We start from the raw sequence: 144,179 nt of genomic DNA, 5'->3' as shown, positions 1-144,179 counted from the left end.
AAATAGATGATGAAAGAATAGAGTCTGAAGATACAAGTTAGTTTAGAGTGGTAAGTCATACACCTAAATCTAATCTTGAAAATATTTGTGATAATGTTAAGAATACTGCAAACTTGACAAGATTGAAAAGTATTAACTTTGAAAAGGTTTGTAGAGAAGAGCATAACCAAGTAAAAGAGTTAGTTTATGCAATGATGTCTAAGTTCAAGAACACTCCACTAAAATATTGTTGAAATTAAGTGGCATTACTATTTGAACCTAGAGAAACAAGTAAGGGAATCAACACTAGCCTAGATGATGCATGAATTGACAAAAGTGATAATTATTAAAGAAAATAAGAAGTATGGTCATAGATTTTCACCTAAGTATAGGGAATTTAGCATAATTTAGAACAATATTAAAGATGTTGTCAAAAAACCCACTTAAATGTGAAAATTGATATATGGTTTAACAATTGTTAAAGAAGGAGAAGAAGATCCATTTGAAGGAGAAATAATGGAGATGAAGAAGAAGACAAGGAAGAAGAAACAACAAAAGAGAATACTAATGTGAAGTAGACACAAAAGAAGATAGATGATATGGCTACAACTAAAGAGCAGTAGGAAGAACAGAGTGTTTGCAAGATACACAAATACCAAGCTTGAGCCCTCCACATGACACAAGCATGCCTACAAACACTATAACTATAAAGGATGTTCCTGATAGCTTAGCTCAAAACATCAACTTGTTAACTATAGAAGACCTAAAGAAGATCCTTGACCAATCCACACTGCAAGCTAGATTTTGTGAAAATCCAATAGTGGTCAGTGTCGATGAACTTTAGAAGGTAGTAGTTGAATTGCAAGGGATAAGGTGAATGCACAAGAACCACCTTATGCCATCCCTTCAGCTACTAGTGATCAACCTTTAATATAAACATCAAAAGAAACATCTAAAAAGGTTGACACAACTATCAGAGCTGATATGGTTGAGTAATAATAGACTGTAGAAGAAGAGAAGACTACAAAAGAACAAACAAGACAGACAAATGTATATGTACCTGATGCACAAACACAAGGTGCAACTCAATTAATTTTAATTGATCAAGGTAGATCTAAAGAAATCAAGGATATAGCAAAGGAAAAGGAGCAATAATACATACAAGCATTGGTAAATCTACCAACATCTAGCTCTCCTTCAAAAGTCCTTCAAAGGCCAAGCACTGAAGTAATACCACTATAGATTTTAGCACTAGGCTCTAGTTCAACAAAGGTTGCTAAGGTATTTCACTATGGAGATGCAACTCTAGATGAAGAAATAGTGATACCTAAATATGATAAAGAAACCATGACATTAGATTAGATAAGAATAATTCAAGAAGCCTTGGAAAGGAAGAAAAAACAAGAAATACTTAGAAAGGAGTATAGACAGAGGTAAATATTGTAGAAAATAAAAGACATTTTCTTAGATTCTTTTAGTTTTCATAAACTTGAATAATCAAATCCAATATTAGAATAGCTATCAAAATTTTTGGAATAGGCAAACAATGAAGACCAAGATACTAATGCCAAAATTATGGAATGGTTTGAAAGAAAATTTCAAGGCAAAGTCACTTAAGAGATATCTGGTGACATAGCACTATCACAAGTTGAATTGGCTACAAGAATTGAGAAAGTGAAGAAGGTACACGAGAACATATTCTCATTGTATACTAAACTATGTGATCCCACACTCTTCGCACAAGAAACAATCCATAAGATTCTGAGTTTGGAGAGAAATTAAAAAATATTAGGTATGCAACTACCTTAGAACCCAGCTTAGAGGGAGAAGCATTTTCATTCATTGCTTCAATCACAAAGTCAACTAGCTATGTTAATAGTAGAAGAGGCTAATATAAGAACCATGTTGACTAATATCCAAGCCTCCCTAACCCCTCATATGGAGACACTCCACAAAGAACTAGGTTATGCAAAAACATTGTCGAAGAAAGATCTAAATCCCTCAACACTAGATGGACTAGTTCACCTTGTAGTAGAGATAGCAATCCAAATAAAGTCACTAGATGTTGCATGTGACAACTAGAATACTTCTTTGAAAATAATAATAGAAGTCCATAAATTTTTTTTGGACAAATACAAAATCAATGTATAGACCCATTGACATAAGTGCCAAAAAGGGGGAGCTAAATATAAAAGGAGGAGATAGAAAGAAGAGGACAAATAAGAAAGGGGGAGACAAAGAAGAAAGGGGGAGAATAAGTAGAATAATGAAAGCAGGAGAGAACAACATAAAAGAAGAAGAAATAGAGCAAAGAGTATCAGCAAAGAGAAAAATCTACTCAGAATATAGAATAGATTTTGAATACAAAATAGGCACATTAACTTGGGGGGAGTTACAAAATTTTCAGGTATATAGTCTATTACAAAATTTTGAAAATTTTGAAGTTTTGTATACATGCCAAGTTGTGAATGTATTATAGTCGAGAAGGCTAGATTTTTTATTTATAGTTAAATGTTTTTGACACTCATGTCAAAGAGGGAGATTGTTGATCTTAGACTAGTTTTGACAATTGAGTGTCAACACACTTAAGTCATTTACTAAGTTCATGCCAAACTAGTAATTTATGATGAGTATAATATGTAAATATATAGATTTTGAGTCACTCACGGGCTGAGTCACTCAATTGCCAAGAAAATAGACCATCCTGAGTGGTTCAAGTGCCAAGCAAAATAGTTGATGCCAAGTAGTTCAGGCGCTGAGCCAAAAATAGAACTATAGTATGTGTCGAGCATTAGTAACATCAAGTGCTGAGTATCATAGATTGGACCTAGTTATTTGCAATGGCACAAACAATTATATAAACCATTTTTATGCCAACTTATGGACAGATATCAAAGATTTGAGGATAAGGACAAATCTATTTGTATTTCCTATGCAATCACATGCAACTAATAAAAAAAAAGGAGTTAAGTGACAAAATGGATGAATCTTAGCCATAGACTCATACCTAATCACAAGCCACCAATGTCTTTATAAGGAAGATGATGCCCCAACATTTTGATATAGTCAAGAGAGTAGTGATAGAAGGGGTGAATGATCAAATTGATCAAAAAGCATTCAAGGTGACTTAGTAGTGTGAAAGAATTGTAGAATCAATTTATATAATAGAGGATTGAAGACATAACATTGACATATTAGATTAGAGAGGATCAAGAAGGACATAATTGAGATTTAAAATTAGTAAGATAAAGTTGTAAGTTGAATTAAATCAAACATTCTACTATTACTTTATAACAATTATATTAGTTAGGGTGAATTCCTTTGGACTAAGATTGACTTAACAATCATTATCAAATCCTTTAATAGGGTGACATACCAAGTGAATTTTCTAAAGTCCTTTAATCAGGTACACTTCTAATAGGGTGTTTAAATCCTCTAACAAGGTGGGACCTAATAGTCCTTGTAATCCTTTAACAAGGCATGTCTTTCACAGGGTAGATCATGTTTCATGGTCAACACTTTGTAACTATAATTGGTGACACTTGATTGCTGCAGTAGTGAAGAATTGTGAGTGTCATCCCCACCCTAGTTTTACCTTCTCATTTCAAGGGTTTCTAGGTAATTGTATTAGATGTCAAGTGTTTGTGTGATTACATGTTTTAATGTATTTAATTTACATGTTATTTTTAATTCATATATTTCATGCATCTAATGAATGAAAAAAAGTTTTAAGTGCTAAAGTTTAAACTTCCGATTCACCCCCTCTCAGAAGTGTATATTTCCCATCTGTGATTCCAACACCATGTACAAGTCAAGAAAGGTATTCATTGAAAAAATTTTGAACTGTAGTATGGATACTCACCAAATGTAAAATATTTTAAAATATTTGGAAGAAAATGCTATATTCTCAAAGATTTTAGAAGTGGTAAACTAAATGCAAAAAGTGAAGAAGGTATATTTCTAGGATATTCCACAAGAAGTAAAGCTTACATGTTTAAATACTAATACTAACAAAGTTGTGGAAAGTGAAAATGTAAATTTTGATAAATATATAGAAGTATATTAGGTTTAGCCTATGAAAGAACCAGAAGAATACATATCATTGGTATATTTGTATGAAGGTATGCATGCTAAAGAAGATGTCATAAATCAAGTTACAAACCAATAACAAGTTTTAGTGACTGTTGAGTTATAGAATGAAGTAGAATCATATTCTAATTCTGTGATTAGTAGAGATACTAAGCTATATGAGAGAGATGTACACAATGACTTTAAAGTTGATAGACAAAATGGAAAAACTAGAGCTGAACCAAGATTGTCCAAATATGTCAAGAGACATCATCCTGTTGCACAAATCATTGGAGGTAAAGAAGCTTGACCAATGACAAGAAATAGATTGAGAAATGACACATGTTTTCTAAGAAGGAAGGAACCCAAATTAATAAGAGATGCATTGGAAGATGTAGACTAGAGTAAAGCCATGGAAGAAGAGATTGAAGAAATAGAGAAAAACAAGATATGGACTCTAGTTCCTAGACTAGAAGATAAAAATATGATTTGCATCAAGTGGGTATTTAGAAACAAGCTAGATGAAAATGGTGATGTCACAATGAAAAGGGAAAGATTAGTTTTCAAAGGACATGCACAAGAAGAAGGAATTGACTATGGAGAGACATTTGTCCATATTTCTAGAATAGAAGGAGTAAGAACTTTACTTGCTTATTCTGCATACAAAGGTCTCAAAGTTCACAAATGGATGTTAAAACTATATTTACGAATGATTTGTTGATGTTAACAATAAAAACATGGTATGTAGATTACACAAAAAACTATATGGTTTGAAACAAGCACCAAGAGTATGGTATGAGAGACTTCATAAGTATCTTGTGAAGATTACATTTGAAAGGATTGATCATAATAGTAATCTATACATAAAGATAGAGAAAGGTAAAGGTATTTTGTTATCTGAAATCTTTGTTGATGATATCATATTTGGAGGTCAAGATGCTTTCGATAATGCTTTTGCAAATGAAATGAAGAAAGATTTTGAAATGTCTATTTTTGGAGAGATCAAGTTCTTTGTGGGTTTTCAAGTATATCAGATGAAATATGGTATATATATCACTCAGTCAAAATATGTCAAAGAAATATTAAAAACTTTTAGATTGGAGGATTCAAAACCAATAAGCACACCTATGATTATAGGGCACAAATTGTCAAAGAATGATGATTCAGTTGAGGTGAATAAAATATTGTATAGGTCTATGATTGGTAAATTACAATATGTAGTACATAATAGATCTAATATTGCATTATCTATAGGTATAGTTGTAAGATTATTTGCTAATCCCAAGGAGTATGATTTTGGTTGTAAAGAGAATAATGAGATTTCTGAAAGGAATAGAGGAGTATGGTCTATACTATAAGAAAAATAAAAAATTTGAATCAAGAACCTATTATGATGTTGATTGGGCTGGAAACATTTATGACTAAAAGAGCACCAGTGGAGGAGCTTTTTTCTTAGGCGAGAGGTTGGTTACATGGACTAGCAAGAAAGAAAACTACACCTCCCAATATATTGTTGAAGTTGAATATATTTCTATTGCTATAAATTCTACAAACATTATATAGGTCAAACAACTACTCAAAGGTATGAAGGAAGAGATTTGAGAACTAGTGACACTTTATTGTGATAATACGAGTGCTATAAATATATCAATGAATCTTGTGATACACATAAAGAATAAACACATTGCAATCAAGTATCATTACTTGAGAGAATTAGTTCAAGATAAAGGAGGTGAAGATGGAATATGTCAAAAGAAAAGAAAAAAATGATGTTATCTTCACAAAATCATTACCTAAGGATGCTCATGAGTATCTATGAGGTAAACCCAGGGTGATACCCCTATCAAAGGCTATCTAACTAAGAAAAGGAGTGCCTTGCATCAAACAAGCTGATTTTCATATACTAAAAATTTATGTAGAGGATCTTACTTTAGAATCTTCCTAAAGTAGTCAAAGAACTAACCCTTCAAATCAGTCACAAGCAAGGTGACAAAGGAAGAAACAAAAGAAACTAAAGAAGCTTATATTTGCATTTTAATATGACAAGTCTTTGGCATCATTATCAAAGAGGGAGAGATTTATTGATCAAGGAAAATACAAGAAAGAAGGAGACAACTATTGATTAGGAGTTATAGAAGAGATTGGAGATTTAAAAAAGTGGGAGAAATCCTAACATCTACCTAGTAAGAGGGAGTTATAAGGATGACACAAATGAGTTCTATAACACAAAGGAGAATTTTGTAACCTATTCAAAATATGGAAGTTGTTGATAGAGGTAGAGATTTCAATATAAGGAATTATTTTCTTTTTAGTATTTTGGTGACCTTACAATTTTAACCTAGTTAGTTTTGTTAATCAATTTTGTTTTCCATCAATGCCAAAGAGGGAGATTGTCAAGAATATATTGAAGGAGATTGTTATTGAGAATAGATTGATATGACTATAATCAATATGCTTTAATCATTGTTTTGTCACTAATATCAAACATGCTATTTATTGGTAAGATAAATACTTATATTATTTAAGTACTATTATTTATTTTATTAATAAAGAATATTTGATCAAAAGATGTAACAATAGCACCTAGAGGAAAAATTGAGTTATGATATGTAAAGAAGTACAAGAATCAGTTAAGACAATGATAAAATGATGTATTATGAATCTAATTAAGGTTAATAAGGCTACTTACACTAAGCAATTAGAGAAGAACAAGTTAAAAAAAAAATTCTACCAAGATTAATCAAGTGGATAGTGGTTGCCGAGAAAAATCTGCGCAAGCTGAGTAGAAAATTAGTTGAAGCTGAGTAAATGCTTATTCTAGTGTATGCCAAGTATAATAGTGTATGTTGAGTAAATTTTAGTCAATTCCAAGCACCAATAAACTTTACTTTATGCTAAATGATTCCATAGAGGATGTCGAGCAACACAGTGTGTGTCGAGCATCAGGAGCTAGATAATGTCAAGTGGCTACATTATTTGAAAGGTCATGAAATCAATGGATTTGAACCAACTATATATGTAAAATTGGGGGCCTTAGATCCTCACAAACACTTAAACATAGTCTTTACCTACACGATCATCCTAGAATAAACATTGAATTGTTTATCTGAGAGGTCCAATAAAGTGACCTATTGCCTTCTAACTAGAAGGATTTTTCCTATTCTCTCTCAAACCAAGAAGTAGGCAACCGGACCTTTTAGAATTAAGGATTTTAGGTAGTTTTATGATAAGGAATTTAATCTAAATGGTGTGTAATTTAATCTAATAATTAGTAAAAGTAAACTAAACTATATGAATGCATTTTTAATCTAGATGATTTTAAAATGCTAAGCAATGAAATCAAGAAAATATTAAGCAAGTGAGTGAATATTTTGGTAGTAATTTGATGCAATTCAAATTCCAACCTCTATATGAGGAATTAGAAGACTCTTAAACAGAATTCCTAAAACCAATCAATGGTTGAGATCAACGCAGATCAATGGTCAGGATTGAAGCTAAGATTTAGTCAAGATGGAAAATTTGTAGTGTAGGTGAAGTTAACTCACTTAGATCCTAAATGTAATGAACAATTAACTAAAATTCACCTGAGTCTTAGAATAAGTGGATTAAGTCAATTCCAATTGAAGAGATAGATAACTTGGAATTCCCATTCTTGAACTAAAGAGAAGAATTTAGAAAGTTATTTAATTTAATAAAATGAGATATGACCTCATAAATGTATATTTCAATTAATTGAGTGATTAAACCCAATAGTTAAAATAAGAACATTATTAAATTAAATAAAATTAGTGCATTAGTGCATTAGCCATGGGAGATAATTTAATTTAATTAAAGTATAAGAACTTTATATTAAATTAAATCTAATCAATAGGTTTAATGTAGCTAATTCAAGTTGATACTTTAGGAATTAAATAAATAGTGTGATTAATTCAAATTAGGGTTTTTTGATTTTGACAATTAAGTTAAGTAGCTAAAATCAAAATAAGAATTGCCTAGTGAAATATGACATTAGGGTTGATCAAAATAGACCAGAATTGGTTGTCATGGCAATGAGCCAATTTTGGAGTATTACATTTTTCCCCTCCTTGAATGAATGAGTGAGCAACATGTTTGATTCAAAGAAAATCAGAAAGCATGATGTATAGATCAAGGAATGAGATTGGTTGCGAGTTTGATGATATATAGACCAATTGATAAGCTTTTAAAGATTATCTCTAGAATAGAGCTTAACCTTAAGGTATCTAGATAGAACATCTAGATACTTAGAGTGACAAGCTTTCAAATATTATCTCTAGAATGGAGCTTAACCTTAAGGAATCTAGATAGAACACCTAGATATCGAGATGAATAAGATTTTAAATATTATCTTCAGAATGGAGCTTAACCTTAAGGAATCAAGATTGAACACCTATATACCGAGATGAATAAGCTTTTAAAGATTATCTCTAGAACAAAGCTTAACCTTAAGGGATCTAGATAGAACACCTAGATACCTGAATTGATAAACTTTTAGAGATTATTTCTAGAACAAAGCTTAAACTTAAGGAATCTAGATATAAGAACTAGATACCTAACTTGATAAGCTTTTAAAGATTATCTCAAGAATGGAGCTTAACCTTAAGGAATCCAAATAGAGTACCTAGATACCAAGATGAATAAGATTTTTGTAAAAATTTGGCTTAGGCCAGAATTCACCCAAGAACTAAAGAACTCAACACAAGCACACAGTAGACCAAAATAGACAAAGTATGATCAAAATGATGTTGCTTACTATTTAGAAGTATGTACATACACAGTAGGAGTGCTTGCTTATAAAGGCCTCTTAGGAAGCACCTAGAATGACTCTAGAAATAGCTGAGATAAGATAATTAAGCACCTTATCCAACATTCTAGATGAATGGATAAGAATAACAAAGCATCATATGTGTTCAAAATATTCCTATGTTGTAGACAACATGTGTTTAAAAGAGGTGCTGACTTGTGTGATGTCATCATGACAACAAATAAGAGTGCACATACTCCTAGGTGACTAACCTAAAATAATAATAAAATAATGCAAAATAATTAAATAGTGCATTAACCTAAGTAAACTTAAGTATGTGTAATAAGTAAATACTTATTTACACCAACACCCCCCCTTAAGTGCAACTTAGGGGAATGTCCTTAAGCTTACAAAATCTAGGATGAAATGCAATATGGGTCCTGGCTACTAGACCATGTTAGGTAGCCATGTACATAATGATATGCAATCTCCCATAAAGTGGGGAAAGAGGGAAAACCTCATGGGAAAAACCCTCCCCTAAAAAGAGAGATAAATAGAGATGCATGGATGGATGGAGTAATCAAGACCCCCCCATTATGACATACATCCATTATATACATAAGAGAATGATGAGAAGAGGAAGAGAGATAGGATGGGCTCCCCCTCCCAAAGAAGAATGTTGAACAATGAATGCTCTGATGAAGAAGCTAATCCAAGATTACAGAATGGCATTCCTCCCCTTAGGAAGAAACAATGCCAAGGGTAAAAATGAGATGCTTCCATTGTGTGTGGAAAGAATCCCATGGATAAGTGATGTCCCTGAAACCTACTCATCTGGCTAAAGAACTATCTATCTCTACAATTGCTGATCATAAGTATCCACAATCACTTCAACCTATGAGGATCGATCATTTGGAGGATGAACAAGAGAGTCTGGAACCCTTGTGACAACTGAAGAAGGTGATTATGCATCAAGAAGAAGAGGCAAATCATTGATATTGTCCCCCAAATCTATCATTGAACCTATATCTAGAAGATTGAATGTACCTTGTTTTTTTGGACCAATCACTGTGGTGATGTATGCATGTGGACTAAATTGATGAAGTGACCTCTCACTGTAACTGTCAATAGAACTCCATGTGTCTGAATCAGTTGAAGCACTATTGCTGAAATCACTATCAGTTTCCACACTGTATGATGTGTGAAGGGGAGTAGAGGACAAGTTGGGTGAACTTTCCTCAAAATGTACATCCTTCTCCACAAATATCTAATGTGTCTTAGGATCTAGAAGTCTATATGCCTTCACACTATCTTCATAACCAATTAAAGTACAAGGCCGAGGTGATTGTGCCTTGCATCCCTTGGAAGATCTATTTGCCCATGCATGACAACTGAAGACTCTGAAGTGTGTCATAATAGGTTTTCTATTGCAACTTTCCTCAAAAGAAGTTTTTTCATCTAAGGTTGGATGAGGAGAATGATTAAGAATGTGAGTGGCACTGGAGATTGCTTCGACTTCTAATGATGGATCTAGAGACTTGGCATTGATCATGCAACTTTCCATAGACTTAAGAGTTCGGATCCTCAAAGGTGCAACATATGTCTTATGTAGACTAAATGTTGGTGAAGTTTGAAGATCAATTCCCTCGTGTCTACAAAAGTCCTTAAGTCTTTTGTTCACATACATTCTTCCATTGTCCATTCAGAGTACTTTGATGGCCTTTCTAGATTTCCATTCTACATGAGTCTTGAAGGCTAGAAATGTGTCCAACACTTCATTCTTGTTATGTAGAAAGTAGAGCCAAGTGAACCTTGAAAAGTCATCAAAAAAGATGAGTATATAGTGACCTTGGCTGAATGCAAAAGGACCTACTAATACCATGTGAACCATATATAGAACACATGTTTCTCTAGAAGACTTCCCTCTTTGTAACTTCCCCTCTAGATGCATATCCACTAAATCTGTTGAACATTCACCCTTAGAAAATTTGATTTGAGATAGACCTTTCACCATTCAATATGTGCAAATTTTTTGAAGATAGCTGTAGTCAAGATGGCCATACCATTCATTCCATAATTGCATGTTTGAATTGGATTGAGATAACAAAGCCTTTGAAGGAGACTTGGGTACAAAATGTGAGAAAGAGTACAACCTCTCGTTATCATTCACTTTTCCTACTACAACCAAGGAATCATCTTTAAGATTGTGCACCTTTATTGAGTCTAGAAGGAACTCAACTCTATGTCCATCTCCAAGGTGAGTGATTTGGTAGATTGATAAGAGATTTGAACTTAAATTTGGAACATAGAGAACCTCTTGAAACTCTCCATTTTCCATCTCCACATTTCCTTTTCCTTCAACTTCCATTTTACTATCATTTCCCATGAATATGTGTGGTACCTTGGACTGATTCAATGAAGATAAATACTCCTTTGAAGAACCCATATGATATGAGGCACTTGAGTGAAATATCCATTCCTTTGAAGAGTTCAAATTTGCCATGAGTGCTTGCCCTTGGAATTTGATGACCCTTTATCCTTATAATCATAAGGCAATGGAACATTATGTTTCTTCACGATGTTAGTCAATTTATCAATCTTCTTAAGATAACACTCATGCTCTTCATGACCCAATTTCTTGTTTGAATTTGAGGACTTACCTTGTTGATTGGATTGTGGTGTTGTCTTTTATGCATCCTTAGATTTGTCTTTCTTCCACTTCCTTTTACCCTTTCCTCTATTTGAGGACTGTGCAGCTGAATTTTGAGAACCCTCATTGTTGGCCACTAATGCTTTGGATTGAAGTGTTTTGAGAATCCCCATTGATTTCAACTTCTTTTCTTCATCATCCAACAATTTAGCATATTCATCAAAAGTGACTTTGTTGTAGGCAGACCCTAAGGTTGTCTTTGAGGTTTTAAAAGAAGATAAAAATGTGGAATATTCTGATGGCATCTTGTTATGTATGAGACAGATCAGTCAGTCATCTTTTATAGAACTCTCACAATCGATAAGCTTTGTCCTTAGTTCATTCACCTTGATGATGAAATCCTAGATTGAGTCATATGACTTAAGATCCAAGGATACAAGCTCATCTTCAATTTTGGAAACATCATCTTCAGACACTTTACCATAAAGGTTTTTGAGGGTATCCCAAGCTTCCTTGGATTTAGAACACTTCTTGATTTGATACATGATCTTATCATCTACCCCTAAACATATATCACCTAGGGATTTCCTATCCATTGCTACCCAAGATAAAATTTCACTTGTTGATACAATAATAATAATAAAAATAATGCAAAATAATTAAATAATGCATTAACCTAAGTAAGATAAAGTAAGTGTAATAAGTAAATACTTATTTACACCAACACTTTTAAAGATTATCTCTAGAACGAAGCTTAACCCTAAGGGATCCAGATAGAACACCTAGATACCTAGCTATATAAGGTAACAAGATCCAATCATGATTCATAGAACCATCCCTAGAATGAGGCTTAATCCTAAGGAGTTAGGGTTTAGACTGTCCCCATTCCTATCCATTGAACTTTGATAAAGACTATTATAAGATGTGATTAGCTAATGAAAGGATGAGATAGATGAAAAAGATACAAAATAGAGGGGAACAAGATGCCCCAAGTGATGAGATGTCATGAGTGATGAGGACATAAGATTTAGATTGAGTTGAAATTCAAGTTCAATGATGTAATCATCTTGCCCCCTTAGGAGCAAAATTGAAAGATGAAAAACCTAAAATATGATATAAAGTAGTATATCAAGAGATACAGAAGAAATATATGATTGAAAATATTATATTATAAATCAAAATTATTGGAAGAAAATTTGGAGTCAATTCAAAGTGATTTCAAGGTCCAAAAGACTAGGTTTGACCAAAGGTTGACCAAATTTGATGATAGCTGACTTGAGTTGACCTTTTTCTAGAATTTTAAAAATTTGAAGGAATTGTAATTTGAAAAGATTCCAAGAATCACAAAGTATCAAAAAATTAGACTACATAAGCATTCGGTCGCATTAGTCCAAAAATTTAAAATATGATTTTGAGCTATTTAAATGTGTCAAATTTTGAATTCAATCCTAAAAATGGATTTTGAGTAGTCAAATTAGCCATGGGGGTAATTTTTACAATTTGAAAAATTAGGTCAAAACCTATATAAGGGCCCATAAGGTCATTTTTAAATCATTTTCATTTTTGTCTTTAGTCAAGAGGAGAGCTCTAAGGCAAAGATGGTTATCCCATTGTCTACACATTGTTTAGAGCAATCTTGATGAAATAGCTGACTGATAGACTATGGGACTCTAGTGAGTAGTAGATAACCTTGCATGACATTTAATTTTTCATATATTTCAACATGTTTTTAGTATGTTTTAAGGAATTTTTTGAATTTTCATGTCGATTCTCATGGGGGGCTCTCATTCTTCGCACGAACCCAATCTCTTCTTGTGAAAAGATTCACTAATCTTGTGTCTATTCACATGGAGTGGTTAGGTTTCTTGCATGGGATATGTCCACCTCTTGCATGGGAATCCCTAATTTTTGGGTGCTTTTTACTTATATTTGAATTGCTCCTCGCATGAAGAATTGCATTCTCATGTGAAGATGTGAAATCTAGCATGAGGATGTGTGATGGTTATCTTTGATGTTCTATTTGCTCATGTGTGTAGGTTACCTTTGATGATATTGGATTTCGGTCCCATTACCCACCATATGGAGCTTTTTTGTGGAGCCTCAATGCCACTCATATGGCGCATATAGATAGATTGGAGTTTTCACATCTATGCTAGATTCTAATAGTGGTTTTGAATCATGGCTTGTTGACTGCATTGGTGGAGCATTTCCATTCAGAGATGAACACATTCCACTTGCCATAGGGAGAGATGACAGTCACACCCAAGGACATATACAAGATCCTTTGCAAACCATTCCATGGGCTAAGAGTGGTCTATGATATAGTTCCCTAGATTGATATACAGGCACTATAGGCCATCTTTTAGTATGATTTGATTATGGGTAGAGCTATCACTTGGGATGAGGTAGTGCATACATATGGTTCTACTCATAGGTTAGCATCAATATTGGCAATATTCATCAATTATTTCTCAATGCCTGATAGAGGTCAACACAAATTATAATGTAGTTGGGGAAAGATGCTCCAGAGGGTGTTAGATACCCCAAAGTGATATGGGTGGGGTAAGTTCATGCTTGCACATATGTTCCATGAGATGCATGAGATCATCCATCATGAGAGGAAGAGCATGTCTATCGGGGCCTATGTTCTCTAGATCTTGGCATGGGAGTATCTGCCAATTACACGACCCATTTTTGAGGATGAGAGGTAACCTATGGAGCCTTATATTTGTAGGTATAAAGGCCAGCTTACCCAGACAACTCTGGGGAAGTATGAGTAGTGGAGGGCCCATCTCAGTCACTTGATATCCATTGTATGGTAGCCATGGAGAGAGATCAAGGACTGGGACAATGCACCCCAAGATCTGAGCCATATTTTTACATCATAGCCACTGATAGGTCAATCTACATAGATAGTTGAGTAATTCCCATTGACTTGTGTGTAGCACCAATATGGAAGGCCATAGGAAATATCATAGGAGTATTGCTCATATGTGCACTTGGTGAGAGATGTGGAGCGTAGATGGTTATAGAGATTGGATCTAGGTAGATCCATGATAGATATCATCAACTATGTTTTGACATAGTGGGACTATTTGCAAGTAGTGGAAAGTCTAGGGATAATTCTAGCTTACCAAGCATATTTTGTGAGCCATCCCTTCCCATGCTTCATAGATCTAGTGGGGATGGTGGCACTGGGATAGCTAGTGTAGGTACCTCACACTCCATGAGAGTAGGCACCATAGTAGCCACCACAACAAATACCATAGCAAGTGAGGCATAGGGTACATTAGGTATAGATCCCAACTCAATAGATGGGGGTAGATCGAAGTGTGCAAGGTAGCAAGACTAGTGAGAGGCAATGATAGAGACCTTGCATCGATGAGTAGTAGCTAGTCAAGTAGGGCAATGAGGATATGCCAAATCATCCTATTGTGGGAGCCAACCTCTTGGCATAGAAATAGGATGCACTAAGGATAGGGAGTGAGAGAATTTGGATTGCATAATGGTAGCTAAGGTATTTAAAAATATAGGTGGTTGGGAGTGATACGCAAATAGCAGATCAAGATCGAGAGATTTGTGATTTGCAATGATAGCTAGAACTAGTGACCTAGAGAAAAGAGTAGCATCAAGATGAGATATGGTTGTAGTCAATGAGAGCTGCATATTACTTTGTAGCTTATGTAGTAGTCATTCTAGATGAGGTAGAGTAGGTGCCTCAATATTCATAGTATTTATGAGAGTTTGAGAGGTGCACGACTAGCAGCAAGACTTGAGATGCCTCCTCTACTACCTCCTCCTCCTCCTCCTCCCCCAGGAGGTAAGGGAGAATGAAAGAGTTAGAATGATCTTTCTCTAATTTTTGACTTTTCTAGGTATCGATTGGTGTGCAGTACCATTTTTACCCATTTTTTATTGACAATGCTCGAGTAGCATCCATTTTTTGCACAGATGTATTCCTTTTTATACTGATATATATATATATACACACACACACACACACAAGATTTTGAGTTGAGTAGCATTTTCATGTGTCATTGTCCCTCTTTTAATTTGATGTACATAAGATTTTTTTATTGTGATTATGAAATGAAAATATGATGTGATGTATGGATGCATATTTGATTTGATGTATGAATGTAGTGTAGATGAGATGGATTATGAGATTATGTATGAAATGAAAATGTGAATGGATTGGCATCTCATGTAGTGTTTCATATTTTTGTTGATAGTGATAGGTATCTGATGAAGCACGAGAGGAAAAACCAAAAAACCTAATGCTTGTGTAGCCGTGAAGAAACATGATACTTTGAAGAGGCCAACAATCCCTCACCAAAAGGATGTAAGTGAACTAATCATCAAACCATGCACTTATGCAATGCAACCCTATACTAGATGTAACCCTAGGTCTAGTTATCAAGCTTCAACAATTATCATCATTGAGCATATAGAGGAACCCCATATGTCATACAATTCCCACTGACATTGCAATCATGGAAATATGAATAGAACATATGTTCTAGTTTTTTCAAGATTAAATGTAAGCATTTGAGGCACAAGAAGCCAGAATGACAAGAACATTTGTCCCTTGTAATATAGCAAGTTAACATAAGCATCAAAGCATAAATGCTAGGATGACCAGAATGTTTCTTGTGTATAGACACACCATACACACATGAAATCCTTTTTATCTTAAGTAATTATTAAGTATTTTATCCATAATGACCCTTGTGTTTGTAACCTTAGATAGAAGTGTGCTAGATATACTCATAGTGATGCATACATTCACTTAGCAAGATGAATATCAGTATTTACTATAGCATGAAGAGTTCACTTCAACACACAAGGAGAAGAACCAACCTCATTGATTTATCCATATAAAAGGATTTGAGGTACACATGGCCATCCAACATGAGATGGAGGCTCTTATAGTGGACACCCCTCTTATATGAATGCTTTAGAATATTTGGAACTAAACCAAAAAGAAAAAGAAAAGTAAAGGCCATGCCCCTAGTCCTTGCTTCTCTAGTCAAAAATGACATCATTGAGTTGCTTTAAGAGATAGGATAAAGTGAAAAGAAAAATAAACAAAGAAAAGCTCAATATATCCCAAACAAGATCATCATTTTTGAGTTTAGTATTTTATGTCATTGGATTGATGTCAAGTGTCAATGTTAAAAACATGTTTGAAAGAAGTCTCTTCAGTAGGATGATGACAATAGATAGACATAGTCAGAGTAACTAGTGATTGAAGTCAAAGAGGAATCTTTAGTAAGAAGAACCTGAGTAGAACTAGATGAAATTAGACAAACATAGTTAGGAAAATTGGTAACTAATGCAAGAGAGATCTTCCATGATGGAATCTCAAAAGTGACACAAGTAACAACAGGAAAACATAGTTAGAACAACTAGTGACTATCGTGAGAGAGATTTCATAAGGGGAATCTCTAAGTGACACTTGCGACTATAAGAAAACACAATTAGAACAACTGGTGACTATTGTGAGAGAGATTCCATTAGGGAAATCTCAAAGTGTGGCATAAGTGATAGTAGGTAGATGTTGTTAGAACAACTAGTGTGTCATGAAAGAGATTGCATGAGGGGAATCTCAAAAAGGTGACATGAGTAATAGTAGGCAGACATAGTTAGAACAACAAGTGATTGTCACAAAAGAGATTACAAGAGGGGAATCTCAAAAAAGTGATACTATCAATAGTAGGAAAACATAGTTAGAACAACTAGTGACTATTGTGAGAGAGATTCTATGACACTATAGGGTGTTACCCCCAATTTTTGACAAAATTCAATCCATGGATATATGAGAAAAAGTAAGAAACAAAAGTAGGAAGAAAAAGAAAGAAATCAACTATACATGAAGCTAGAAGATGTGCTACAAGATGTAGCATTTGGGACAAGAGGCACTTGTATACTAGGTTTTCATCTTCTTGGCAGATATTCTTTTTTTGTTATCGTGATGCCTATTTGTAAGGTTTTCATCAATGGCATTTTTTTTTGTTTTTCAATTTTTTTGTATTTTTATCTTTTCTAATTTTTCTTTTTTGTATTTTTGATTTCTTTTGGTATTACCAAGGTTCCTATTACTAGTTTTTCACTAGGGTAATGACTTTTTTAGGACTTTTTGCAATTTTTAGATATATTTTTTAGGACATTTAGATATATACAAAGAAGTTCTAAGATCATATCAGCTATAGAATCATTTTAGGTGGAGAGTTTTGATAGGCTCCTTGTGCACCTCTCCTTTAGTTGTAGAAAGATGGTAAGCACCAGATCTATACATTGTAGTGACTATGTAAGGATCAAGCTAGTTGGTTTTTAGCTTCCCTTTTTGGACGTGTTATTGCTAATTCTTAGGGTTTTCTCATACAACAAGATCACCTAGTTGAAATTCATGCAACTTAACATTCTTTTTGTAACTTCTAGACATACACTATTGTTAAGCTCAAAAATGATCACATGCCACCTATTGACATGCATCTAATAGTGCTAGTTCTTGAAGCCAAGATATTCTATAGTCATCATCAGTAATAAGGCCCTTCATATAGATTCTCAAGGTAGGAATCTCAACCTTAATTGGAAGCACAACATCCACTCCATAGACCAAAGCAAAGGGCATTGTACCCATTGGAGTTCTTATACCTTTTCTATATGCCAATAAAGCTAGATTAATCCAAAGGTGCTAGTCTCTTCCAAATTTTCTAACTGTGCAACATAAGATCTTAAGGATCACCTTGTTGGATGCATTTTCTTGGCCATTATCCTATGGGTAATAGATAGAAGACCAATGTTGCATGATTCTAAACTTTTTACATAGCTCCTTAAGATTATTGTTTTTAAACTATCCTCCATTGTTAGTAATAATGGAGGAAGGTACAATATACCTACATATGATGTAATTTGTGATAAAAAAAGCTATAGTTTCACCATGTTCTATTGAGAGAGGGACTACCTCCACCCACTTAGTGAAGTAGTCTGTAGCTATAATAATGAACATTTTTCCATTAGAAGAATATGAGTGAATTCAACCCACAAGATCAAAGGCCCATTGTTGGAATGGCCATAGTGTGATAGATGGAATTAGCTCCCTGGCTAGAGCATGAATTAGATTCCCATGCAGCTAGCATTATTTGTAGGACTTGGTATATTTGATTTTGTCTTGCTCCATATTCAACCAATAGTAACCAGCTCTAATAAGTTGATGAGCTAGTGTCAAGCTATTTGAGTGAGATCCACAAATGCCCTCATGGACATTGATTAATGTGCATTTGGACTCATTAGATTCTAGAAAACTAAGGAGTGTTCTGTCAAGAATTTTCTAAACAAGTCATTAGAAATAATGACATACCATGAAGCATTTGGATAAGGTGACATTTCTCATTCTGGGTTAGACTATTTGGAATGATTTTTTCATATAGATAGGAGTATATATGGTGGTAGCAAGATGAATCCTATCCTACAATAGAATAGATCATCTTAGATTTAGGAGAGTTATAGGCAAGTTAGAGTAACATTTTCACTATGAAATCATGTTAGAGATCATTCTCTAGTATCTATAACATGGAAGCAAGAGTAGCCATGAGATCGGCCACTTTGTTGTTTGCTCGAGGAATTTTTGGAAAGTGATATGAGTAAAGTATTTCTCCATGTCATCAACCATGCATTTTAAAGGGATCAATTTCTCATCCTTTGTCTTATATATGTAGTTAGCTTGGTTGATTATGAGTTGAGCGTCCCCAAAAATGTTCAATTAATCCACTCTCCATTCAGCTACAATTTTCATGCCCTTAGTCAGAGCCTCATATTTTGCAATGTTGTTGGTACAAGGAGACAAAATCTTGTGCACCTTAGGTAGTGAATACCTCTGTGGTGTTATGAAGAGTAACCCAACACCTGATCCTTGTAGTCTAAAGGAATTTTCAAAGAGCATCACCCAAGTTTGGTGTATGAGCATTATAATTTATTCATCAGGAAAGTCAATGTTTAGTGGGAGAAGACTTTGCATTGGTGCATCTGCTAGTTGATCAGCAATCACTTGTCTCTTGATAGCCTTTTGTTAAACATACTAGATGTCAAACTTGCTTAGTATCATGACCCACTTAGCCAACCTTACTATTAGAGCTGTCTTATTGAGCAACTACTTTAGTAGATAAATTTTAGTTGTCAATCGTGTGGTATGAGCAAGCATGTAGTGTCTTAACTTTTGGAAAGCAAAGGAAACTACCAAGCAAGCTTTGTCAATGATACTATAATTTATTTCATAGAAGATCAACATGTGGCTTAGATAGTAAATAGCTCTTTCCTTGTTATTGTTGTCTTCTTTAGCTAGCAAGATACCTAAAGATGTCTTTGTTGCTAAGATGTATAAAATCAAAGCCTTCCCATAGATAAGAGGCATCAAGATTGGTGAATTAGCAAGGTATTGTTTTATTTGTAGCAATCTTTGATTGCAATCTTGACTCTAGTTATATTTTACACCTTTATGTAGAGTCTTGGTAAAAGGTTGTGATCTATCCACCAACTATGAAATGAATCTGTAAATGGATTGAAGTCTTCACTGTAAGCCCCTCATCTGACTAATATTATAGGGTAGAGGCATACCCATGATTGCTTGAGCTTTCTCTAGATCAACCTCTATTCCTTTTACAAACACAATTTACCCCAGTAGTTTCCCTAATGTGATGCCAAATGCGCATTTCTTGAGATTAAGCCTTAGACTAAATTTTCCATGAGATCTAGGATAGGTCCCAAATCTTGAAGGTGAGTGTGCATTTTGTGCTCTTGACCAAGGTATCATCCACATAGTCTTCCATGGTCTTATGCATCATGTTGTGGAAAATTGTAGTAATTTCTCTCTAATATGTAGCACCAACATTTTTCAAGCCAAATAGCATTATGTTCCAACAAAAATTTCCCCATGCACAAGTAAAAGCAATCTTTTTTGGATCTTCTAGTGTAATTTTGATTTGATTATAACCATAAAAGTTTTCCATGAGTGGGTACATCTCATATCCTACCATCATGTCCACTATTATATCAATTTTAGGGAGTGTAAAATCATCCTTAGGACATGCTAAGTTTAGATCTTGAAATTCAGTACAAACTCTGATAGATTTGTCATGCTTGAAGACTAGAACAATGTTTGATATCCATTTAGCATAATCAATAGCACATATGAAACCAACTTTCAAAAGCTTATCCAATTTAGCTTTAATGAGAAATGCAACATGAGGATGCATTTTCCTAAGTTTTTGTTTGACTAGTTTAATACCTAGCACAATGGACAAGTGATACATAATGACATCAGGATCTAATCTTGGCATGTCTAAATATGTCCACACAAAGTTTAACTTTATCTCTTGGAAAAAAGAAATGAATTACTCTTTTTTCTTTGGAGGCAATGACTATGCAAGATTTATCATGTTAGGATGTTCTTCTATTCCCTTGAAGTTGATTAGCTATGTTGGCTATATCAACACTGGTGATCTTTCCCGAAAATGACTAGGAAGTGCATCAAATATCTCATCCTCAAGTGCCTTAGAGAGGTTTTCACCCTTGGATGCATCTCTTATTTTTACTTTTATAGGTTCTAACATTGCCACAATGTGGTTTTCACCATTGGACCCTCTATTTTTTTCCTTTTTGATTGTATGACTAAGATATTTAATGTTAGCTTCAATCATGTTGACACTTTATTCATTAGTGGAAAATGATACTAGTTCGACAACATTTAAGTAGCAAGCAAGAGCATAAGAATTTTGGAATATAGGGACTTCAATAGATACATTGGAATTCTAGTCTATAAGCTCAACATATGTAAGTGAAAGAGACATGGTGGGTTTGATTGTGTTCATAGTATAATCATTAAATGCTTGGACAAGAAATTTGAGACCTAGAGTGGCTTCATCCACAAGTGTGCTCGAATTCCTCTGAGTACTAATGTCATTAACTAAAGACTTGAGGACACTAGTTGGATCAGACTCATCCAACCTAATCCTAGACACTTCACCTACTTCAAGGTGGTTTTCATAGACATGAACTTGATCTATGTCTTTGTCTGTAGTTACTTTGGAGAGAGATTCAAATTCATATTCCTTAGAATCAGTGCTACATGGTGACATATTGTAGAATTCCCCAATAGTGATAAGGACATACTCCTCTTCATCATTTGGATTTTTGCAATGGTGCTCAATGCATAAAGCATGAATAGACCCTCCCTATTCTAATTGAGTATGATGTGAATCAATATTGTCTTTAGAAAAATCACTAGTACCATCCATAGTCCTGACACATGAAACAAAGTCATTAGGCTCAGAAAATAATTTAGAAAGATCATGAGGAATAGGATAAGGGTAGGGATCCTCATCATCAACATTATCTTCTTGACCATCAGACTAATCTTGTGACTCATTTCATAATGAATTTTCATATTCAGGTATGAATTTGTTAATCCCTAGATGGAAGGAAATCTTTTTGAGTCTAGACCAGATGTATCATTATTCCTTTGAGATATTTATTTGATAGGATCAATTAGACCATTGTTATTGCATCCAATAGGACTAGTTCCCTTATAGCCAAAGTATTTCATAAGTCTAAGACAAGGATTGTACTTCTCAAGAGTGATCTCATATTACTATTCTATAAGGCCAACTGGAGTCTCCTCTTTGTAAAGCCACATAGCAATGGCTTTATTTTAACTTTTTTCCTCTAGGGGACTATAACCTTAACAAAAGTAACATTATACTTGGTTTGAGGTGTCAACAAAAATGGCCTCTTCACTTCAAATGGTCTCCCAAAATGACAAGGAGACTCAAGAAGAGATGTCAATGAAAACACTGGTTCTATGTCATATTCACCCATTCCAGTTTCTTTTAGATAGATGACTACTTGATTTTCTTCAACTTGTTATAATGATAATTGGAAGATTCCTTATTAGTAGGAACAAAGTTTTCAGTAGCTTTTAGCATGTTACAAGTATAGCTAGTACTTGCAAGGATAGTAACTTTGGAGCCATGAAATGGAAATTTTACACATTGATGATAAGTGGATGCCACAATATGCATCTAATGTATCCATGGTCTTCCTAGTAGAATATTGTAAGCCAAGGGAATATCAAGGACTTGATAAGTGACATCCCTTTTGATAGGACCAATGTGAAGAGGCATCACCATAAGACCTAAAGACTTTTTCTCAACTTCATCATACACTTTGATAGTGACCTTGCAACAAGGATCTATGGACTCCTTAGAATAGTTCAATTGTTTGAGCAGAGTGGTAGAGATAATTTTTAAACCAACTCCATTATCAATGAGCACCCAACAGACACATTTCTAAGTATCATGACCTTAATGTGTAGAGGTTGATTATGTTGGTGACTCAATGAATTTTCATCCTCTTTAGAGAAATATATGTAACAAGATGAGGTTAAATGGCCCACCATAGATTGGAACCACTCAAGATCAAGATCTTGAGCAACATTTTCCTCAACAAGGGCTTTATTGAGAATCTACCTATGAGTAGGTGATATTTTGAGCAGCTCAAAGATTAGTATTTGAGCATTAGTTTGTTGTAACTAATCAATAATATTGTAGTTGGTAGCCACAAAATTTGTAACAAGTTTTGCACCTTTTCCACATGGACCATCTAGTTTTTTTTAATCTTTGAGTTGTTCTAGCTTAGGAGAAGAATGCATAGGGCCTTTGAGAACCAACTTAGCATGAGAACACATGACAACATTAACACAAGATTATGATGGTTTGCAGTTAGACATGTTGGAAGTAGGGATCCATAAGAAAAATGGTGTCTTAGTTTTAGAGTTATCATGTTTTCCCTTGATGGTAACAATGTCATAGTACTCAAAATCCATAGGTTCAGCCATGTTAATCACATTATCATCATTAGAGTATGTGTAGTTGACCTTGTTGTTAGATTTTGGTTTTGAACTCTCTCCTTTTTTGTAAGGTGGGAATAGCTCCTTGAAAGCTTTGCAATCCAAGTTCTTGTTATGTCCATCCACAACTATATCACCATAATCAATTAAGTCTTGGACTTTGTGATGTAGATTAATGAAGTTGCTAGTTTTTTTATCTTTTTTTTGGTGATATTTGACAAATGTTCTTTCATTACATCATGGTCATCATGGTTGTGGATTGTAAGGACAAGAGTTATCCAATGGAGAGATGAGTTTGGTTTGCAACAAAGTTTTGTAAACCACATCCAAAGGTTCATCTAGGGGTGTGTATTTGTGTTTTGGATGTGAGACGTGTTGGTGTTTGAAAACTATTAAGCAGAAAACTTCATACTAGGATTAAGAAAAGAGTACAAAAATCTAAGGATTAGTTACTTCCTATAAAAAATTTAATGTGTTTCATAACTGGACCCAACTTCAAGAAAATCAAGATAGATTTTCTACTCTTTAGGCTTTGCAGAAACTAGGTGGGTATACCTTAGGGATGGAATATTTTTCAACTTGACACTACATACATATTTTATTCATTTCAAAATAATACACATCTCTTGAAGTAGATTTGGTCATTCTTCTTCTTAAGTTTGCAAATAATTCAAGCAACAGTAGCCAACTAAAACTCAAAAGTTCAATGCACACAAGTTCTGACCAGCATTTATACTCTTTGAATAGTAAAAGAAAATTGATTTCAAATTTAATCTTGATTATTATCGATGATCTTTCCATCTACAAACTAAAATTATTGGATCAATGCCTCATCTATTGGGATTCAGAGTCTATTCAATTCCTAGATCTAATTGATTGCATTACAATCAATTTTATTAGAAATCCTTACTAAAACTCATTCTTATAGACATCTCTCCTACTACCATGGTAACCCTATTAATTTTAATGAAGTATTTACTTAATCCTTTAAATTAAAAGAAATAGTAAATTGGCATACAATTTGATTTAATTGCATTCAATTAAACAAGACTTGCTCATACAACTTTAAAATAACCAAGTAATAAAAATGGAGACAAGATTTAGCCAAAAAAGATGTGGGGACAGTTCATCTTTGTATTGATTTCATTTGAAAATTTGTATACAATTGAACAAGACTCATAATGACTCAAGAAAAAACATCTAAATCTTGTCAAATTGATGTGCTCTCATAATCTTGTAGAGAAAACATATCACAAAATATATATCAAGAAAACTAGACCAAACAAGCTTAATAAAGACTCAAAGACAATAATTTTGACTCCCTTTCTAGCCCTAGAATCTCACTTATATAATGTGAGATGCAACAAGCTTCAGGCATAGAAAATTGACAGCTACCCTTTTGACAAAAGATATTTACATTTTATTGTTGTTACAAAAAGACAAAATTTTATGTAACAAAATTTTTTACATCAGAGTATTCTTTTGGTGGGCCCAATTTTTGTTACATCTTCAATAGTTATGGATTTCATGATTGGCTCTTGTACTATTCTAATTCCTTACAATATGTAGCTATCAATGTTGCTAATGCTATGTCCTATTCTAATGTTTGCAAGTTAACCTCAGCTTGAGGATCTCCACAGGCTTCATCATGAACTAATAAAACCACATTTATTTTTATTTCTTCCTCTACCATGTCATCATTTTAGGCTTCTATGCCTGCAACTACAATTGGTTGCTTATCTTTGTCCTCCTCTTTCCTCTGATCTCCTGAAGGTGGATCAATGATCTATATTTCATCTTGATCCATCTCATCATTATCACTTTCAAATTCTTCCTACTCCTCATCAAAAGCAATATCTGCCATCCACTTGTTAAAAAGTGTGTCATTTGACTCTTTGCTATCTTCAATTTGCAATTTTGCAATATACTGATGAACAAATAGAAATTATATCATGTTCTAATCACACCAAGTGTAATTTCTCAATAGCTCTAAACTCTTTGGAATTCTAAAAATTTGTTCACAAATGAAAGAAATGGTGAGATCTCTATAATATACTCCATTCCTAGTTTGCATGAGTACCTTTCAATCTTCATAAATGAACTATAAGGAGAACACCGTGGCACCACCTTCTATTTTGAAAATAAACCATCGATCCCAAAAAAATTGACGATCTAGGAACATAATTAAGGATGACTCATCTTCTACTTGCCAACTTGGAAGTCAATCCAATAAGCTCTCTCTACATAAGCCTCTCTCTACTACTAGCAACTTGGTCTAGACTCGTTGACACTTACAAACATGTGTTGCCTTCTCGCTATGTGGCCATGCATAAATAGTGAGCAATTTCATTATGCGTCATGGCAACCATTGTTGATTCACTATAATCTGATGATGTGCATTTCACAAGTGTTCTAACATGATTATGGTGGGTCCCTCCATTTCTTCCTTTGGTTTCCATATTGCTACCACTAAAGATCAAACAATTTTTCATAACGACTTAGCACCTATTGTTGATGCACTTTGATCTGATGGTCCTTGATGACATTAAGAAATAGAAGTTTTATTATACCTTTTTGTGAACATTTGTCTATAACATACTGAACTTTATCATCCTTTAGTGTAAATGTTTTGAACTTTTGATGTATAAAGTATGGACATAGGGCATAAAATGATAATCAGAATTATACTTAAAAAGGGGTTCATTTTGTGCTAAAAATCTTTCTTCATGAATGTTCGTTATGGGTAGATCTTCCTGCAACTGAAGAGATTGCAAAAAAATTTAGTTGAATAATTAATTCCTTTTCTTTATAAACTAATAAATGAAAATTAATGTTTGCAGGAAGTCTTGTGTGTATTAAATGTTGATCACAGGATGCAAACTGAGTGGGAGTTAAACAAACTATGAAGGAATAGCGCTAAGGCATTAATGACATTAAGAAGAAGTGTTATGGCACCGTTGCAGCTAGAAGACTTAATGGCAAAGTAAGAAGGGACCTGTTTTAATGAATAACAAAGCGAGACCTAATAAAATGACTAAGCAAGGAAGCAAGCATCAAGGCAATTAGTTAAACATGCAACGCACGATACCTGGATTCCTGGAAAGCTATTTGAAGATAGATAAAAGAGCAAATCTAGCATTTTCTATGATCTATATTTGTGGGTAATTTAAGGGATAATTAATGTCTTTTAGATTGCATGTTTGCATTCTTAAGTTGTAACTTACTTTCCTTTATGAGGAAGTTGTAGTTTTAGGAGTTTTTTGTTCTTCCCTATAAATAAGACCTCATCTATATCTATGATATAGATAGTGAATAGACAGACATAGTTGATAAACATCTTATCATTTTTCCAAGTTATTATAATATTGCATATTGAATGAATACATGTCTTTGCTGAGTTCCTACATTTTTATCTGATTTTGTCTTTCCTTCATTCTTTTGTGGGGGCCCACATGGAAGGTGGAGTTTTCTTTAGCAAGTAGAAGTTAGACTCATTTTTCTAAGTTAAAGTTAGAACTGTTGTTCTTGTAGCCATTGGAAATAGAACCAGTCACTGTTCCTATAGCAGTAGGTGCATACATGTATGGCTAAATACTTAGAATTTCCTTCCAAGTATTTGATAGTTTTCTTTCCCTTGGATAAAATAGATTTCCTCAATGGTTATTGCATTCAAATTAGTAGCGACTTTTAGTGAAAACTAGAGCATATACTTTGCAGACATCATCTCAAGTTTACGCTCCTAAATTGACATTTACTGAAAATCAGTATAGTACTTTGGTGGTAAGGGATGTCCAATCCTACAACTAAAAATGTGTTATATTGGTTAGGGGTAAAAGCACAAACCTGTGTCACCTTTTATAAAGAAAAGTGATATCAGAATGTGACAGTTCAACATTAATGACAAAAAAAATGGTATTTGAGTTTAAACTATGAAGATGATGTAAACTAATGAAATGTGTAGAATTGTATGAATTTTATGCCTATAATTTTTATTATTTTTTTGACTAAGAATTTATTCATTTTATTTTATTTTGAAGTCCCTTTTTTAACTATAAAAAATATAGGATGTAGTTCCCATCAAACAAGTATGTGCAAATCATCTTTTTTTGTTATGATTTGAAAATATTTTATAGATGACATGTATAACTAGTGCACAAAAAAAGAAATAATTATTTTTGATGTATATTTTCTTTGTTATAAGTACTCAAGTTCGACCTTGTCAGAATCCAACAGTTTTTTCCTCCCGTCAAAACTTTCGTATTAAATCTATACCTTATTAAAAAAAAATTACATATTCATGAAGAGGATTCTCTCCTCTAGTGATAAATATATATTTTTTATTTTTTTGATATGATTTACTATTTTTTTTCATTTTTTGAGAGAGCATCTTCTGAAATGTTGAAATATCGACTTATAATATTTTTAGATTATAACATATTATAACTAATCAAAACACTCAAAAATTTATATAATGATGATATTGAATCTGAAATCTATAAAAGGGTATTTTTAGTTTTTTTTTAAAATTGAGTTTTGATAGAGAAATGAGATTTGACCAAAACAGGTTTTTGTATCACAAACGGTGACACAGATCTATGCTTTTACCATATTTTTTGTCATTGTCGAGGATGGTGTCAATCTAGTATTTACTATTGAGTCATTTAGTTTCATTTTCTGCATTCTTGCATGCATAGAAGAAGAGATCACCTTGGAAGATTTCTTCCCAACTTCAATCAGGAGGATCCTTTTTATTGTGACTCTGAAGAAAGAGAAAAGAGAGAAGAAGAATTGTTTGAGAACATATTTGCATAAGTATCAGAACAAGTACAATCACTGACCACATCTGAAGAATCTTTTCATTTGAATAATCGTTTTGCTGATCTAGAATATCAAGATAATCCATTAGCTCTAGTCATTTATTAGCCACCACTAGGACATCTACAAATGGTAGCAGCTCAGCCTACATTTCCTTTTCCAATTCCTCCTTAGCAGGGTAATCAAAATTTGAAAAATATACCCTCAGCTACCCTACCTAAATTCTATGGCATTATTACTAAAGATCCATGAACTTTTCTCTTTGAGTTCGACATCCTTTGTTGAAGTTATGACTACACAACTGATGCCCATAAGCTGAAATTATTTTCATCAACTCTAAAAGAAGCCACTTTGAGATGGTTCATGAGTTTAGGTGCCAATGTTGTGATAGATTGGCCAACTATGAGTAATATGTTCCTTAATAAATATAAGGAATATTGTAGAGGCCATGAATTGAAAGGAGATGACATTTTTAAAATGTCACAAAAGGAGGATGAGACTTTGGAGAACTATGTTGCCTGGTTCATGCTTAAGCTATAGTGCAACTAACAACATCAACTAAATGTGGAGTCTCAAAAACATCTATTTCTGAAAGGAGTACATGACAAGAGTATGGAATCTTTAGACTTAATGGCTAGAGGTGACATTACACAAAAGATGTGGGCTGAAATCTAGAATATTTGTTTGAACTATTCCAGAGCAACAACAACAAAAGGACGAGGTTTGAGGGATTTACTCCAAAAGACTCTTGGGGCAGGAGTATCTAAGACATAATTGTCAAACCTCTTATCATATTTCAAGAAAGACATCATTAATGATGTTGCTACACAATTGGATACCATGCAAGCATGAAAGAAGAAGGAAGATGCTGATTGTATGTTGGAATAATATTTCCCCCATTACAGAGAAAAGAAATGCAACTACTGATGTAAACCTATTGCTAGCTTGGAATCACAACATGTGGCTACTGAGTTCAAGGCAATTGATGAAGATGGGGAAGTCTTTTATGTTTCTCAATGAAGGCCATGGGCTCCAAGATTAGGTATTCCTCAAGACCCACTCCATAGTTACGGTAGTAATATTCAATGGCAACAATAGCATGGTAATTATAATCATTGGAAACAACCTTACCAAGGTTGGTAGTAGCCTAACCTAGAGTGGTAGAAGCCTAACCAAGGTTGGTCGCAAACCAACCAAGGGTGGCAGGAGCTCAACCAAGGATGGCAGTAGCCTAACCAAGGTTGGCACCAACCTCAGTAGGGTCGACAACAAACCTAGAATTGGCAACAAAACTAACAACATCTAGCTTTGACTCAACCTCCTCAACGACAAGCCTTAATACCTCCTATAGCCAATACAACCCCTCCAAAATAGCCACAGTTACTTGCACAACCTGCACCTAACCCTAATAGTGAAAAACCTTTAGCCCAGCAACAAAGTTATTCCATCACCCTAAATGATATCCATCTAAGATCCGGAATAATGTTTGCTTCACCTCAGCAGCCCATTATAATAGAGATAGATGATAGAAATGCTAAGTTAGTTCAAGACCCTGCCACCACTATTTCTCCTGCAACCAAAACACCACCATTTCCTAGTAGGTTAACAGAGCAAATATTGCCAAGTGAAAATCAAGCTGCACTAGATTTTCTCAAGCAACTTAAGCAAATGACGGTAAAAATTCCCTTATGTGATGCAATCAAGGAAGTACCTATATATTCAAAATTCATCAGAGAAGCTTGTGTTAAAAAACTAGGAAGGAAAAAGAAAGACCCAAAGACTACCCATGTCCTTGGATAGCTTTCTGATCTTATGCTTGATAACTGCAAAATGCCTAAGTATGTAGACTCTGGCAGCCCAGTAGTAACCCTCACCATTCAAGGGGTGCAAGTGCAAAATGTCTTAATAGACCTAGGAGCGTCCATCAATGTAATAACCAAGGAAGTAGTGTCCAAATTAAGCATCATTGGTCTTAGCCAGACCCCAACAATCTTGTAGCTAGCAAATAGTTCTATCATCATTCCTGATGGTATGCTAGAAGATGTCACTATCATATTACATTCATGGGAGTATCCAATTGATTTTGTTCTACTCTCTCCAAAAACAAGTACTGGGGGCTACCCTATCATTTTAGGATGACCATGGTTAGCAACAATAGATGCTCATATTGCATTTTGATCAGGTGAAATGGCTATTTCAAATGGAACAAACACTATAAATTTGACCTTGTATTCTCCTGCTCAGCCTTTGCTATAGAATGATCAAGTTGTCTAGCCAAATATGGATGACTCTGATATGGACATATATTTTATTCAAAAATTGATGATGATCTCATGGGACTCATTTGTAAAACTTAAAGAAGAAGATGATGTCATTTCTTCTATCATAATGAATAAGTATGGAACACAACTTGCGACATCTTCTACACAAGAGTATGTCTTAGAAAGCATTCTGCCTTTATCTAATGAACTGCATTATTCCAAGTCTAAATAGCTTATGCATTCACTCCTACCACATGAGATAGATTCACAACCAATTGTGCAAATTTCAATGGCCAAAAAAGTAGTCAAAACAACAATCATTCCAAGAAGAGAATTAAATATAAGCAAGTCCTTATCTCAGGCACAACATCATGATACCCTGCAGCTGTTACAAAAGCATCAGGGTGCTTTTGCTTGGGAGTATATAGATATGAAAGTTTTGGATCCTACACTCTGTACCCATAGAATTTATATTAGTACAAATTATAAACCTGTGTGACAAACTTAGCGTAGGATAAACCGAGCATTAAGGGATATTGTCAAAATTGAATTGCAAAAGTTACTCAATGCTGGCTTCATATATCCTATTTCTGATAGCCAATGGGTGTCACCATTGGTTATTGTTCCCAAAAAGGGGGGAAAATGGTGAGTTTGCATAGATTATAGAGAACTTAACTTGGCTACCAAAAAGGATCATTTTCCATTGCCCTTTGTCTATCAAGTCCTTGATAATCTTACAGGAAAAAAATACTTTTCATTCTTAGACGGGTTCAGTGGTTACAATCAAATCCAGATAGCACTAGAAGATCAGAACAAGACAACATTCACATGTCCATGGGGAAAATTTTCTTATTCTGTCCTACCATTTGGTTTGTGCAATGCACCCACAACTTTCCAAAGAGCTGTTATTAGCATTTTTTCTAACATATCTACAGATTGTTTTGAAGTATATATGGATGACTTCACCACATATGGGCAAACATCTGAAGAAGCCAAGGAAAACTTGGACAAGGCTTTACAAGGATGCAAAGACTAGAATTTGTCTTTAAATAGTGAAAAGTACTTTATGATGATGCAAGAAGGAGTGGTCTTGGGACACTTTATTTTTGCTAAAGGAATTGAAGTAGATCCAACAAAAATAGAAGTCATACATATATTAGTTTTACGAGCCAAATTGAAATAATTCAAGATTTTTTAGGACATGCGAGATATTATCGACATTTTATCAAAGATTTCAGTCAAATTGCAGCACCCTTATACAAATTGCTTTAAAAAGATGCAGAGTTTGTATGGGATTTAAAGTGTACAAAAGCTTTCCTATAGCTTAAGGAAGTCCTCTCAACAGCACCAATGCTTCGAGGACCAAATTGGGAGTTACCTTTTCATATACACATAGACGCTTTAGATCATGCCATTGGAGCGGTACTTGGCCAAAAGATAGATTCAATAGAACATGCAATTTACTACATCAGCAAAATTCTTCAAGGAGTCGAGTATAATTACATAGTAATAGAGAAAGAACTACTTGCTATAATTTATGCTCTGAATAAATTCAAACATTACATTACAGGATATGAAATATTTGTACATACATATCACTCTGCTATCAAATATCTGATGAACAAACTAGCAATCTCTGGATGATTGGTTTGATGGTTGTTACTAATGTAGGAATTTGACATCACCATTATTGACAAACTAGGTAAAGAAAATTTTGTAGCTGATTTCATGTCTCATCTTCAAACACCTAATGATCATGCAACCATAGAAGATAACTTTCCTGATGAACATCTCTTCCTTTTGTCAACACAAAGTCCTTGGTATACTAACATTTCCAACTATCTAACTACTGGCAAAAATCCTTTACATTTTTCTGCGAAAGAAAAATGATTGCTAGAAAAAAAGAGTTTTAATTTCTCATGGATCTCAGGATTCATGTTTTATACTAGACCAGATCAAGTAACACGATGATGTCTCAAAGAAGATGAAACATATGATGTTCTTCATGCTTGTCATGATGAGCCCTGTGGTGGACACTTTGCTAACAAATGGACTACATTAAAGATTCTCAATACAGGTTATTATTGGCCTACACTTCACAAAGATGCAGCTTAGTATACAAAAAAAGTGATAAATGTCAAAGAATGGGTAGACCGACAAAAACAAGTGAAATGCCCCTGCAGCCACAGATAGTAGTAGAACCATTTGATAAATGGGGAATTGATTTTGTTGGCCCTATTGAACCACCATCAAAAGGGAAAAGTTACATATTGGTTTGCACTGATTATGTTACTAAGTGGGCTAAAGAAAAACCCATGAAGTGTCCCCGTGACAATAATGTTGCAAAGTTTCTATACGGATGTATCTTTAACAGATTTGGGTTCCAAGAGAATTACAATTAGATCAAGGGCCTCAGTTCACATCTAACCTGATAGTAGCACTCATGGAGGAATATTAAATTTGGCATGGCAAATCATCTCTGTATCATCCACAAGCCAATGGATAGGTAGAAGTAACAAATAGAGAGTTGGAACATATTCTCACTAAAATAGTGTCTTTGCATTGTAGATATTGGGTAGCTAAACTTCCTAAAGCCTTACAGGTGTACAGAACAACATGGAAATCCACTACTGGGTTTACACCTTTCCAACTCCTATATGGGAAGACAGCTATTATGCCTATTGAATTTGAACATAAAAATCTGTGGATAGCTTTGGAACTTGATATTACCCTTCCTGTAGAAAAATAGGATTGCATTCTACATCTCAGTGAGTTGGATGAATGGCAAAAATTAGGTCTTCATAACATAGAATTAATTCAAAGTCAAAGAAAGCAATGCCATGACAAATTCATTAAAGATAGAGAATTCTCTGTTGGTGATTGGGCACTCCTGTATGATTCATGATATCAGCATCACAAAGGAAAATTTCAAACTCAATGGCTTGGTCCCTATTAGATCATTATAGTTTTTAACAATGAAGCAGTTCAACTATCAACAATTGATCTAGTTATATTCAAACTCCTAGTTAATGGGAATTGCCTGAAGTTATATCATAAACCAACAACTAGGGAAGAATTTCTTCAACAGTTCACAACAACAGAAAAATCTCTTCCTGTAGCCACTTTGTCCAAGGCTCCCACTTAGATGCCTATAGCCCCTTGAATTTATTTTCAAGGCCTTCATAATAGAAAATTTTGCGCTCATGCAAAAATTCATTCCTTTTCCACCTTATTCCATCTCACCTTCTTGTCTTTCCATCATCATTCCATCTCACTTTCTTTCTCTAATAAGGCACTTCTTAGTTCATCCTTCCTATCGCACCTTAAGTTAGTCACACTCGACCCCCTTTGCATTTACTTTATTATTTATTTAGGAAAGCATGATATTTCAATTTTCAGAATTTGCAATATTTACAGTCTAGTGCGACCCAGTCTCTGCTAGGTTGGGGGGAGGGGAAATCGAAATCATGAATGCATACTCAAGGAAATCTTAAGTTAGCATATAGGATGTACGGGGAAGGCTCATTTTAGTAATGAGTTGGCAACCCTTTGTACTTTCAAAATGTGTGAAATAATATTAAATCATGATTTCGCATAACTCCTCATTAATATGGCATATGTTTTTGAGCACGATCTTTATTCCCATTATGGTTTGGTGATTTAAATGATGTCATGAAGTACTAAAGGATGTGATGTTTGGAAAGTATTGAAGTATTACAATTTCCCTTTGTAGAAATCCCTATATCTATCACCACCCATACTCTCAAAATCATTTTCAATGAATTTTCTTGTACTAGCATATTTTTTTTCAAAACTATGGGTGGAGAACCTCAGTGGCATGAACCAACAAATCACAGAGTCTTACTCATAGACCCAACAACATGTAGTTTGTTTCAGCAACAAGGATGGCTAGCTTATTGTCTTAGTTTGAAGCAGTTTGATCAAGAAATTGCACTCCAATTTCATAATACATTGAGGGATGGATATGCAACTATTAAGGGCATTTAGGTAGAATTCACCAAAGAAATGGTGGCAGAAGTTTCTGGGTTACCCACAAATGGAGAATGATGGATAGAGGATATGGATGCACAACAAGTAAAAGATCAATTCTCAGTACCAGGAGATCCTTGGCTGGAGGAAAACAAAAAGCAAGGTACATTACTATTATCTCTTCCTCTACAATTCATCCACCCTACTAAATTTATCATAAGATATTTTACTTGTGAAGGAAGATATTCCTATTTGCATGTTGTTCATTTCAAAATTATGAGTAGTTTGTGGTATGGGGATTATCCTATAAATCTTCCAAGTTTCTTTTATAATATCATCAAAAGGAAAGCTACCTATGTACACCAAGGCAAAACCCAGTCGGTATCCCACCATTGCTTGATTAGGGCTATAATTGAAAAGGAGTTGACTAGGCAGCACTTGGGAACTTTGGATGATTTTGTAAAGCTAAGGTCAGAGGGACCTAAAAGGGGTGGACCTGAAGGGCAAGGAGTAGGGACAAGAGAGAAAATTTATGTAGGAGTCAAGAAAGTAGTATATAGAATGGCTCAAGAAGCTTCAGCTTCTACTTCTACGCCTAAAACTGCAAAGAGGAAAATTTCAACCATAGAAGCCTCAACTTCTAGGAAGAGAAAATCATGCATAGTTACCATAGAGAAAGGTTCAAAAAAAGTATCTCCAGTATCACAAGAACCTACACTTAACCTAAATAAAGGGAAATCTGTTGATAAGGGCAACAAACCAATTTCTACTCCATGGCGAGTCACCAGAATGTATGGGGTAAATTTAAGAACTGAACCTCCTGCACCACTTGCTGAGCCTCCTATACCACCTATTGATATTGAAACTCTAGTACCTACACTTGCACAATCACCAAAGCACACAACACCTACTCCTAAACATAAAAATAATCCTGAGGAAATTCTCGCAAAATTGAATAATCCTATTAATGTTGATAGTGAGATAGAGTCGTCATAGGAAATAGTGTCAAGATTTCAACAACAAATGGGGGAAACTAATAATCTACCATCAGAAGAATATCCATCTGTTGCACAAGAAATGGTTCAGGAAATTGTTGAAACATTTCAAGATAAAATGACTATTGCACCCTATCCTGCAGCTATTGCCCCTTCAAAAAAAGTTGATAACACTATTGCCTGTCAAAATAAAAGCTTTGTTAAATGTCAAAATTCTTAGGATGATAGCGTTGCTGACCACCATCATCCTGAGAATCGCCTTGAAGATTATAGACCTATTGTCCATCGTCATACACCACTGGACATTTCCACTCTATTAACAACTAGCTTTAGTTTGTACCAATAGTTTCAATGGGAAAAAGAAAATTGGGATTTAGAGAAGAAGAAAATGCTCAGAACTATCAGGCAATAAGCACAACAAATTGAAGAAAAGGATAATGAAATTAAGATCCTACAACAACGTGTCACAAAGATAATAGAGCTCATTCCAAAGCTTTTAAATTGCAGGTCCCCATCTCCAATTTACACACTGTTCCTAAAGGAGAAAATGATTAATTTTCAGTTGTCTTGAATTACTCGGGGGTTGAACCCTTCCTTACATACTCCTCAGGAATTTTATGCAACATTCAATTTAGTTCTAATGACTCTGTAGAATCTCCTCTTTGAATTATATGTTCATAATCTTGCTGTACCAGATGATAAAGATTCGAATTCATTGTTATATGTGGGAGATGTACAGTTTAGGGCCATTATGTCATGGATGTAGAATGAGATCAATCAAGAGAACTAGGCTACTCCCTATAGGGAGAAAGAAATGTTTGAACCATTGTACATTTGGCCAGGAATACAAAACACTTATAGAGTATTCTTCAATTTCCAAAAGACCTAAAAACTAGGGAGTTGCACTCTCCCCAAAATTTGGAATTAGCCATCAGTAGGATGCTCAGGTATTTGACGTTGGAAAGAAATCAAAAAAATTATTGGGTACCTCTTCATTTCCAACCGCCAATACTTTTGTATCCTATGCTTGGAAAATATGATTTGTTTGTTGAATATAACATGACTGCTGAAGAACAAAAATGGGAAAGGTTGAAATAAAATCATGGATATTTCAATTACAGAGCTCATGAATTAGGGGAGAAAATCGCCAACGACCTCAGACTGTGGATGAAGATCAGAAACCTATAGATGCTGACGGGACCAACCTCAGGACGGTTGGGGGCGAAAATGATGACATGAAGAAATAGAAGTTTTATTATCCCTTTTTGTGAACATTTGTCTATAACATATTGAACTTTATCATCCTTTAGTGTAAATGTTTTGAACTTTTGATGTATAAAGTATGGACATAGGGCATAAAATGATAATCAAAATTATACTTAAAAAGGGGTTCATTTTGTGCTAAAAATATTTCTTCATGAATGTTCGATATGGGTAGATCTTCCTACAGCTGAAGAGATTGCAAAAACTATTATTTGAATAATTAATGTGTTTTCTTTATAAACTAATAAGTGAAAATAAATGTTTGCAGGAAGTCTTCTGTGTATTAAATGTTGATCACAGGATACAAGCTAAGTGGGAGTTTAAAAAACTACAAAAGAATAGCACTAAGGAATTAATGCCATTAAGAAGAAGCATTATGAAATTGTTGCAGCTAGAAGACTTGGTGGCAAATTTAGAAGGGGCCTATTTTAATGAATAACAAAGCGGGACCTAATAAAACAGTTGAGCTAGGAAGAAAGCATCAAGGCAATTAGTTAAACATGCAACGCACGATACCTGGATTCCTAGAAAGCTGTTTGAAGATAGATAAAAGAGAAAATCTAGCATTTGCTATGATCTATATTTGTGGGGAATTTAAGGGATAATTAATGTCTTTTAGATTGCATGTTTGCAGTCTTAAGTTGTAACTAACTTTCCTTCATGAGGAAGTCATATTTTTAGGAGTTTGTTGTTCTTCCCTATAAATAAGACCTCATTTGTATCTATGATATAGATTGTGAATAGACAAATAGAGTTGATAGACATCTTATCATTTTTCCAAGTTATCGTAATACTGCATATTGAATGAATACGTGCCTTTGCTGAGTTTCTACATTTTTATCTGAGTTTCTCTTTCCTTCATTCTTTTGTGGGGGCCCACGTGGAAGGTGGAGTTTTCTTTAGTAAGTAGAAGTTAGACTCAATTTTCTAAGTTAGAGTTAGAACTGTTGTTCCTGCAGCCACTAGAAATAGAACCAATCATTGTTCTTGCAGCAGTAGGTGCATAGATGTATGGCTAAATACTTAGAATTTCCCTCCAAGTATTTGATAGTTTTCTTTCCCTTGGATAAATTAGATTTCCTCAATGGTTATTGCATTCAAAGTAGTAGTGACTTTTACTAAAAACTAGAGCATATACTTTGCAGACAACATCTCAAGTTCATGCTCCCGGATTGACATTTAATGAAAATTAGTATAGTACTTTGGTGGTAAGGGATGTCCAATCCTACAACTAAAAGGGTGTTATATTGGTTAGACAATCCTCTTTGACATGTATCTTCATTTTGAATGTGATTGCACATAACATGTGACAGAAAATTACTTTGACACACTAGAAAATCATGTATAATATTTTACTCCTTTTTGCAACACTCATTAAAATCAAGCTCCACGATGTCTTGTCTTTTTTTAGAAGGAAATATGTCACTACTAGCATAAAACATGGGTTTTCTAATTGCAACATAGCAACTACCGCATTCTTTAAAAGAATTTCACACACAAAATATATATGTTCTTAATATATGTACCATATTAATTGTTGGAAATGTATCAAGATGATTGCATGGCTTATTTTTGACAAGAGAACTTTTTGGCACCCACCTTTCAATGTAAACCATTATCATGTTTCATTTTCCTAGTAAGGCTCTATGTCACTACCGACATAATTCCTTTAGATCCTAGTGGTGATATAGTGGCCACCTTAAAACTTAAGAAATTCTAGCACCAAGAAATACCACACATTTCCACCATTATCATTGTATTCAATGCTTCTAAAACTACATCATAATCACACAACCATATTAATAACAAAAACACTTTATGGCACCCATTCCTTTTGTTGATCTCACCTACAAAATTTTCCCAGTAAGGCACTATGTAGCTACTGGCAGCATTCTTACATTTCCTAGTCATGTCATAGTGACCTTTGTGATTTCACAAAAATTGGTGCACAAAAAATGGAGCATATTCCAACTAGTCCCCTTTTTTGATATTTGACATTTTTGACATCTAGTAACATCACTGCGAATTTGAAAAATAATTGAGAACTTGGCCCATCTTTCAAAAATTCACCTCACCATCTTTCTATTTCACAATGGTTGCCATGTCGCATAGGGAAAAAAATATTTTAATAGGGTTCTACCTAGGGTTAGTAAACTATGTAAAAGGTCTAACTCTAACTTTCAAGATTCATACAAATCTATCTGATTTTCCAAACCTATTTTCTGGGAAAAAATTTGTACTATGGAAAATTAGACCATTAGCGACTTTGTCTGTCAATGACAGACTACTTTTGTCTATTCAAGAATCTAGAATCTTTGGTTAAGTAGATCATATACTTGATAAAATAATGACAACTTCTAATAGATAAACCACACCATAAAAGCACTATGTACAAGGGCTATACAAAAGACACAAAGGATTTACAACATATACAAGAAAACCTAAACTACTGCTCATGGAAGAAAACTAGTATTTTAGCAAAAATATATTTTCAAGAACTCTCCATGAACTAGAAGTTCAAGAGCCTTGCTTGATAAATCTTTGAGAATATAAGAATCCTTTCCCCATGTACCTTTAATTAGATAGGGACCTAACCATATAGGATTAGACTTTTCATGTTTTCCTTTATCTTTAATTCTAGCATTCCACATGAGGACTAAATCTTTAGGTTCAAATTTCTTTCTCACTATTCTCCTATCATATAGTGTTTTGACTTTTAGTTGCAACTTTTTATTTCTAATAGATAATTCTTTTTCTAGTATCAGCCAATCCTACCAATTCATCCATTCTTTCTTATATATCACCAATGATATCTTCATCATACACTTGGATGTAATTATACAATCCCACTAAATTGTTTTGATGCATTCTTTCCTAGATCCCATAGACAATATCAAAGGGTCCTACACCTATAGCCTTTTTCACAGTCACCCTATTAGTCCATATTGCTAATTGCAACTTAGAATCCCAAGCTTTCTTGTTATCATCCAGTGTTCTTTTCATCAATTTCAACAAGCTCTTATTTGTAGACTCAACTTGTCCATTTCCTTGTGGATGATAGGGAGAATATGTTGATCTTGTAATTCCATACTTGTCCCAAAATTTTATGAATTCATTAGATCTAAAACACATTGCATTATCTATCACAATCCTCTAGGGACAACCAAATATTAAAATAATGTTATTGAGCAAAAGGTTTTTAAAAACTTTACTAGTTGCATTTCTTGTAGGAACTACCTCCACCCATTTTGTGAAGTAATCTATAGTAATCAATATCCATGAATATCTAGTGTTAGACTTGGAAGAAATCTCACCTATAAAATTCATTCCCCATTGCTAGAATGGTGCTTGAACTTCCACTGGTTTTAATGGAGTGTTTCCTAAAAATTTCAATTCACCTGCAAATCTCTAAGAGGCATCACATTTTCTAACCATCATCTGAGCATCTTTGAAAAGGGTAGGCCACCAAAATCTAGCTCTTGTCACTTTGTGTGTAGTGGTCTTGGCCATATAATGTCCTCCATAGACTCCAAAATGTATTTCACTCATAACTTCTTTTGATTTTTCTTGATCAACACATTTTAGTAGTACTTCAAATTTTATCCACCATAAGCTATTCTGGACAATAATATATTTGATGGCTTGAAAATTGGTGCTTTCTTTTTCATTTTCATTCAAATGGGAAGGGGCTTCTATTAGAAATAGATAATACTTAGAGTGGGGGTGGGAGGGTGAATCAATATTTTTAATTTTTTTCCCCACAATTGAATATTATTAATTACTTTACCACATGCCTAAGAAAGTAATCCAATAATACTAAATATTATAAGTAACCATACACAAAAAGACAACATAACACCATATTTTGTTAGCTATGGAGACCCTGGCCAAGGGAAAATTTTGGTGGGGATGAAACCCACTAGATGATTCACTATATAAAGAATTTGGTTAAGGATATTGACTGTGTTAGGAGTCTATGAAGCACACATGGTGTCTCGATTCCTTGTTAGGAGACTAGGCCTTGTTAGAAGCCTCAACCCTATTAGGAGTTTCTTCAACCCTGTTAGGAGGTGGTGGATCATATACAAATGTGTGCAAGAGGAACCCACTACACTAACATGCAACTATACAATGAGATCTTAGGGAAATAAATATACATAATATTCTGAGATACTTGTTGTACTTCACAAATCTTTTGATTAGTAATTCTTCATACAAGAATGACTATGAACAACTTAATCTGCATCATATCTAGCATAACAATGCTTCTCATCATATATCACAATGTCGCATTCACTTGTTACTCTCATTTCACAAGATCATATCAACTTTGCAACCACTGATCACACATCATTATTATTGTATTCCTGTACACTTAACTTTGCAAATGAAGTTCTTTTCTTATGCCAAACATGTTAGTAAATTCTTCATTAGTCAACTTAGATAAAATTATTAGAGTTAGATTATTAGGAAATTGTAACTCAAAACAATAAATCAAGTCGTTTAACACATTCTGCTGATATGCTCTATTCTATGTTGTATCAATATTGGATCACTAATTGCTTCATAACTCAAACTCGGTTGACTATATGGACATGTACACTAGTATACATCATCATTATGACATCATGCATCTATGGTTAACTGTACAAGAGAATATTCCAAGGGAATATTTTGCTATCATCAAATTTGTCTTACTGCTGTAACATTGTTTGATACATAGACAATTTTCCTCGAGAAGTGAACATGACTAATTTGCAAAACAAATATGTTTCCATAAATGACAGCCATAACTTACCTTATTTGATTGAATCGACATATTTCCAACAATCACCTCCTTTGGCATTGATGGCAACATTTTGGGAAAATTGGCTAAGTCCCAAACATGATGTCATACCAATAAAAAAAAACCATAACATAGTTAAAAACATTTTATTTATGTTTTAAGAGGATTAATTCCCTTATAACTCCAATTACAACTTATCACTCCCCCTTACATATTACAATTTTCCATATTTCTCCCCCTTTGACATCAATGACAAAGGTGCAAAAAAGAAAATATCTATGAAAACTTCATAGGTCGATCAAAACATGGATTGAAGTTGGTTTTTAACTGCATAAAATGTTTCTTCCAATTTTCTTTCAATGCATTAGATACATTGATTATTGCACATAGAGCATATGCTACCAAATTTTCTATGTTCAAGTCTGTAGCCACAAAGTTGTCATAAGAATATTTTGCTAACAAACATTCTTCCAATTGATTCTCCAACAATGTTATGTGAGGGAATAAGTGTTCTCTTAAAAGATTAAATCTCTTCACAATTTTCTCTTTTTGTGCTTGGTTTTCCCTTATACTATTTGTAGGGCCCATTTGTCGTTGCACCAAAAGCCATGACTATTAGTGAACATGGAACATGACATAATTAACCACCTGTGGGCAGGGGAGTGCATCACATCACCCAACAATCTCCCCCTCGATGTGCATACCAAGTGCTTACGCGGGTCGAGAAAGCACCGGGGAGATTTGAACCCATGACCAGGCCAAAACCAGGCTCTGATACCAATTGTAGGGCCCATTTGCCGTTGCACCAAAAGCCATGACTGTTAGTGAACATGGAACACCACATAATTAACCACCTGTGGGCAGGGGAGCGTGTCACATCACCCAACACTATCATGAAGTAGCTGCATTGTGTGTTTAATGGAGTCTATCTTTTGATTCTACTTCAAAAAGTTGTTAGTGACCATATGAAGCTTAGTCAATTTTTCCTTGATTTGATCATAAAATTCTTGGAGATGAATGTATGCTAAATTACACTTAGCATATGCCTATTTTCCTTCCTATATATACTAAAACAATGCCTTGATACATATGTTCAAAGTTTATATGTCATTTCTCATGTTAGTGCATGTGGTATTGAGGAGTTTACCATCATGCTTTGTTTGTGCTTAAACTATAGCCACATAAATGAGTGTTGTGAACTCATTATCAAATGCTTTGCACAAAATTTTTGCACATTGTTGAACATTTGCAGTGGTGTTAAAAGGGCTCACAACTTTCTCTATTCTATTCAAAACTAAAGTCAATGTCTTCTCAATTGAATTAACTGCTTTCTTCTTCTCAAGAAGTTTACTTAAAGAAAATATATGATTCTTCACTTCATCTTCTTCATCAGATTGAATTACTACTATTGTTGTTGTTGCTTGGGTAGGTGGGGTGGAAGGTGTTACTGCTACTAGTGTCAAGGGTGCATTTGTAGTAGCTACTTTACTACTAGACTCAATTCTCTTCATAGAAGGTGCTTCTTCTTCCTTTGGTTCCTGATCCTTTTCTTCTGCTTCATCTAATGAGCTTCTATTATATACAATATTACCAACAATGCTAGTATCAACATCCTTGAATGGATCCTCTATTTTGTCAACTACCACTTTGGTGTTATCTATTTGCATAGATTCACTACCAATAGTAATATGTGGTGAAGGATTTGTGTAGCCACTAGTTCAAAACTATGAGGAGGACTACATGTTGTAGGACTAGCTTCCTTTGTCTATGCATACTCCTCAAGTGTCTGGCTTGCCTTCTCTGGCTACACACTTTCTTTGGGCATCTGGCTTGTTTCCTCTATTTGTGCACTTTCTCGAGGCTTCTGACTTGCCTCCTTTGCCTATGCACTTATCTTAGGAATAGTAGACATGTATGAGACTATATACTCTTGAGTTTCCTTATTAACTTCTTCATAATTTCCTCCCATGAGGTGAATGGATATCTTCTTATGTCTCAGCAATGGTGCTATACCTTTCAAAATTTCTATCATTTCTTCCTCATTATTTATAGAACATAACTTTCTCACCATATTCATTCTTATTTGTTTGTCTTCTTCTACAACTCTTCTCTTTCTATTTCTCAATCTATTATATAAGTCTTTGGGTATCTGACCTCTTATACTATCAAATCTCTTATCTTTAAGAATCATGTTTCTAACTACAACATTTTCTAGTTGTCTCCTATCCATGTTATCATACAAATCATAGTATTTATTCAATTGTACAAAATTATTTTCATCAATGATTTACATGTTTAGATTTTCTACCTTTGCCTTCCATGCTTTTCACCCTACTGATGTCTTTTCTTCTTGATCATTTGGCTCAACTAGTCTGTCAATAGTTTCTTCTTCTAATTTATATGAGCTAATCTACAAGGTTCTTCTCTTTTTTCTTGAGCCACTTGTAGTCTTCTTAACTCTCCTTTGAGGAGGGGTTATGGTTCATTGAGACCTTGTAGAATTTCTTGTAGGTGATGCTTCTTTAGTCTTCACTAGTTTTCTTGGAGTTTGTTGCTATGCAATTTCTATAGAAGGAATAGTAGGAATTTTCACAATTGTCTAGGCAACTGTGACCTCTTTAGTAGGTGTTACCAGTGCAATGGGTGTAGGGGTCAATAGCTCAGATTGACCACTAGTCTTCATTTCCATATAGCTATCCATTTCACTTCTCAAATTCTTTCCTAGACATCCCAGATTCTTTCAAAATAGAATTAATTACCTTATCAACCTTTTTCTTGGAATCCTTTATTATCGGACTTGTCTTAACTTCTCTCATTTTCTAAAAATATGTACCCCATCTAGGAAATTTAGAATGAACTTTAGAATGAAGGATTATCTATGCATATCCTTCAATCATTTCTTCACTCATCTCATATCCCATTGGTTTAATGAATTTTATCTAACGAAATACTACTTCCATACATGTGAAATCTGTCTCAACCATAAAACATAATTCATCCTTATACTTCTCTACTAGCACAAGAGGTATCTGATACCTTTGCTTCATTTTAGCTTGGAAGGATTTCATTACTCTGTCAATGTCACTATCCTTGACTGCTTCAAGTATTGACCTACTTGCTTAAGTGAATAGCTACATTGTGCACTCATTTTCATTCCAAACTATGATACCAAGAAACTTCTTAGTAGCATAGAAAAATATATATGTCAATAGGGATTCATATCTGAAAAATTGCACTTCTTGATTTCTTGATTCTAGAAATGTTATCCAACAATTGTGTTATGATAATATCGCACATGTTAACATCTTCACCTCTTACTACCAATTAGGTTTCATTAATAAATACTGTAGGGATTGAATCTATCCTACATCCATAATTGTACATATATCCCAAAATCTTGCAAATGAGTCTCAATCCATCATCTTGAATGGTGTTACCTTTCATATTTCTACCATAAAATAATGTATTGAGATTTTCCTGAACAATCTTGAGCACATTCTTGATATTCACTGGATTACTACCTTTATTACTCAGACTTGTGACCTTGTAAATTAAGTCATGATCAATACATATGATAGAATCTCCCAAAAATAGAAAATCATCATGTACTCTACTTAGGATTATCCTTGTCCATTTGTTTTTATTGAAATTCATGTAGGACATATGCTTAACTAGGTTAGGTCATTCTAGGTATCTAGGTTTAGGTTTCAATGAAAATTCATTACTGCACATTTTCTCCAAATCTTTATGAATCTCTGAATCACCTATGCTTTCAATCTTGCAATGAATATATCCTCTGATATACTTAACATGAAATTTTTTTTTGAAACTTGTAAAAATGTTCCAATAGGGTGATCAAGTAAAGAAATAAATGAGTGTTTCTTGAAATTGTATCTAGGTCTATTGCTAACATTATAAAATTTTTGCCTTGCCATTTTAGAAAGATTATGCTCAACAATTCAGCAAATGCCTCAACTTTCTATACTAGGGTTTTCGATGACTTCACATGCTTGCAAGCCTCTTAAATTCTCTAAATCTTGATTTAGTCTTGTACACAAACTTCATACAAGAAAAAGATGTATGCAAGTCAATTTGCATCCCTTAAATCTTTTGCAATCTGTACTTTTCACTAAATGCATGTTTGCCACAAGTTTAGTATATTTTCTTTGTGCAATAGAGAGTTTAATCCACTTATATATCCTTGTCCTAATCTTATCAGCTAATGCACACTTCACTATAGATTTCTCTCAATTTCTACTAAATCCTATCAATTGTGTAACCCTTGATACTTACTCTAACATCAGTTATCAATAAATGATACTTTTTCTAATTAAGAGTCCTCAATTCTAGGAAGGAGAGTCACAAATGATAAGTGACTTCATTGTCTTGTTAGTTACATATTTTGTAACTACATTTAAACATCATGGTTCTTTTTCCTTAAAAAATGATTCCTTTAATTCATTTGTCTGCTCCTTCATTTCTTTCTTCAAACTATCATCATTTCTTTTATTGTTCCTTCTATAATTCTGATATCTATTTGGGTTTCTTCTATCCATTCTACAAAACCTCATTGTGTGTCCAAAGTTATTACAGAACTAACACATAGGTGCATCTCTTTTCTATTCATTTAGTTTGTCATCAAGTGTTCATGAATTCCTTGCAATGTGTCCAAGATTGTTGCATCTATAGAAAATAATTTGTCTTCTTTCTCCAAATTCATTACTATGAGATCTTCTTCTATTACTTGCATGGTTAGTGTTCCTATATATCCTACTATTTACATTATTTCTATCAAATTTAAGTTTCTTACAATCTACTACATAATGACCATATCCATGAAAATTATGGCAATAAAACCTTGAAATAGGTTTGGAGGACTTACCTTTGCAATCATCTTCAGTGTCCTTAGGTTCATCACACTAGACAAAAGATTCCTTTCTTTTCTTTTCCATATCTTGATCAAACTCTTTATCTTTCTCAGAATGAGTGATATTCTCTTTGTCTTCAAATGTATCATCTATCTTGCTTAGATTCTTATTGACTTTAGGAGTAATAGGTTCTACTATATAATGACCATATCGATGACAATTATGGAAATAAAACCTTGAAATAGGTTTGGAGGACTTACCTTTGCAATCATCTTCAGTGTCTTTAGGTTCATCACACCAGACAAAAGATTCCTTTCTTTTCTTGTCCATATCTTGATCAAACTCTTTATCTTTCTCAGAATGAGTGATATTCTCTTTGTCTTCAAATGTATCATCTATCTTGCTTAGATTCTTATTGACTTTAGGAGTAATAGGTTCTTTTCTCTTGATAGATTTCTTGATGGATTGACCAAGAAAGAATCCAAGTCCAGTCTTATCATAACTAGGTCTTTGTGCACATATTTTTTCTTCAATCTTATCACTACTAGTATAAAGTTTCTCAAGTTGTTGCTTGGTTTGTACTGACTCACTTTTCACAATGGTGCTGTATTTTTCCATTTAGCATACTTTGACTTAATGGATTCCAATTCAGATGTGACCTTGCTTAATTGGGATCCTAGATGTACATTTTCAGCTTTCACAACAGAGTCATTCTTTCCTCCATTTTTCTTGAGACTTAGCTTAAGTTCAACTATCTTTAACTCATGATTTAGGATCTCATTTTCTTTCTTTAGATCCTCAATGTCATCATCACTAGTCTAATTATTAGGTCCTTTCTATTTCAAGTCATCTATTTTTGTCCTTTAATTCACCAATGTAGGCTTTTGCATCATTGTATCTATCTTTAAGTCTATCTCTTTCATTAGTAAGAAGATCAATCTCTTCAGTGCTTCTTCAAGATTCTTCTTCAATTGTTCCATATCTATAGGGATCATATTTAAGCTATTAAGCCTCTTTTAAATAACTAGGCTCTGATACCAATCATTAGAAATAGATAATACTGAGAGGGGGGGGGAGGGGGGGGGGGGGTGGGCAGGGAGGGTGTGGGGGCGTGAATCAATATTTTCAATCATTTTTCCCACAACTGAATATTATTAATTACTTTACCACATGCATAAGAAAGTAATCCAATAATGTTCAATGATATAAGAAACTATACACAAAGAGAGATCATAAAACCATATTTTGTTAACTAGGGAAACCTTGGCCAAGGGAAAAACCTGGTGGAGATGAAACCCACTAGATGTTTCACTATATAAAGGATCTGGTTAAGGATATTGACCCTATTAGGAGTCTATGAAAAATTTATAGTGTCTCAAGTCCCTGTTAGGAGACTAGGCCTTGTTAGAAGTGTTAACCCTATCAGGAGTTGCTTCAAACCTATTAAGAGTTGGTGGATAATATAAAAATATGTGCAAGAAGAGCCCACTACCCTAAGATGCAACTATACAATGAGATCTTTAGGAAATAAGTATACATACAATTCTGAGATACTTGTTGTACTTTACAAATCTTCTGATTGACAATCCTTCATACAAGAGTGACTGTGCACAACTTAATCTACATCATATCTAGCATATCAATGCTTCACATCATATATCACAATGTCACATTCATTTTTTACACTCATTTCACAAGATCATATCAACTTTGCAATCACTGATCACACATCATTATCATCATACTCCTATACACTTAACTTCACAAATGAAGTTATTTTCTTATACCAAACATATTAGCAAATACTTCCTTAGTTGGCTGAAATAAAATTATTAGAGTTGGCTTATGATGAAATTGTAACTCAAAACAATAAATCAAGTCATTTAACACATTCTACTGATATGCTCTATTCTACATTGCATCAATACTAGATGACTAATTGCTTCATAACTTGAACTTGGTTGACAGTACAAACATGGTCACTTGTATACATCATCATTATGAAATCATGCATTTCTAGTTAACTTGTAAAAGAATATTCCAAGGGAGTATTCCACTATCATCAAATTTGTCCTATTGTTGTAACATTATATAATACTTAGACAATTTTCCTTCACAAGTGAACATGACTAATCTGCAAAACAAATATGTTTCCATAAATGACAACCATAACTTACCTTATTTTATTGATTGGGAATATTTCCAATAGTTTTCATATGTTGCAAATAGTAAATGACAATATTATACCATTCAAAATGGTTCACATCACATAAACTTGATCTTAGGTCATCGACTACTATATTGATTTGATTAGCATCTAAGTTAGATTGAGCCATAAGCTTAGCTAGTCCTTGATCTCTTACTAATTTTGTGATTTTAATTTCAATGTTAAATTGTTGGATCCTATTGATCCATTGACATCTCCTGCCTAATACCTCCTACTGAGAAAATATGTCCTTAACAGCTACACTAGGTACAAATATAATAACAATGGTGCATACCAAATAACACCTAAAAGCTTTAACAAGTTTCACCAAGGCATATGCTTATTTCTCATTTATTTCATATTTTAGTTTAGTAGGCTACAATGATTTACTAAAAAATGCAATGGGTTGTTCATATCCTTCTTCATTCTTTTGTAATAAAACTACCAGTACAGTATGGAAGGAGGCAAAAGAAAATATGTGCATTGGCTTGGTTTAATCTGGTGTTCTAAGAAATGGAGCATTTTTTATGGTAGTTCTAATATCTTGAAAGGCATGTAAAGGTTCACCATCCCAATTAATAGTAGCTCCTTTCTTAAAATTTTTTGAAATGGGCCTACTAAGCTTAACAATTTATATTTTTTGGCATACTAATCTCCTTAGAAAGTTTACTTCTCCAAAGAAAGATTGGGTTCCCTTTATATTTTTTGGCCTAGGCACCTTGTCAATGGTTACCACTCTTTTAGGATCTATTTTTACTCCATCCTTTCATACTATATATCCCAGTAAATTGCCTTCAGTTATCCCAAATGTATATTTCTTTGGGTCTAAGGAAACCCCATACTCCAAGGCTTTGATAAAGATATTTTCCAAATGTCTATAATGCTCTTCAGCCTTCTTGGAATAAGTTGTGAGGTCATCTTTGTATACTACCATGAACTTGTTAATATATTCATGGAATGCTACATCCATAGCTCTCTAAAAAGTTGCACCTATATTAATCAATCCAAATGGAATTCTCACATATACATAGGTTCCCCTTGGAGTCGTAAAATCTGTCTTAAATTATTCATTTTCTTTCACAAGGACCTAATTGTGTCTTGAAAATCCATCCATCATGGACATCACTTCAGAACAAGTTACTTGTTGTAGCATAGCTGTTGGAAATATTCAAGATATAACAGGTTATTGAGAGGGGAGGGGTGAATCAGTAACAATACACCTTTTAATCAATTCAACATAAACCAGTAAAGTATTCATTCACCTAATCTACAACATGTAAGAGATAAATAAACATCCAAAACATATATACACAAAGATTTTGGTGACCTAGAAACCTTCCAAAATAGAAAGTAAAACTAGGGTGGGGATGAAACCCACAAATCTTCTTTATTGCAGTAGGAAGTTAGCCAGTTAAGGCATACAATGATCACTTTTGGTGATCTAACCTATTAAGAGCATGAAGGATTGCTATATCCACCTTGTTAAAGAATTTGAAACACAATTTATAAGTATGCACTCTATTAGGATATTTTATACAAAGACTGTTAAGTCTACCTGGTTAGAGGATTTACAAGATGATTCACCTATTAGGATGAACCAATCAGATCTATATATGACTTGATTAGATCTTTTACAATTGATCACCTCTTGTGATTGATGAAGTCTTTGCTGCACCTTGTAGACCTTGCTAATATACTGTTCTACTTCTATATTCGCATCACACATCCTTTCATTGTTATTATTATTATTGTTGTCTCCTTTTTACAAAATGTAAAGCATTATTTATACCATTCCAGTAATAATAGATGCAAGGTTGGCTGAACACAAGTAAACAAAATACAACTGAGTCAACCAAATGGTAAAATAAACTCAGGTTCTTCAGACAGACATGATGACCTTCTGATACATGACAACCACCACGTTACACGGCATCGTCATGCACTAGGTAGAGGTAGGGGCACAGTTCATACTAGTCATACAACATTGCCTAGAACTCGGTAACCATTCGTGACTTGGTAGATATAGTGTCACTCGGCAGAAACTAACTTCTTTGCTTACCGAATGAGCTCGGTTAACGTTGAGTCCTTCTTTACTCGGTTAATACTGCTTTCATCTTCACTCGGTTAATACTACACTCGGTTAACACTACTTCCATCTTCACTCGATTAATACTACACTCGGTTAACACTAAATGCATTTTCACTCGGTTAACACTAAGTGCAACTTTACTCGGTTAACACTGCTCCCATCTTCACTTGGTTAACACTAAGCTCTTAATTAACTGACTGAACTCGGTTAATACTGAGTTCTATGTTAATCGATTGAACTCAGTTAATACTGAGTCCATCTGCTCGGTTTGAACTGTTGTCACCGATGCTCGGTTTGAACTGAGTCTTCAACACTCTGTTTGAACTGTGAGAAAAGTGTTGTCACTAATGGCAAATAACTTTATGCCAACAATAGATTCCATATTTGGTAGCCCATAATTGTCCTTCAGAGATGCAATATTCAATTTTTTGAAATCTATACATAGTCTTATATCTCCATCCTTTTTCTAGATAGGTACCAAATTTGAAACCCAAGTGCAATGTCTAATTGGTTTGATTACCCATCCGTCCCTTAGCTTCATCAACGCTTCTTGTGTTTTGGGGGCTAGTGTAGGATTTACCAGTCTTCGCTTCTATCTAAAAGGTTTTACACTATCTTTCAATGGTATGACATGTTGGAATAAATCTTCTCTATAGGCTTTGAGATCATTATATGACCATCAAAGACATGTATGTACATCCTTAACAAATCAATCGGTGGTTTTCTAATTTCAATTGACAAGTTTTGGCCAATATAAACCTTCTTAGGAGCCTCTTTAGTACCAAGATTTATTTCTTCTAATTGTTGAGGCTTAAGGTCCCTAGTTCTAGGTTTTACTCTATCTTGATTATCAAAAATATTCTTCAAGACCACTAACCCCTTGGGTACCTTGTTAGTTTTCAACTACATAATCTCCTAGCCAAAAATTGTTTCCTTGCAATTAATGGTTTCAATTAAATCACTACAATCTATTTCTTGACCATGGTATCTTTCCTCACTTAACATGAAATTTAAAATATCTTTTTCATCTTCAAAGACTTGCCAATGTTCAACATTGTTAGTATTGAAGGCCTATTTTGAACCTCCATCTATGAAATTCTTGCAAGTAACATTTCCTTAGGCTTGATTGCTACATTTTCAAGTAGGTCTACCATTTTATTTTGACTTCTATCCCTCCATGAAATAACAAATGCATCAAAAAACACTATCTGGTCCCATATTGCATTCCTATACTGTCTCAACCTTTTATTTTTTGAAGCATAAGTTTCCTTTATTTGTGAAATGACCAATTCAGAGTCACCTATGACATGCAATTTTTTGATTCCATGGTGTGTGGAAACTTTCAATCCTAATAGAAGAGCTTCATATTCTTCTATATTGTTGGTAGAAGAAAAATTTAGAGTGAATGAAAACCTAAATGTATTCTTTTCAAGAGAAACAAAGACTACTCCTACCCTTGAACCTTTTTTGGAACTAGCTCCATCAAATTGCATGGTCCACAAGAGTAGTGAATCCATACAATATTCCACTTCATGTTCTATCACAACAAGAAATTTCTTAGCTTCTTGAATGATCAATTCTACCCTAAAAGCATTCACACTAGTTTCTAAGAAACAAGTTAAATCCTTATCAAGTCCTTCTCCCAAAATTTTATTTACCCTTGGTTCCCTATCTACCTTAACTGCCTTATCACATATATGGAGAGAGTTGCATAAGACAAGTCACATTATAGACTACCTCCCATAGAAGCACTCCATTTTCCAAAGAGCAACATCTCATGTGGAGGGATGTCAACCACAAGGACTGACATGGTCAATTCTACTTTAGGGTATGCAGCTAGCTTGAATGGTAATGCGTTAATAGTACCTGTGATAGGGGCTTCTCTAGCATCCATACCTCTACATCTACCTTGTTTAGTATCTACCTTTATACCTAAAGCTTCCATAACTTTAAAGGGCATGATGGTGTTAGATGATCCTGAGTCTATTCTGTTGTTCTTTATGGTTTTTCTTGTTATGATCAAACTAAGGAAAAATGGGTCAATATCTTCTATGTAGGCCACTGATCAACCATCCAAAAATATTTTAGGGATTTAGAATATAATAGCATTATCTTCTACCACTACTAGGGTTTTCTTAATGGCACTTGGTTCAACCACATTACCATTATTTCCTATTCAACCAAACCATGACAAGGCCTTGCTCTTATGCTCATCAATTCTAAACAACTTAGACAAAGGTACTTTAATAGTTATTTGTGACAACATGGATATTATATCAATAGGTTCAGCTATAGTGGCCTTTACAAGAATACTTGGAGTGTAAGTCTTTTGCATAGTAGGCACTATCATTGGTTTGACAATGTTAGACCTTGATTTCTTCTCTTGTACAATTTCTTTTACTATATCATTTGTTTGGAATTGAACTTTCTTCTTGGGTTCCCACTTCTTGATCTTGTTATCTTTGACCTTAGCTAGACCTACATTAGTCTTCTTTTTATCATCCTTCATCTTATGTGTAACATCCTTAATGAATATACTAGAAGGTTTTCCAACATCATTATCAATTATTTTGCTTCTCAAATTGTAATTTTTGTGCACTTGAGAAATCATCTTTGTAATAATTATGTCAATCTCCTCTTTGAAAGGTATTCTCAAATTCATTTTATCAAGTTGAGGATGTATTACATACTTTTTCATTATCATAACCTTCATCATTTGAGAACACTTGTTGATGGTGTAACTGATATATAATTCTTTCATCTACAACATCACTTTTAGGTTCTTCCAAATCATAATGCATGCAGTCATCAAATATGCTTAACATATTGCAACAAATGTCATCATGGCTTTTTTCTTCTTCTTCCTCATGTTGTGTACTCTGATCTAAAGAAAATGATCAAGCAACTACATAATAATATGAAAAGTGAGGCAATTGACATATAATGCACCATGGTACATCATCATTCATATTAATAGAGCTTCTTTGCAAAGAATCAGGTGTACCCTTATCTTTTACATTTTGGGTTTGATTAGGAATGGGCTTACCATCTTTCCACTGACTAGTATAAGGGTAATTCTACATTCTTTCCCAACTATTAAAATGACTATTGTTCATCAGGGCCTTCTCACCAACATTGGGTTTGTGTGAGTTGAAGGCTAGTGGATTCATCTTCTCTAACAAATTCAATACTTGACATATTTTAGCTTCTTTAGGTTTCTTATTCACAACAAATTTATCATTATCCTTTTCATTGTTCTTAGGGTTAAATAGCTTTGGATCATCTCTTCTACCTAGCATACTAGATGCTTTTCTATTATTCTCAATATTTACTGCACACTTGAAGGCATCCCTTAAAGTTTTAGGTTGTTTATCCCTCAATTGATAAGCCATCTTGCTATCAAAAGCATTAAAGTATGTTGTAATTCATACATCTTCATTCAATCTCATGACTTGAAACAACTTGTACATTCCATTTTGAAATCTTACATTAAAATAAAACATAGACTCATTAGGGTCCCTTTTGATATTGTCGAAATCATTTAACATAAAACCAACACTAGTTTTGTCTCCATAATGCTCTTTGAATAGCTTCTTAAAATCATTCCAAGAACTAGTACAATCATCTAGAAATCTTCTAAATCAATCCCCAGCATCTTCAATTAGTGAATGTATGAACAATTGTATCACTACATCTTCAAGTTCAACTTCAAAGTCCTTCAACATATCTATGAAAACCCTAAAATTCTCTTCACTAGTAATGAAATTATTTCCAAAAACTTGACAACCTTAACTCTTAGATCAAAAGATATAGGGTGAGGAAAACCAAAAATCCCTGCAAATGATACTTGTCTATATTTTTCAATTAAAGGCTTCTTCTGGAAACTACCAGCATTGGCTATGCTTGCTATATTAGCCTAGTTACGAGCAACATTTTGGGATTGATGTATTTGGGATTGATGTATTTGAATAGTAGGGATCTACATCCTAGTAGTGGATGATGATATAGGGGTAGACTAATACATAGCTTGACTAAAGATGACTAGTCCACAAGTAGGTATAGAAGTTGAAATTTGAGTAGAAAAATTAAGCCAAGAAGCTAGAGCATAGTTAGACCTGATGAATATAATATTTCTCCTTGTTTCTGCTACTTGAGCTTCATTCTCAACCTTCTCAAGTTTTTTTGCTAGATCCTCTTTCTCCTTTCTAGATTTCCCCATATCAAGGTCTAGTTTAGACATGGGAAGTTTTACAAATTTGTTTAGTGTAGTTTGGGGTTCCTTTATTTGTGGGTTTCATAAGAGGTTCTATAGGATCTACTTAGACTGGCTTGTAGGGTTGGACTTGAGAAATGATAGGTTCTTGCCTTTGGCTCATGATTTTTTCTTGTTCTAGAACCTTAGATCTTAAGCTATCTATATCCCCAAACACATTAGCATGAAGGATAGATGTCTTTCCCCCAATTTCCTGCTTAGCTCCTTCAAAGTAGCCATCTTTCTAAAAAAATAACCTCTTTCAATAATGTCATTAAAGGTGGCTTGCTCTCTTTCCTTTTCTAGATGGATACATTTGGCCTCTTCTTCTGCAACCCATTTCTTTAAGACTTCTATTTTTGAGCAGACTTCTTTAGGATCTATAGAAATTGCTTCTAAATCAATAGGATCATCAAGATCTATAAAATTAGTCTCCATAAATGAAGCTATTCCAAGATCCTTCATAATATTTTCATATCCTATGATTCACACCTAATCTATGAAAAGTATCTCCCACTAAGGAAACATTTGTATTGTGATAAACTTTGTCTTTTTGTAGTGGAGTACTAAATATCAGCCCCACCCCCCAAAGAAAAAATCCTTGTAGTTTCTAACTTAGAACTCAATGAAGAGGATTCCCTTTATACCACTGGTTGGTATTGAGGGTAAACTGATGTATTACCACTTGGTTTCTAGGTGGGGTTTGGATCTTCTTTCTTTTTTATTTGGTTCTTCCTAGCACCTTGGGGAAAATTAGTATATAAGGGTACATTAGGATTGGCTCTTGTGTAAACTCTTGTATTCTTCCTTTTATCAGCCATTAAGAGGTAATTTATTATTAAATAACCACTAGCCTTAAAACCTTGACTGAGTTGCCACCCTATTCTAGGGGAAATATGACAGTAAAATAGCTTTTGACTTCAACAAAAAGACACAAGGAAATGGGAAATTACTTTGTAACATAGAGGGACCAACCACAAAAATACATGACTCCAACTCTTGCTTGACAAATAAGACACTTCATATGGCTTGTATACATCAATGTATGTCTGTGTTACTTATGATCCTTTCTCTTTTCTTTAAATTCTCAAGGTTTGTCACTAAAAAGTTCCACTATAACCATGAGCAATACTAAAAGTGTTGGAAATATTCAAGATATAATAGGTTACTGAGAGGGGAGGGGTGAATTAGTAACAATAAAACTTTTAAGTCAATGTAGAATAACCATATACAACATTCACTCATCTAGCCTGCTGCATAAAAGAGCTATTAAACATTTAAACCATGTATGCACAGAGATTTGGTGACCCAGAACCTTCCAAAATAGAAAGTAAAATTGGGGTGGGGATGATACCCATAAAGCTTCATTACTGCAGTATGAAGTTGGCCGGTTAAGGCTTACAATGATCACTTTTGGTGATCTGCTCTAATAGGAGCACATAGGATTGCTAGATCCACCTTGTTAGAGGATTTACAAACATAATTTACTAGTATGCACTCCGTTAGGAGATTTGAATAAACACAGTTAAGTCTACCTTGTTAAAGGATTTACAAGAATGATTCACCTGTTAGGATGAACCAATATATCAACTTACAACTTGACTAGATTCTTTATTGTAGATCACCTTCTGTAATTGATGAAATAATTTCTACTCCTTGTTGACCTTGCTGAGTATTCTTTGCTACCGATGAATTCGTATTATCATAATTCCATATATTCCACTTCTCATATCATATCTTATGTCCCCTTTTTTTTGTGCAAGATTCTATCTCTTGTATATATATTGAATGATATAATACATTACATATATATACCATTCCAATAATTATTCATGCAAGGTTGACCAAACACAAGTAAACAAAATATAACTGACTCGACCAAATAGTAAAATAAACTCGGGTTCTTCAAACAAAATTGATGACCTTCTGATACACATCATCCACTACGTTACTCGGCATTGTCATGCACTCGGTAGAGGTAGGGGCTTGGTTCATACTAGTCATACAACGTTTCCTAGAACTCGGTAACCATTGGTGACTCAGTAGATATAGTGTCACTTGGTAGAAACTAACTTCTTCATTAACCTCCTAAGCTCGGTTATCACTGAGTCCTTCTTCACTCGATTAACACTGAGTGCATCTTCACTCGGTTAACACTAAGTGCATCTTCACTCGGTTAACACTAAGTGCTTCTTCACTCGATTAACACTAAGTGCTCGGTTTGAACTGTATCTCCGACACTTGGTTTGAACTGTGTTGCCATGACTCGGCCTGAACTGTATTACTCGATGCTCGGTTAGAACTGTGAGATGAGTGTTTTCACTAATGGAAAATAACTTTATGCCAACAATCTCCCACTTTTTCATTAGTGACAAAAACAATTATGATTCAAATTTTATGTGCAAAAATTGACATACAGTTCTGAATTTTCAAAATTGATCTTTTCAAGTCTTATTACACATATCTTTCTTACATGTATCTCCCCCATACAATATGCACAGTATTTACAAGTCATTACACATATCTCTTGCACAATTATCTCTTGGAGTGTGCTATCTCCACCTTTTTGACAATAATGCCAAATTAAACAATATATATTTACATAGAGATTCCAAAATGAGAGATAAACTCAGAATGTACCTTGAGAATAAGAGCCAATGTCTTATCCCAATTTTCTTGTAAAAGTTTTCTGGTGGAGAGTGCTATTTGAACTTCTACAGAGAGTTCAATCATATGATCTGCAATTGAGAAGTTTTTTTCATGAATCAATGTTTTGGAATGGGAAATATGCTTTTGCATTGTGTCCATGATAGGAAGGATCATATTTTGGATGTCAATCAGAGTACACCTGATCCTTGCTTCCTCTCTCAACAATTCTGCCTATTTCTCTGACAAAAATCTTATTCTGAGATGATGGGATGAACTTGAACTGTGGTCAAGCTGCAACATTTGGGCACTGACCTTCATATCCTCATCAATTTTATTCAACTTTTCTTTGATTTCCTTAGTATACTCGGTAACATCACAAAGTTTTCCAAAAAGTGAAGTTACATTATTAAAAGAATGTTCAAAATTACTCAAAATTGTAGAAAATTCTACATGTTTTAATGCAATATGCTGAGCAATGTGCTCAAGCACCTTATTGTCAAATTTCTTCTCTGCCTTTTCAATCAATTTTTCTTGGTTGGAGCAATCCTCATTGAATTTATATACAGCCTCTTCTAATTGAATCAAAATATGTTGAGTAGAATCTACTTCAACACCTATAGCCTCTGTTAGAATATTCTTAGCACTTTCAATAATACTATATTCCTGGTCTCTCTCATGCCTCAGTTATTTTTTCCTTGCCTTTTGATCTAATAGCTGACTGATCATTCTCATTTCATCAATTGATGCAGTATCCAGATCTATCTTAGGAATGACAATGTCCTTATCCAAGTCTATTTCCTCATCCACTGTGTTGCTGGAAAACATGTACCTCTTTGCTTTTCCTACAGTGACTTCACCTTTTCCCTTCGAAATTGAAACAATAGTTGATGAGGCTGGACGGCTGACAAAACTAGAATAGGACTAACTAGAGGAAGACTGAGAGAAGTACTAATAGTATCAAAAATTGATGTTCCTCCCAAGATTGATGTATAGGTTGGAATGGGAGAACTAACAGATGCAAAAATTGGAGCAAATGAAATTGTCAAAATTGAAGTACCAGTGGGTACATTTATTGTACACTCTGCAGTAGAAGTTGATATGCTTGATGAACTTACTGCTATAGCTGATGATGACTCAGTCAATGAAGATGGCTACAACTCGATTGATGAAGTAGTAGACACTTGCATAGATGGTACCCGGAGCTGAGAGGAGATAGGTGAAGATTGAGCAATTGATGAAGCTATTGTGTACACAATCTCACTAGTAGAAGCTATCTCCATAGTTGATGTAGCTGCTTTAGGTGGAGAGTGAGGAAGAGATGCAATGACTTTGGCTGCAATTTTTACAAGATCATCTTCCTCCTTAGCTTTTTCAACTTCTTCCTCCATTTCATATTCCTTGTCATCTTCCTCCATTTCATCTTCCTTGTCTTCTTCCTCAACATTTATCATCATTGAATGCAGATCCCCTAGAATATCTTCAATATCATCATCATCACTGCTATCATTGTCCTTGATTTCAACAATATCCTCACTGGATTTATGTAGATGATAGATATTTTTCCACATGTTTGTTGCATCATTTAAAACATGCTCAATGTCTTTGATTAGTATAAAAAAAGTGTGGAATCTAATCATCATATTACCTTCATCATCTTTCAGTGATTTCTTCACTTCTGCATCAGTGAGACTTGACAGGAGATTCTTTAGGGTTTTCTCAAAGATATCCTTGATAGTCTTGATTGCAATTTCCCATCTTGGTTGTAACCTCTCCAATAGCTCTTTAGGGATCTGAGAGGCAATCTCGTCCGGAGAGTATTTCGATCTTCCCATTTTACTCAATACCAGTTCCTCAATCTGCATTTTCTCCTGTTCTATTCTTGTTTCAAACTTCAATGCTTTGAAGTTTGTGAAGATAGCACCTACTTCTAATTCCTTCAACCTTTCCTCAAATGTGAGTGGAGGCTTGACAAGTACAAGTTCCTTCTTCCCTTGTCTTGTTCTCCTGGAGAAGATTGCAGTAGCTTGCTTTTTAGGTTTGGTGATAATCACCTTACCTTTCTTCCGTTGTGGCTCCTCTGCTTTCTCTAACTCAATTTCCTCTTCTTCTTCATAATCTTCTCCTTTCCCTTCAGTAATCATCAAAGGACCAACTTCTATTTTTAGCTTCGCAATCCTCCTCTTTCCTTTGCTAATGACTTGAGGGATTTTGATTTGAAGCTCAATTCTAGCCTTAGCTTCATCATAAGTTCCAAAGACTGGTTACTTTGGGTCTACTAGTTCATTCACCAGTGCTTCTATGATATCTCTAGTTTCATCAATATTGACCTCATAAGGAAGAGTTTTCACCCATGCAACTCAGGGCCTGACTGCCTGTATGTATAATTTGTCACAATCTACCATAAAGCATATATTTTCTTTGTATTCCTCAACTAGTTTAGGTGTAATTCGAAACCTATTGTTCATTCTTTCCTTAAAATCTTCAAATTAATTATCCAAAACACTATCAAAATTTTCACCTAACTCTGCAATGAACTCATTTATTTGATAAAGAATGGGAATACCTTTTCCCCATACTACTGATCCTTTTGATGGAAAACACTTTTGAACATAGAAAAATAAACAGATCAAAAGTGAACCGAATTTGCAGGAGTTGTTCTTTGAAGTCCTTATTCTTTCCATATTTTTATTAAATTGAGACAAAATAAATTCAGACAAATGAAACTCAACATTCTTCTTTACTACCTTATATGTTAAATCTACTGCTTCACAAGGTACACCGTTTGGATGGCTCAAATTGTAAATTTTATGAGTAATGGCATGAATACCAAATCTTAATTTAGCATCAGCTACTATACTAAGCTTAAGTCCTCTACCATCCCATTCTTCTTGGGTTAGCCTTTGCAATTCTTCCCAACCTAGGGTTTTGGTAGACTTAGTTTTTCTCAACATGGGAAGGCCAATAATCTTGTTAATAATTTTCTTTGTGATAAGCACTAGTTGCTCTAACCACAATTGCCCGTTGTGAACTTGACTGAGTACATACCTAACCCATTTAACTTGAAAATCCTTGGCAAATGTAAAATGTAGGTTAACCCTTTTGTTTCAAGATGCTTAGGCTCGGGTTTCAAATTTCCATCTATGCTCATTTCTCCTAAGGCATTATCAATTTCTAGGTTTCCAAGTTCTTGAATGGAACATTTGAAATGAGAGTGAATGTCATTTATAAGGAGTACTTTTGGAGGAATTTGAGATTGAGCACCATTAGGATCAAGTGATTCTGCAATTGTTGCTGCTAATTTGAAGTTCGGCACCTTCCATTCCACACCTTTAACCAACATTTTTGAGCCTCTCTTTTCCTTGGAGCTGCTACTTTCGGATGTCATTGCTGCTCGGTAAGTGAAGAGAAATTCTAAATAGATTCTTCACCGTTTAAAATTTTCTCAAAATTTCTTTAAGCTTGCTCTAGAATCGCAGAAGATAACTTAGCTCTACATTTGTAGTGAAGAATGAGATCAAATTTTGCCCTTTTTGATGAATTTTTTTTCATAAATGCTTGGTACAATGGTAGATGAAATGGCAGGTTGTCATCCACTTTCTTGGTAGATACTATCAACTCGGTGATTAAAAGAAAACATTGATGTACCGACCTAACTCGATAAGGTCATGAACCGACCTTGCTTGGTTGATATAACTCAGTAAATGAAACTTTATTGCACCCGACCAAACTCGGTTAAGTCTAAGATCAAAGTGTATTTGAATATTGTTCTGATCATCTTTCTTCTCATGGAACTATTTAGGATAATTCTTGGAGGATGCAATTCCATACTTTCTTTTATGAATATTAATCAGAAATGGTGGAGTCACTCATTTCTTGAGTGATATTGCCATTGCTTGACTTATCTTGTTTGGTAGATTTTGGAATCCATTGTTGCTTAATTTGCTTCCGAATGTTGTCTGCTTTGATTTTCTTCTCATCTTCAATTCTTTCTATATTCATGCAATTTCTAGCTATATGACTAAGTTCTGTACATGTATAGCACCTTACAGTAGTGTCCTTCTTCCTTAGGTGATGTCTTGCACAATTTATGCCAGTATGTCCATATTCTCCACAATAGTGACATCTGCACCAGGTGTTGTAGTCCCATCCAAATATGGCTTTGACAAGTTGTTCAGCTGGATCAAATGATTTGGATCTGCATTGGAATGCCTTGTGACCATGCTGATTGCAATTGAAGCATTTACCATTGAATTTTGCTTTTCCATTGCTCCAGCATTTGTTTGATGTATGACCTAACTTGCCACAGTGATTAAAAGTGGGTTTTTTATTCCTTTGTTCACCTTTTTTGGAGGATTCACCTTCTTCCTTGTATCCAAGACCAGCTTTACCTTTATGTCTATAAAGATTTTCCTCATTTTGTTGATTTAATTGATTCATATCTGCTTGGGATTTCATCATTCTTTCATTGACTTGCCTTTCAGAGATTAGATCATTTTACAAGCTTTCATTGATTTGTCTCTCAGTTCTTAAATCATTCTGTAGACTTCCATTGATTTTCTTTTCAGTGTTTAAATCATTCCTTATTCTTTCATTTTGTACTCTGAGAATCCTGATTTCTTCATTTGCATTAGAGAGTTGGTCTATAAGGTCTTCATGCTGATGGGATTGATTATGAATTTTATGGCTTTTATCTTCCAATTCTTCTTGTGCTTTGTTTCTTTGTTCCAAAACTTCACATAGCCTAATTGACTATATTTCTTGCTCTCTTTTAAGCTTTCTTACCTCTTCTTACAGAGATCAATTCTTTTCTAGAAGTTCTTTGATTACCTTGTCAACTTCTTCTGAACTACTTGATGGTAACAAATCTTCAATCTTTTCTTCAACATAGTGATGATCATTCATTTGTCTTTCAAGTTCCTTTCTTCTTTTTAGGGATTGAGAAAGATGCTCCTTTGCTTCTTTGAGTTGAACCATGGCCATTTCTAGATCTAACTTTTCATTTTTAATAACTTTCTCTAGTTTGAATATCTCCATAACTTAGATCCTTGTTCAAGCTGTCAAACTTTGTCCTGAGAACCAAAAAACTTTGATACCAATTGTTGGAAATATTCAAGATATAATAGGTTATTGAGAGGGGAGGGGTGAATCAGTAACAATAAAACTTTTAAGTCAATTCATAATAACCATATACAACATTCACTCATCTAGCCTGCTGTATAAAAGAGCTATTAAACATTTAAACCATGTATGCACAGAGATTTGGTGACCTAGAAACCTTCCAAAATAGAAAGTAATACTGGGGTGGGGATGATACCCACAAAGCTTCATTACTACAGTATGAAGTTGGCCGGTTAAGGCTTACAATGATCACTTCTGGTGATCTCCCCTGTTAGGACACAAAGGATTGCTAGATCCACCTTGTTAGAGGATTTACAAACATACTTTACAAGTATGCACTATGTTAGGAGATTTGAATAAAGACGGTTAAGTCTACCTTGTTAAAGGATTTACAAATATGATTCACCTGTTAGGATGAACCAATAGATCAACTTACAACTTGACTGGATTCTTTATTGTAGATCACCTTCTGTGATTGATGAAATCATTTCTGCTCCTTGTTGACCTTGCTGAGTATTCTTTACTACTGATGAATTCGTATTATCATAATTCCATATATTCCACTTCTCATATCATATCTTATGTCCCCTTTTTTTTGTGCAATATTCTATCTCTTTTATATATATTGAATGATATAATACATTAAATATATATACCATTCCAATAATTATTCATGCAAGGTCGGCCAAACATAAGTAAACAAAATATAACTGAGTCGGCCAAATAGTAAAATAAACTCGAGTTCTTCAGATAGACTTGATGACCTTTTGATACGTGACATCCACTACATTACTCGATATTATCATGCACTTGGTAGAGGTAGGGGCTCGATTCATACTAGTCATACACTGTTGCCTGAAACTCAATAACCATTGGTGACTTGGTAGATATAGTGTCACTTGGTAGAAACTAACTTCTTCATTAACCTCCTAAGCTCGGTTATCACTGAGTCCTTCCTCACTCGATTAACACTGAGTGCATCTTCACTCAGTTAACACTAAGTTCATCTTTACTCGATTAACATGAAGTGCTTCTTCACTTGGTTAACACTAAGTGCTCGGTTTGAACTGTCTCTGACACTCGGTTTGAACTGTGTTGCCATCTCTTAGTCTAAACTGTATTACTTGATGCTTAGTTAGAACTGTGAGATGAGTTTTTTCAATAATGGAAAATAACTTTATGCCAACAAAATGTATTGACATACATGTATACACCAAGATCAAAGAAACTAAAGTACATCTCACACACATGTGTGTTAAGTGACTCCTCAGTAGTGTCACCATTTTTTTGGTGTTTGAAAAATATTAAGCACAAAAAACTAAGGATGAACTACTTGCTATAAACAATTGAATGTGTTTCATATCTAGACACAACTTCAACAAAATCAAGATTTATTTTATACTCTTTAGGCAATGCAAAACCTAAATGGGCATACCTTAGGAATGGAATATTTTCTAACTTGACACTACATATATGTTTTATTCATGTCACAACAATACACAATCCTTGAAGTAGATTTTTTCACTCTTCTTCCTAGGTTTGCAAATAATTCAAGAAATAGTAGCCAACTGAAACTCAAAAGTTAAATGCAAACAACTACTAACAAGCATTAATACTTTTTGAATAGTAAAATAAAATTGATTTTTAATTTAAGCTTGATGCTCATTTATGATCTTTCCATTTGCAGACTAAAATGATTAGATTAGTGCTTCATCTATTGGGATTCAAAGTCTATTGAATTCCTAGATCTAATTGATTGCATTACAATCAATTTTATCAACAATCCTTATTGAAACTCATTATTATAGACATCCCTCCTACTACCATGACAACCCTATCAACTTCACTAAAGAATTTACTTAATCCTTTGAATTAAAAGAAATAGTAAATTGGCATACAATTTGATCTAATTGTATTTAATTAAACAAGACTTTCTCATACAACTTCAAAATAACTAGGTAATAAAAATAGAGACAAGATTTAGCCAGAAAAGATGTGGGGAGAGTTTATCTTTCTATTAATTTCATTTGAAAATTTGTATACAATGGAACAAGGGTCAGAATGACTAAAGATAAAACATCTAAATCCTATCAAATTGATGTGCTCTCATAAACTTGCAGAGAAAACCTATCACAAAATATATATATAGAAAACTAGACTCAATAGGCTTAATAAAAGACTCAAAGAAAATAATGTAGACCCCCTTTCTAGCCCAAGAATCTCACTTATATAATGTGAGATGCAACAAGCTTTAGGCATAGAAAATTGACAGCTACCCTTTTGCCAAAAGATATTTATGTTTTATTGTTGTTACAAAAATGACAAAATTTTGTTTAATAGAAAATTTTACATTAGAGTATTCTTTTGGTGGGCTCACTTTTTGTTACATCTTCAATAGCTATGGATTCCATGATTTGCTCTTGTGCTATTTTTATTCCTCACAATATGTAGTTATCAAACTTGCTAATGTTGTGTCATGTTCTAATGTTTGCAAGTTAACCTCAACTCAAGGATCTCCACAAGCTTCATCATGAACTAATAAAACCACATTTATTTTTATCTCTTCCCCTACCATGTCATCATTTTGGGCTTCTGCGCATGCAAATACAATTGGTTTCTTATCTTTTTCCTCCTCTTTCCTCTGATCTCCTGAAGGTGGATCAATGATTTGTATTTCATCTTGATCCATCTCATCATTATCACTTTAAACTTCTTCCCACAGCTCAGTCAAAGCAATATCTACTATCCACTTGCCAAAAAGTGTGTCATTTGGCTCTTTGCTACCTTCTCTTTGCAATTCTACAATATACTATTGAAAAAATTGAAATTCTGTCATGTTTTGGTCACACCAAGTGCAATTTTTCAATAGCTCTAAACTCTTTGGAAGTCTAAAAAATTGTTTTCATATGAAAGAAATGGAGAGATCTCTACAATATATGCTTTTCGTTGTTCACATGAGGAGCTTTCAATCTTCATAAATGAACTATAAGGAGAATAGAGTGGCACCACCTTCTATTTTGAAAATACACCATTGGTCCCAAAAAAATTTATAATCTAGGAACAAAATCAAGGATGACTCATCTTCTACTTGCCAGTTTGGAAGTTAATCCAATAAGCTCTCTCCACATAACCCTCTCTACTACTAGCAACTTGATTTGAACCCACTGGTGCTTATAGATATGCGTCACCTTCTCTTTATGTCGGCATGCATAAAAAGTGAGCAATTACCATATGTGACATAGTGACCATCATTGATTCACTATAATTTGATGATGTGCATTTCATAAGTGTTCAAACATGATGCTGGTGGGTCCCTCTATTTCTCCCTTTAGTCACCATGTCACTACCATTAAAGATCAAACAATTTCTCATAATGACTTAATGCCTATTGTCAATGCGCTTTGATCTAATAGTCCCCTTTGACATGTATCTTCATTCTAAATGTGATCCCATGTAACATGTGACATAACACTACTTTTAAAAACTAGAAAATAATGTATAATAATTTTCTCCTTTTTGCAACACTCATTAAAACCAATCTCCTTCATGTCTTGTCTTTTTCAGGAAGGTGCTATGTCACTACTGCCATTTAAAATGGGTTTTCTGGTCACAACATAGCAACTACCGCATTCTTTAAAAGAATTCAGCATGCAAAATATACATGTTCTTAATGTTTGTACCATATCAATTGTTGAAAATGATTCAAGATGATTATGTGGCTTATTTATAACAAGACAACTTTTCAACACCTGCCTTTCAATGTAAACCATTGCTGTGTTTCATTTTCCTAGTAAGGCACTCTGTCACTACCGACAGAATTCCTTTAGATCCCAATGGTGACATAGCAACCACCTTAAACTTAAGAAATTCTAGTGCCAACAAATACCACATGTTTCCACTATTATCATTGTATTCAATGCTTCAAACAATGCATCATAATCATACAACCATATTAATAATAGAAATACTTTACGATGCCCATCCTTTTTGTTGATCTCACCTATAAAATTTTCCTAGTAAGTTGTTATGTCGCTACCAACATGATTCTTACACTTCTTGGTCACAACATAGGGACCTCCATGATTTCACAAAAAGTGGTGATGGAAAATGGAGCATATTCCAACTAATCCCCTTTTCTAATATCTAATATTTCTAACATCTAGTAATACTGCCACAAATTTAAAAAAATATTAGAAACCTAGCACATCTTTCAAAACTTCACCTCAGCATTTTTTTGTTTCACAATGGTCACCATGTAGCATAGGATAAAACCCTTGTAGTTTTTTATAGTGACATGACGACCATTGTAGATCCGAAAAGATATTTGATGGTAGAAATAATTTTGGGAAGTGAAACTGAAAAGAAAGAATTTAGACGGTCTCCCAAAAGAATATACCATTTTCAAAAATGATTCGCCAACTAAAGTTTCAAAATAAAAGAAGATGGTCTAACATGTCTACTTAGGGAAAAAATAATAATTTAATAGTGTTCTACCTAGGGTTAGTAAACTTTGTAAAAGGTCAAAACCTAACTTGCAAGACTCATACAAATGTATCTGATTTTCCAAACCTATTTTATGGGAAAAAATTTGCACTATGCAAAATCAGACCATCAAGAGCCAAGATGAGTTCTTTGGTTTTTTTTCCAAATGTCTTATTGTTAGGAGGAGATTTTTCAACATTCTTGGATTCTTTGAGGTTGTCTATGAGATTGAATGCTACCTTAGTGGGTTTAGGAGTAATGTTGTCAACAACTCCATCATGCACAACCTCTCAATTTTTGTTCACATATTTGGATTTATCCTTGTTAGTGGTTAACCAATCTTTTATGTCCTCTTGAAGAGTGAGGTCCCCCTTTTTGACCATGAATTTCCCTATTCGGTAGCTTGTGTGACCATGTCTTCAAAGGTGTGTGGACCTTGAAGTTGGACTCTATACACAAAATTAGGTAGGAGATTATCAATGAAGATTTCAAGCTTTTCCATTTCAAGAATCTTGCATGAATATTTGGTGTAAAGTTGTCTCCATCCCTAAAGGAATGTGAGGAAAGGTTCCCCAACTCTCTATTTAAGATTACACAAGTCTTGAATGTTGACCAAGTGTTGTATGTTGTGAGAATACTATTGGACAAACAAGTTGGCAATCTCATTAAACATTTTGATACTAGTAGGTAAGTGTTAAAACCACTCCATAGCCTAACAACTACAACATCTTGGGAATAGATGTATGAGATTGGTCTAATTATGCATAAATGTCATAGACAAGGCACCAAATTACCACAAGTGATCTTGGGGATTGATAGTTCCAAAGTATCTATCATACTTAGGTAACTTGACTCATCTTGGAAATGGAGGCATGTCTATGCTCTTGTCAAATGGAAATGGATAAAAAGCATCTATGGTGTATGTTTTCATAGGTTTGTCTTTATCACGCATCATTTCAGCTAGTTAGTCTTGCATTATTTTTAGTTGTCTTTGGAGTTTGGAAGTTTTAGTTTTCTCTTCAAGTGTGATGATAATTTCAACATTAAAGTGATGAGGTAGCTTAGCTCCCTTTTGGGAAAGTTTGGGAAAATATTTCTCTTTCTATTTGTTAAGTAGGATTTACATGACCTTTTGGAAGTTCTTGTCCTTATGAAATTTTAAAATGTGTTCAAGGGGTATTTCTATCTCTTCCTCATCTTCATAAGTGAAGGGGTCTTTCTATTTGTCATTCCTAGTTTGTTCTTGGTCTCTACTATGTTCACCATGTTTAGGTTTGTGATCAACCATTATATGAATGTGAATGGTTTCAACATATTTTGATTGGAAAGGTCCTCTAAAAATGAATTTAGTTGTGTTGTTTGGAGGTGTAGGAACTTTTCTAGTTTTAGGATCCTCTTGATATAAAGGGTTCCTAGTTTGTTGTAAGTTTATAGAGAACATTCTCTAGACCCAAGGTGATTTGACAGTTGAAAGAGATCATGAAGAATCTACACTAAAAAGTGACATCTGCCATGATTATGACCCCTAGCTCTACCTTGTCTAAGTCTAAGGGGATAAAACACATTTCCATTTCTTGTTGCCATAGTCATAGATAAGGACAAGAAGTAAAAACCTAGACAAGGACCACACTTGAACGTAGTCTCAAAAGCAAGAAAAGAGTGTTGTATACTAAGGTATGAGTAGTCTAAGTAAGAGCTAGGACAACCAAAGATTATGACTCTCATGACACAATGCATAATAGGCATTAAGGTACATGAACAAGATAACTAAAGGATGAGACCAATTAAGGTGTAAGTCACAAGTCATTAGCTAAGCAGGATGTTGTTGTTTGAGACTATTTGTAGATAGAAAAGTGGTAAACTATTGTAGGAAAAATGACAATACTTAAAGTGTAGATAGCTTTGATAGAACAAATTAACAATTTTAACTCAAGATCCTGCATGAAGATTCTCTAGGAACCAACGAGAAGGTACATGGAAGCAAGCCAAGACTTAGAACAATAATTTAAGGACTTGGATTCTTACATGAGGATTTGTATAGAGCCATGCATGGTTGTGCTAATATTGAGAAGTAAAATAGAATTCTGACAAAAGGACAAGTTTTCAAGATCTCACATCGAGATTCACATAGGGTCACATGAGGACTTGGATAGGTATGCACGAAGAAATGTAGACTCAAAATGTACTTACACAAAATCTGACAAAAATGGGCATGAAAATAGAGACGAAACTAACAAATGAGACTAAATTTTGAAGAGACTTTGGAGGTTTCAGACTATTTTGGATAGATAGAAAGATTGATTTTCAAGTTGTTAAACAACATTTTGTTTTGAACAAGACAAGTTTTTTTAGAAAGACACAGGAAGCAAGTAGTAGTTGAATACAATCCAACTGAGGACAAAGCAACTCAGAGGGATGGGGGAGTCTTGACTTTCAGTTTCTTTAGATAGATTTGGACATGTTTAAGACTCAATAATAAACACACTTTATCCCAAAAACCAAAAATGGTACAGAAGGAAAAACCTTTGGCTCACAACTTATGCACATGTGTGTACCTCACACAACCATGTCACCCCACTAGAGGGTGCCTATTTTTTTGTGTATTCAAAGGGCTCAATAAAATATACGCTGAATGAAAACCCTTGTGGTAGGGGTCAAGCATGTATACTACCTTCCAACACCAAGTAACATGCTTATGGTGAGTTCTACATGAGAGATTCTTCCTCCTCGCACAAAGATTATGCCTCATTTCAAAGCTAAATCGGGTAGCAATGAACTAAAGATTTTTACTTGACTTCCATTCATATTAATCCTTAGTGGCTCCACAAGTAGAGTTGAGACTAGCAACCTAAACCAACATCTAAAAGTGCACACACTTAACCAGTAAGATTGGGGTTGGCACTGACTAGTACAATAGATAGTGCCTCTTCTTGACATGTGATATTAGGAATGAAGAAGATGAAACTAATATGGATTTGGAGTCTTTCTCTCTACAAAGCTTCTTTATTATAGTGAGCTAAAATCTCTGGCAAAAGGAGTGTGTTCACTTGGGTTGTTCCTAGAGGTAGGGTTGCTCTGGCAAGCTCTTTAAGGGTTGACTTAGACTAGTGGTCTGGACCTAAGGGTTTGAGTTTCTAATTTCCCTAAAGGGGAAAGAGCATACTCCTCTACCTCATCACCTTGCTCAAACATGTAAAAAATATTAATCATCGAGTTAGCTTAATCAATCTAGACTTATCATTTTCTCAAGATTCTAATTCCCTAAAAGGAAATCATCATCCCTTCATAGAAGAGGACTTGTATTAGAGAACCACTAACTTGCTTGCCTCCCTTGGATGTCATCTTTTAGAGGCTTCCAGGTTTTTGATTTACCCTTAATCATGACCTCCAAATGGAAAAGAGCATACTCCCCTATTCCCCTGTCTTGCATCCAATGAATTTCACAAGTCCCAATTATACTATGTGTGGAAAGTAGGAAAAAAATGACACAAAATTTTATGTGGGTTTAAAATTCATCTTTGACATTTGTATCTTTGACAGCATCCTAGAAACACACAATCAGTTCATGTCTGAAATGTTTGTATAAAAGGAGTCTTCATCAATCATCCTGCAAACCACTGTTATGTTGTAAAAGAATTATAAATTTGAAAGAAATATCTTTAGAGAAAATACATTAGTCAAATGAAATGATAAACTAAATTCTAAAAACATTGCATTTTTCATGTGCTGTTGCAAAATTTTGCATGAAATCTTGCATAGGCCCACATGAGAAAATGAGGTTCCACACAAGAAACCACAGAATTAGGCACTTTTTTTCATGAGGAAGTGCGAAGATAGGGACAAAATCCTCAAATCTTCATGCAAAAATAATATTTTCCACACAAAAATCTAGAAATTAAAATAACAAAAAATAATAAAAATTAAAGTAAACAAGGCTAGAATAATTAATTTTCTTGGCCCCATAGTGAGTTCCAAAAATGTATATCTAAAATTGGGGGTCTCAAATCCTCACATACACTTTAACATAGTCTTTACTTGCAAGATCATCATGGAATAAACATTCAATTGTTTATCCAAGAGGTCCAATAGAGTGACCTATTGCCTTCTAATTAGAATGATTTTTCTTATTTTCTCTCAGACTGAGAAGTAGGCAACCAAAAATTTTAGAATGAAGGATTTTATGCAGTTGTATGATAAGGCATTTGATCTGAATGATGTGCAATTTAATCTAATAACAAGTAAAATTAAATTAAACTATATGAATGAAATTTTAATCTAGATGATATTTAAAATGCTAAGCAATGAAATCAAGAAAATATTAAGCAAGTGAGTGAATATTTGGATAGTAATTTGATGCAATTCAAATTCCAACCTCTGTAATGAGGAATTAGAAGCCTCTTAAATAGAATTTCTAAAATCAATCAATGGTTGAGATTAATGCAAATTAATGGTCAGGATTGAAGCTAAGATTCAGTCAAGATGGAAGATTCCCAATGTAGGTGAGGTTAACTACCTCAGATCTTGAGTGTAGTGAAGAGTTAACTAAAATTCACTTGAGTGTGAGAATAAGTGGATTAAGTCAATTCCAATTCGAGAGATAGATAACTTGGATTTCCTATTCTTGAACTAATGAGAAGAATTTAGAAGGTTGTTAAATTTAATAAAATGAGATCTATCTCATAAATGCATATTTCAATTAATTGAGTGATTAAACCCAACAATTAAAACAAGAACATTATTAAATTTAATAAATTTAATTCCTTAGTACATTAGCCTTAGGAGATAAATTAATTTAATTAAAGTATAAGCACTTTATATTAAATTAAATCTAATCAATAGGTTTAATGTAGCTAATTCAAGTCAATACTTTAGGAATTAAATAAATAGTTGGATTAATGCAATTTTTTTTTGCATTTAACAATTAAGTCAATTAGCAAAAATTAGAAAAAGAATAACCTAGTGAAATATGACTTTAGGTTTGATCAAAATAGACCAGAATTGGTTGTCATGGCATTGAGCCAATTTTGGGCTATAACACCAACACGTTTATTTTATTGGATTATGTAAACTAGGTGAAAGATAAGATTAATGAGCTAGTGGCACAAAATTCAAGGTAAACCAAATTTAGGTGAATTCAAAGAGGATTCAAGGAGAATTTTCTAGAAGAGATATGGAATAAGGGGTAGATTCATTATGTCCTACCTACTCAATCCTAACCCTAAATTGGATGATGGAGAATGAATGTTAAAAGATCTTAATTTCCTATTTATAGGGATGGTTGGTTAGGAGCAAAGGTTGTCATGTGTGAAGACCTAAGGATGACAATGAGTCAAGGGTTTTGCTTCATCAGGTGACTTAAGAGAAGATTCTACATTGGCATGTTAAGTGACAAGGCTTAATGGTATGAATTCTTGAAGGGTGAACAAGCTATCAGAGCTAAAATGTAAGAAGGCCAAGAAAAATAAGGGACTAAAATAAAGATCTGTAATCTACAAATGAAGTTGTAAGTTGTTGTCAAATTGACCCTTAATACTACTCTCTAATAATTGTATCACTCTAGGGTAAATCCTTTGGAATAAGGTTGACCTAATAGTTATTTATAAATCCTTTAACCAAGTGACATTCTAAGTGAATGGTCTAAAGTCCTCTAACAAGGATCACTCCTAATAGGGTGATTGAAATCTGTTAATAGGGGCACATTTAATAGTGTGTATTGTAACGTTTAACAAGATTGGCCTTTCATAGGGCATCACTTTAGAAGAATAAAAAGGACTAGCATGTTACTGGTGGTTTTTCACAAATTGGATTTCCACATAAATCATTGTGTCAAATGTGTTGTTGAATCTATTATGTTTCATGTTTAAATTTTTGCAAATTGATTTGACAGTAACCTACAAGTTTTAAGTGATTGTATAATCTTATGGATGCATGCATAAAGATAAATGTTTTATGGGTTCACTACACTGTGAAAAGTTTTATTTACAAATCTAGACCTTGGTTAATTGATTCAACCCCCCTCTTAGTCTAAAGTATTCCAACACTTCTTCAATCAAATCATATGGCACTCTACATTGTTAGTAAATTCCTCTCTAGTAGGTTTGACAATGTCTAACTAGAAGGTTTGCATCAATGACAATTGTTCCATTTGTAGTTTCCAAAAAATTCCATCTTTGGCATTAATGGCAACACATCCAGTTATCATGCAATTCAAAATCTTCATTGTATCTTTATTGCAACTTGCACTAACTTCTCCCTTTGCATTTTTCTTATCTCTTTCTTAGTATTATTTTGATTCTCATCCAATTCCATCTTTGGATGCTCCCCCTATCATCAATTATATTAGTATCACTATATGTTTTAGAATTTTCAATGGTATGCTACTCCCTCTTTGCTAATAGCTTCTTCTTCTTATCTTTGGATAACAACACCTCTAGCAACATATGTCACCTCTTAAGTCACCTCTTTCATTTCAAAACATACACTTTCTCTATCATATCTCCCCCTTTCTTTGGATGGTAACTTAGAAATATTCTTCCTCTTTTTATGTATTTTTTATGGTAACTTGAAAAAATTCATCTCCATCTTTTATAACAATGCCAAAGACATCAATCATTCATATACTTCTCTTCTCTTTTCTCTTAGTATACATCTTCATGTCACTAATTTGACTAATATAGAAATTTCATTCCATTGTCTTGCTTCATAACTCCTTGTAGCTTCATCTGTTCATGATTCTTTTTCTTGTATTTCACACCTTTGGGCAACTACTAAAATGTGATCTCTTGCATCAATTTGTAAGATATCCTAATCATAAAAATTGATGCAATGCAACATCTCTTCTCAATTTCTTTAGGTATGGAGATGACCCCTAACTTATCTCTTAGATACTCAAAAGATTTCTTATCTAGTGCCTTTGTGAATATATCATCTATCTTTACTTTTGTGTTCACATATTCCAATCTCACTTCTTTGTCTTGTATCATCTCTCTCAAGTAATTATATATGATCTCAATATGTTTAGTCTTTTTTTGCATCACAAGGTTCTTTGATATATTTATATTACTTGTGTTATCAGAATAAATAAAACTAGGTTATGCAATATCTCCCTTCACACCTTTTAACAATTGCTTGATCCATATAATATTAGAGCAATTGACTATTGTAGCAACATATTTACCCTTTTTTGTGGATTGTGAAATATAGCTCTACCTATTGTGTCCATGAAATTAGTCTCTTGTCTAGAAAGAAAGTTCTTTCACTTGTACTCTTTTTGTCATCAACATTTCCAACCCAATCTACATCAGTGAAAACCTTCAACTCAAACTTATCATTTTTATTGTATCATAATCAATAGTTTTATGTTCCTTTCAAATACCTCAATATCCTTTTCACTACCATATGATTTTCTCTAGGATTAGTAGATAATCTAGCAACAATTCTAACTTCTAATAAAATATTAGGTCTACTATGTACAACATATTGTAGTTTTCCAATATTTGTACTATATAATGTTTGATTCACCTTAGTTAAATCATCATTCTATAATAATCTATGTCCAGACACCATAGGTGTGCCAACTAGTCTTGAGTCTTCCATTCAAAAATTCCTCAATATCTCCTTGATATACTTGGATTGAGTAATATATATATCACCTTCCATTTGATAGACTTGTAATCCAACAAAGAATTTTATTTTTTTAAACATTGACATCTCAAGTTCCTTCTTCATTTCATCATAAAATGACTTACACATTAGATAATTTCCTACAAATATAATATCATCAACAAAAATTTGGCTAACAATATCTTTCTTTCAGGTTCACTTTTTAGTTACAAATTGTTATTGTCATTAGCTCTTGTAGAACCATTTTTTACCAAATAATTGTGTTACCTTTCATGCCATGCTTTCTGTAACTTACATACCATATTCCTCTAGCTTGGATCAACAAAACCTTCAAGTTGTTTAGTGTAGACTTCTTTGTCTAAGATTCTAATTAGAAATTTAGATTTAACATTCATTTGATATACTTTGAATCCTTTGTAAGTAGCATATGTAACCAAAGTTCTCACTCCTTTCAACCTTGCAACTGGGGGAAAAGTCTCACCATAGTCAACTTTTTGTTCTTGTCCATATCCCTTATTAACTATTTTCATGTTGTTCCTTGTAACGTCAACTTTCTCATTCATCTTATTTTTTAAAATCCACTTAGTTCCAATCACATTCTTATCCTGTGGCCTTGGTACTAATGTCCATGTCTGTTTTTCTCTATTTCCTCAATTTCCTCATTCATTTCTCCTATCCAATCTCCATTCTCATAAATCATTTATCATTTTTTTTTTTTTTCTTGTCATGACTTTTGATTTTTTGTCACCAATGATTTGATCTAGTGAATGATTTCTTCTCACATACTTTGTCAAAGTAGATGCAAGTCATCTTTATTCTTTTTGTGATTCACTTTATTTTTCTTGATAATTTGTATCTGGTCTATTCTCCTATAACTCAACTTCCTCTATCTAATGGTTGGAAATCTCTACCTATAACTCAACTCCTATAGCTTGATGCTTGAAAATTTGATGATGCTTGATAGATCTATTTTTTTGAACCTCAATAGTGCTTGGCTGCTAATGCTCAATAGCCACCCTCTTTGATTTAGGCTAGATGCTAGGTTCACCTTCATACACATAGAAAAAATTCTTGTAGACTTGAGGCTCTTTCTTTCATTCTTCTTCATTCTTTTCTACAAATTAGTCAACTCTAACATTTTCACTTTCCACAATTTTGTTAGTGTTAGAATTCAAACACTTGTAAGATTTTCTTTTAGTGGAATATCCTAGCAAAATATCTTTGTCATTTTTTCATCAATTTGTTCTCTCGCATCTTTCAATATGTAATACTTGCTTCCAAAAACTTTGAAATAATTCACATTAGATGCATATAAACATACCCAATTTCAAAAGGTTTTTTGTTTGTACCTTTCTTCACTTGAGCTTGGTTTAGAGAATAGACTACAATACTTACAACTTCTCTCTAGTGCTTCTATTAAACATTCTTCTCCATCATCAATGTCCTTGCATAGTCCATGATTGATCTAATCATTTTCTTAGCTATACCATTATGTGGTAGAGTCATAGGTGCACTCATTTGTCTCTTAATTCATTTTTCATTACAAAATATTTTGAACTCATTTGATATAAATTCACCTCCTCTATCTAATCTCAAGCACTTTAGACTCTTTCATGTTTCTTTTTGAACTCTAGCCAAATACCACTTAAACATTTGAAATGCATCAGATTTTTCTTTAAGCAATATCACACTAATCATTCTAGAAAAGTCATCAACAAATAGAATAAAATATTTTTCACCATGATAGCTTTTTTATTCTAGTAGGACCATATAATTCAATATGAACCAATTTCATAATATCATTAGAATAATAGGTCTTTCTCTTGAAACTAAACTTTGTCATTTTACCCATTTGACATTGTTTGCATGTCACTTTATTATATTTGCTTAATATTAGTAACCCTCTAACTTTTTTCATCTTACAAATGCTTACCAAATTATCAAAGTTCACATGACATATCCTTTTATAGCATAAAAAGCATTCTCAAACTGTGCAAATAAATAAGTATCCTTAGATAATTCTAGGTAGAAAATGTTAAAACTTGTTGTCTCTCAACTTCCAATTAGTTCATCAGTAGCATCATAGATCTTTGCCTTCTTATTTATTCAACTATGCCACACTCAACAAGTTATATTTGAAACCATCAACCTAATATGCATTGTCATATTTGATCTTATAATTCAATATAAATGATCCTTTACCTTTCACATATCATGGTGAATCATTTCCAAACATAACACTACTTCCATTATAATGTTCCAACTTCTAAACTAGCTTGTATCACCAGTCATATGATGTAACAAAGTACTATCAATTATCCATTTATCATTCTTACTCACATGTCAAATCAATGTAGTTTTCTCATCTTCATCAGAATCATCTTTCATTGCAACATAAACATCTTCTACAGTATGATCATCAAAATTACTACTAGAACCATCTTTTGAAACAATGTAGCAAGATTTCTTATCTTTGACTAGTGTAGTCTTTGATACCTCAAATGTCTTTATTGTCTCACCTTCCTTGGTACTTGAATTCTTTCCTTTCCTCCTTCTCAACTCTGTCAAGACATCTTACAACAATATGATGAACTTTGTTACATGTAAATTAGATAATAGGGAGTTTACCTTTGTATTTTTCCTTTCCTCTTGGTAGCCTTCTAGCCAATAATGCTTCAAGTTCATTAAGATCATCATTAGATTTACTGTCACTTTCCACATACTTTTTTTTTTCTTCTCTTAGATCCATCAAGGGTTAGCTAAGCCTTAAAAGTAGATTCAATACTAGCAGGGGAAAAATTATCAAAATTCGATAGCTCAAATATATTGAGTCTACCAATTAGACTATCCAAGGTTAGATTATTACTAGGTTTACATATTAGTTCTTGAATTATAGATACTCTAATTGCATAGATGGGAAGTAAAGTTGTCAATACCTTACTTATCACAGTCTCATCAGATATAATTCCTCCAACTCCTCTCATGACATTCATCACTTCTTTGATTTGGCCATAGTATTGTGCAATGGTCTCACTTTCTTTTATTCTCATATCATTAAATTTTCCTTTCAAGATTTCTTCCTTATTCCTTAACATGTTTTGGTCTCCTCCATGGATTTGAGTAAACTTGTCCCACATTTGATTTGCAGTAGTGCTATCCATTGCATCCTCAAATTTAGCATAGCTTAGGGTTGTTTTTAGTTCAATCATCATTTAGTTGTGCTTCCTCTTCTCTTTCATTTGTTCAACACTCATAGGTATTGCTATCTTAATGTATACATTGTCTAGGTAGTATGATGTAGAATCTCCAATACCAAATAGGTGCAATCTCATTAAGCATTATCATACTAGGAATCTCTCCTTTTTCAACTTGGGTATCTCACTCTTGTACATATTGATCTTTAACTTGAGTCCATTCAAAATTTCCTTGCAAGCACCAAATCTCTAATACCAATTGTGAGAATAATTTAGAATCAGTTATGCTCAGGTCTAGATGTACCAGTTTCAACTTCCAATAGTTTTAGACAATGCAAACAATCTCATAAAACAACTCAGTCTATATAGCATGTCATCAACAATTTAATATTCTTTAACTCTATGTTTTATGTATGTGTGTTGACTAATAGTAAAATAAAAAACTATAAAAATAACATGCATAAAGTAACATTCACACAAGTAAATGGTAATTTGACACTAGGATTTAATGTGAAACCTAATTTGGGAAAAACCATCAAGTACCATGCTGCCACTTTTTCACTCGTATGAATTGAGCTTGGTTAAGAGTCAACTCTATTAAAGATTATAAAAAATAGTGTTTAAATATGACCTTGTTAAAGGATTTGATCATCCTATTAGGAGTGGCCTTGTTAGAGGACTTTGGATCATTTTGTTTGAAATATCACCTTGATTAAAGGATTTACAAAATGATTGTTAGGTCAACCTTGATTAAAGGATTTTGACTAGCACAATGGTTAGAATGTAACAACAAGTTTTGATCCATAAAATAAAATTCACTTTGCAAATTTAGATCTCCATTTTCTCATCTATTGGTTTATTGGCTAACCTACATTATGATCTCCATCATTGATTTTCTTGGCATCCCTTCAAGAAATCACACTTGACTAATCTCTTCACTTCTCCTTAGCATCAACAATAAAAATGAACCAATCTTAGAAAACATCTCTTATACATCCTTAAATGGATAATTTTTATCTTTTGTCCCTTAAACATCACCATAGATCTTAGACTTAGGTTAGATTCATTGAATCCTTCCATTATTTTGTTCTCCTCCTCCTTTCTTGAAACTTGTACAAACTTTTGATAAAATCCTTTCCTTTGATCACATAAAAAACTCTCTTCATTCATTAAATATGCCAAATCATCAATCCTTACCATCCATGTATTTTGACTAATCCAAAAAATCAACCGTGCTAGCCTAAAACTTGATTCTTTTGCAAACTGTATCTTTTTCTATCACTCAAAAATCACTAAGTTCTTCTTCTTGGTCATCACTATGTAGCTTGGCATACACTATTCTATCTCACTTGGAATTCACTATCCTTCTCATTTTTTATTGAATCTTGGACAATACTTCAACTTGTTCATCAATAAACATCACTCAGCTTATACTATTTTTTAAGCTTCTTCTTAAATTCCCCAATCTTATGTTCTAGCTCCTTCATTGACCAACCAACATTGGCACTTGGTCAAGCTTAGAGTTTTACTTAACATCTTATCATCTCTCTCCTACACTAATTCACTTGTCTTATTTACTTCATGTAATGGTTAAGCACTATGTTATCTTCTCAATGACTAACTTACCAAGTGCCCATTGTAATTCCATAATACTTAACTTCTCTCTTCTTAACAACTTGACTAGCTCACCTTTCTATCTCTTAATTTCAAATCCTCTTCTTAAATAAAATAATATGGCACCATACACTATTAGTAAATATCTCTCCAGTAGGCTTGACAATATCTCACAAGTAGGTTTGACATCAAGGAGAACACAACAAATTTTTCAATTGTACTTTTTAACAATACCTCCAACTGAAGATTTTGTAACTTAACAATTAGATGTGAAAGGTGGATGCTAACCAAATTTGCATGTTAATTGTGTTACTTCAACATGACATGATGGGGCATGCACACTATTGGATGTAGACAATGATGTGCCTTCAACATAATTTGATGGTGACTCCAATATTGGATGGTGTTGTCCCTCCAACATTGGATGATGGTGTACCTTCAACTTATGAGCTCATAGAAGATGTACCAACATCTTCACTATGGAATTGTCATCTTGAGCACAAGAGTCACATTTGTTATATTTCTCTTTCTAATACTAATTATCTCTTATTTATTATTAACTGTTCATGTTGCTCATCGAAATTCAATTCTTCATTTAAGAATTGTAAATTTTTTTGTTCACAAATTACCCTCATTCTTTCCCTTTTCTTCAAAAAATCATTCTCATACTCTTTTGGTGTTAGAATTTTCAAGCTTTTCCTTGGCATGATATTTAATTCTACATATCAAAATATTAAAATATACAAATGAAAATTACAATAAGTCTCATGGGAAAGTGCACCAAAATGATGTACAAAAAAGGAGGTATTGTTGATCTTGATTTGGTTTTGACAAGCAACTGAAAAAACACTTAATTCATTACTTTACAGAACTTTGTATGTGTCGAGTAAGTAGTGTATGCTAAGCAATATACATAGTTTTTGCTGAGCACCAGTATGTGTCAAGTAGATGGTATGTATCAAGTCACTCAAGTGCCATGGAAGTCATAAGTGTCAAGTGATTTAGATGTTGAGTGATTCAAAAGTTGAGTTATAGTAGCAACGATATAGTGAATGTCAAGTGTTGGTGCTAAAAATTGCATAGTCAATTTTGAGCACTTTTGAGAAAATCAAGCCTATAAATGCTTTTAGGTGCAAATTTACCCGACTGTACCTATGAGACCTAAGAGATGTTTAATGCTTCTAAAACCTTCCATTTATGCATCCATGTCTTTCATGAAGTAAAATTGCCATTCTGAGCTATTCTGTAAGATCCCATTTTGAGCAATTGTTGAATCCACATTTTACCATTCAGTCTCAAATAGCCACAAGAGGCCCCATTTGCAATCAAATATCTCACACCATAAAATGTTTTGTGACTTTTCACTTTGGGAGTGTCTAGTGTCTATACTCGAGAACTTATGTTTTAGATTTCAAGTCATTTTGAGCCTTCCTAACTAGGTTTTGAATCCCTCAAAGTTGGTCAGTTACTATTTTCATGCTTTTGCAATTTGCACATGTTTCTGGGAAGCCCTATTTGATGAACCATAACTTTGACCCAGTTGAACAAAATGCTGAAATTCCTTTTTCATTGTATTTTAGATGTCAGAGACTTCCAATCTTTCAATTTTTAAGTCTTGATGAATCTATTTGATTAGTTTTCAAATGTGATTCCAAATGTAATTTGTAACTTTTTACTAGTGTCAGCATTTGCAGATTTGTCAGTACCCCTGTTCATGGCATTATAACTCTTAAGCCATGACTGGTTAGATTGAATGGATTGTACCATTGTGTTGTCCTCTGAAAATACTATAAGTATGCTAGTTTGTAAGTCATGACGAATCTGTCTACACACTTTTCCAGGTCAATTCTATTCACAAAAAATGCTTTTTGTCAGCATGTCCAGTCTGCAAAATTCTAAGTAGCCCACTTTGACTACTCACCATTTGTGCCCTATGATTTTTCATGAACCCAAATTGCATATTCATATTCACCTCATGACATAGAACCAATGTCCTAGTTCTCCTTTCCCCATGTGCTCATTTGCCCAATTTTTGAAGTTGATTCCGAACCCAATTTAGTGCTTTTTGACATGTTTGTTTGCAGGCAATTCCAAAAGGTCAACTTTTACAGCGAATATCTTTTGACTCCGAATTCATCATGAGGCGAGATCTGATAGGGTGAAAGTATGTGGAGAAAAGAATTAGTGGGTCAAGTTTCAGAGCCTGGTCAGTTGTTCGAATCAGTTTTCAAAGGCAGTCAATAGACCTCCTGGCACTAGATTCACAGTTTGTAGATAATTGATAAAGTGAGTTTTAATTGATCAATTAGTGATCAAATTTGATTCCAGTTAGTTCAAGATGATTGATGGATCAGTTTAGAGAATCACTTGTTCGAAAATGAATTTTTTTTTAGCCATGCCAACTCTAGGGCTCGACTGATTCCATTAGAGTAATGCTAATTGTGTGCAGATGAAGATTTCAAGGAAGAAATGATAATGATGTTAATTGATTATAATATTTCATCATATTCATTGCCATCATCCGATTTCACCGAGTGTGGCAAGAACATCATTTAGAAGTTATAAATATCCAAGTTCAAGATATAAAGTTCCTCCTAAAGTTGGTACCCCAAAATCTGAAAATGTAGCTTTGAAAAAAGAAGTGAGAGAGCAAGAGAAAGGTTGCAGATTGAAAAAGAAAATTAGAGGAGGTCTGGGCAAGTAAAAGCAAAAGCTCCATGTGAAAGGGGAAAAATCTTAGAGCAACTCATGCCATGTGTAAAATAAAGAAGCCAAAGGTCCACATTGGGAGCATGAAATCCCACGTTATCAAAGCAGGGCCATAGCATATAAAGCAGCAGGGGTAGTCAACTAAGTCAAAGAAGAAGCTGCAATTACAAGAATGCAAAGAATAAAGCTCAAGCCCATGCAAAGAGCATAGACCCACTGCTTCAAAACTCATAGCAACATCAACAAAGCACGCACGTTGGAGACCATGCAGGACAAGTAGCCAGCATTAAAGTAGATCCCCACGCAAGTTAGAAGCAAACATAGAGATAGAATCTAGCATTAAAAACCCTAAGGCTTGGAATGGAGGTCACACATTTTCGAAGAGAACAGGGCACCGCTGGTGAAGAAGCTCTCATGCATTGTTAAGAAAGAGACCCACATTGGCAGAGGACGACATGTGAATGGTGACTCAGAGCTAAAGAGTAGAGGCAATTGCAACATAAAAGAAACCACCATGTAAAACAACGGAAGCTGCATCTTGTACATGGCATAAAAACATGTGATAAGCCACTAAAAGAAAAGAAACATCAGTAGGCAGGGGAAGATATAATAAAATGCCATCAGAGCAGGGAGCAGAACATGTGAATTGAAGAAAGGCAAGGGAAGAGCTTCTTGGAGCTAGAGAAATAGTATAAAGGTAGGCCCATTTGTTGAAATGTTAGCTGAGTTCAATCTTCCATCGAAGGAGTTAATAATATATGCGTGCTAATGGTAAAAATGGGTGAAAGACTTAAGGGTAGAAGCCTACAGAAATCTCAAGTAAAAGTAGCTTCAATGAACAACAAAAGAACCTGCAAGCATGAAGATATCCACGCCATGAGAAAGTGCATAGGCAGAGCCCATGTGTAATGCTGGTTGGGAAGTTAGAACAGATTTGGGAGGAAGTCGTGCCATTAAAGAGGAATCCGCAGGTTATAAGTGTAGGGTCGTAGAGCCATTCTGAGGTTTTGTCCCACATTTACTGGGCAGAAGACCCTTTAACGTTTTAAAAAGAAAAATGCAAAAGTATTAAGTTTCTCAAGAGACACGTTGAAAGACTGCCTAATGCATGTGAAGGGGTTGTTTGCGGCCAAAGTCTAAAGTGTTTTGACTCGCTAAAGCACTCATGACCAAAGCATAAGAACAAGGAGCAGATTTAAAGTGTCTACGCTCATACGATGAAACGTAAGATTGGAACAATAAGGTTAAGGTCATTACAGTTCTCTGAAAGTTTAAAATCGTGTATGGTCATAGATTGAATTTTGGAGGCTTACGCTCTTACGGGAAAGCAGTCTACCATGTGGTTGGGAAGCATATTTGAAAGGCTCACGGTGCTACAATGAGTTTGGTGTATAGGCATGAGAACGTAAAGGCATAAAGTCTCGTATAGGCATAAAAGGAAAATTATAGTGTGAGTGGATGCACGTAAATGAAAATTGAAGGGGTCACGGGGCTATGGGAAAGGCTAAATCGTGAAAGCATAAAGAAGCATGAGAATTTAAAGATAATTTCATATGCTCGCAATCTCACAGGAAATAGAACATTGTGGATAAAGGGAATTAATTAATTATTAATTAATTAATATTTTCAAAAGTCACAGGCAATCAGGTTCTGACACATGGCGACAATAGATTGAGGAAGACAAAAAAGTGGAAATTCAAATGATTTCAAATGCATGAATGGATTAAAATGAAAAATTGAATATTTTGAATGCTTATATAGTCCAAACTATATACTTTTAAAATTTTTTCATTTTAAATGTTTTGATTCAGTCATGGAGGCCTATTTTTCAAACTGCCATAACAGGGGTGATTTTTATCAAAAATGGGCAATGCAGTATACTGTTGGAACCAAGAGAACATGAACTTTCCATTTCTAGAGTTTGTTTTTGCACAGGTGTTTCCTAGTTCAAGTTATAGGCTAGTTTGTGAAATCTAGGGCATTGGCAATAGAATAGGGTGAAATCATCATGAATCATCAAAATTTGTTGCAGGACAGTTTTGAAGGTCTGTTGCAATCTAAAAGTGAAGAAAATCAACTTGGGGTTGTTTACTTGTCTTCTCAAGACCATTTTATCTGATTTTTTTACTTTTCCCCGAGTTCATTTTTACACCAAAATTAGTTTATTTTCTCATCATTAGATTTTGAGATATTTTGATGCCTTTGAGAGGTGGAATGAAGAGGATATGATATGCAGTTATAGAGAGAAGTTAGAAAGAAGCTTTACTTCTTCTTGGGAAGGATTTTTGAATAGACACATGTCACTTGCAAAATGAATTTGAATATTTCTTCCTCTTTATTTATGCTTCCTTCTCTTTTGTAAGGGTTGGAAAATTTGAAAAGTCTCTCTGAATGAAAACACTTAGTAGAATTGGCCTTGGAATTGATGAATTTTGGGTGGAAGATCTGGGATGGGTTGGTTCAAGACCATGAAGCTTTGCTTTGGCAATGATACCCCCTTCACATCCCATCAGTTTCTCATTCTCACCATTTTCTCTTTTGTATGACAACATATGTTATTATACAGTCTGGTTTATTAGGTGATTTGTGAGTTAATTTCATTCATTTTCATTTATTATTTCAAGAAAATTAATACAAAGAACAACAAGGGTTTAGTTTCAATTTAATTCTTGTCTCCATTCTCAGTTGATTTGTGATGTTTTATGATCTTTGAACAAAGAGCCTAAGTTACTTTTTCTGTCCCTTAAGGCTATATGTTGTTTCATTGTTGCTGACGATTCAAGGAATTGTGTAAATGCTTCATAGATTCAACAGGGTTGCAAGTTTATTGAGAAGGATATCATGTAAGAATGATATTTGAAATGAACATTGATGTCTATTAGCAAGGTTAATGGATAGATCACATATCTAAATATATGAATAAGTATCAGATATCAAAATGCATGAGGGAGATTCATGAATTTGCCCAATGGATCAGGCACTTATTAGATACAAGGTCATTAAGTTGTTGTCCATGCATGGTTTTCATCCGCTTTCCCTAACCCACATAAAATCAAATCAAATTAAAATCATCTTTACATTTTATGTTAAAGGACCTAAATGTTATACCCTCACTCAGCTTGTGAATATTCTAGATTTACATTTAGCTATTGTAGATCTATGTCATTTCATGAGTTATTAGGAGATATAAGGGTTTCATCTTCTTAATAGATTCAAGGATATGTTTTTGCACTTGTATGGTATCAATTGAATCTCAATTGTACCCACCTAGGTTTAGCAAAGCCTAAAGAAGAAGAAGGGTCTAGCCTTATAGTTGGCCTGTTGTCAAAAATTGCATGTTGAAAATGGGAGTTAGCTGCCCCTAGATGTGTCACTTTCTTAGTGGGATAATTGAAAACCTTCTAACATTTTCAAACACCAACAAGATGGCGACTCTACTAGGGAAGTTGTGTTGAGATTCATGATAGACAAACCTTGAGAATTTAAAGGAATTCAACACAACAGAAGGAATTACATGGATAAAGTTTTTGTACAGTAGTAAGTTGATGGGTTTAGTCCATTTCCTCACTAAATTTTCATGTTCCCTAGTAAGCTTTATTCATAATCAGCAGTGTGTTGTCAAACTGGATGTAAATTGTGTTCTATGACTGTTATAAGTCTATCTTCAATTAGTTCGATTTGCAAGTGTTGTTGAGAAAGCCTAGAGTCAAGAAACGATTTATAAAGTGTATTTTCTTTTCAAGATGTTAGTGATCTGCAAATTTTTCTTACATTGAAGGTCTGGTTCAGATTTGTCAAGTGACAAATTATGTTTTATTTCTCACATGAGTGAGTGGCGACTCTCAAATCTCTGTACCAATTTGTTCCTAGTTGATTTCATTGCAACATTTTGAAGGACTTTCAGTTGTATGTGCAGATTTGAATTTTTTGATAAATTCTTGGAAAGGAAGTTTTAAATTCTACTTCAGTTGTGTGGTTTCTTGTGTCTGCTGAAGAAATTCATTTCAAAGGGTGAATCACTGTTGTGATTTCATTTTCCTCTTCAAGGAGGTGGTGACTCTACAAAGGAGCAGATCAGTGGTGTGAAAGTTTCCATGTTTGTACTAGGCCAGTTAGCAGATCAAAGGTTTTATACAGCAACACATAAAGGTATTTTCAATTTTCATGTATGTCCATTTCGTGAAAATTGAATGATAGAAATGGTTGCCTCCATCCAGTGTTTCAGCACTAAGAAATAGAGGTAGGACTTTTTTTTTTAAAATAATTTGAAGAAATGGATTCTGAGTTTGGACCTGAATATGAATTAGAGAGTCTTTGTGTGAAGATTGCTAGATTAGAAAGAGAAGATCATAATAATCTAGTTGTCATACTAAGAAGTAGAATTCGTGATGTTGAGGGTCTTGATGGATTGCAAATTTACATTAAGTTCAAATCCATAGTCATGAATCTTAATGAGTCCTGTAGACTAGAGAAGTCCTCATGGCCAATGTTTCTCTTAGAAATTTTTACACCACATTCAGTTGATTGGCCAGAGGAGGCAAGATTTCAAAAGATTATTAAATTTCATGATATTATCATAGAATTTGAATGTGAGTTAAAGGCTATTAAGTCTAATGTTAGTGAATGTAATGAGTCTATTCAAGATGATATAGAAAATGAAGAGTCTCAGTTTTGTGAATCAGAGGATAGTAACCAACAATCTGATAAAATGCATAATGTCAGTTTATCTTCTCATGATGATGAGAATCAAGAAGAAGAACATTGTGACAGTAACGATAATATTTCTTCTAGTGATGAATGTGTTTGTGTTGAGATGCCGGTTGTTGAGGTGTTGTCTCAGGAAGAAGAATTATGTGATGATCAGAGTTCTAATTTTTTAGAATGTATTACTAACAAATCTGTTGTTACAAATGTGCCAAGCCATCCAGGTAATGATCTCAGCCAAGGAGAAGTAACTAGTAGTGAAATCTTGTTAAGTGTTGATGAGATTTCTGATTTGTTGGCTCACAATTTTGAAAGGTATGCTAACCAATCTAAGAATGCTTATGTTTTGACACATTATGCAAATTCATATGGTGAAGTCATTTTCCCTAAGTATGATGTTGAGAAAGATGTAGTTTCAAAGTGTGCTATGTCAGGTTTGGGGGGTGTATGTGATAGTAATTTGTATGTCAATACACATAATGACTTTAATGATGAGAATGAAAATAGAGAGATAAGAGTTGTTGTTGATTCAATGTTTTCCTATTTTCATAAGGTTGAGATAAGTTCCAATAGCTCATGTGATAAGAGAAATACTAATGAAGTGGTGTATCGTAGTAAGCTATTTGTCAAGGAATTTGATGTGGATCAGTACATTCTAGGAATGCAATTTCATGACAATATTTGTGATTTGGGATCTAATCATTTTCTGGAATATGAAGAAAATGCAGCATTTATTAAATCTGATATATTTTGTACAAATGTTGCAAGTGAGGATAAATAAGATTTTCCATACTCTTCATATTTGGAGGCACAAGGTGAGTTACATCTGATTCATGTAACTCATTCAATGAATTAGAATATCAAGCGTTTGTGTTTCCAGTTGAAGAAATCCATGACTCAATTAGTAGTGATTAGTTTCATTTTTAGTCTAATGTCAGTTATTATGATCATGTAGATTCATATTTTCATAGTGAGCAAGGTGTAGAAAGTTTGTCTGATTTTTATATGCATTATGAAGATGATGATAGCAGTTTTGTTTTGCCTAATGAAGTAATTGAAAGTGTTCATATGATGGGTGAAACAAATAAGAATGAGAGTTTCAGTTTGCATTAGGAGAATGTAAATGAAAATAAGGTGTATGATAGAGGTAAAAAGTTCTGAAACTTTTCGGTGGCCCAGGGTCATCGTGTGTACATAAGTAGAGTAGTTTCCCTGTTTTCAATAAATCTATTCAGGAGAGTTTTGAAGTTTTGGAGTGGTATGCTTCTCCCAGAGATCTAAAATCTTTTCGTGCTCGCAAGGGGCATGCATCCCAAGACAAAGCCACTGTTGGCGCTAAAAATTGCATGGTCAATTTTGAGCACTTTTCAGAAAATCAAGCCTATAAATGCTTTTAAGTGCAAATGTACCTGACTGTACCTTTGAGACCTAAGAGGTGTTTAATGCTTCTAACACCTTCCATTTAGTGCATCCATGTCTTTCATGAAGTAAAATTTCCATTTTGAGCTATTCTGTAAGATCCCGTTTTGAGCCATTGTTGAATCCGCATTTTTACATTGTGTCAAATAACGACAGGAGGCCCTATTTGCAATCAAATATCTCACAACCAAAAATGTTTTGTGACTTTCTACTTTGGGAGTGTCTAGTGTCTATATCCAAGAACCTATGTTTTAGATTTTGAGTTGTTTCAAGCCTGTTTAACTAGGTTTTGAATCCCTCAAAGTTGGTTAGTTACTATTTTCATGCTTTTGCAATTTGCACATATTTCTGGGAAGCCCTATTTGATGAGCCATAACTTTAACCTAGTTGACTAAAATGCTAAGAGTAATTTTGTGTTGTATTGTAGATGTTAGAGACTTGCTATGTTTCAATTTTTAAGTCTTGACGAATTGGTTTGTTCAGTTTTCAAACACAATTCCAAATGCAATTTGTAACTTTTTACTAGTGTTAGCATTTGCAGATTTGTCAATACCCCTTCATGGCATTATAACTCCTAATCCATGATTGGTGAGATTGAATGGATTGTAACATTATGTTGTCCTCTAAAAATACTATAAGTGTGTCAGTTTATAAGTCGTGACGAATCTATCTACACACTTTCCAGGTCAATTCCATTCGCAAAAAATGCTTTCTGTTAGCATATCTAGTCTGCAAAATTCTGAGTAGCCCACTTTGACTGCTCGTCATTTGTTCCTTGTGATTCATCATTAACCCAAATTGCATATTCATATTAACCTCATGACATAGAGCCAGTGTCCCAGTTCTCTTTTCCCCATGTGCTCATTTGCCCAATTTTTGAAGTTGATTTCGAACCCAATTTAGTGCTTTCTAACATGTTATTTTGTAGGAAATTCTAAAAGGTCAACTTTGACAGTGAATATCTTTTGACTCCGAATTCATCATGAGGCAAGACCTAATAGGGTGAATGTATGTGGAGCAAAGAATCAGTGGGTCAGGTTTTAGAGCCTAGTCAGTTGTTTGGATTAGTTTTCAAATGCAGTCAATAGACCTCCTGGCACAAGATTCATAGTTTGCAGATAATTGATAAAGTGAGTTTTAATTGATCAATCAGTGATCAAATTTGGTTTCAATTAGTTCAAGATGATCGATGGATCAGTTTAGAGAATCATTTGTTTGGAAATGAATTTTTTTTTAGCCAGGCCCACTCTAGGGCTCGATTGATTCCATCAAAGTAATGCTAATTGTGTGGAGATGAAGATTTCAAGGAAGAAATGATAATGATGTTAATTGATTATAATATTTCATCATATTCATTTCCATCATCTGAGTTCATTGAGTGTGGCAAGAACTTCATTTAGAAGTGATAAATATCCAAGTTCAAGATATAAAGTTCCTTCTGAAGTTGTTACCCTAGAATCTGAAAATGTAGCTGTGAAACAAGAAATGAGAGAGGAAGACAAAGGTTATAGATTAAAAAGGAAAACTAGAGGAGGTTTGGGAAAGTAAAAGAAAGAGCTCCACATGAAAGGGGAAAGAGCTCAGAGTAGCTCATGCCATGTGTAAAATGAAGAAGCCAGAGGTCCACATTGGGAGCATGAAATCCCACGTTATCAAAGGCAAGGCACAACATATAAAGTAGTAGGGGAAATCAACTAAGTCAAAGAAGAAGTCATAGGTACAAACATGCAAAGAATAAAGCTCATGCCCATGCAAAGAGGATAGACCCACTGCTTCAAAACTCACAACAACATCAACAAAGCATGCACATTGGAGACCACGCAGGACAAGTAGCCATCATTAAAGTAGATCCCCATGCAAGTTAGAAGCAAACATAGAGATAGAATCTGGCATTAAAAACCCTATGGCTTGGAATGGAGTTCATGCATTTTTGAAGAGAACAAGGCAGCACTGGTGAAGAATCTCTCATGCATTGTTAAGAAAGAGACCCACGTTGGCAGAGAATGACATCTGAATGGTGACTCAGAGTTAAATAGCGGAGGCAACGGAAACATAAAAGAAACCACCATGTAAAACAAGTGAAACCCCATCTTGCACATGGCATAGAAACATGTGATAAGCTACTGAAAACAAAGACACATCAGCAAGCAGGGGAAGATATAATAAGATGCCATCAGAGTAGGGAGCAGAACACATGAATTGAAGAAAGTTGAGGAAAGAGCTTCTTGGAGCTAGAGCAATAATATAGAGGTAGGCCCATTTGTTGAAATGTTAGCTGAGTTCAATCTTCCATCGAAGGAGTTAAGAATATATGTGTGCTGATGGTAAAAATGGGTGAAATACTTAAGGGTAGAAGCCTGTAGAAATCTCAAGTAAAAGTAGCTTCAATGAACAACAAAAGAACCTACAAGCATGAAGATATCCACGCCATGAGAAAGTGCACAGGTGGAGCCCATGTGTAATGCTGGTTGGGAAGTTAGAACAGATTTGGGAGGAAGCTGCGCCATTAAAGAGGAACCCAGAGGTTAAAAGTGTAGGGTCACAGAGCCATTCTGAGTTTTTGTCCCACATTTAGTGGGCGGAAGGCCCTTTAATGTTTTAAAAAGAAAAATGCAATAGTATTAAGTGTCTCAAGAGACACGTTGAAATATCGCCTAATGCATGTGAAGGGGTTGTGTGGGGCCTAATGCATGACCAAAGCATAAGAACAAGGAGCAGATTTGAAGTGTCTACACTCTTATGATGAAGCATAAGATTGGAACAATAAGTTTAAGGTCATTACAGTTCTCCAAAAGTTTGAAATTGTGTATGGTCATAGACTGAATTTTGGAGGCTTACACTCTTACAGGAAAGCAGTCTATCGTGTGGTTGGGAGGCATATTTGAAAGACTCATGATGCTACAATGAGTTTGGTGTATAGGCATGAGAACGTAAAGGCATAAAGTCCCGTATAGGCATAAAAGGAAAATGATAGTGTGAGTGCATGCACGTAAATGAAAATTGAAGGGGTCACGAGGCTACGGGAAAGGCTAAATCGTGAAAGCGTAAAGCAGCGTGAGAATGTAAAGAAAATCTCATATGCTCGCGATCTCATAGGAAATGAGAACATTGTGGATAAAGGGAATTAATTAATTATTAATTAATTAATATTTTCAAAAGTCACAGGCAATCAGGTTCTGACACATGGCACCAACAAATTGAGGAAGAGAAAAAATGTGGAAATTCAGATGATTTCAAATGCATGAATGGATTAAAAGGAAAAATTGAAATATTTTGAATTGTTATATAGTCCAAACTATATACTTTTTAGAATTTTTCATTTTAAATGTTTTGATTCAATCATGGCGGCCTATTTTTCAAACTACCATAACAGGGGTGATTTTTATCAGAAATGGGCAGTGCAGTATACCGTTGGAACCGAGAGAACCTAAACTTTCCATATCTGGAGTTTTTCTTTTTGCACAAGTGTTTCCTAGTTCAAGTTATAGGCCAATTTGTGAAATCTGGTGCATTGGCAACATAACAGGCTAAAATCATCATGAATCATTAGAATTTGTTGCAGGACAATTTAGAAGGTCTGTTGCAATTTGAAAGTGAAGAAAATCAACTTGGGGTTGTTTTCTTGTCTTCTCAAGACCATTTTAACTGATTTGTTACTTTTCTGTGAGTTCATTTTTACACCAAAATTAGTTGCTTTTCTCATCATCAGATTTTGAGATATTTTGATGCCTTTGAAGGTGGAATGAAGAGGATCTAATATGCAGTTATAGAGAGAAGTTAGAGTGAAGCTTTGATTCTTCTTGGGAAGGATTTTTTAATAGACATATGTCAGTTGCAAAATGAATTCGAAAATTGCATCCTCTCTATTTATGCTTCCTTCTTCTCTTTTGTAAGGATTGGAAAATTTGGAAAGTCTCTCTAAATGAAAAAACTTAGCAGAATTGGCCCTAGAATTGATGAATTATGGGTGGAAGATCTGGGATGTGCTAGTTCCAGAACATGAAGCTTTTCTTTGGCTATGAGACCCCCTTCCCATCCCATTAGTTTCTCATTCCTACCATTTTCTTTGTTGTATGATAGCATATGTTATTTTATAGTCTAGTTTATTAGGTGATTTGTGAGTTAATTTCATGCATTTTCATGTATTATTTCAAGCAAATTAATACAAAGAACAACAAGAGTTTAGTTTCAGTTTAAATATTGTCTCCATTCTCAGTTGATCTATGATGTTTTATGATCTTTGAACAAAGAGCCTAGGTCATTTTTGCAGTCCCTTAAGGCTATATGTTGTTTCATTGTTGCTGATGATTCAAGGAATTGTGTAAATGCTTCATACATTCAACAGGGTTGCAGGTTTATTGAGAAGGATATCATGTAAGAATGAGATTTGAAATGAACATTGATGTCTATTAGCAAGGCTAATGGATAGATCACATATCTGAATATATGAATAAGTATCAGATATTGAAAAGCATGAGGGAGATTCATCAATTTTCCTAATGGATCAGGCACTAATTAGATACAAGGTCATTAAGTTGTTGCCCATGCATGGTTTTCATCCGCTTTCCCCCACCCACATAAAATCAAATCAAATTAAAAATCATCTTTACATTTTATGTTAAAGGACCTAAATGTTATACCCTCACTCAACTTGAAAATATTCTAGATTTTCATTTAGCTACTGTAGATCTGTGTCATTTCATGAGTTATTAGGAGATGTAAGGGTTTCATTTTCTTAATATATTTAGGGATATGTTTTTGCAGTGGTACGGTATCAATTGAATCTCAGGTCTGCCTGCCTAGGTTTAGCAGAGCTTGAAGAAGAAGAAGGGTCTAGCCTTATAGTTGGCTTGTTCTCAAAAATGGCATGTTGAAAATGGGAGTTAGTTGCCCCTAGATGTGTCACTTTCTCAGTGGGATAATTGAAAACCTTCCAGCATTTTCAAACACCAACATCAAGCATCAGATTTTTCAAGTGTTCAGATAACAATTTTTGGCATTGTTGTTTGTAATGGCATAAAATCTGATGTAAACCATTTTTGAGCTAACCTAAGGATTGTTCTATGATTCTAGAAGATTTATACAAAGGTATATTGAGAATCCCTATGTAATACATGTAACCAATTAGATAAAGGGATTTTCTAAGTGACAAAATGGATGAATCACAGTCATTGATTCCTACTAACTCTACCTCACCTAAGTCTTCTTGAGGAGGGAAAAGCCTAAAGAGTGTGTATGTGTGGATGAAAAGAGAAGGGAACTTGCTAAGTTTATAGAGGGTGTTCATGGTGACTAAGGAGGTTGTAGAATTAGTTAGAGATAATAAAGCAGAGTAGTTAAAGGATATAAGAGATACATTTGATCAGGAGCATATAGTACACATCAAGAAAGAGAATATCTAATATCTAGCAGAGAGGTGATAACTGAAGGTTCAAGGTTCAAACATTCTAATAATTGAATTAGGGAAAATCTCTTAACTAAATAGTCTTAACATGATTTTGTAAATTCTTTAATAGGGTGCTTATTTTATTGCAATTTTAAGTCCTCTAACAAGGCACACTTTTAGTAGGTTGTTGAAATCCTTTAACAGGGTAAGATTTAATAGTTTTTGTAAGCCTTTAATAGAGAAAATATTTTATAGGGTGGATCATGGTTTATGATCAAACATTTGTAACCATCATTAGATACACTTTACAATTGTAGTAGTGAATATTTGTGGGTGTCATCTCCACCCCATTTTACCTTCTCATTAGAGAGTTTTTGGGTGACAAACTTATTGTGTTACATGTTATTTGTTTCATGTTATGGATGAACATGTGTAGCTATCTATTTCAATTTACATAATGAAATATGAGATGGATGTGTGATGAATGTTTTATGGTTAATTTTTTGAGGTACTGATTCAACACCACCACCCCTCGCCCCTCACAGTGTTTACTTTCCCATTGGTAATTCCAACAATTGGCATCAAAGCCTTATTCTCTAGAGAAGAAAGCTTTACAACTTTGAGAAAAGATCTTGATGATGGAAGTCTACAAGTTGGGAAAGGTTATTGATAACCAAAAGATTGACATTGAGCTTATCTTCCATTAGTTGAATGAGGCAAGAAATGAGTTGAAGTTCTTATTGAAGAGAATGAAAGACATAGATATTGAGGAAAATGACATACATTACCAGGAGGAAGACACTACTAAATTATTTGCAAATGGAAACTCAAGTTATTTTGATGTAACAGTTGTAGATCTAATGGAAAATAATGGTGCCCTAACAAAAGAGGTCAAAAATCTTAAGATAGAACAAGAAGTCCAATCACTATTTCTATGTGAGGTAACTAAGTATCGAAAGAAACTTGAGGAAGAAAAAGTCATTATTGAAGATGAAAAAAGAACGTTGACTAATAGACTAGAAGAGAAGAAATTAGAGGTATGAAGGTTTGCTAATATACAACTAGATACAATGAATCAATTAATGATTGTAAATCATGAGTTGAATAGAAAGGACATTGAGATCACAACCTTGAAATTACAAAATGAAAAATTGAGGAATGAACTAAGAAAAGAAAAGGAATTTGTTGAAAGTTTCATCAAACCCAGTGAAGCCATCAAATACTTTGAGAGATTGATGGGATTTCCTAAATATAACAATGATACTAATGGATTGGCATACACCAACACTGAAGAAGGAGAATCATCTAAAAGTAGTGAACAAAGAAGCAAGAAAGATAAGAAATAAAAATCCACTTGTCATAATTGGTTAAAGTTAGGTGATATAAATTTTTTTTGCAATAGCAACAATCGAAATTAGAACCCCAAAAATAAATTCAAGGGTTACTATCATATGTGCAACAAGCAAGGACATCAAGCACATGAATGTAGGACCAAGACCTTAAGCACATAAATATTTGAAGGATATTGTCACCATTGTTAGAAATATGGACATAAAACATATGAATATAGATCTAATGCTAAGTGGGCATCAAACAAGTAGAGAAAGGTACAACACAATGGAAAATCCTACCATTGGGATTACAATACAAGGTATAGTTGTCACCATTATCAAGAGTATAGAAATGTTCTTGAGAATTTCATTATAACACATTTCAGAGATAACTACAATAGATGGTTGAGTGAGACTACATGTTTAGTTGTTTGAAGACTAGCCATATCTGTATAAACAATCCAACTAGATCACCAACACTGAGTAATGGTAACAATAAAGGAAAAGAAAAGGTCAACATTTAGAAGGTCAAAGTGAAGATGAACAAAACATGGAAGAATAAGGAATATTACAACACATCAAGTTTAGATGAGGTCATTTCATCCAATTTTAGGTGATCACATCACCCCAAACTAGGAAATCAAAAGTTATGTGTGGGACTAATATTTCATACATCAGTTCCAAGAATTTAAAATCTAAAAAGGTCATATGTGCATGAATTAAGATATAATGTATTGGTTAGAACCTGGAAGATATCTATAGTTTTGTTAGTTTTGACCAAGTTTTTTGTGCTTGTCAAGTGTACAAGAAATTGTGTATAAGCTAATTAAGTGGAAATCCTATGATGGTTGAGCTTATAATTGTATAAGTATTAAGCATTTATTGTTAAATATCAAGGATTATATAGTTGATTTTTGACTCATTTGCATTCATCAAAGGTCAAATACTACATGAAGAGCATAAGGCAAACTCAAGAGAAATATTCAAGTGTTTGCAAACTAGATTCAGTTGCTACTCATTATACTTCATTAGATTCATAAGATATTTATTGAGTGTCGAGTTTTTCTATTTGAATTTTCATGAACCCTAGTTACATAAAATGACATCTATCTCTTCTGTAAATGTTAGGAAAGAAAGAAGTTTTTAATGTTCAATTAATTAGTAATGAAATTAGACAACCATCCTTCTAAGCTATTCTTGAGATAGCATAGAAGGTAGACCCATCTAGTGTGCTATCGATGAAAATACCAATAATTTTAATGATACAAGATGTCAAATGCTACTACATGGGAAAGATAGGAGATTTTGGAGATATGGAAATAAGAGATGCATACAATAAATTATGTGATAATGAATTTTTGAGGGAAAAGTACAAGATTATAAAACAGAGAGGATTAAATCATGCCCTAGATTTTCCCCAACTCTTTACGAATGATTAGATACACATTGTTTTGAGTCATATTCACAATAATTTAATTTGGTTGGAGAATGGACCCATTAAGATCACCAAAAGGATCATCAATTGAGTATTAGGGTACCCAACCATTGACAAACCTAAAACCATGTAAAGTGATGTAAAGATGGTAATTGAGATAAATACAAGGGTAGTATGGAATAAGAGAGGAATGTCCATAGATACAATTTCTAATCCCCTAATTGAATTTATAGTGAGAGTAATTGCTCGCAAGCTCTTTCAATCAAGCATATTGAATAGTTTATCTTGCATGGACATGAATTTGGATTACAAGATGGTGTAGAAAGACCACACTTATCACCTTGTTGAGTAACAATTTTAGTAGTTATTAGAAAACTTGGAAGCCATAATGAAGACAAAAGGTGCATGATGAAAATTTGGTTCGTTTCTTGTCTACATATTCTTCTATGTGCTGAATACTTTTCCCATTTTTGGTCAAATAGCATGAAATACCAATAGGCCAATGATAGTGCATATTTCAAAGGTAATAGAGCAACTTGGAGAGAATTTTGAAATTGTAATGAAAAGTTACTTTAAAGATTTCAAGAAGTCTATGAAGAAAAGTCATGATAATGGATGATCCCCTTAATGCCACAAACACATACCAGAAAGCAAAAAACCAACAAAAAAATTTGACAACAAAATATGGGCTTTCTATTATCATTGCAAATGTGGAATTATAGAATTTAGGATTACAATATGCTAACCCACATGGGAACCTTCATTACAAAAATCTACAAGACAAAACTCTAAACTACCACCTAGAGCTACCTAGAACTATCCTAAACAATGCTACTTGCCTTTCTTAAATAGGCAATTTTATGTTGCCTAGGAAGGTTCTAGAAATTAACCATTCAGGCTAACAAACCCCAAATTACATAAATTAGATTTATTAAATTAGAGTGAGCTCAAATAATTACAAACTTTATTTTATGGCCATGAGTAATGCAACCTAACTTCTAGAGACCATAACTCATAAGCCATAGCTCCAATTGACTATTATGACCACTTTTCAGAAAGGGTAGTTCATGAACTACAATGTCTAGGAAGAAAAGCATCACTCAGTTGGGGTTTGATCATATCATGTACAACATGCATACCAAACTTCCATGGCCTACCCAACAACATATGGCATATGTCCATAGGTATGATATCACACAAGACATCATCCTAGTAGCTTCCAATCTTGAACTTTACTAAGCATTGCTCACTAACCATGACATTGTGGTCATCTTGTACCTAGGCAACAATGTATAGATGTGGTTGTTTATCCATTTTTAGCTTTAACTTTGTGATCACCTTTTCTAACACCATATTTTTAGTACTTCCCCCATCAATGATCACATCACAATACCTATCTTCACATTTGTACCTTGTGCGAAACAAGCTCCTCTTTTGATCAAGTTCATTCTCACTTATCGACAAGGCTCTTCTATTGACTAGGACTTCTCCTCTTTTAGAATCTTCAAAATATGATGATCTAACATCTTCATCAACATGCACAAATCTAGCCTAACCATCATTCCTTCTGTCATTTCTTCCTTGGCACTAGGAACATTCAAATGCTCTTTGCCCTTCTTCTCCATAATGAAAACATTTCTCACAGAAACATCCTCTTCTAGATCCTTGTTTTCTATCTCTTCCTCTCTAATCTCTATTGTTCTTATCATGAAAACAATTGAAATTACTTCCCCTTTGGTTTTGACTACTACTTCTAGTATCATCCTTGTTCCTCTAATCATCATTTTAGCCTCCATAGGATTGACCATGAGATTTTATACGACAACCTCTTCCACTATTCATGTTATCATATTTCTTGCTCAACTTCTCCTCAACTCTTAGGGAAAACTAGTATGCCTCCTCAATACCAGTCATTCCAATCAGGCTTAACCCCTCCCACTACAACATTTGGGATCAAATTACAGTGACAATTTTCTATAGTAGTATAATTTGTGTTGATTTTCATATTTTTTTTGCAATTCTCCCTGATGTCATCGCAATATTAACATTTTTTCACACTTGTGACACCCTTAAAAGCATTAAAAAAAATGACATAAATCATTTTCCATTTTTTTTTAATTGTGGAGAGTCATGCTTGAAGTGAAAGAGGTGGAGAGCTCTAAACGAGGGTGTTGATCTATGAACAAGGGTGGAGAGCTTCAGTGTATTTGGTTGTTGTGTCCTCATGATCTCTACATTTCCTTTTTATTCCCTTGCACTATGATTTCATTTTTGTGTCATGCCCTTGCTCTCCAATTTCAGTTCTGTGTCATTTGTTATGATCTATGTACCCTTGCTCTATGATTTTCTTCAAGGAGTGAGAAGAGGTATGTATATAAATGTGTTTTTATTTTCCTTGTAAACATGTATGTCTTAATATTTCCTTCTAAACATATATATATATATATATATATATATATATATATATATATATATATATATATATATATATATATATATATATAACTATGATGGATTGTGGAAATCTGATCACATTAATATATTTTTATAGTCAGAGATATCTCTTTTAAGGTGCTTATTACATATTATCTCACAACATAAAAAAATGATCTAGATGCACACATATTCCATAATCCAAATAATAATACAATAAAATTTACTCAACGCATCTTAAGTTAATTACCTCAAGATCCTACACAAAAAAATGTAGACCATGAAAAATGTGGAGAGATTTCAATTTTTGTACAAAAACATATCATAGTAGATATTTTTGGAAAGAAACAAGCTATAAGCTAGTTAAATTGGTCTAGTTTCTGATTTTTTGGGTTGATTACAAATTCGTATAGAATAGATTTTTGCTAAATAGATTATTCTTTTATCCTGCTCTTGAATGCCCAATATTCCTGAACAATAGCTGATTACAATAGGTGGGAAATCATAGCTAAGTGATTGACTTCTCTTCGAATTCTTAGGTACAACTCCATTAGATTTTGTGATTTGCAATTAATATTTTTTATTCTTAAATATAAATGGGGTTTTTTCTTGACTAGAGAATATGAGGGGTAAATGAAGTTATGCCTAGACAAGAACTAACTTACGCAAAGATTTGGGTCTTAAAACTAATCAATTATGTGAAATCAAACATCTTATTAACTCATAAAAAATTGATGAAGTGCTAATGGTCTATTTATGAATCAACTACTTAACTAAAAGCTTCTAATTCTAATAAGGAGGAGACCAACTTGAAGAAAAATACAAAAAAAAATCTCTTTAAACTTTCAATAATGCTATTATTATTTATAGCTTGTTGCAATTAACAAGGGAACAAAGATCTATTTATTCCTTAACTCAATTCAATGGAAAGAGATGCCCTAAGATATCAAAAAATAATGGAATTTTAAATAATTGACACAAAATATATTCAACTTGTCTCTACAACATGAAGTATTTTATGCCAAAATTTAGCTGACCTTCTATTAATCTTTCAATTAGATATATATAGGATTCCAAGATGACTATCACAAAATGAGATTCAAATTTGTTCACCACCTCAAAATTGACAAATGGTGAGGAGCTAGATGTTAGTTATAGTCATTACATCAAAATATGAAAGGGTGGGATAAGAATCAATTCATCTTCTTACCTTTCTATGACTTTTCCCTATAGGCTTTTGTAGCAACAATGATTGTGATCAACTCCTCATTTCTATGAACATGAACATTAGTGTGTCTTAGGAGCTACTTGGAATGCTCTCTGGCTAGATCTTTTATGGCATTAAACTACTCTTGCATTTCTTCCATTGCCACATGTACACACCTGCCAAGCTTTTGGAGCTCTGACACTATATTCTAGTGATCAGACGATTTCTTTGTTAAGCTATCTAGATAATTAAAGAAATTATTTTACGTGACGGAAAATTCAACTATCCCTTTCCCTTGTCCATGAGATTGGGAATATGTATGTAGACCTCTTAGTAATTCCTAGTTTTTATCCTAATCTTTTTCAACTTTAACTTTCATTTCTTTCAATCCTTCTTCTTCCACTAAGATCATTTCATATTTAAATTGCATACTCTATAGCCATACAAATAAGAGCTCATCTCCCTGAGGCAAAATCATTGCCTCTACTACTTATTTAGCCTTCATGTGGATGATCATTTTCAATAAGGAAATGCAATCCTCATTCTTGGCTTTCTTTGCTGATAGGGAAGCTTGATTAGCTTAGATATTATCTTTCTCTATTTCAAGCCTCAGTACTATATTACCAATTTTATCTATGATTGCAAGTCACTCAGACTTGAGTTTTCACCTCCACTCCCTACCAATATTTTAAAAGTGCTTGTCTTCCTATAATAGGGAGATGATAGCTTGAATGTCAATGGTTGTAGGATCACTGGTGGTCAAATTTCCCAAAATTCTTGCCAGTGGGGTGACTAATTTCCCAATGAAGCAATCAATTTCATGATTCTTTGCCTTCATTCTGACTTTAGCTAGCTTAAGGATTTCAATTTTTCCTTCTATCATATCATTTTTTGACTTCCACAAGCCCACCTTAGTGTCATCTCTAACTTCTTCAAGGTCCATAGAATGTAAGACAAAGTCTTCTATAGGCATGTCTTCAATCCTCCCTTCCTTAGTGGGCTTAGCGATCTCCATAGTCAAATGCCCTATATCAAGATCTTGTCCAAGAATTGATAGGGTCTTCAACTTCTTAACTTTACTCAATGTTGATCCATAATAGAGAACTAGAGATAAAGTTTCTTTGTTGGGGACTCCCTCTTCTTTCCTCTTCCACTTCCTATCCAAGGTGTCTCCTGATGATGATTCTATGCCAATCACCTTATATGTAGTCCCAAGCACATCTACACTGAACATTTTCCTTTTGATTGGGTTCAATGTCTTCTTAGCTGAAGAGAAGGGGTTCTTTTGGACTAGGGAAATGAATTTTGAAGCTTCGGGACCATTTTCCTCTTTTGTAGTCTTCTTTTTAGCTTTAGGAGACTTAGTAAAATTGCTCTCATAGCTTTTTCCATCTCCAAGGTCAATCAATTTTACTTGGGACTACTTTGTACGAGTAATGTGGGATTTATAGATGGGATATGAATAATGTTGGGTGAGAGAGCCACTAGAACTATACTATCCTTTAGTTCCTCTACCTTCTTCTTCTTAGTTTCATTTCAATTTTGATCATTAATACTGAACCATCCTGAAAAGTCTGATCATGAGGGATGTTCTTATCAGGAGTTTGGTCACCTCCACCAGTAGGTTGAACATGCCCTTAATTGATAGGAAATTTTCTTCCTAAGAAACCACTTTGAAAATATTAGATTGTTAGTACATCTAGAGATGCTTGGGTAGGCATGCCTTTGCTCTTGCTTTACTATGTAGTAGTCCACTAGACCCATTTTCTAGTTCTCTTGTACATTTTGGCCATCATAATGTCTAGGTCCTCCAATACTTCTTCATAAGGTTCCAAACTTATGGGAGTACCTCTTAGCTTTGTCAAATAGGTATTGCTATACATGTTTTGAACGTCATCTTCCACACCTTCTACATCAATATTAAACTTTTACATCTTCATTTGGTTGATTGTTAGTATAACAAGGCTCAATCATGACTCTTGAATTCATCTTTTAAATCTACCCAATAGTCTTCAATGGTAGTGATGTACTTTATCATACTCTCTATCTACAAAACATCTTTGGCATACCCATTTAGATTGAACATGGACCTTAGGACTTCATACATGTCAATTTTATATTTCTTCAGAAACATTGTCATCATGTTTTTGGTATCAAGCTGAGTGTCATAGCTGAAGGTTGTGACTTCCATGGGGAATTCATATCCTATCTTCTTCAGGCTCCTACTTAGTATTTTCACTTATAAGGATTGTTGTATGATCTCGATCAACATGATCATGTCACTTTGATACCTTGGTAACTTTAAGGGGAATCCATCAAACGCTGCAATATGTAAATAATAAAATAAAGAGAATCGAATGAAGTAACATCAAAATTGACTAATAGCAGCCATGGATTTTGGGTTGAATCTTCTTTCTGGGAATCCCTATAGATCCTTGCGAAACCTCATAATAAATGCATCATTCACCTTGATATAATCTACATAACTATTATGCATATTTAGACATGGATAAAATTCATAAGATTGAACATCATCAGGTGAATTCTCTAATCTTGGGAAGCCAGACCATAATTGTGATGATGTCAACATGTAAATCAAGAAGGAAGACATGTAGAATGTACTATAGAACTTAGCTACCTAGAGAGCATTGGATAGAATTTTGCTTACCTCTTGAACCTAGTTAATGCATTGGGTATCTAAGAAAATTACTTGAACTAAAAAGAAATACTACTTGAAAAAATTCAAAGCTTCTACCTCACCTTTCAACCTATGATGGACAACAAAAATATCAATGATTTATGGCTTAATGTTGGTCCCAAACAATATTTTGGGAACTTTAATCTTATCACTTTGAGGTTTTAGGAACCATGTCCTCATGAATTCATTCCTCCAAATCATCTTCTTAGTTGAGAATTCTAAGACAGCCCCACCAATGTCTAATTCGAAGAACTCATCCTGCTTTTGCACATGAAGGAAGTTAACCACCATTTTCCTATGAATTGAGATCAGTACTATACTATTAGGTAGCACAATTTTCCTAGTTTCTAGGTTGTAGCGATGAATGCATTCATAAATACACTCAGGGGCTTGGAGCGTAATAGGAAAATTAGCTAATTCAAATAAACCAAATCCTTGAAGCTTCTTAGTAATAGGATGAATTCATTCAAATCTAAAACTTTTCTAAAAGTCTACAATGTCAAAGAATTGAAGAGAAGTATCTATAAAGTTCTGCAATGCAGACCTGATACCAGTTAACCCATCAAAACCCACAAACTTGGTTGGCATGAATTTATAAACAAGATTTTGATTTGATAAAGTGAATGAGATAATGAATACAATAGTCACAATTTTTTCAAAAGTTAATTTTATTGATAGAGTAAACAAATCAAAGAAAATGTGCTAACCAATTCAACTGCTTGCCCATGTTTATATGAGAGCTTCAATTCATCTGTTGATCTTTAGAATTTGTGCCGCATGAATGAATTCAAGGATATACCCATTAGATAATAAATGTGTGAGTTTAATAGACATATAGAGGTCTTTTCACTATTCCATTGAACTCAATGATAAATTTCTATATTTCAACTACTTACATTTCTATTTTCCTTTAAGTTCTAGAAAGTTACCATTGCTATACCCATTGAGAAAAGTCCGGAAAAGAGATCCTTACTATATTTCCTCTTCCTTAATGATTCAATCCATTCCAATATCACTTTGACACACTTTGGATCTAGTAAGGGAGTTGAACTTAACCATTAACTTGATTTTCTAGAAAAATTGGAAAACTATCTTCATGGGTTGAAAACTTGTTGAGGAGAAGACATTTTCCATTTTTCCATCATTGCTTCCATTTAACTCAAATATTTAACAACACTTCTAGAAGCTTGGAATGCTTGTTTAAGTGTAAGGACTTATCTGAGAGTCATTAAACATATTTTTTTCACCTCAAGGCACTCTGCAGTAAAACTATTTTCATGGGTTAAAAAACCACCAATGAGAAAACATTTTCCATTTTTCTACCAACACTTAAATATTTGAGTAATAGTGCATCTGAACAATTTTCGAAGATCTTAACTTGGATTCAAACATTAATTTATCTTAGAAACCTTCACCCTTTGCATGTTTTTACTCCATATGTGTCTTCAAGTTTATTATTATTGGAAATCATGGTCATGGGTTTTGTTGGTGCTCAAAATTGCATTTGCATTTTGAGCATCTATTTGAAATTTTGAGTCAAATCAAGCCCCATAAATGCATGTGTACCTACCTGTACCTTTGAGGCCCCTAAGGTGGTTAATATTTCTAACACCTCACATTTAGTCCATCCACATGTTCCATGATGATAAACTATCATTCTTAGTCATTTGGCGAAGTCCTATTTTGAGCAAATGTCAAATCTACATTTTTCACCAGTGTCAAACAGCAACAAGAGGCCTTGTTTGCATTTGAATATCTTGCACCTAGAAATTTTTTGTGACTTTCCACCTTGGGAATAGCTAGTGTTTATATCTAGGAACCTATGTTTCAGATTTTGAGTCATTTCAAGTCCGTTTGACTAGGTTTTGAATCCCTCAAAGTTGGTCAGTTATCAATGTCATGTTGATATGAAATGTTCAAAATTCTAGGAAGCCCTATTTGATGAGTTATAATTTTGACCCAATTGACCAAAATGCTAAATTTCCTTTTGCGTTGCATTGTAGATGTTAGAGACTTGTTATGTTTCAAGTTTTAGCTCATGATGAATCCATTTGATAGGTTTTCAAACATGATTCTGAACACAATTTATAGGTTTTTATTGGTGTTAGCAAATGCAAAATTTTTTTGATACCACTATTTAGGATGTTATAACTCACGATCTATGATTGGTAATATCAAATAGATTGTACCCCTATGTTTTCCTCTAAAAAAATTTAAGTGTGCCAATTTTTAGGTCATGACAAATCTGTCTGCAATCTTTTCCAGGTCCATTCCATTTGCAAAAACTGTTTTGTCAGTGTTTCTAGTTTGCAAAAATCCATGTAGCTCACTTTGAACTCTTGCCATTTGGATCCTGTTATTTTTCATGAGCCCAAAATGCAGTTCCACACTCTCCTCATGATAGTAAAATAATGCCCCAATTTTTATTCTCCCAAGTGTCAATTTGCCTAGCTTTCAAAGCCAAATCCTAACTCGATTTGTTGTTTTTTGATTTGTTTACTTGCAAGTAATTCTGAGAGGTCAACTTTGACCGAAAATATCTTTTGACCTCAAATTTGTCATGAGACAAGAGTTGACAAGGTGCAGGTGTATAGAAAAGAGATTTAGTGGGTCAGATTTTAGAGCCCGATCAGGTGTTTGGGTCAGTTTTTAAGGCCAATCAACAGACCTCCTAGCGCAAAAGTGATAGGTTGCAAAAAAGGGATACAATGAGTTTTAAAAGTTGTCTTCACTGGTTGAATTTGATTATAATCAGTTTGAGATGATCAGTATATCAATTTGAAAAGTCAGTCACTTGAAAATGATTTTTTTTTTTGCTAGGTCACCATGTAACCCGACTCCTATGCTCAAGATATGGCTCTATCAGCATTGTTGCATACCAAGGGTGACTTAGTCTTAATGGGGTCTAATTAATGTGACCCAACTACTGAAGATTATAGAAGTGATAGATTAACAAGAAACAAATTAAGCACATAGGGAGAGATCTTGTTTTGATTGTCATCTGAAAAGGGAATTGGAATAGACAAGGTAGTTGTATATCTTCATGTTTTAGGGAAATTGTTATACAAGTTGTATTTGACTTCACTATTATTAAGAGATACGGTGAATTAAAATTTTTAAACAATTGGTGTATCACTATTAGAAGAAATAGGTAAATCAATGACTAATCCAAGTACTTTGATGAGCAAAAGACTTTTGAAAACAAGCCCACTTAGAAAGCCACAGACCACAAAGATGGCACCACATTTTTGTGGGTAAAGAGAGTTTTTCTTTATGAAGGGGCTTGTGGCTTTTATCACAACCAAGGCATAAGTGAAGACAAGAAGCTGCATGAAGTTAAGAATGAAATTTCCAACCAAAATGAAGTATGCCACCAGCTTGGAGCAAAATGGACCCTCCACATAGAACCAACACATTAGAGCAGGGCAGAGACATCAAACCTTAGGCACTAAAAAGAAGACCTCATGCCATTAAAAGAAGAAGAAATCCAAATATTAAAGGAAAAAATGCTATGTTTGGAGGGTGATTCGTTAGAGGGGCACATAACATCTTGACGCTACCTCTGCACCAAGGTCAAGGTAGTCACTCACTCCTTAGTGCATTGAATTGGTGGGACGGTGCTATCTTGGGACTTGTTCATCTATACAAACCTTAAAAATTTTATGATTCCCACTCCCAAACAATTCATTTCCTTAGTATTAGATCCCAATGGTGAAGTAATATGCGCTGGTACACTAGACTCTTGTGAAATTTTGTTTGGTCAATGAAGATGGAGTAATTGTTTGATGTATTGAAAGGCCCATGCAATTCCAAGAGCCACCCACACACTAAAAGCCTTGACGCCATTTAGAAGAAGCTCACACAAATTCAAAGTAAAGCTTGCATATGAAAGAGTAAAGACAAAGAGCTTGCATGGGGATAGCATTCACATAAATAGGGGATGCATATGTTAAGAGTAAGTCGTAGACAAGGGAGATTGAGAAGTGACAACAGGAACCATTTGGAAGCCATGAGCAAAGATTTGAAAAGCAACCCAAAATACAAGATCCCATAGCAAAAAGGAAAAAATGTTAATGGAGATAGAGTTTGTAGAACCTTAGAGTGCCTTTGGATGCTCATATGTGAGCTATTTCCGTTCAGGCTATGATCTCCTGGAAAACATGCACCTAAAATCATCTTATTCATGTTCTTTCCCTTTAGTAGAGGTTTGAGCAAGTGTGGATTTTATTGGCACTAATTATAGTGGAACAGGGGAAGCATCGGAGTAAGGGGATTTATCCCATATTTGTTATGGTAGGAAGTTTTTAGTTTTTTAAATACAAACTCACGCCTATATCACAATGTCTCAAAGACATGTGATTTTTGAAGCACTAGTTGCCTATGGTGGACACATTAATGATGCCAGTTTGAGGTGAATGAAGAATAATTTTGAACAAATGAACATGTAGAGCATGATGATGTCAGCAATGTTCCAAGCTGTCAGAAAAGTCAAAAGCTTTGGCTAGTTGCTATGTCACTAGCCAAAAAATCCTAGGTTTTTCGGCTAGTGACATAACAACTAGCCAAAAAATTCAAATAATTGACGAGAGTCAAAATGCAATGTGGGACCAGTTGGCTATGATGTGGCACTGAGGTGGCAATGATGTGGCATCAGTGAGTAGGATTAGTTCACCAAAAAATTTGCTAGAATCCGGTGGTTGCCATGTCGCCACTGGAAAAGTTGAGAAGTTCCAACAAGCGACTTGGCAACTTGCCAAAAATTTAAAGAATTTGGCAGAATATAGGGTGGGTCCTACTCAAGTATCAGTGGCCAATCACAAAGTGAAATGTGGCACAGTTCAATGGATAGAGCCAATACGTAGGTGACAAGTGGTATTCTCTGATTGGTCAAAGGACAAAAGGGATTTTTTTAAATATAAACAAATGTTTGTGCATTCATTCAAATAGAGATTTGAAGAATTTAATTTTAAAAGGTGAATATTCTATAGTTGGAACTATAGAAATTTTTTAATTTTTCAAATTTTTAAGTTTTTAATGCAAACCATGGAGTTAGAGGCCTGCTTTTAAAAAAGTCATAACTAGAGCATTTATTATCAAAAATGGACACTCCAATATAACATCGAAGCCGAGAGAATCCAAAATTTCCATTTTTGAAGTCACTTTGTGTACAGGTCTTCACCAATTTGAGATATATGCTAATTTGTGAATTTTGGGGCATTTTTAGCAAAACAAGCAAATTTAAACATTGATCATCAAATTTGGTTAGAGGGTAGATTTAAAGGCTTGTCAAGATCTGAATGTGGAGAAAATCAATTCTGAGATGTTTTCTTGGCTTCTAAAGGTCATATAATTGATTTTCACCTTTTACTATGAGTTTACTTTAGCACCAAAATTAGTTATGATGAAAAATAAAATATCTGAGATATTTTTTCCTTGTGGAGACCAAATGATGAGATCTTGTTATTCTAGTTATAGAGAGAAAGTAGAGAGAGGCTTTTTTAGCTTCTTGGGAAGGATTTCTGATGGGATAGATGTCAATTGCAAATTGAATCCAACAATTGCCCTCTTGATATTTATACTTTCTTCCTCTCTTTTGTAAGGGCTGGAAATTTTGGAAAGTTTCTTTGGAATGAAGGCATTTAGTAGAACTGGCCCTAGAATTGATGAACTCTAAATGGAAGATATTGGATGTGCTGGTTCCAGACCATGAAGCTATTTCTTTCACTATGATACCCCCTTCCCATCCCATCAACTTCTTATTCTCGCCATTTTATCTCTTGTATGACAACATTTCCTCATTGTATAGTCTAGTTTATTAGGTTCTATGTGAGTTAATTTCATGCAATTTTATGTATTGTTTCAAGGAAATCAATACAAGAAACAAAAAATGTTTAGTTTCAATTTAAATCTTGTCTCCTTTCTTAGTTTAGCTATGATGTTTTATGGTCTTTGAAAAAAGAGCCTAGATCATAAGTGTAGTCCCTTAAGGCTGTATGTTGCTTCATTGCTGCTTATAATTCAAGGAATTATGTAAATGCTTTAGAGATTCAACAAGATTGCAGGTTTATTGAGGAGGATATTAGGTAAGAATGAGATTTAAGTTGAACATTGATGTCTATTTACAAGGTGAATGGATAGATCATATATCACAATATATGAATAAGTATCAGATATCCAAAATGCATGAGGGAGATTCATGAATTTCCCAATGGATTAGGCACTGATCAGCTATAGGATCATTGGTTTTTTGTCTATACTTGGTTTTCATCCACTTTCCCCACCCACATAAAATAAAAATAAAAATAAAATCATCTTTACATTTTATGTTGAAGAACCTAAATGTGATGCCCTCACTCAGCTTGTGCATTTCATAGAGTTGTAATTTACTACTGCACTTCTTTGTTACTGCATAGGTTATTAGGAGAAATAAGGTCTTTTATCCACTTTGAATAGATTCAAGAATATGTTTTGCACGGGTACCATATTAATTGGATCTGAGGTTCACTTGCCTAGGTTTTGTAGAGTTTGAAGTGAAGAAGGAGTTATGCCTTATAGTTGGCCCAAGACTGTAGTCAAGTGTATCCATCATAGGAATTTTCTAGCCTTAGATGTATTTTCCTAGTTTCTTGGTCATTTTCAAAACTATTAAATCAGGAGCTAACAAAATGGTGACTCTGTTGGGGAGTCTATTAAAGAATTCATTGATAGGGAGTTGGAAATCTCTAATAAATTGTGCATATTCAATTTTATAGGCAAATTTTCATGCACCCTAGTAAGTTTTATCCCTTTATGGTAGTATGTTGTGAGACTTGGATTTAAATTGTGTTTCATGAATGCCATAAGTTTGTATTCAATCAGTTCAGTCTCTACAAGTGCTGTTATAAAGTTTCAAAGTCAAAGGATTGAGCAGTATCTTGTTCTCTTTTCAAAATATTTGAGGATTTGCAGGTTTGTTCATGTTGGAAATCTAGTTTAGAATTAGATCAATAATAATTTGTGATCCAAAATCTTTTCTCACAATGGTGAGTGGTGACTCTATCTCTACAACCAGTGGTATTTAATTGTAAGTGTATTCTATTGAGGGCTTTCAGTACATTATGGGGCAAATCTGAATTTTTTGTTGAAATTCTTGTTTGAAAAGAGAAGTGTAGTCTTGATCTGATGATGTTGAGAGATTTTTGTTTCAGCTCTATATAGAGGTTTCAATTCAAGATAAATTTGAAGAGGGTTTCTTCTACCTATTGTTGTTTCAAATAAGTTTTTAGTTTTGTTCAAATCTAATGCAATTCATGTCTCACTTAATGTGAGTGGTGACTTGAAGTTAATCTATGTGCCAGTGTAGTTTTATGCATGAATTGTGATTAGTTGTTGTAGGAGAAGAACAGATCTGAAGAGGTTGAAACATCTAAATGGTTGCAAGATTTGTGGTGTGTTGATTCAAAAGGTTCAGTAATGATTTGATAAAACTTTGGGTTTGCTATTGTATAAGGTAGAGAGAGAAATTTCAGCCATCTGAATCTTGAGGTATTATCATTTTCATGTATTTTATTTTCATGAAAATTGATTGTGAAAAGTGTATTCTCCATCAAGTGAAATTTAGCACAAAGAGGAGGAGAATGATTTGATAAGTTTTATACATTTCACTAGATCTGTTTCAACTAGTTGTAGTTAATTTTGTGAAGTGTTTTTGAAGTTGATATTGGTAGAAGGTTATAGATCTGCTACAAATTACAAATAAGAATTAGTGTGAATGATTTCCAAAGCTTTGAAGAATGTCAAGTTTCATCTCATCAACTATGCAGCCAGTTAGTGAAATTCTTAGATCTATTTCTACCAAGTAGTATATATCATTAAATTTTGATGTTATTCATGGTTTCCTGAATGTCATTCCTAATGATATTAGAAGAAGTTTTCCTAAGTTTAGTGGGGACCATCTTATTTCAGCTAGTCATCATGTGGAGTTGTTTACTGATTTGATGGGTGATGATGAGATTAATCATGAAGACATTCACATGAAGTTATTTGTTCAAACTTTGGAAGATGACACTAGAGACTAGTTTTCATTTTTACCAGCATGTTTCATTTCATCTTGGGGTGAGTTGCATTCAGCCTTCATGGAGCAATTTGGAGAATGGGTAAGCATATCTGATTCTTATGATAAGTTTTTGAGGATTCACATTGAGAGTGATGAACTTGTTCCTCAATTTAACATCATATTTGCAAGAGTTTTGAATGAAATCCCTGAGAGTTATAGACCTAATGATCAAATAACTTTAGCTATATATTTTGATGCATTTGACAATAAAATGAATTATCTACTAAGGGATAAAGAACCATAGACATTATATAAGACTTTTATGACTGGTAGGGATATTGAGAATAATATGAAGTATGGATTGGTTAGAGGTTATTTTTGTATGAATACTTGCCAGTATAATGGTCATGAAAGAAAATTTGAACATGGTGTTTGTTGGTGTTTGAAAATGCTACTAGTTTCCAATTAACCTAATGAGACCAAAACACATCTAGGGGTAGCTAACTCCCACTTTCAAAATGCCCATTCAGACACCAAGCCAACTATAAAAGCCAACTATAAGGCATGACCCTTCTTCTACTTTAAGCTTTGCAAAACCTAGGCGGGTGAACCTCAGATTCAATTGATATCATACTAGTGCAAAACATATCCCTGAATCTATTAAGCAGATGAAACCCTTATATCTCCTAGTAACTCATGAAATGACAAGGATCTACAATAGCTAAATGCAAATCTAAAATATTCACAAGTTGAGTGAGGGCATTCTATTTAGGTCCTCAACATAAAATGTAAAGATCATTTGATTAATGATGTTGAATAGAGAAAAACCTCATATATGCAGCAGTAAGACCTAGTGATCCTATAAACTGACTAGTGTCTTAACCATTGGGAAAATCCATGACTCATAAGCACATATATGGATATTTGATACTTGTTTATATACTAAAATATCTAATCTATCTATTTAACTTGTAAATAGACATCAATGTTCAAATCAAATCTCATTCTTACATGATATCCCCAACAGTAAACTTGCAATCCTATTGATTCCTCGAAGCATTTACACAACCTCTTGGGTCATAAGAAAAAATGAATAACATACAGCCTTAAGGGACTACAATCACAACCTAAGCTCTATGTCAAAGACTATAAAATATTGCAAATTAGCTGATAAAGGAGATAGGATTCAACTGAAACTTAATCATCTACTTCTCTTTGTATTATTTCCTTGAAATTATATAGTCATATGCATGAAATGAAAGACATGAAACAACCTAACAGATCTAAACTATCTATGTTAATCTTCCTATTGTTCTTCATACAAGAGAATTCTGCTAAAAAATGGAGGTGGAATCACAGTTTTGGATCCAAAGAAATGGTCTCACAGAATGACTGCCAATTCTCTACCAACAATGGTTTCACAGTAACAAAAAAGTGGAATAAAAAATTGGAACCCCCCAATTGACAAAAAGAAAGAGAGATATAGACAAAGGTGAATTCTCAGATTGAATCTGCAATTGACATCTATCCATTGGGAATTCAATCTTTTGCAACTGAAAGCCTCTTTCATTTCTTTACCCATCTGAATCTGATTTGATTTCATCATTACACTTTAACTAATTTGGAAATATCTATTTTTGAATGATGAAACCTCTTACTTTCTGAAATCTTGGTGAAATCTCAATTTTTACTAAATGAATCTGAACAAATTTTGACCCAAATAGAGTTTTTACTGCCTTTTACTGATATTCAGGTCATTACTATGTTAAAAATTAGTTCTGAACTTTGATTACCTAAATACAGTTGCAATTTAGGTACCTGGGACAAATCCCCCTATAACATGAATCAATGGTATTCGGTGCAAAATCTGATTATATAATTGGAGAGTTCATCTTTTGTCAATTTCAGTGATACATAACATCATATATTTTTCTTTCTGAAAATGCCCTAAATCATAGTTTGAAAATCACTCCTCTGGCTATAAAAGATTAGGTCTGCAACTAATTAATTTTAAAATCTTTGAAAATTTTAAATGTTCTAAAGTTAAAAATTTAGAAAATGCTCCCTTTGAATTTAAAATTCATATGTACGTCGCACATTTAAAAAATATTAAAACATTTTGCATTTTCAAACATTTAAAAAAAATTTCCTTTATGCCTCTTCAGGCCCATTGGGCACGACCCGAGTGCCACATGGTAGCCCCTGATTGGCTGCCTATCTACCACATCATCTCACATGGGAGCCACTGCCACGCAGCACTTGCCCGCTTTTCTACATGCACAATCAACAAATGCCATGTCGCATGCAAGAATGCAAGATTGTGACAAGTGTCCCTGTGGCACATCATCAGGTGCTTTGGAGTGCCACATCACCTTGCTAATAGGTACACTAATCGGATCCACCATGTCATCACCAACTGGGACCCTCTCCACCTTGCCTGCTTTCTTGCATTATTTATCTGTCGTGCATCTTACTTTTGTGGGGAAGTGGGCATGGTCAATCTTGCCACATTTCGTCATCTTGGAGCATTCTTCAGTTTGGGCACCACATCAACTTTTTGCTTTTTCATTTAAAATATTGCATCAAACCTTGCTGATGTCATCCACGTCCAACTAGCATCTGAGTTGGGTCCACTTTCTCAATAGCCAACACTTTCACAAAAGTCACACATCTTAGACATTAGAAGGTTTGAGTTAAATGGTATATAAATACCTCAAAACCTTTTCTCATGTCAAATGTGGGACAAAGCTTCTAAGCTTGAACCCATGCTTCTATTCATGTCTCTGATGTATCCTCCTACTTCCAAGCATGGGTACTCTATTTAAATTTGTGGGTTTCTTGGTTTGGTATTTTCTACCTATAGAAGATGTCTCCCAAACCATGGGCTTATTCCTATTAAATGTGCCTGGATATGCTTTTCATAGTGTGAGGTTTCCATCTTGCCACATCTTATTTGCTTCTTGGACATGCGTGATCTTCATTTTACTGTGGCTTATCTAATTCTTTTATGGCACGGGCTCCTTTGTATAGTGTGCCTCCTTCTCTGCTTGGGATTTCTTACGCATAAACTCTTGCGTGGAGGCTTCTTTCTTGCTGAGGGCATGAATGTTGTGACATTTTCTACTTAGCTCATCCCCTTCCTTTTGAATATGCACGGGAGCTTTGTTATTTCCTCGATGTGGGTTTGATCTGCAACATTTTTTACTCTCTTCTTCTTATATGGATCTTGCATTAATATTTATCAAGCCCTGTTTTGTCGTAGTTTTCTATACATTTGTGGGTGTGTTTCATTTGCTTGTTCCTTCCTTGGCATCATTAGTCCATGAAGAAGGTTGGCTTTGTTCTTTCTTGTACAGATCTACTAGGCTGATCCAAGCCATTACCACAATGATTGTGTTCTAAGGCTCTCCCTTCATTGTGCTCAAATTTATTATATTCCCTTTTCTCTTCATTCCTTCCAACAAATCCCATGATATTTGGAAATCCATTGTCTCCATGAACTGACCCCCTCATAGTTAAGGGCTTGCTCCTGAATGTTCACTGAATTCTTTGTTATTTGTTGAAACTCTACGCCCTTAAATTGAATTGGGGTTTCTTCAACATTCTGTTGTGCACGTATCATATAACCACATTTGACATAGCATTAAACATTGACACTGCCTATGACTCAAACATTGGATCTGCACCTTGATGAACATTTAGAAGTGGTTCTATTTATTTCGCAGACTGACCCTAGCCCCCTACTCACTGTTATTAATATCTTTATTGATTTGAATTAGGTCAAATGTCCAATTCAATTGCACACACTCCTCTCCCAAGTGCTTTTGATAATAGGTTCATCACTGCAATTATTGTTCAATTGATTCCTAGTGATTTCTCCTAGTGTTGATTTCATTATTTTTTGATGTCATGTTCATTTAATGAATTTAGTTGGGCTCCCAAGTGGGGCCAGCTAAAAAAATATTCATTTTCAAACAATTGAATCCTCAAACTAAACTATTGATTATCTGGCACTTATTTAGATTGAAATCCATCACTGAAACATCATTAAAGCTCATTTTACCACTTATCTGTAAACTACGACTTTCAGCTAATAGGGCCTATTAGCCAAATTTAAAAACTAATCCAAACACCTGACCGAGCTCTAAAAATTTGCACATTGAATCTCTACTCTGCATTCTTTCACCCTATTAGATTTCATCTTATGAAAATTTCCCAGTCAAAAGATATTGACTGTCAAAGTTGTCTTCTCAGATTTACCTGCAAGCAAACATGTCAGAAAGCAATAAATTGAGTTTAGAATTGGCTTCAAAATTGGGTAAACTGACACTTGGGAAGACAAAAATATGAACACTGGTTCTCTTTCATGAGGACATAATGAGTCTATGATTGGGGCTCATGATGAATAATAGGATGCAAATGGCAAGTGGTCAATGTGGGCTACTTGGAATTGCTGACTAAAACAATGGCAGGAAATCGATTCTTGCAAATGGAATGGACCTAGAAATGTGTACAAATGGATTGGTCAAGATGTGCAAACTGGCATAGTTAAAGTATTTTTAGAGTAAATCATAGTGGTACAATTCATTCAATCTCACCAATCATATATTAGGAGTTATAACACCATGAACATGGGTACTAACAAATCTGCAAATGCTAACAACAATAAAAAGATAGAAATTGAGTTTGGAATTGAGTTTGAAAATTGATCAAATGGATTTTTCATGAGCTAAAACTTGGAACATAACAAGTCTCTAACATCTAAAATGCAATGCAAAAGGAATTTCAAGATTTTCTTCAACTGGGTCAAAATTACAATACGTCAAACAGGGCTTCCCAAAAATGTGTACAAAGTGCAAAAGTGTGAAAAATTTAAATGACCAATTTTGAGGGATTCAAAACCTAGTCAAACGGACTCAAAATGATTCAAAATATGAAACATAGGTTCTCAAGTATAGACAATAGATACTCCAAAAGTGGCAAGTCATGAAACAATTCTGGGTGCGAGATATTCAGATGCAAACATAGCCTCCTGCCATTGTTTGACATAGGGTAAAATGCAAATTAGACATTGGCTCAAAACACGACTTTGCCAAACAACTCAAAATATCAATTTATCATTACAAAATAGGTAGATGCACTGAATGGAAGGTGTTAGAAACATTAAACACCTTAGGGGCCTCACAGGTACAACCAGGTACATATACAATTATGGGCATTCATAAGGCTTGGTTTGACTCAAAATTTGAAATGGGACTAAAATTGAAGCATGCAATTTTTTGTCCCAACAGTGGCTTTTTTTTGGGGATGCATGCCCCTTGTAGGCATGGAAATGGGACAAAAACTCTCCTGAACAACTTTATTGAAAATGGGGAAACAACCACAACTACTATATATAAGGGATGGCCCCAGGCCACCAAAAAGTTTTAGAACCTTTTACCTCTGTCATATACCTTATTTACATTTACATTCTCCTAAGGCAAACTGAAAATCTCAATGTCCTATATCTCACCCAACATATCAATATTTTCAATCATCTCGTTAGGAAAAACAAAATTATCATCATCATCTTCATAATACATATAGAAATCAGACAAACTTTCTATACCTTGCACACTATGAAAATATGCATCAGTGTGATCATAAAAACTGAAATCAAATTAAAATTGATAACTACTGACAGAGTCATGGATTCCTTCAACCGGAAATACAAAAGCTTGATATTCTACTTCGTTGAACGAGTTACATGAATCAGATTGTAACTCACCTTGTGCCTCTGAATATGAAGAGTATGGAAAATCTCATTTATCCTCACTTGCAACATCAGTACACCATATATCATATTGAATATATGCTGCATTTTCTTCATAATCCAGCAAATGATTAGATCCCAAATCATAAGAATTATCATGAAATTGTATTCCTAGAATGTATTGATCCATATCTAATTCTTTCTCAAATAGCTCACTAGGATAAACCATTTCATTACTATTTCTCTTATCACATGAGCCATTTGAACTTATCTTAGCCTTATGAGAACATGAAAACATTGAATCAGCAACAATTCTTATCTCTCTATTTTCATTCTCAACATAGAAGTTGTCATGTGTATTGATGCATGAATTACCACCACATACACCTCCCAAACTTGACAGAGCATATTCTGAAACTGTATCTTCTTTAGCATCAAATTTAGGGGAAATGACTTCACCACATGAATTTGCATAACATTTCAAAACACAAGAATCCTTAGATTCATTAGCATACCTTTCAAAATCATGAGCCAACAAATCAGAAATCTCATCAACACTTAGCAAGATTTTGTCCCTAGTTTGTTCTCCTTTGCTTAGATCATTATCTGGATAGCTTGACAAATTTGTAACCACAGACTTGTCAGTAATACATTCTAAAAAATTAGAGATCTGATCACCACATAATTCTTCTTCCTGAGACAACACCTCAACAACTGGCATCTCAACACAAACACATTTATCATTAGAAGAAATTATCATTACTTCTACACTATTCTTCTTCTGTATACTCATCATCATAAGAAGATGAATTGACATCATGCATATTATCAAATTGCTGATTACTATCCTTTGATTTATAAAACTAAGACTCTTCATTTTCTACATCACTTTCAAAAAATTCATCACATTGACTAAAATTAGAGTCAATAGCCTTTAACTCACATTCAAATTATATGATAATATCATGAAATTTAATAATCTCCTGGGATCTTGCCTCGTCTCGCCAATCAACTGAATGTGGTGTAAAATTTTCTAAAAGCAAGTTTGGCCATAAAGAATTCTTTGGTCTATAGGACTCATAAAGATTCATGAGTGCTAATTTAAACTTCATATAAATTTGAAATCCATTAAGTCCCTTAACATCACCAATTCTATTTCTTAATATGACAACCAGACTATCATGATTTTATATTTCCAATCTAGCAATCTTTGCCAGAAGACCCTCTAACTCATACTAAGATCCAGACTCAGAATCCATCTCTTTAAACTTTTAAAACTCCTACCTCTTTTTCTTAGTGCTGAAACACTGGATGGAGGCAACCATTTCTATCATTCAATTTTCACGAAATGCACATACTTGAAAATTGAAAATACCTTTATGTGTTGCTGTTTGAAATCTCAGATCTACTGACTGGCACAGGTGCAAACATGGAAACCTTCACACCATTGATCTAATCCTTTGTAGAGTCGCCACCTCCTTGAAGAGGAAAATGAAATCACAATAGTGATTCCCCTTTTGAAATGAGTACTTCAACAGATACAAACAACCACATAAAGCATTAATCAAGAAACTTATACTTCCCCTTTCCAAGAATTCAAATCTGCCCACAAATACTAAAAGCCTCTGATATTTAAAACAAAACATTCATTGGCACAGAGACTTACTTCAAAGTCGTCACTCACACTTAGTGAGAAAGATATAAAATAATTTACCACTTATACACTCTGATTCAGACTTTCAATATGGAAAATCTTGCATATTCATGATTCACAGTAGATCTATACAACCTTCTACTAAATAGCTTTCTTCAAATACAGTTCACAAATTTAAACACAGTAGCTAAAATTCAATCCAATGAAGTGAATGAAACTTATCAACTATTCTCCTCCTCTTAGTGCTAAGAATCACCTGATGGAGAACACACTTATTAACAATCAATTTTCATGAAAAGAGAATACATGAAAATGAGAATACCTTAAGATCTAGATGACTAAAAATTCTCTGTCCACTATTTACAATAGTAGACCCAAAATCTTGTCAAATCCTTGCTGAACCTTTTGAACCAGCACATCATAAATCTTACCAAGCTTTCGAATGCTTCAACCTCTTCAGATCTGTTCTTCTCCTTATTCAAATTTATCTTGAATTTGAAACTTTTGAACTAAGCTAAAACATAACTTCTTCAACAACATTAGATCCAATTTACACTTCTGTTTTCAAACAAAATTTTCAACAACAATTCCAAATTTGCCCAACAATGTGCTAAAAGCCCTCAACAAAATACACATACAATTAAATGCCACTGGTTGTAGAGACAGAGTCGCCACTCACAATTATGAGAAAATATTTTGAAACACAGATTATTACTGATCTAATTCTGAATGAACTATACTCTAAGCATGAAATAACTTGCAGATCCTCAAACATTTTGAAAAGAGAACAAGATACTCTTCATTTTAAATTTTGGACTCTGATTTTTACAATAGCACTTGTAAAGACTGAACTGATTGAAGATATACTTATAACATTTATAGAGCACAATTTACATTCAAATCTCACAACATACCACTGATTATGAATAAAGCTTAATCAAGGAACATAAAACATCAACAGAGAAATGGTAAACACATCACACAACCCTATTGCTATAGCATATCCTTCCTAATGTATTGAATCCTTTTCAAATTCTCAAGGTTTGTCTACCATTTAGATTCAATACAATCCCCAACAGAGTCACCACTTTGTTGGTGACTCGTATGGGCAAAAATCAACTGAGAGTAGGACTGAAATTTTCAATGAACACCAAAGACTCTTGTCCTTTCAACAAAATGGATTTCCATTTTGTTTCCCCGGCAGAGTCACCATCTTGTTGGTGACTCAGATGGGCAAAACCCAACTGAGAGTAGGACTGAAATTTTCAATGAACACTAGAGACTCTTGTCCTTTCAACAAAATGGATTGCCATCTTATCTTCCCAGCAGAGTCACCATTTTGTTGGTGTTTGAAAATTCTACCAGTTTCCAATTACCCTGATGAGAGCAAAACATATCTAGGGGCAACTAACTCCCATTTTCAACATGCCCATTTAGACACCAAGCCAACTATAAGGCATGACCCTTCTTCTACTTCAGGCTCTACAAAACCTAGGTGGGTGAACCTCAGATTCAATTGATACCATACCAGTGTAAAACATATCCCTAAATCTATTAAGCAGATGAAACCCTTATATCTCCTAGTAAGTCATAAAATGACATGGATTTGTAGTAGCTAAATTCAAATCTAGAATATTCACAAGTTGAGTGAGGGAATTCTATTTAGGTCCTTGAACATAAAATGTAAAGATCATTTGATTAATAATGTTGAATTCAGAAAAACCTCAAATATGCAGTAGTAAGACCTAGTGATCCTATAAACTGATCAGTGTCTTAACCATTGGGCAAATCCATGAGTCATAAGCACACATATCGACAGCTAATACTTGTTTATATACTTAGATATCTAATCTCACTATTTAACTTGTAAATAGAAATCAATGTTCAAATCAAATCCCATTCTTACATGATATCCCCATCAGTAAACTTGCAATCCTATTGATTCCACGAAACATTTACACAACCTCTTGGGTCATAAGAAACAATGAATAACATACAGCCTTAAGGGACTACAATCACAACCTAAGCTCTATGACAAAGACTTTAAAACATTGCAAATTAGCTGATAAAGGAGACATGATTCAACTAAAACTTAATCATCTACTGCTCTTTGTATTATTTACTTGAAATTATATAGTCATATGCATGAAATGAAAGACATGAACCAACCTAACATGTCTAACTATCTATGTTAATCTTCCTATTATTTCTCATACAAGAGAATTCTGCTAAAAAATGGAGGTGGAATCATAGTTTTGGATCCAAAGAGATGGTCTCACAAAATGACTGCCAATTCTCTACCAACAATGGTTTCATAGTAACAAAAAAGTGGAACCAAAAATTGGAACCCCCCAATTGACAGAAAGAAAGAAAGATATACACAAATGTGAATTCTTAGATTGAATCTACAACTGACATCTATCCATTGGGAATTCAATCTTTTACAACTAAAAGCCTCTTTCATTTCTTTACCCATCTGAATCTGATTTGATTTCATCATTACACTCTAACTGATTTGCAAATATCTATTTCTGAATGATGAAACCTCTTACTTACCAAAATATCTGATTTTCTCCCTGAAATGTTGGTGAAATCTCAATTTTTTTTGAATGAATCTGAACAAATTTTGACCCAAAGTGAGTTTTTACTGCCTTTTACTGATATTTAGGTCATTACTATGTTAAAAATCAGTTCTAAACTTTGATTACCTGAATACAGTTGCAATTTAGGTACTTGATACAAATCCCCCTATAACATGAATCAGTGGTGTTCTGTGGAAAATATGATTATAGAATTGGAAAGTTTATCTTTTTCCAATTTCGGCAATATATAACATCATATATTTTTCTTTCCAAAAATGCCCTGAATCATAGTTTGAAAATCACTCGTCTGGCTATAAAACTTCAGGTCTACAACTCATTTATTTTTAAATCTTTGAAAAATTTAAATGTTCTAAAGTTAAAACTTTAGAAAATGCTCCCTTTGAATTTAAAATGCATCTGCATGTAGCACATTTGAAAAATATTTAAACATTTTGCATTTTCAAACATTTTTTAAAAAAATCCTTTATGCCTCTCTGGGCCTGTTGAGCGCCACCCAAATGCCACATGGTAGCCCCTGATTGGCTACCTATCTGCCACATCATCTCACATAGGAGCCATGTAGCGCTTGCCCACTTTTCCACATGCACAGTTAGCAACTGCCATGTTGCATGCAGGAATGCAAGATTGTGACATGTGTCCCTGTACCATGTCATTAGGTGCTTTGGAGTTCCACATCATCTTGCTGATAGGTACGTTGACCGAACCTACCACATCATCACTGATTGGGACCCTCACCACCTTGCCTACTTTCTCGTAATATTTATCTGTCATGCATCTTATTTTTGCAGGGAAGCGGGCACATTCAATCCTACCATGTGTCATCACCTCAGAGCGATCTTCAGTTTGGGTGGCACATCAACTTGTTTTCCTTTTCATTTAAAATATTGCACTAGATCCTACTGACATCATCCATGTCCAACTAGCATCCAGGTTGGGTCCACTTTCTTAATAGCCAGCACTTTCAAAAAAGTCACACGTCTTAGACATTACAAGGTTTGAGTTAAATGGTATATAGATACCTCAAAACCTTTTCTCATGTTGAATGTGGGACTAAGCTTCTAAGATTGAACCCATGCTTCTATTCCTATCTGTGATGTATCCTCCTGCTTTCAAGCATGGGTACTCTATTTAAATTTGTGGCTTTCTTGGTTTAGCATTTTCTACCTGTAGAAGATGTCTAACAAACCGTGGGCTTATTCCTATTAACTATGCATGGATACGCTTTTCATAGCATGAGGTTTCCATCTTGCCACGTCTTATCTGCTTCTTGGACATGTGTGATCTTCATTTTACTATGGCCTATCTAATTCTTTTATGGCATGGGCTCCTTTGTATAGCATGCCTCCTTCTTCGCTTGGGATTTCTTATGCATAAACTCTTGCGTGGAGGCTTCTTGCCTGCTGAGGGCATTAATGTTGTGATGTTTTCTACTCAACTCATTCCCTTCCTTTTGAATATGTGTGGGAGCTCTGTTATTTCCTAGATGTGGGTTTGATCTGCAACATTTTTTACTCTCTTCTTCTTATATGGATCTTCCATTGATATTTATCAAGCCTTGTTTTACTGTAGTTTTTTGTATGCTTGTGGGTGTGTTTCATTTGCTTGTTCCTTCCTTGGCATCATTAGTCCATGAAGAAGGCTGGCTTTGTTCTTTCTTGTATAGATCTACTAGGCTGATCTAAGCCATTACCAAAATGATTGTGTTCTAAGGTTCTCCCTTCATTGTGTTCAAATTTATCATATTCCCTTTTCTCTTCATTCCTTCGAGCAAATCCCATGATATTTGGCAATCCACTGTCTCCATGAACTGAGCCCCTCATAGTCTACTCCTGAATGTTCATTGAATTCTTTATTATTTGTTGAAACTCTATGCCCTTAAATTGAACTGGGGTTTCTTCAAAATGATGTTGCTCACATGTCAAATAACCACATTTGACATAGTAGGAAACATTGACATTGCCTTTGACTTAAACATTGGATCTGCACCTTGATGAACATTTAGAAGTGGCTCTGTTTGTTTTGCAGACTGACCCTAACCCCCTACTCATTGTTATTAATATCTTTATTGATTTGAATTAGGTCCAATGTCCAATTTAATTGCATGCACTCCTCTCCCAAGTTCTTTTGATAATAGGTTCATCACTACAATTTTTGTTCAATTGATTCCCAGTGATTTCTCCTAGTGTTGATTTCATTATTTAGTGATGTCATGTTCATTTGATGAATTTAGTCGAGCTCCCAAGTGGGGCCGGCTAAAAAAAATTTCATTTTTGAACAATTGAATCCTCAAACTAACCTATTGATTATCTGGCATTTATTTAGATCAAAATCCTTCACTGAAACATCATTAAAACTCTTTTTACCACTTATCTGTAAACTGTGACTTTCAACTAATAGAGCCTATCAGCCGACTTTAAAAACTGATCCAAACACCTGATCGAGCTCTAAAAATTTGCACACTGAATCTTTTCTTTGCATACTTTCACCCTGTCAGATTTCATATTATGACAAATTCCCAGTCAACATATATTGACTATCAAAGTTTTCTTCTCAGATTTACCTGGAAGCAAACACGTCAAAAAGCAATAAATCAGGTTCAGAATCGGCTTCAAAAACTGGGTAACCTGACACTTGGGAAGACAAAAATTGGGACACTGGTTCTCTTTCATGAGGACATTATGATTCTATGATTGGAGCTCATGAAGAATAACAGGACGCAAATGGTGAGTGGTCAAAGTGGGCTACTTGGAATTGCCGATGAAAACAATGGCAGGAAATCAATTTTTGCAAAGGGAATTGACCTGGAAAAGTGTGCAAATGGATTTTTCAAGATGTGTAAACCGAAAAACTTAAAGTATTTTTAGAGTACATCACAGTGGTATAATTCATTCGATCTCACCAATCACAGATTAGGAGTTATAATGCCACGAATAGGGGTATTGACACCAGTAAAAAGATAGAAATTGCATTTGGAATCGCATTTGAAAATTGATCAAACAAATTTGTCATGAGCTAAAACTTGAAATATAACAATTCTCTGACATCTAAAATTCAATACAAAAGGAATTTCAAGATTTTGTTCAACTGGGTCAAAATTACAATACGTCAAACAGGGCTTCCCAAAAATGTGTGCAAAGTGCAAAGGTGTGAAAATTTTAAATGACCAACTTTGAGGGATTCAAAACCTAGTCAACCGCACTCAAAATGATTTGAAATCTGAAACATAGGTTCTCAGGTATAGACACTAGATACTCCCAAAGTGGTAGGTCATGACACAATTTTAGGTGTGAGATATTAGATGCAAACATAGCCTCCTATCGTTGTTTGACACTTAGGGTAAAATGCAAATTAGACATTGGCTCAAAACAAGACTTCGCCAAACAGCTCAGAATATCAATTTATCATTATAGAATGGGTAGATGCACTGAATGGAAGGTGTTAGAAACATTACACACCTTAGGGGCCTCATAGGTACAACCAGGTACATATGCAATTATTGGCACCAGGTACATATGCAATTATTGGCATTCATAGGGCTTAGTTTGACTCAAAATTTGGAATGGGACTAAAATTGAAGCATGCAATTTTTCGTCCCAATAGTGTTGATGCTTTAGTTTCAAATTAGCATATCAATACCCCTGCTGTAGGTTTTAATCAAGTGGAAAATTTAGATCAGAATATGTGTATAAGTAAGGTTAGTTTGGTTACAAATGACAACAAACATGTTCATGATGTTATGGCAATAAGATATATTTTAGACTTTGATAAGGATCAGCATTGAGGTGATTTTATGAATCAAGGTTTAGTTACAGCAGTAAGTTCTTCTCATGATAAGTATATGTATGATGATGTAACTAATGCTTCAAATTTTGAGGATGTTGCACCTAAATCTTAGTCTTATGTAAGTGAGAAGGTTGGAAGTTATCTCTCTGATCATGAACTTGATATTGCTGATCTAATATGTCATGGAGAGATAATACAAGATGGAGAATACGAATCACACTTATCTTAGTCATAGTCAAAAGAACAAAGTGCACATATTTCTAATGTTTTAGCAATAAATGGTAAGATGGATTCACTTGATCAGTTGGATATGCAAGAAATTCATTATCTTATTCATAGATTACATCATGTTGAGAATATTATTAAATCTTAAGTTGAAAGACAATCATCTCAATATAAGTATGAAGAAGCTGAAAGTTATCTTCCAAGTGATAAAGGTGAAGTTGCTGATCTAGTGCATTGTGAAGAAGCTTCATACGAAGACAATGGGGAGACTTGTTGCTCAAGTCAAGAAGAGGATCATGATAGCACATGTTCATCTTCATGTGAATCATATGACAATTGGCAAGAAGAAAGAAATGATGGGAGTGAGTATTCTTATGTTAGTAAAGGTATGAGTTCTAATTCTAAATCTAAAAGTGAAGTTTCATTTCAAAGTGATACAAATCAGCTTGAGGTTGAAAGTTGTGAAGAAAACTTGTCTACACAATATGAAGACAAAGGGATTATCTATAAGAACAGATTACCTAATGGTGTAGATGAATGTCTTGAGCATGCATGCAGTGATAATCAACATATAATTGATTCTGAGATTAATGCTTGAGCACCTATTGGTAAGATAAATGATGATTTTCTTGCAAGACATTTGAATCACCTAGATGAAGATAATGAAAGTAACATTGATTTATATTCTACATGCTTCGCTGATGGAGTGATTGTTGAGTCTTCATATGGTTTTGATTTTTCTTTACATGCTGAAAGTCTCCATGAAGATGAGATGGGAAGTGGCTTTAAAGTATATATTAATGCTTTATATGATGAATATCCTGATGATGAACGACCCATATTTTGTCCAAATGTTCAAAAGGGATCCCTGCATGGAATTATCAATCATCTTTTCGAAGAGCACATGGACAATTCAGATTTAGTTGAGAATGAGTTTAATGATGATACCTTGTCTTACTGTTGTAAGAGGTCAGACTATTCTTCTTCTGAGTATGATAGTGAAAATGATGATTATATTGCATCTCATGATGAGAATAAGGTGTTTGATGAAGTTGTTATTGAAAATCAATACACACCTTGTAGCAATTTTTATGATGAATGTTTTAATATCACTGATTCATTTGTTGATTGTGAAGAATCATTGAAGAACTCTTGATTAGTTTTAGATTCTGACATTGATGAAATTTGTGAATACAAATCTAATTGCTCATTTGACATTTAGCCAACAACACTTGAGGAAATGCAAAGTCAAGGTGAGTTGAAAATTCATGATATATTTAAATCTTTCCATGAATTTGAGTATGAGCACTTTGTGTTTCTGGTAGACAGAATTCATGAATTAGTTAGTAAAGATCAATTTCAGTTTTATGTTGACACTCATGAGCATGCTAACATTCTTTTTCATAGTGAGCAAGAGGTTAAATTTATGCCAAGTTTTTACATTCACTATGGAAGTGAGGGTGATGATTTTGTTTTTCCAAGTGATTCATTTTATGATGTGTATCTAATTGGTGAAACTAATATGAGCAATAGTTTCAATTTACCTTATGCGAAAAGGAATGAAAATCAAGTATATGATAGAGGTAAACAATTTTGCTAGAGGTTGTCATATGTACATAGTAGTTGTAGTTGCTTCCTATTTTCAATAAAGCTGTTCAAGAGAGCTTTTGTATTCGGGTGTGGGGTCTACTTTACCTAGAGATCTGAAATCTTTCCATGCCCACAAGCGGCATGCATCCCCAAATAAAGCCACTATTGGCGCTCAAAATTGCATTCACATTTTGAGCATCTATTTGAAATTTTGAGTCAAATCAAGACCCATAAATGCATGTGTACTTGGCTATACCTTTGAGGCCCCTGAGGTGTTTAATGTTTCTAACACCTTCCATTTATCCCATCCACATGTTCCATGATGATAAATTATCATTTTGAGTCACTTGGTGAAGTTTGGTTTTGAGCAAATGTCAAATTTGTATTTTTCACAAGTTTCAAACAACGACAGGAGGCCTTGTTTGCATCTGAATATCTTGCACCTAGAAATTTTTTGTGATATTCCACTTTTTGAATATCTAGTGTCCATATTTGAGAACCTATGTTTGAAAATTTGAGTTCTTTTGAATCTATTTGACTAAGTTTTGAATCCCTCAAAGTTGGTCAATTATTAATGTCATGCTGATATGAAATGTTCAAAATTTTGGGCATCCCTGTTTGACGAGTTATAATTTTGACCCAATTGACCAAAATGCTAAATTTCCTTTTGTGTTGCATTGTAGACATCAAAGAATTGTTATGTTTCAATTTTTAGCTTATTAAAAATCTGTTTGATAGGTTTTCAAATGCGATTCCGAACACAATTTCTAACTTTTTACTGGTGTCAGCAAATGCAGATTGTTTGATACCCCTGTTCGCGATGTTGTAACTCAAGATCTATGATTTTTAAGATCAAATAGATTGTACCCTTGTGTTTTACTCTAAAAATAATTTAAGTGTGCCAGTTTTTAGGTCATTATGGATCCGTCAAGACACTTTTCTAGGTCCATTCCATTTGCAAAAAATGTTTTGCTAGTGTTTCTAGTTTGCAAAAATCTAAGTAGCTCACTTTGACCTCTCTCCATTTGCATCTTGTTATTTGTCATGAGCCAAAAATTTAGTTCCATACTCTCCTTGTGACAATAAACCAATGCCCCATTTTTTGTTCTCCCAAGTGTCAGTTTGCCTAGCTTTCAAAGCCAAATCCAAACCTAGTTTGTTGTTTTCTGACTTGTTTTACTTGCGGGTAACTCTGAGAGGTCAACTTTGACAGCGAATATCTTTTGACCTCGAATTAATCATTAGAAAAAATTCAGCAGGGTCTAAGTGTATAGAACAGAGATTTAGTGGGCTAGATTTGAGAGCTCAGTCAGGTGTTTGGGTCAATTTTTAAGGCCAGTCAATAGACATCCTAGTGCAAAAGTGATAGGTTGCAAAAAAGGGATAAACCAAGTTTTAAAAGTTGTCTTTAGTGGTTGAATTTGATTCTAATCAGTTTGAGATGATCAATATATCAATTTGAAAAGTTAGTCACTTAAAAATATATTTTTTTTAGCCAGGTCACCATGTAACCTAACTCCTATGCTCAAGATACAGCTCTTTCAGCATTTTTGCATAACAAGGGTGACTTAGTCTTAATAGGGTCCAATTAATGTGACCCAATTGCTGAAGATTATAGAAGCAACAGATTAACAAGAAATAAATTAAGCACACAGGGAGAGATATTGTTTTGATTCTCATCTCAAAAGTGAATTGGAATAGACAAGGCGGTTGTATATCTTCATGTTTTAGGGAGATTGTTATACAAGTTGTAGTTGACTTCATTATTATTAAGAGATAGGGTGAACTAAAATTTTTAAACAACCAGTGTATCACCATTAGAAGAAACAAGTAAATCAATGACTAATCCAAGTACTTTGATGAGGAGAAGACTTTTGAAAACAAGCCCACTTAGAAAGCCGTAGACCACAAAGATGGCGCCACATTTTTGTGCGTAAGAAGATTTTTTCTTTATGAAGGGGGTTGTGGCTTTTATCACAACCAAGGCATAAGTGAAGACAAGAAGTTGCATGCAATTAAGAGTGAAATCACCAACCAAAATGAAGTAAGCTACCAGTTTGGAGCAAAAGGGACCCTCCACATAGAGCCAACACATTAGAGTACGACAGAGTCATCAAGCCATAAACACTAAAAAGAAGACCTCACACCATTTAAAGAAGGAGAACTCCACACATTAAATGAAAACATGCTATGTTTGGAGGGTGATTCATCAGAGGGGCATAGAATATCTTGATGCTACCTCTGTACCAAGGTCAAGGTAATCATGAACTCCTTAATGCATCAAATTGGTGGGACAATGCTATCTTGGGACTTGTTCATCTATAGAAACCTTCATAATTTTATGACTCCCACTCACAAAAAATTCATTTCCTTAGTAGTAAATCCTAGTGATGAAGTAATATGCACTAGTACACTAGACTCTTGTGAGATTTTGTTTGGTCAATGAAGATGGAGCGATTATTTGATGTATTGAAAGGCCCAATTTTCAAATAGTCAAAGGCCTAATTTTCAAACAGTCATAACTAGATCATTTTTTATCAAAAATGGGCACTCCAATATACCACCAGAGTTAGGAGAATCAAAATTTTCAATTTCTAAAGTCATTTTGTGCACAGGTCTTCACTAGTTTGAACTATCAGCTAATTTGTCAATTTTGAGGCATTTTCAGCAGAATAGGCAAATTTAAACATTGATCGTCAATTTTGGTTTGAGGGCAGATTTAAAGGCTTGTTAGGATCTGAATGTGGAGAAAATCAATTTTGAGATGTTTTCTTGGCTTTTACAAGTCATATAACTGATTTTCACCTTTTACTATGAGTTCATTTCAGCACCAAAATCAGTTATGATGATAAATAAAATATCTCAGATATTTCTACCTTGTGGAGACCAAATGATGAGATCTTGTTATTTCAGTTATAGAGAGAAGGTAGAGAGAACCCTTTTCAGCTTCTTGGGAAGGATTTCTGAGGGGATGCCAATTTCAAATTGAATTCAGGAATTGCCCTCTTGATATTTATACTTTCTTCTTCTGTTTTGTAAGGGCTAGAAATTTTAGAAAGTTTCTCTAGAATGAAGGCATTTAGTAGAATTGGACCTAGAATTGATGAACTTTGAATGGAAGATCTAGGATGTGCTAGTTCCAAACCATGAAGCTTTTACTTTGGCTGTAATACCCACTTCCCATCCCATCAACTTCTCATTCTTTCCATTTTCTCTCTTGTAAGAGAACATTTTCTCATTGTATAGTCTTTTTTATTAGGTCCTTTGTGAGTTAATTTCATGCATTTTTCTGTATTGTTTCAAGGAAATCAATACAAGAAACAATAAGTGTTTAGTTTTAATTTAAATCTTGTCTCCTTTTTTAGTTGAGCTGTGATATTTTATGGTCTTTGAAAAAAGAGCCTAGATCATAAGTGCAGTCCCTTAAGGCTATATGTTGCTTCATTGTTTCTTGTAATTCAAGGAAGTATGTAAATTCTTCAGAGATTCAATAGGGTTGCAGGTTTATTGGGAGGATATCAAGTAAGAATGAGATTTAAGTTGAACATTGATGTCTATTTACAAGGTGAATGGATAGATCATATATCTCAATATATGAATAAGTATCAGATATCCAAAATGCATGAGGGAGATTCATGAATTGCCCAATGGATTAGGCACTGATCAGCTACAGGATCATTAGTTTGTTGTGTATACTTGGTTTTCATCCGTTTTCCCCACCCACATAAAACCAAAAAAAAAATCAAATCATCTTTGCATTTTATGTTGAAGAACCTAAATGTGATGCCCTCACTCAGCTTGTGCATTTCATAGAGTTGTAATTTACTACTACACTTCTTTGTTGATGCATAGTTTATTAGGAGAAATAAGGGCTTTTATCTACTTTGAATAGATTCAGGAATATTTTTTTCACTGGTACCATATTAATTGGATCTGAGGTTCACCCACCTAGGTTTTGTAGAGCTTGACGTGAAGAAGGCGTTATGCCTTATAGTTAGCCCAAGACTACACTTAGGTGTATCCATCATAGGAATTTTCTAGCCTTAGATGCAGTCATCTAGTTTCTTGGTCATTTTCAAAACTATTAAATTAGGAGCCAACAGGTTTAAAACCCACCGAGGAGAAGATAATTTTCAAATTTCCACCAACACCTTCTTATTAGAGAGTTGTATGTTGTGAGTGAATATGGAGCATGTTTGATCATCAAATGTGAAAATTCAATCTCTATCAGCTAGGTACTAACTTACCTAGCTAGCACACAATAAAAAAAACACCCACCTAGCAAGAGAAAAAGAGAAGGTAAAAAGGGAAAATCTGATAGAGATCACCTAACCTTAGGTCCTTAGACGTAGACTAAAACATGACTGAGGATTTCAATCACTTCTCTTACTAAACAATACTCACTTTTGCGAAATGGTTAGAAAATAAAAAGTGGGGCAATAGTTGGCTCTGTCTAGGGACTTGGGAAATCAATGTCAAAGAAAGGAATCAAAGATCTCTAGTTTCATAGAAATGAAAAGGTGGCTACACAACAAAACTAAAGTACAAAAAAGAAAGGTAAACTAAACTAGGAAAAAATAGAAATAGGAACTAAAATGTAACTATGATACAATACATGGGTTACTTGTTTTCAATTTGGAACTTGGTAGAGCTTTAAGTCCTGACCATTATAGGTTAGAAGAAGTACTTCACCATCTAGATATGCTAGTTTAAATGAGTATTTTTAAAACCCTGATGAATGGTGAATGGTCCTTTCCATAGAGTATCAAACTTTTCATTCATACCTTTTGGTGTCCCTCATTTATCCCATAGTAGTACAATATCTCCTATCATAACATTTTGTAGTTTGGTCTTCTTATCAAATAGGTTTTTCACATGCATCTAATGTTGTGTAATGTGATCCACAATTTGTTCTCTTTCTTCTTCAAGCTTTCTAAAATATAGGATCATATTTTCTAATCCATATATATATATAGATGTCATCTTCAATTACTATACTTAATTTTCTTGTAGCCAATTCCAGAGGTAAGCAAAGACTAGCCTCTGTTCCATAGACTAGTTCAAAAGGGGAGATTCCAATCACCCTCTTTGGGGTCACTTGTTCTGCCCAAAGTGCCTCGTGAATCTTCTTGTGATAGGACCTCTAATTATCTGATACCAACTTTTTCACAATGTTCACCAAGTTCTTGTTGTTTTATTTGGCTTGACCATTCCCTTGTGGAAAATAGTCAGATGAGTGACTAACTATTATACCATACTCAAAATAAAACTTAGTGATTTAAGATGAGTAGAAATACATGGCATTATCTATTACTAATTTAATGGGTATGCCAAACTTAACTAGTATATTTTCTTTTATGAACTCATAGACTACTTTAGAAGTGGTCCTCTTTGTGGCCTTTGCTTCTACACATTTTCTCAAATAGTTAGTTGTATTAATGATGTAGGTGTGGGTGGTGCTAGATGCCTTATTAATAGGGCCTATGAAGTCAAAATTCCATTGTTGGAAAGGTCCTTCAATTACCATGAATCTAAGAGGAAGTGTGAACAACTGAGGCCTACCTATGAACATTATACATTTTTCACATTTCGACACCTAGTAGTAGGTGTCTCTAAATATTCCAAGCCAATAATAACACTATCACAATATCTTAAAAGAAGTAACTAAAGATGAGAAATTCTAGTTGCACACTTCATCATGAAATATTTTCAACAATATTTCTTATTGTTGTTTATCTACACACTTGAGGAAAGTTCCACCTCAGGATCTTTTGAAAAGTTTATCATCCCAAATAACATACTTAGCAGATTTTAATTTGAGATCTCTTCTTTGTTTTGTTGTCAATCCCTAAAGTCATTCACCGTATATTAGGAGCTATGTAATATTTTCAAACCAAGGGTCTTGTAGACTCATCGCCAAAACCAATTGTTTCTCATCCTCTTCTTTAACATTTCCATTTTTTTCTATAGCCTTGAATAGGGAATTGCCTCTTACTAACTCTGTAGGCTTAATTGCAATGTCAGACTCTTGAGTTTTAGCCACCCATGTCCCTCTGGTATTACACCCTACATCTTGTTGAATCAACACATATTTTACTGCTACATCACATACATGGACCACAGAATGGGAGTGTAGGATATAGAATCTGAAAATTTTCAATACTTTGACCACAATCAAAGTATTTTTTTCAATTTGAGAATATGTCAACTCATAATTTTTCAAGGGTGTACTCATGAAGGAAATAGGATCTTGTATTCCTTCTTTATTATCCTACATGAGGGTAGCTAACAAGGTGTGTTTAGAGGCATAACAATAGATCATGAAGTCTAGTTTGTAATTGAGATGACATATGAGTAGAGTGTTAGCAATGGAAGTCTTTATATTATAAAAGGCTTGTTCTCTAGTCTCATTCTATTTAAATCATAAATTCCCTTTCATCATATCTACAAAGCACTTAGTGGTTTCTACAAAATTAGGCACAAACCTTTTGAGGAAATTCACTTGTCTAAAAAATTACTTAACTCCTATCTTGTTCACAGGTAAACTTAATCTATGATTGGCCTCAATTCATTCAAGGTCAATTATAATACCTTCTTATGATACTATATGACCAAGTAATTTTCTTTCTGTCATGTAGAAAACTAGCTTCTTAGGATTGAAAGAGATTTCATGTTCTAGGCACCTTTGCAACACCTTATTCAAATCTTCTATGTGATTTTTCCTCTTCTCCAAGAATATAGTAAGGTCATCCAAGTATATAATGATGATTCTCTCCTTCAAGTTAGGAAAGGATTTGTTCATAAACCTTTGAAAAGTGGCAACGGTGTTGATAAGACTAAATGGCATCTTTTGGTATGTGAATGTACCCCAAGGAGTGTTAAAAGTTTTCTTATGTTGATATTTATCTTCCACTTCTATATAATTGTATCCCAAGAAGCCATTAGGCATAGACATCATTTCAGCTCTAACTACTATTTGTAGTAGATAATTAATGTTAGGAAGGATGTAATTATCTTTCAAAGATGCCTAGTTTAGATTTCTAAAATCCACACAAATCCTTGTCTCTCTTTTCTTCTCTCTAACTAGTACTATATTTTCTATCCATGTAGAATGATGGATAGGGTAAATGATTCTAGCCTTTAGCATCTTGTTGACCTCCCAAAATATTTCATTTTCTACCTTTGGGTTATAGTTTCTCTACTTTTGTCAAAAAGGAGTTGTGTCATGTTTCAAGGGGATCTAATGTTTCCTAATGTTGATCATTTTGGGACTTTGTAAGTCCACAATATTGACCCCCTCATATTCACCAATAGTAGACCCAGTTTCTATCCTCTTTTCTTTAATGGAAGTATCATGGCTATTAAATAACCTTTTTAATGACAAAAAGTATGGGGTGATGATATTAACTTGTAGTTATATTACATTAGTCTCCTCTTTTTTATTTTTGCAAGGATCATCTTGGTTGGTTTCATTAGGATGACTTTCTTAGATAGTTTGTGCATATTCTAAGAATCATTGTAGACTTTTGTCATCTTCAAACACTTTCCAAGCATCAACATTATCAAGGATGGAAGGTTTATAGATAATCTCTACTTGATACATTTTTTTCTTGAATTCTAGATGAGGAAGTAGTAGGGAGGTAGAAACAGCTAGTAAATCTACCTTAGAGTTCATCTCCCTCATGACTGATTCAATTGAGAATATGTCGAGTCCTTCGATTTCATCCCAATTCCTATTTCTATAATTTTTAAATTTATGATTCTTCATAGAGTATTGCCCCTTGATTTTTTAGACAACAAGCTCTCCATCACCTTTAGCTTTTATTATTTTATACCTTTTTCCTTCACAACTATTATCCCAAGTAACAAGGCTCCATATTCCACTACATTGTTCATGTTCCTAAATTCTAAATTGAATGCCATGGGTTCAAGTTCTCCTTTAGGCAATAGCCATACAACCACCATGTTGGAACCAAATCAAGAAAAGCTTCCATCAAATTCTAATATCCATACTGATGATGATTATTCTTCTTTGACAAGAATTTGATCTTCTTGCTCTTTAACTTTTTGGTCACTTGAGAAACCTTTAGTGAAAAAAATATAGTTACATTCTAATTCCTGGTAGAGAATTTGAGCTTTGGGGTCATCTAACTTCAAAAATGTAAAATTGGCTTTATGCTTAGGTTTTAACTTTACTTTCTTGCTTCCTATGGGTATAACTGCATGAGACCAATCCAATTTTATTTCTCCTCCTAGGTCTTTACAAAAACTTTTTCTTAGAAAAAATCCATAGCTAGCTGGAATATCTATGACTAGGATATTCAGTAGCAATTTCTTTTCTAAGTGGGAGGTAGTGCTACTTGAGCATCATTGATTTTCCCAAGTAGGAGGACCTATTTGGCATCCATAGAATAACATCTACCATGCATCTTAGTAAGAGAAAGGCCTAGAGCTTTAGCCATAGGGTAAGGCATTACATTTTCTAAGGCACCCAAATTGATTATACAATTTCTCAGGTTGCACCCATCAATATATAATTATATGTAGAATGGATCAGATTTCTTTCCAAGGAAAGTTTCTAGGACTATAGACTCTTCTTGATCAAAAAGGTTAGATGTTAATGACTCATCTTCCTTTTCAATAGAAACATTGTGGTTCAAGGTCAAATTATTTTCTTTACAATGTTCTACCAATATTTTTAACTTAGAAGGATGAGATTTAAAATAGTCTATTAGGGAAATTTAAAATCTAGATTCTTTAATAAATTGGGTAAAATAAAAACTATTTTTGTTTTTACCTAATTGAGAGGTTGTGGCTCCTTGATCAATATGACTGGTACCTAAAGGAGAGGCATTGTCACTTCCCGAGCTATGATTGGAAGATTAGTTTGTATTTTTTGGATTCTAGTCAATACTATGTAAGAAATTCCATCAATTGTTGCCTAACATTCAGCTTTCTATGTTTGACTCATAATATAAAAATAAATTTCTAGAGTCTTCATTTGAGTACAAATATAACTTAGAACTAAAAGCTGCAACATTCAACTCATTAGTAACTAAAAACTGCATCATACAAGTCATTTTGGGAAAAATTTTGTTATCAGGATCCATCGTTAAGTGAAAAACACGCATGTTTCCTTTCTTAGGTGTAACTTCTATAGCCAACCTCAATGGTGGATTAGCAAACTGTGAAAATTTTCCATCGACATTCCTTCTTAGCTGACTTTGGTGATTCTATTGGTAAGAATTGTTGAATCTAGGTAATTATGTTGGTAAGAATTGTAGAATCAAGGACATTACCTCTTCATAGCAATAATTTTCTTTGACAATTTTGACAACATCTCAACTAATGAAGTAGTATTACTAGAACTCCCTTTGATTTGGAGCTCTCATTTCCATTTTCCAGTGAACATTAAGTCATCCTCTTGTTCGATTACCTTCTTTTGGATATCCACCAAGTTCATGGGATGGGATCCCCTTAGTTCATAGTTGATAGTTGGTGGTATTGAACTTATGAAGAATGTTTTCAAATTACATGTAGTAAGTCTATTAGCAATAGGGATTCTACTATTAATTTTATTAAAATTAGCAACAAAGTCCCTCATACTTATAGCAAGTTACTTCTTTATAGATGTAAATTATGTTATTAGGATATGCTCCTCTTCTAAATTTTTGAATCAGGTTTCTAATGCCATCCTCTTTGTATCCCAACCTATGATTGAGGCATCAACTAGATGATAAGACCAATATGTTGCATTATCTATTAGATTCTCTACAAACAATCTGACAACTAAATCTTCATGTGCCACTCCAAAGATATGAGTTGTCATAAAGGATTTGATTTATTCATTAGTAGTGACTCTTCTATTGCCTAAGAATTTTTGAAAGTCCTTTTGTGAACCAGACAAGAGCTGATGATACACCATAAGTGCTAGTGGACAAGTCACTACTACCTAGGGGGTGGCCATAATTTTCCTAGCAATGTATGGGGGAAAATTAACAACTAGAGGAGAAACTACTCCATGTAAGGCTAATACTTGGCAAGTAGTATGTGTTTAATTTTGAATTTTGGGGGGTGAAGGTGGCTTGCTCCTACTCTTCTTATCACCATTTCATTGAGTTACTTCTAGGATGGGGAAACCAAGTTCTATAAGCTTTTCAAAAAAAAGATCTTTCCCACCTTGATTTTTGGTTCTTTTGAGAAATCTTTTTTTTTCTATGGTGTTGAGTGAATTTTTCCTTCGAGCTTCATGATCTACTTTTCTTTCTTCTCTATAGAGTTCTCTCCTCTAAAAAACTCTTTCCAATGCTTTTTCTCTAGCATTTTCTTCTTATAACACCTAGTTAGCATTTTTGTAGTGCTCTCTATTTCTCCTATTCCTCAAAATGAATTTATTTAGGGATGAGCTTATATCTTCCTGATCATCTTGGAATCCAAGATTAGGTTGGAGCATGAGGACTATGTTCTCATGAGGTAACACCATCTTTCCTCATGTTATAGGTTTATTAGTCTAGCGACTATTCAACTTCTTGAGCAGAGTCACCAAAAATATATTGGTAAATAGATTGTTCTTTTATTCCACTCTTGAAAGCCTAATATTCTTGAACAATATCTTATTGCAATAGTTAGGAAATAATAGCTAAGTGATTGACTTCCCTTCAAATTTATAGGTACAACTCCCTCATATTTTGTGATTTTCAATGAATCTTATTTATTACTAAATCTAAATGGGGGTTTGTTCTTGACCAAAGAATAGGAAAGGTGAACCAAGTTAGGCCTAGATAGGAACTAAGTTACGTGAGTATTTGGGTCTTAAAACTAATCAATTCTATGAACTCCCACATTTTATAGACTCATAGAAATTGAAGAAATGCTAATGTATTCTATTTATGAACCAACTGCTTAACTAAAATCTTCTAACTCTAATAATAAAGAGATTAACTTGAAGAAAAACACAAGATAGAATCTCTTTAAACTTTCAATAATATTATCATTATCTACAGCTTATTGCATTGAATAGGGGAACAAAGCTCTATTTATTCCTTAAGTCAATTCAATGGAAAGAGATATCCTAAGCTATAACAAAACAATAGAACAATAAATAATTGACACAAAATAAATTCAAATTTCATTTGCAACATGAAGTATTTTACTCCAAAAATTACTTGACCTTCAATTAATCTTTCAATTAGATACATATAGGATTTTGAGATGGCCATTATAAAATGAGATTCAAATTGGTTCATCTCCTCAAAATTGACAGATGGAAAGGAGCCAATTTTCAGTTACAATCATTACATCAAAATATGAAAGGGTGAGATAAGAATCAATTCGCCTTCTTTCATTTTTTTGACTTCACCCCATAAGCTTTGGCAACAACAATGATTGGGATCAACTCTTCATGTCTATGAATATGAACATTAGTGTATCTTAAGAGCCACTTGGAATTCTCTTTAGCTAGATCTTTGATGGCATTCAATAACTCCATTTTTTCCATGGCCATGTATACACACCCACTAAGCTTTTGGAGCTTTCACACTCTATTTTGGTGATTAGAAGATTTCTTTGTTAAGCTATCCAAATAATTAGAGAAATTCTTTTGCATGAAAGAAACTCAAATTTTCCTTTTCCCTTGTCAACTAGCTTAGAATCTATATGTAGACCTCTTAATAATTCATAGTATTAGTAATAATCCTTTTCAACTTTAACTTTCATTTCCTTCAATCCTTCTTCTTCCACTAGGATCATTTTAGATTTGAATTGTATACTCTGTAGCCATTCAAATAAGGTCTCATCTCCCTTAGGTAGAATCTTTTCCCCTACTACTTCTTTAGCCTTCATGTGAATGATCATTTTCAATAAGGAAATATAATTCTCTCTCTTGGCTTTCTCTCCTAATAGGGTAGCTTGATTAGCTAAGATATTATATTTCTCTATTTCAAGCCTTAGTACTACATTACTAATTTTTTCTATGATTGCAAGTCCCTCAAACTTGAGTTTTCCACTGCACTCCCTACCAATCTACCTAAAGTTCTTGTCTTCTTGTAACAAGGAGATGATAGCTTGAATGTCAGTGGTTGTAGCATCATTGGTGGTCAACATTCATGAGATGCTTTCTAGTGAGGTGACTAATTTCTTGATAAAGAAATTAAGTTCATGTATCTTCATCTTCATTCTGACTTTAGATAGCTTAAGGATTTCAAGTTGTCCTTTTATCACATCATTTTTTGACTTCCAAAAGCCCACCTTAGTGTCATGACTAACTTCTCTAAGGTCCACAGAATGTAAGGCAAAGTCCTCTGTAGAAATGTCTTTAATCCTTCCTTTCTTAGTGAGCTTAGAAATCTCCATAGTCAAATGCACTGTATCAGGATCTTGTGCAAGAATTGATAGGGTCTTATGCTTCTTAAATTTACTCAATACTGATCTAGAATAGATAGCTAGAGATAAAGTTTCTTTGTTGGGGACTCCCTCTTCTATTTTCTATCCAAGGTTTCTTCCAACCATGATTCTATGCCAATCACCTTCAATCTTGAGTGCATCTACAATGAAAATTTTCCTTTTGGCTAGGGTGAATGTATAATTAGCTAAGGAGAAGGGGTTCTTTGGGACCTCAAAAATAAGTTTTCAAGTTGTGGGACCTTTTTCTTCTTTTGTACATCAAACTTAGTAGACTCACTCTCACTACTTCCACCATCTCCAAGGTCCACCACTTGTATTTTGGGGCTACTTGGTAGGAGTAATGCAATATTTATAGATAAGATAGGACTACTTGTGGGGTGAGAGAGCCATCATAACTAAATTGTCCTTTAGTTCCTTTTATTTCCTCTTCTAAGCCTCTATTTTAATTTTGATCACTGATACTAAACCATCTTGACAAATCTTATCAAGAGGGATATTCTTATTTGGAGGTTGGTCATCTCCATCACTTGTTTGACCTGGACCTTTAGTAATAGGAAATATTGTTCCTGAGGAATCACTTTGAGAAGATGAGGCTATTGCTACATTAGGAGATTCTTGGGTGGACATGCCTTTTCTCCTACTTCATTGTGCAGTGGTCCACTTGACCCATTTTCTAGTTCTCTTGTAGATTCTAGCCATCATCATTTCTATGTCTTCCATAGCTTCTTCATAAGGTTTTGAACTTATGGGAGTACCTCTTAGCTTGGTCAAGTAGGTACTTCTAGACATGTTTTTACCATTGTCTTCCACCCCTTCTACACCAATATTAACCTTATACATCTTCACTTGGTCAATTGTTAGTCTAGCAAGGGTTCAATCATAGCTCTCAAATTCATCTTTCCAATAGGTCCAATATTCTTTAATTGTAGTGATGTGCTTTATCATTCTCCCTATCTAAAAAACATCTTTGGCATACCCATTTAGGTCAAACATGGGCCTCAAGATTTCATACATGTCGAGTTTATACTTCTTCTCAAACACCTTCATCATGTTTTTGGCATCAAAGTGAGTGTCATAGCTAAAGGCTCTGACTTTTATGGGGAATTCATATCCTTTCTTCATTAGGCTCCCACTTACCATATTCACTTGTAGGGCTTGCCATATGATCTCAATCAACACGATCATGTTACTTGGACACCTTGGTAGCTTTAAGAGGAATCTATCAAATGCTACATGATGCAAATAAGAAAATGATGAGAATTGAATGAATTGACATTCAAATTGACTAATGGAGGCTATAGCTTCTGGGCTGCATCTCCTTTTTGTTCATCCCTATAGGTGTTTACAAATGTTCATAATAAATGCATCATTCACTTTGACATAATCTGCATAACTATTGTGTAATTATAGACATGGATAAAACTCATAATATTTAACATCATCAAGGAAATTCTCTAATATTTGGAGTCCATGCCATAATTACAATGATTCCAACATGTGAATTAAGATGAAAGACATGTAGAATGTATTATAGAACTTAGTTTCCTAGGGAGCATTGGACAAAATTTCTCTTACCTCTTGAGCCTAGTCAATGTAGTGGGTATTTGAGAAAATTACTTGAACTAAAAAGAAATATTGCTTGATTAAATTCAAAGCTTCTACCTCACCCTTCAACCTATGTAGGAGATCCAAAATATCAAGGATTTCTAGCTTAAGGTTGGTCCCAAACCAGGTTTTGGGAAATTTACTCTTATTGCTCCAAGGTTTCAGGAACCATATCCTCATGATTTCTTTCCTCTAGATCATCTTAGCTAAGATTTTTGAGATGCCTCCACCAATTTCTAAATTGGGTAACTCATCCTACTCTAGTACATAAAGGTAGTTAACCACCATTTTCCAATCAATTGAGATTGGTACTCTATCATTAGGTTGTATAATTTTCCTAGTTTCTGGGTTTTGGTGATGAATGCTTTCATATATCTACTTAGCGACTTGGGCCCCAACTGGGAAACTAGTTGCTTCAACTAAACTACATCCTTGGAGATTCTCAATGATTGGATGAATTTATTCAAATCTCAACATTTTCTAAAAGTCTTCCATGTCAAAGAAGTGAAGGGAAGTATCTGTAAAGTTCTAGAATACAAACTTGATACTAGTTAACCCATCAAAACCTACAAACTTGGTTGCCATGAATTTTGAATGAGATTTTGATTCAAGAAAATTATTGAGATAGTGAATGAAATAGTCATAGGTTTTTCAAAATCTATTTGTATTGATAGAGTAAAAAAGTCAAAGAAAAAGTGGTAATTGATTCAATTACTTGTCCATCTTTATATAAGAGCCTCAATTCATCCATTGATCTTTAGAATTCATGCCACACAAATAAATTAAAGGAGATACCCATTGGATAGTAAATGTGGAAGTTAAATGGAGATCTAGAGGTCTTTTCATTGTTACATTGAACTCAATGCTAGCTTTCTATATTTCCACTACTTACTTTTCCATTTTCCTTTAAGTTTTGGAAAGTTACCATTGGGGCAGCCATTGAGGAATGTCTACTAAATGAAATTCTTTCTATATTTCCTCTTCCTTAATGATTTGACCCTTTCCAATATTTCTCTAACACACTTTGGATCGAGTAACCGGGTGGAACTTAAACATTAACTTGATTTTCTTGAAAAATCAGAAAACTATCTTCATATGTTGGAAACTTGCCGACAAGAAGACATTTTACATTTTTCTGCCATTGCTTCCATCCAAATATGGTCTTCGACAAAAAAAACTTCTGGAATCTTGGAATGATTTTTTAAGTGTGAGGATTTTTTTGAGAGTCATTAAACATCTTGCTTTTCACCTCAAGTCACTTTGTAAAAAAATTGTCTTTGTGGGTTGAAAACATACCGAGGAAAAGACATTTTTCATTTTTTGCCAAGGCTTAAATATTTGAGTAACATTGAATCCAAACAATGTTTGGAGATCTTAACTTGGATTCAAACATTAATTTATCTTAGAAACTGTCACCCTTTGCATTCTTTTACTCCATATGTATCTTCAAGTGGTTATTATGGGAAATCACCTTCATGGGTCCAAAACCTGCTAAGGAGAAGATGATTTTAAAAATTTTGTCAACACCTACATATTAAAGAATGGTAAATTGTGAGTGAATATGGAGTATGATTGATCATCAAATGAGAAAATTTGATCTCTATCAGAATAGGTAATAATTTACACAACTAGTACATAGTAAAATAAACACCCAACCAATAAGAGGGAAAGAGAAGGTAAAAAGGGAAAATCTAATAGAGATCACCTAATATTAGCAACTTAGACCTAGAATCAAACACAACTAAGGGTTTCAATCACTTCTCTTACTATTCAATACTCACTTTTTCCAAATGGTTAGAAAACTAAAAGTAGGGCAACACTGTCATTAGATTAGGTACATATTCTAGAATCCAAACTAAAAAAACCTCTAAAATTTTTTAAAAAAAGCATAGTTATGAAAACCAAGAAAAATATCTCATAAATTGAATAGGGGCATGAAGATCTAGAGCTCTGAAATCATGTTGAAGTTGATGTAAGATCAACCCCACAGCTCCCAAGAATCACCTACATGCAAACACCTATCATAGAAAGAGAAGCAAAAAGCTATGGAGGTAGGAATTGCCAGATCCATAGACGAGAGATTCTTGATGAGCAAAAAGAGAAATTTCTATTATCAAAAGTGAATGAATAAAATTACAAAAATATCAATCCTTATAAAAGGAGATCAAATTCCTAATAAGAAAAAAGATAGGTTGCATGATAATAATTAATAAAAGAATTAATTATTATATGCCTAAAGTTTAGCTTAAGTAAACTAGACATAATATGTGACCTTATAATTAAATCAAAATGATTTAATTAATAAGGCAATACCTTATTATTGTAACACCCCCCTTAAGATAAAGTTAGGCAGTAGCTAAAAACCTAGAAACTACTGCCTAATGATGTACCCAATCACAACAAAATCTCTATGAAATGGAGAAATAGAGAAAACCCAATGGAAAAAAGTCTACTCCAAAAAGAGATAGCTAAAAAATCTAGTAAAGGACTAAAGAAGCCTTCAACTAGAGAAATGTCCTAGAAAATAGGAACAAAGTCATCATGAAGAACATCACTGAAGCATGTAGAAGCTACAAAGTTCTATCAAAAGATAGGTACTGATCTAAAGAACCTCCACTAAAATAGAACCTAACCAGGTAGAGAAAACTACAATTTGCATCAAACTAGGAGACAAACAATTGAACTCAAAAATATAGATGGCATAAAAGACCAAATCCTAAAGAGCTGATCAATAGAATCAAGGTAGGCTACAACTAAAAAGTAGGAATGAATAGAAGAGTGTCTATATGGTAGATGATCCATCTCACTAAAATGCATAGGTACCTAGCCACTACAATCACCTAGTATGTAGGATCCAATATTAAATACAAATCTCACTCCAATGAACCAAGGAAGCATGAGAAACAATAGTAGAATCCCCTCCTAATGTAGACAAGGTGAGGTGACAAGAAACTAAGAAAGCAGGCCAAAATGAACTACAAGTCAAGGAACCATGATCAAGATGCATGAAATAGTAAATAAGTGTGTACTGAGGTGATCAATCTTAGACACGTCATGAGGCTAATGTCACAGAAGGAACACTCACTAGACAAGAGGAAGATGGAAAAAAAGGAAAAACATCAACCACCCCATGGAACTTTATCAGAGTAGTGCATGTACAATAAGGTACAAGATATGGTGAATCCAAAGAATACAATAATCTACATGAGTTTCCTCAGATGACAATACTCAAATCAGAAGGCAAAACAAGGCAAACAACTAAAATGAAAAATACAGATGTAGTATGGCACTTTATCTTAGTGCATTTGCAACAATGCATACAAATGATGTCTAAATAGACCAAAGGAGACATAAGACTGATGCAAAATATAGTACAAGTCATGAAAAATCATATGAAGCAACAAAATTGATCCCCAGACCTGAAACAACTAAGATATATACAAGAATGCAAAAATGTAGAAGACTAAATAGAATGTGTTCGGATTAGAATTTGAAAAAAAAAAACTAGTGTCACTAGAAAGAGTGTGTAAAGAAATTTCCAATCATATAAAGAAGTTCCAAATTGGAGATTGGATGCTAAAGATACGTCTCTCAGAGTGAAAAATAGAACTTCTACCTTTAACTTCATAAATAGGAAAC

This window comes from Cupressus sempervirens, chromosome 2, assembly GCF_028749045.1.
Source record: "Cupressus sempervirens isolate cs-2001-9-10 chromosome 2, ASM2874904v1, whole genome shotgun sequence".
Classification (NCBI taxonomy): Eukaryota; Viridiplantae; Streptophyta; class Pinopsida; order Cupressales; family Cupressaceae; genus Cupressus; species Cupressus sempervirens.
This window is presented reverse-complemented; position numbering follows the sequence as displayed.